Source organism: Scleropages formosus, chromosome 3 (assembly GCF_900964775.1).
Source record: "Scleropages formosus chromosome 3, fSclFor1.1, whole genome shotgun sequence".
Taxonomy (NCBI): Eukaryota; Metazoa; Chordata; class Actinopteri; order Osteoglossiformes; family Osteoglossidae; genus Scleropages; species Scleropages formosus.
In genome coordinates, this window is record NC_041808.1 from 17,910,429 (window position 1) to 18,054,607 (window position 144,179).

Sequence of the window (144,179 nt, forward strand, 5' to 3'; positions counted from 1 at the left end):
ATACTGGGTCTAATACACATATCTTAATTAAATCAATAATAGTGGTTTGTATTCATTACAAAGTGCTGATTGTGTTTAAATACTTTGGAATTACTCCGATATTTTTAGATTTTGTTTTTCTCAGATGACCTTCAGTCTTCAATCTCCCTCCAGTGGTAATTAACAGCTGTATGTTCCTCCCCCAGGACGTAACAATGTGCCTGGGAAATGTTAAATTCCTCTCTTTTTTCCTGCCCATTTCCAGTAGTCTGTCAGAGCAAGCAGCAGGCGGCAGGTGAATTAAAATTCTGTGTAACGGAGGATAATTAGTGAGAGCCCGTTAAAACTTCAAAAAGCCCTTGCGTGAGATCAGCGTGGCATTTTTGCTTCCAGAGTTTTTTTTTTTTTTTTTTTTTTTTTCCCCCGACAAGTTTAGCTTTCCCCCAGAGTCTGCATCAAGTTGTCTGTGGAGAGTCAGCAGATGTAATTCAAATGCGAGATCAAACAGAGTCTCCAAGGCTGCTTCTATGCAGAGGCATGCCCGATATATCTCTGGATGCGTTTTTAATGATATTTTGTTTACATCCTGATGCAAAGGGTCAGGCCATGAGAGAAGATGATGAAAATATTATAATGTGATTTGGGACTATTCAGAGGTTTGCTTTCTTCCAAAAGTGATATGTATGTATTACGTTTATTACCATGAAGGAGGTACTATATAAGAACGTGTTCAGTTTCCAAACCAAAAACTGACAGTTTTTCCTCTATTTATATATTTTTAATTCAGCTTAATGATTGTATTTCCAAGTGAGATTCTTTGTGTGTGACTTGGCATCTTCTCTTTGAAATGTGTGACTTTATCCAGAAACCTAGATGATAAGTTTGTGTTCTGCCTTCTTGGAACTTCTTCCTTTTTTCATTTCTGTACATCATGCACTGGTTTGGGTTGACAACATTTCTGAATGTATAACCACTAATAGTGAAACAGTAAACACATTAACGGGGGCATGCGGTGCAACGGGTTTGGCCAGGGCCTGCCCTCCAGTGGGTCTGGGGTTTGAGTCCTGCTTGGGGTGCCTTGTGATGGACTGGCATCCCATCCTGGGTGTGTCTCTTCCCCTTCCAGCCTTGTGCCCTGTGTTGCTGGGTTAGGCTCCGGCTTACCGTGACCCTACTTGGGACAAGCAGCTTCAGACAATGTGTGTGTGTAAACACAGTAAACCCCCCCCAAGATACACACCCTTCCAATGATGAGAATTTGAATTTCTGAGGAGTTTACCTCAGAGGAGAATTCCTTTTCTGAGGAGATCACCCATACTGTGATGTAGGAGGCATTTCTTCACCTTGACTAGGACCTTATATGGGTTTCACACACCTCCTGACAGCTGCTAAATGTATTTGTTTAGCAGATTCTTCTCTCCAAAGCACCTTACAAAGATTATAAAGTGGTATTTAGCTGACACGTGTTACCTTCATAAGGCAGGGGAGGACTGCTCTTACATAAATATTAGTCTACAGCAGTCCACTTCATTAGGGTATACTGGGCTTTGTATTTTCGACCATCAAGAATAACACAAGCAAATGTGCTATTCCTGTCAAAATTAATTGGGGTAATTTCTGAATCAGAATTTCAGAAAGGCATAAACAACACCTGCTCTGTACATACTGTAATGGTTATTAATTATGAAATGTACCATGCATAGATGTTCCCATTACATGTAATAGTTTTAACCCTATGTTTAATTTTCAATAGACACATTACTGTATTTGTGCAACTCCATTTAAATATAGTTAAATTATCTTTGAAGACATTACAGGGTTAATCTTATTTGATTATAATCTCAAATAAGTAACAGTTTGCATTTAATGTTCAGAAGAAATCAGTTCATTAAATGTGTAGCACAAGCTACTCTCCAGCATAATTGATGCATTTGATCTCAGAAAAATCTGACACACAGGTCAAAGGTGAAAGCTAGTCCATCTCATTCTATTGCTTCATATATGTGATACATGGTTATGAAAATTATAACTATGTATAATGGCAATGCGTTATTTCACATTTAGGAAAACTTTACTTCCCATGTGTCCAGCCGTTGTTTTAATCCTCCCCTACAATCAGACAGATTGTAGGGAGTCTAAAATGCTTCATTAATTGGTTAGATTCCTACTGTGGGGTGGAGCAGTATGCACTGATTTTTGTTTTAAATGGCCGGCGTGTGTTAGTTAGTTCTGAGTTTCTCTTGTTGTCGATTTTCATAGGCTGCGGACAAAGTCATTTAAGTCTCATGTGAAGATAATGATACAGATCGATCATGACAAAAAAATGTTCAAAAGCGCCACAGCCTTGTAATTATATTCTGCAATGACTCTTTTAAATAAATGGATTCTCATACCCTCTAGGTGCACAAAATACACAATAGCTGGGTTTACTAACAAAGATAAATAATGTCATTCGGTGAATACATTTTTCTAATGTCCTCCTCATATTGTGCTCATTAAGGCTTTCATCCATGCTTTTATTTTGAAGCCAATCATTTGGGATGCCACGCAAGAAACGTTACCTGAAAAAAAGAGTGATGGAGACCAGAATGAACACCATTGCTGAATTCAGCCTCCTTAGTTCACCTTATCAATCAGAAGCTGGACTGCAATAAATTACTCACCATATGAATAGATAGAGGGTGGATCAATGCAGGGTTGAACCTTTTGATATCCACGGGTGATATATTGTAGTGCAAGCTACATACAATATACTGCAGTCCATCGTGTTCGGATGAGCATGGATCTCCACAGGGACATTCATTTCAAAAGAGAGGTTTTAATACCACTTCTGGATTTCACTGCTGAGAGGAAATATTTGACTCTTGGGATGAAGGCAGCAAAGAGCACACTGTATTTTAAATTCAAACGGTTACACCTAAAATGCCATCTATATTCTGGAAAATTCAAGTTATTTCTTTTAAACGGTGGGACTTATCCACGTCAGCTGCCGATTGTGCTTTAATTGTCTTATTGAAACACCTTCTTTTTAAATAAATGTGAGCAAAAAAATTTAACATATAATGACACTGGTGCATTTCTGTTTGACACCCTTTGAATCAAAGTCTCCATGTTACAGCAAAGGAAGGGAACGGTTGAAGACTACATTTTATATATTTTACATTATACATTTTATACAGCTTATACGTGTTGTTTGCTTTCCCTGTTTCCGCTGATCATTAGCTGCTGATGAATACCAAAGTGTAAAGGTTTATTAGCCCCTTTTGCCATGACTCATGAATACATTCCCCATTTCTCTGGCTGGCTGGGATTTTCTCCTAATGTAGGTCATCTGTCAGACACCCCCTCCTTATTATCCACCATCTTTTCTGCTGGATGTTTACAGGGGCACCTGGAATCTTTAGAATGTGGGACAGATCTGAGAGACCCTGGTGGTGCACTGCCGCCCCATTAATTCACACCTATTAGTCTTAAACATGGTATTGCCATGCATTAAGCATTTCTTGTTACTCCCTCTCATTAGGTTTGCTTGCATAGCAGCATCCATCTCTGTCTTTTTTTGCCAGAATATTCTTTAGAAATGGTTTTCTGGGCTTTGATGTTCCCCAGGAGGATTCTAGTCTGCCCCAACTGTCTTAAGAGCTGCACTTGTAATAGGCTTGCAGAAAAAGAAATATGAGCAAAGTTATCACAGGGCTTGCTTCTGAATGTCATGTTCATATATGTGTACAATATTAGTGGGGGAAAATTGTGCGATACATCAGACAAAAAATGAAAGCGAGTTTTATCTGAAGTATGATGAACTCTCACTGGGCCCTTTTGTTATTTATATTTACATTTATTCATTTAGCAGATGCTTTTCGCCAAAGTGACATACATCTCAGAGAAAAATACAATGATGAATTATGAATGTTACACTTATACTTTTTCAAGAGAAAAAATCTGTCTATCTATCTATCTATCTACCTATTCTACAGTTACAGTATTTTTTATTTAAAGTGAGCTGTATTTGGGTGGCCAGCCAGCAGTCACAGTAAATCGCACAGAAAAAGAATAGCAGTGTCATACCGATTTGATTCAAATGGCTTTCAAAGTGTGTAAAGGTTCTATTTAGTGAGTCTGAGTGTTGCAATATGAAGATGACAAACACTGCACATTTCTGGGATGAATCAGTACTTTTTTAATAGCTATGTTCAGGGCTTTAATAAAACCTAAGCCAGAAAATAAAGTGACATTACTCTTATTATAACACATTGGTAGTGTAGATAACATAGAAAGCTGAAAGTGGCCTGAAAATGAACATTTTATGTGTTTATGGGATAAATTGCATTGCAATCAGGATTGAAGAGGAGATTGTCGAGCTAGTGTGTTTTTATTTTCAATCATTTTAAATTAGTTACATTTTTGATAATGTTAAAGTTACTAAAAATAATGAATGATTACAGAGCATTTTTATTAATTATAGCTTTGTCTGGGTTCTCTACAGAACCTAACCAATAAAAAAATGGATATCTGTACTATTAAGCCTTCACTGATTTTCACTTTCAATTTATGAACAAAACAAGGTAGAAACAGACATTCGGCCCCAATTATATTTGTAAGGTGAGGACCCTGTGTATATTCAGTGATACAGTCGATGTGATTGGGAATCACAGTATATAGAAAAAGACAGGACTATGCTGCAAAAAACATGGGATGGTCAGATTCATTGGATTCAATGTGTATGAAACCTTCACAATTTAATTTAACAGTAAGAATAATATTTAATAACAGTAAGAATTTTCAGTTTTTGATGAATGCACGTGAAATGAGCCAAGGACCAACACGTAAGTTGAACACCTGTCAGTCTTAAAAATATTACTTAAAAACGATTTCATGTTTGCAAAAAAAAAAAAAAAGAAAAAGCTCAACTGTACCCACCTGTTTCAAAAATACCACCATTATCCCCATTCCTAAGAAAAACAAAGTGAGCTGCCTTTCTGACTATCGTCCAGTGACACTGACCCCCATTGCAATGAAATGTTTTGAGAGGCTGGTGCTGGGACACATTAAGGACACCATCCCAGACACTTTGGACCCACTGCAGTTTGCCTACCGCCACAACAGATCCACTGAAGATACAATATCACACACACTTCACACCATTCTGTCTCACCTGGATAATAAAAACTGCTATGCAAGGCTATTGTTTGTGGACTATAGCTCAGCATTTAACACTGTCATCCCAACCAAGCTGATCCACAAACTACTAGGGCTGGGACTGAGTGCCACGTTGTGCAATTGGATCCTGGATTTCCTCACCAACAGACCCAAGCATGTGCGGATTGGCAGTAATACCTCCTCCCCACTGACCCTCAACACTGGCACTCCACAGAGAAGCGTCATGAGCCCGTTGCTGCATTCCTTGTTCACACATGACCGTGTGGCCAGTCACAGCTCCGACACCATCATAAAGTTTGCTGACGATACCACCGTTGTGGGTCTGATCACCAACAACGCTGAGACGGCCTACGGAGAGGACGCGAGGCTCCTGGGAGAGCGGTGCCGGGACAATAGCCTGTCTCTCGGTGTCAGTAAAACTAAGGAGCCGGTGATTGACTTTAGGAAACAGGATACGGCTCATGCACCCATCTACATAGGAGGGGACATCGTAGAAAGGGTCAACAGCTTCAGATTCCTAGGGGTCACCCTCACTGCCAAACTCACATGGACCGAGCACACAACAGCAACCATCAAAAAAGCCCATCGACGTCTCCACTCCCTCAGGCGTCTGAAGAAAGCCAGGACGTCCACTGCAGTCCTCACCACTTTCTATAGGTGTGCCGCGGAGTCCGTCCTCGCGGGGTGTATTACATCCTGGGGTGGCAGCTGCTCCATACGGGACAAGAAAGCCCTACGGAGGGTGGTCAAAACGGCTCAGGAAATCGTCGGCACGCAGCTACCAGCGGTACAGGACACCTACACCACATGCTGCCTCAGAAAGATGATGCGCATCATGAAAGATCGTAGTCACCCCGCACGGACACTTTTCTCTTCCCTGCCATCTGAAAAGCGGCTCAGGTCTATTCGAACCCGCACAGCTAGGTACAGGAACAGCTTTTACCCCACTGCTGTAAGAGTATACAACACTAACCAATGTGCCACCTTTGGTAACTAGAGTTGGACTGCTCCTCCCAAGCACATTGGTAAATTAGACTGCCACTTTAAGCATTCTCATTCTCATTCTCTCGTTCTGAGTTCTCTGGCTGTCAGCTGGTATTATTGTTATTACTGTTACCATTATTTATTGCTATTGCTGTTGCACAACTCACTGTCATTGTCATTGTTATGTTTGTGCAGTATTTCTATTGTCTCTGTCTTTGTCCAGAGTCTGTGAAGAAGCATTCAGGAAGAATTTCATGATACTTGTGCGTGGTACTTGCACCTATGACAATAAACTAAACTTGAACTTGAACCAGGGGGTGCGGTGGCGCAGTGGGTTGGACCGCAGTCCTACTCTCCGGTGGGTCTGGGGTTCGAGTCCCGCTTGGGGTGCCTTGTGACGGACTGGTGTCCCGTCCTGGGTGTGTCCCCTTCCCCCTCTGGCCTTACGCCCTGTGTTGCCGGGTAGGCTCCGGTTCCCCGTGACCCCGTAAGGGACAAGCGGTTCTGAAAATGTGTGTGTGTGAACTTGAACCTGACTCTAAAAGTAATTATACACCAAGGAATAAGTTTAATAATGGAAGGTTTTAAGTAATGACCTGGGTTCCATCAGTTCTTTTATTAAGAAAACTGTGTTTCATATTTCAAATGTCATTTACCAGTTTTATTTTTGGATCTGCTGTTCAGTTTAATACTTGTTAACCATTATCATGATGGAGATTGTTACAATGTTGACATTTCCTCACTGAACTGCATCAGTGGCTTGTATGTCAGATGTCAATTCAGCAGTGACTTGGAAAAACATCTGAAGATGAAACTATATGGACATATACAGGCAAGCATGTTTCTTTATAAAACTAAGATTATTTTCTTTGTTGTTTTGTATGTTTTAACCATTAAAATCAATCACTGGTAGTTTACTTCTATTTCATATTTGGACTTTTTTAACCAGTCAAAAAGAAAACAGAAGTTAAAGGTTGCTTACCATTTTCAAAAGTGAACTGAATTTTTGACTATGTTTGGGGGACCAAACTAGTATGTCAGCGATGGCTGAGGACGAGAGACATAGACCAAGAGCCTTTGTCTCAGCTAATAAAGTCATGTTTTAAGTTGTCAGCTGGTGATTACAGGGGGTGTGGTGGCACAGTGGGTTTAGCCAGGTCCTGCTCTCTGGCAGGTCTAGGGTTCAAGTCCTGATTGGGGTGCCTTGCAATGGACTGGTGTCCTGTCCTGGGTGTGTCTCCTTGTGTGCTGTGTTGCTGGCTTAGGCTCCCGTTTGCTGTGACCCCCACCTGCGATAAGCAGTTTCAGCCAGTGTGTGAGCTACTGATCTCAGTGCTTTTGCATCCATAAACACACATTTCCATATATTTATTTAACTGATGCCTTTCTCCAAAGCAACTTGTGGTACAATGTAAAGCTACTTACATCAATTTACCCATTTATACATTTAGACAGTTTGCTCAGGGGTACTACAGCAGGTGGGATTTGAACCTCAGTCCTTCGAGTTGAAGGTGTCAGCTCCAACCAATGTACTACCTTATGCTCCCCCATACATAAATGATTTACTTTTTAAAATGTATTTATTTGCTCATTACAACAGTGATCTGCAGAAAAACTTGGGCACAGAAACAGCCAAGCTCTCTTCATAAGGGGCACCAGCGCTTGTCCAGTGATGTTTGGCAAATCTGAGCTCATACATGAGTGCTACCTGGTTAGAATTCCTCTCCAGTGTATGAAAGCCTTTCTAATGCATGTCTCATTGTCACTCACACAAGCCTCAGCTGCGTGTGAGAGGTAAATTTCATGCTGCTTAGGTAACATCCCTCCACTGTGAAGGAGCCGTGTAGCTGGAGAAAGTGGCACACACTCGCATGGTGACAGGCCTCAGCGACAACCCTGAGAGCACCCTGAACAGGAGAAGCACTTCCATCTCTGGGGAAGACAAGAACTAGATTTCAGTAAATATTTCATTTGAACAGAAACAAATTCTGGTCATGCCAACAGCCTCGAGGAACACATTCCTAATCTAATGGCAAATGTTTGCTGCCATAACTCTGGTCCCTTGGCTCAGGTTTTGACACTGTTTCAATATTTGTATCTAGCCTGAGTATGTCCTTGGCATTTTGTACTCGTGGAATCAGTGGTGAATGAATGGGTTCATTTACAGAAGACAGAGTTTAATGGCATGCAAGGATGTCCAGATTTTACAGCAGTTGTGATGATATTGTCCCCATGAATCAAAATGAAGATGATGGTTTTAGAACCTTTTCGTGCTTCCCGAATTTCCTGGATTCTGGTTTGTGTTTTTAGGTTGAGCACCAGAATCGGTGTGTAACTGGGTGTTACACCAAGAACATAGCTGTTGCAAAGAGCAGACTGGAAACCCAGGTGTGGACTCAATTGCGGGACTGTTTATTGCAAAGATACAAGGAGCAAAGCGAAATTCATAGTCGTGGACACGTGTGGTTCAATCCGAGGTGCAAACGTGGTGTGAGAGGAGAGTCCGAAGACGTTGTCAGTGACGCAAAGAGAGGGTTGATGCTGTAGGAGGCAGGAACAGGGACAAGGAGACGGGCAGGGGAACAAGGAGGAAGATATGCGGAGAAGGACAGGTAAGGTACCGTGGAAGTGTTGGGAACGCAGGAGGGACGGTTGTCTCAAAGAGATTCCGCAACCGGGCAGCAGTGGACTGGTGCTCTTTATACCTGGCTGCGCTGATTGTGACCTGGTGCTTGTGGTTGTGCTGCGGATGTGGGAGTGACAATGACCTGTAAACTTGAATGTATCTCAGGTGCATTTCCTGCAAACAGTGATGCAGTTCAAAATGTGTGGAAGCAAACCACTGGAAATTGAAAACTCCCTGATAATGTGATCCAAAATCCATGGTACAATCACCAGAGTAACAGCAAACACTTAAACAGTATTAGGGCATCAAACTGTCAGGACCAGTGATATATTGCTCAGTACAAAAAAATTACTATATTTCTAGTCATTGCCATGCAATTGGGGGCGTGGTGGCGCAGTGGGTTGGACCGCAGTCCTGCTCTCCGGTGGGTCTGGGGTTCGAGTCCCGCTTGGGGTGCCTTACGACGGACTGGCGTCCCGTCCTGGGTGTGTCCCCTTCCCCCTCCGTCCTTACGCCCTGTGTTGCCGGGTAGGCTCCGGTTCCCCGTGACCCCGTAAGGGACAAGCGGTTCTGAAAATGTGTGTGTGTGTGTGCCATGCAATTTTGTGGTTTTTTAAGAACATTTGTAAAAACAGTCATTTATAAAACTTAATCAACCAGAATTTTTTTTTAGAAAAAAAAATGATTTATTGAGTTGGGGGTGCGATGGTGCAGCGGGTTGGACCGGGTCCTGCTCTCCAGTGGGTCTGGGGTTCGAGTCCCGCTTGGGGTGCCTTGTGATGGACTGGCGTCCCGTCCTGGGTGTGTCCTCTCCTCCTCTGGCCTTACGCCCTGTGTTGCCGGGTAGGCTCCGGTTCCCCGTGACCCTGTATGGGACTAGCGGTTCTGAAAATGTGTGTGTGTGTGTGTGTGTGTGTGTGTGTGTGTGTGTGTGTGTGTGTGTGTGTGTGTGTGATTTATTGATTCAAACCTCAGCCAATGAACCAGGTGTGGAAACAGCCCTTAAGTGTCATATATAGGGTCGTCACCATAACCCAGCATTGCTGCGTTGTATGTACTGCAGTGTGGGCTCTACTTGTTTGGTGTGTGTCTATGACCAAATACTGTGAGCAACCAGTGCTGTTGATCAAGCAAACACAAGATCTACACCAGGAAAGGGGCAGCAAATAGAGTAGGGCTCAGCTGCTAGATTTAAGGTTTCCAGGACACCAGAAACTTCTCATATCGTTACATCTGTAGCTTGCTTTCCAACAGGTCCAGAGCTATCAGGTGGAACCACACAGGAGGAGTGCGGGAGGGTGCACTGGGTTTTGATCCGACTTTGCGATTGCATTGATCTTTAATTAAAACCCAGTCTCCCAAAGGAAGCAACCACTATAATTTGTGTCTAACTCTACTCTTGATTACATACATATTAATCAGGCTTTCTGGGTAAGAAAGCATGACAGCCAATTGTTTTTGATGGTGTAGTGCCCTAAAACCTGTACAACTGGGAATTGTGATTCACCCAGTGCTACATATATATATAATATAAACTTGACAGTATGCAGCATCAAAGCCAATTACAGATGCATGATGCTTATTCCAATTATATACACCACAGACAAACCTTTCCACATATCAGTTCAATATGCTGATTAATTATATTGTTTTTAGAGATAAACTATGAAAATAGCCTGCTTGATTTATTTTTATTGCTATTTCTAAACATGTTTCTTTTCTAATAATGATGAGGGATAGCTTTTTGGTTTTCAAAAAAGTTTGAAAAGTACTTTCAGTTTGAAGGTAAGTAAACCAGAGATTCACATTTCTGATGTTCTTATGAATCACAGTTATCATCACAAGACAGAAATTTAAATAAATTCAGTCTGTTTTACATAGCAAGACAAGTTTTCACAGCAACTGCTAATAGCTGTTTCGAATAGACTTCAGTTGCAACCAGATCATGAAATTCAATGTTATGCATATGCCATATTTTTTAATGATTTATTTTTTCTGAATGGGATCCCTGGGTTCTTTTTATGAAATTCAAGAAATGAATACAACATTTTCTGAAATATTTATAAATAAGCAATTATTTGGACCAGTGAACTGGCATCTACTGTATGTGCAAAATATAAACCTTTCAGAGATCTTGGTGCAGCTGGTCTCAATCCTCTTTCCATACTTTTTTATAAGCACCTTCATATTCGTTAGGGCTGAAAGTCTGTTTACAAGACATTCCAGAAGAAACATTCCCCTGGCCATAATTAATTGTTGTATTTACATTTTCGAGTGCCAGACCTCTGTTATGGTCTGAGTATCCACAATAATGAGGTTGGTATAGTCACAAAAGCAGAAAGGAATAAACAATACAATACACAGAAGGCGCAGGACTGGACAGCTAAAGGCAGTTTTGATACGCTACGAGAAACTAACAACAGCTGAATACATTACGGACTTTGAAATGCTTTTTTGAAAAATGTAGGCTGCTATTCCCAACTGGATTTTCTAATGCAATAATTTCAGTACTGCCAAATGTCTTCTCTGTCAAATCACCTTCTTTATTCCTTTTCCCCAATGCATACTGAAGGTACAAGTTTGTGTCATGCTGTAAGATGAACGTCTTCACTTGGAAGAAGACTGAAATAGGCACAGCATAAATTTTTTGTTTTCTTATTATTTGTACTTGATAGTGTTAGGTAATTTGTTGCTGGGTCACAGATGTTGCTTTATTCATTTTTTTGTCTACTGTATTTTTATATATGCATTTGTATCCATGGAAATGCACATTTAACAAGCTGTCATAGTTTTTTTTGTTTTTTTTTTTTTCCATGTTCTTGAGAAGTAAGTCAATTTATGACACTTTGGCTGGCTCATATTTTTCTATTATGTTTTGTTCTCCTTCGCCTTGCTCCAGCACCCATCAGAAACAAAATGTAAGCAGAATAAGTGTTTAACTGCCATTGGTTCACTGTCCTCAGACAAGCAAGTCTTTTACTGGATGAAAGAGATGATCTCCTTAGGCAAACCGGCAAACAATGTGGGACATAATCCATCCTCAAAGAACAGTATCTTCTCGCTTTTCACCCGGAATTGCAACTGGATTCTTATGTAGCTCACCAAAATGCTTTTGTCAGAGTAAAATGGCAGTTCTCTTGTTCGCTTATTTGGATACATGTTTGGAAACACTACCATTTAAATAGGGAGGGACAGGTATTGTTGGCCTCCTGCTGTCAGCTATATAAAGTGCTTTGCTCCATGTTGTCACGGGTTTGCAGCAGGAACACTATCAGTCAAGTACTGTCAATGGCATGTGTGCAAAGCCACCATAAACGGCACGTCGAGCTTCTGATAAACAACTGGTCACATGTTGCAGGGAACAATAAAATAAATTATTAAAACACTCTGTCCTCACCAAGCTCTCTCCCTCTCTCACAGTCCCTCCATCCACGAGCAGCACCTTCCTGACTGCAGTGTGCAAGTGTGTGGAGCGGAGTTAAGAGCTGCGGCCGCCAAAGTGGCGGAACAGCCGGAGCCCAGCAGTGGAATGACAGAGGTTTTTAAGGTAAATCTCCTGGGAAGAAGGGCTGTGCCACCAACTGACTTTCTTCTGGAAAAAAAAGAGAAAGATAAACTGTTTTGAATGAGAAAGAATGGCGCCGATTCCTAGGAAACAGACATAGAGGTATTTTTCAACCAGTTTTTTGTGTGCTTGGGAAGAATAACTCTTGTAGCTCACACGGATTAACTAAAAAGGGCAATAAATATTACCCACAGGTAATACCAGAAGTGCAACGCATCACCATAACAGTTTTTATGCGCTTGTTTTATAATTAAAAAAAAAAAACCTTTCCCCTCTCCTCTTTTTATAATTCAAATTGTATGAATTTGTACTGCTCCTCATTATATCATGTAATGTATAACAATTGCTAGAGGTGACAAATTATATTTCACTCTGTTGATAAGAATTTTTGCTCGTATTGAAAATGGAAAAGACTAAATATTTTATTCAGTCTAAGCTGCCCCCCACTACAGATAAGCTGCCAATCATTAAATTCATTTTAGCTGCCAACTCTTTTAGACACAAATTGTCTAATAATTGGATGTTTAATAGTTATGTAATCCAAAAAAATCTTTCTTTCACTGCATTTAATTATGGGTTCAACTCAGCAACCCAGGATAGAAAGTATTATAATAGGTCCCAATGTGTCACAGTAAATATTGGGAAGTGTTCATTCATGAAAATAGATCTACATTATGTGAAAGATGCACCTATCCAAAGCAAAAAAAAACTTTAACATTTTCCTCACTTGCTGGCAGAAGTGTTGGTTAAACAATGTGCTCAGGAGTTCAGCATCGAGTCCAGCAGGTGTTGAAACAACATTCTGCTTGTAGGACAACTCTTTGTACACACAGCTACCTCCTAACCCAGGCCAACGATGTGATCTCCAAACTCAAATGGGAGATTATGTACAATTTTAGACAAATCTAAAGACAGAATGTTTGGAAACAAACAAAAAAATATATTTCAGTTTCACACTAATTCATTCAGTATTACAACAGGAACACTGAGCTTGGGCAAGGGTAGAATTAAGCACCAACAGATGAAAGAAGAAGGCCTTCTCACGGGTTTTCGCTTATCTGGTTCAAAGTACCCAGGAGACCCTTGTTAGTGAAAGGCATAACAACATGAAGGCGTTTGGTTTGTTATATATATCCCCGAGGCATGATAAATAATACATTTGTATTACAGGACAACTTCTAAAACTGAGAGGCATGTTGGTTAATTATTTAGCGTTCATGTTTATCAGCATTTAAAGACAGAATGTACTTGATCTGGCATCTTTCCAATGAGGACAGCTAAGGGTTTAGAGTTCTGTTTTCTCCATGATAATGTCACCGTGGTGCTGGAGAATTTGTGCCTTGATAAACTCGTAGTACAATTTTATTTCTGTTTGCCTTCAAGGTCTTGGATTCCTCGTTATGTTTTTTTTGAGTACAAATCTGATCATTAATAGAGAATTTCATAGATTTGCAGAACTGGGAGCAGGGTTGATTGTTTAAAAAAAATCTGCAACTAATAGGCGCTTATTATACACATATACTACATGGAGGGATCATATTAACACGGCATCCTGTTTTCATAGCCATTCCATTTCAGTAATTTTTGAGATGTTCAGTAAGCATGTGATTGTTAGGCTGTGAGTTTTCCTAAATGTGCCTAAGCATTCATTCGTTTTTGATTTCTAGTAAAACCCACCTTTTATCAGAACAAATACACAAAGCAATCTGGATATATATGTTCCAAATGGGTAACCATGGTAAAAATGCTATTGAAATAGATCAAGGAGAAATTTCCCAGGATGTATGAACCATAAAATCAATACAATATTCAACTGCATATTGTAAGTGTTCTCATTAGGCCTAGTAAGAATTCATCTTCTTCATATTCCATATGCAATTATTTTTCAGTGAAATTCATTTCAAGATATGTGTTTCCCCTATACTGCTACTCAGATTAAATAATTAATTCATATTAAATTATTGATGGGCCTCTTGGAATACAAAGGGAAAAGGTTAGATACCCCCAGATAACATAAAAAGAAATATCTTTCAGAAAAATGTATTACTAGGTGTTGCATAATTCGAATATCTGTATGTGCTCTAGCAGTGTTTTTAATTAACCCCTTCCTATTTAAGAAAACCATCATTTTCCACTGCCACTGTTCATACATTATTCTACATGCATACACAACAGGCCCACATAAATGCTTCACATAAACTCCACACAGAGAAGGTGAATTCAGCTATTAAAAAGGTATGTAGAACAAAAAAGCTTAATGCATGTATTTTGAATCACAGGAATTAGAGATTATGTCATGAATATAAATTATTTAAGTAAATTATGCATCATAGTAGGGGGGCACGGTGGCACTGCATGTTTGGTTGGGTCCTGCTGTGTGGTGGGTCTGGGGTTCAAGTCCTGCTTGGGGTGCCTTGAGGCAGACTGGTATCCTGTCCAGGGTGTTTCCTCTCCAGCCTTGTGCCCTGTGGTGCCGGGTTAGGCTCCAGTTTATGTTTACATTTACATTTACATTTACACACATTGACTGAAGCCGCTTGTCCCGAGCGGGGTTGCAGCGATCAGGAGCCCAACCTGGCAACACAGGCGGAAGGCTGGAGGGGCAGGGGACACACACAGGACGGGACGAGAGTCCATTGAAAGGCACCCCTAGTGGGACTCAAGCCCCAGACTCACCCGAGAGTAGACACAGGGCAAACCTGCTGCGCCACTACACCCCCCCATTTACATTTATTCATTTAGCAAATGCTTTTCTCCAAAGCGATGTAAATCTCAGTGAAAATACAATTTATGCGTTACATTATGAGAAAGAGACATAGTTGCATACATGTGATTCTTAAGTAAACTTAGTTTGTTTCTTTCCACCTGATGCACCAATTTTCATTACACGAGTAGGTGCATAAAACACAAAGTATATGAATCCTGATAACCTTTCTACAATTTTTTTTAAGGTACGCAAACATTTACATACAATACAGAAGTACCAGTTGTGTAAATGCTTATCTGGGGATGATCATAAAGTTACGGGGCATGAACATTTACACCATACATGAGCTGGAGAGATCTTGGGTGAAGTGAGTCTGGAAAAGGCAAGTTTTCAGACCCTTCTTGAATGTAGACAAAGTTTCAGCAGTTCTGAGTGAGAGGGGGAGGTCGTTCCACCACAACGGAGCCAGAACCGAGAGCCTCCGTGCTTTACTTTTTGTGCACAGGACCACCAAGTGAGCAGAAGTAAATGAGTGAAAGGGTCTGGTTGGGGTGTAGCGGATCATCAAGTCTTGTAAATAGCTCGGAGCGAATTCTATTGATGCATTTGTAGGCAATAACCAGGGTCTTAAATTTGATCCAGGCAGCTATACAAAGCCAGTGCAGAGAAACGAGTACAGGAGATACATGGGAACACTTCGGCAAGTCAAACACAACTCCTGTAGCAGCTTTCTGTATCAGTTGTAGAGGTTTGATGGCAGCAGCGGGAAGGCCACACAGCAGAGAGTTGCAGTAGTGTAGATGGGAAGTCACCATGGCCTGGACAAGTAGTTGTGCAGAGTCGGTTGTGAGGTAGAGATGGATTCTGCAGATATTATGCAGGATGTATCTGCAGGACCGGGTTGTAGCTTCGATGTGCTGAGAGGAAGATAGACTTGAGTCAATCGTCACTCCCAGACTCTTAGCCGAGGAGGTAGGCAAAATGATTGAGCAGTCCAGTTTGATCAATAGATTGTGACAGAAGGACAGGCCAGCTGGGAGGTGAAGAATCTCTGTTTTGGAGAGGTTGAGTTGGAGGTGATGATCAGACATCCAAGAAGAGATGTCCGACAGGCAGGCAGCAATGCATGCGGAGATGTCTGACACACCAGGTGGAAAGGAGAGGAAGAGCTGGGTATCATCAGCATAGCAGTGGTATTTGAATCCATGGGAGGCTATGACCAGGCCGAGGGAGGAGGTATAGATCGAGAAGAGAAGAGGACCTAGTACTGAGCCCTGCAGGGCACCAGTTGAGAGAAGCAGAGGAGAAGAACAGGAGCCCTGCCAGACCACTTGATAGGATCTGTCAGATAGGTAGGACTCAAACCATCTTAGTGCCTCTCCTTTGATCCCAAGCTGAACAGTGTGTGAATCGTAGTAGCTTTTTATGTTCGCACTGGAAAAGGTGTTTTACTCACACCTAGCTGTAGATATCAGCATAAAGTTCTAGCATGTCGGGTCCTGTTGTAGCCAAATACAGAAGCATAAAATGGTAAAGGGATGTTTGTTACCTGATTCCAGGAAAAAAATCAACTCCAGCTGCATTGCCTTTGAGCAAGGTACTTACCCTAAATTGCTCCAGAAAAAAATATCCAGCTGTATAAATAGGTAAATGATTGTAAGTAACTTAACATTGTAAGTTGCTTTGGAGAAAAGAATCAGCTAAATGGAAAAAAAATGTAAATTTAAATGTAAATCACCATTTAAATGATTCAAAATGCAAACTAGTTAAATGATGTTGTTTTTTTAAAAATCTGAGTCTGTCAGTATTCCAGCAGTGATATATAAATCCAGAGATGTAGAGAATTATGCTTTGTCTGGGCACACCAGTGCTGCAATTTGTATGGCCTTACTTATTCAGGCAATTGGTCATTATCAATTTTGTCAACACTGTCACTCAGAAACTACTGTAAAAATAGAGCATGTATTAAAACTAAATTGCCCCAAAATGTGAAAATGTGCCATTTAATGACCTCAAAACAAGGCACTTAATAAAGCCAGTAGGTTAAGCTTAACACACATAGTAAATAGGAAACTATGTAGTCAAACCCATCAACTGGCAATGAGTTAACAGCTCACTGGTCACATTCTGGTTGAGCCAGAACACTTGCTTCACTCAAATTGGACACGTAAATGTCCTGTACTGTGAACACATTGTTTTAAATAACAGTGTACTTATTACTCAGTGAACATACTGTATGTAGGACAAAAAAGGACACTTACCTGCAGGTACAACGGCTAGTGATTTCTATTATGACAGAGAATCACGGGAACTAGAATAAATACCACCAGGATATTCCATTTAGAAAGTTTGTGGTGGTAGAAAACAACTTGTTCATTGTTTTTACAAGCATTAAATTGATAAAATAGCAAACACAGCACCACTGTAAAATATTAATGGAATTAATTTAATTATTCCACTGCATTTAATAAAAGATTAATAACTTAATTTTCCTTTTGATCTTGAATATACTAGTGGAGAGCACAGTGTCCTAAAGCCTAAGATCTTTATTAAGACAGTTGCTCAGTTGTTTAGTTAAAGTCTTATAAGTCTGTGTATAGATTATTGTTTGGGTTATTCACAATAGTGCATTATTGGTACAGTGTACCTTAATATTGTAATGAGCCACGTTACTGTTTTAGGAGGAAAACTTGTTAAATATAAATAGTTGCATTGTGGGGAATAACGTGAAATAATGTGGGTGTGCAACCACTGGGGGCACTTCTGGAGAAAATGATGGGGTGACTGTGTCTATGAGGGGGTTGGAAAGAGCCTGAGGGTGCTAGGCAAGCTGGGAAAGTTGACTAGATGTGCAGGTCCTGGAGAAAATGGGGGTACTCGGCCCAAGAGCGTTATTTCTCTGGTGCTAGTGTTCAAATAAAATGTTTGAGATGAAGGCTCCCTTTGCGTCCTTCTTTGACCTCTCCAAACCCCTAGCACTGTGTGCCAGCATATTAATCGTGAGCACAAATGAAAATTACTGACACATCATGACAATGCTCACTCTGGATGATACAAGTACCTTGTATATTAGAATACTTATACATTATATTTCAGAATGGAGGCAAAAATAAGAAAGATTTACATTCAAACCCAGAAAAAAACACTAAAACTTGCACAGATTACAGGTGGATTCAGGTTTAACAATCTTAGGAAGAGAAGGTAATGTGTTATGAGGACAAATTTCAGAAGATCTTTTGATCTTCCAGAAGATACTTCAAGATGTATGGTTGAGTCCAGTGTAGGTAATGTATCTAGCACTGTAAGTCACCTTAGTGAATAAGGTGTGGGCAATGGGCTCCACTACATGGAGTTCATTGGAAGTCACTTTGGAGAAAAGTGTCTGCAAAATAAAGAAATGTAGATGTAAATGTAAATGAAAAATTGGTTCCTTCAATGATAGCAAGGTACCCAGACTGTCCAGCAGCAAAACACCCCCAGACCATCACACATCCACCACCATGCTACACTGTTGGACGAAGGTCCTTAATTTGACGTGGCATATTTGGATTTATCCCAGCAGCACAGGGCCCGCATTGTCTCAAAAGTTTTACTTTTGACTTATCAGTGCATAGAACATTTGTCCAAAAACCTTGACTAACATCCTGGTGCTTTTTCATGAACTGTAAAAAACTCTTTCATGTCGTTTTCATTAACAAGCAAAGGTTTCTGCCTTGCCACTGTCCTGTGTACCACATATTTTTTCACATGGCCTTTCTTACTGAAAAGTCATAAACACTGACTTCAACTGATGTCACAGAAGTCTGTAGTCCTCTGGATGTTGTTCTGTGGTTGTTCTGAAGTTTATTAATGATTTTATACCTTGTTTATGGACAGATTTTGCCAAGACAGTCAGACCTACGTAGATTCCCAGCCGCTCCAGATTTTCTGCATTTTATGAAGATGACTCAAAACTTGGTTAAAGTGAGGTTCAGAGCCTTAAAAATGCCTCTGTAACCTTGTCCAGACTGACTGGCTTCAGCAACCTTTCTCCAGGGGCCTTTAGATATTTCCTTTGAGAGTGATATAATGTACTTTCTTGAATCTACAACTTGAAAGGAACTCAAAAGGGATGGAAAAAGCTGAAAGTTCTACTGAACAGGGTTGGCCCAAATCTGGCCTCATTGTATTGAAAGAGGCTGACTCTAATTACCCTCTTAGTTACATCAATTAAATTTAGTGGGGAACCAACTTTTTCCTACCTATTACTGCAGATTTCATTATTGTCCACAGCAAGAAAATGATATAAAACAAAATTGGTATCATTATTTTTTCTGTCTTAGGCTCGATTTATACACTCCTACAACTGACAAAAATATGTGATCAAATGTGGTACCTCGGCTGTAAATTTAGGGGAAAAAAAAATGGAAAGGGAACAAATACTTTTTCACAGCACTGCTTGTGTTTCATCAAGGGCAGAAGCAATCCATATCCTGGCATCAAGGCTGTCCATCACATTATCCACCCATTTTCTGGATTGACTGCAGTGAGAAATCAGGGCAGGTAATCTACAGGGATATTTGCTTTTCTACAGAACTGTGATGAATTACAAATCAAAAAAGTTGAAAAGCCAAATACCATCCTATTATCCAAGCAGTTTGACCAGTCTTGGTTTATAATCAAGTTAAAGCACAAATACATGTTTAATAACAGGTCAGTCAAACTCCAACCCTTATTTGCTGGCCAGGTGCACCTTCCTTTGGTCTAATAAACTCTCTTGAAAGTAGCTTCATAAAAATATGGTATGAAGGATATTTGCAGGCTTCAGAGGAGCAGAGACTAGGGGTTTGTGGGACTACAGGTGTCATAAGTTAAGAGCAAATCCATTTCAACATTATGTTCTTTGTTTTGCTTTGTTTTGCTTGATGCACCAGACACTTCATTGCTAAGTGGACCTGGATGATGTTAAAGAAGAAAATGCAGCATATGTAGAAGAAAGGGTTATATACGTATCTCCATGGTGACATTGATTAGTAGCCTTTTCACTTTTATTTTACTTACTGTTGAGTATAATCTATTTCTCTGTTTGTCCAGAAAAATTGTAACTTGACCCTGCTAACTTCTTTTCAGACGTCTCTTTTTTTCATTCTCAAGGGCGGCATGTAACAATTGTAGGACTAGCGGTCTACAAGGAAATTAAATAACTGGATGCTTTAAGATGAAAAGCATCACCCTTAAGCAGATGTTTATCCTCCCCAAGTTTCTCAATCTTGTCTTTTTCACTTCAATTTTTGAAGAAAGGAGCTAATGAGACATCTGAGTTGTGAAGCTGTAATATGTTAAATTGGCACTTTCTACTTGTCTACCTACAACTCAGACACATCACATTTGGGAGCAAAAGGCTGCCACTTCTTCTATGATGCTGGCAGTAGGAAATCCATGATTCTTTATGTCATTGTAGAACAAATTTTCTGGTGGTACACAAACTTTAGTCTGTGACTACATGACCACTAAAAACACTATTTGATCCTCAAAGGTCATTCAACATGAGATGTCCCTCATATGAATGTGATCAATGGGTAGCTGTTCCACCAGTGTGAATTGTGAAGGACAGACCTGCAAGTGCACATGAATTTCAGCTATCAGTTAGGCATGTCTTGTTATCTACATTTAATTAATGATGACTGTGTTTCCTTCATTCTGGGATCTACTAGATGACATTTCTTAATGAATTAAAGAGATGTCTTGAAATCCAGTGAATCCTGTTAAGCCAGTAGTTGAAAATTAAGAGATTTCATTCATCTAAGGAGTTTTATTCTCAGCCTGTTAAAAATAAATGTTGAAAAGGAATTACCAATATAATCTCCATCAGAACAGAGAGGTATTTCACCGAATTTCACAAAATACAAAACAGGCTTAAAATGAATAGGCAATAAAATTAATTGCTGTAAAAGAAACATGTAAAGCTTGGACAACCATTGTGTTTTCACTGTATTTATCACCTTTTAGAAGCACTTAAAGTATAATGCTAAGTGACATGGCCAGAGCGGAAAGCTGATAGTTACCCTCAAAACCTTTATTACTTAACATTCTCAAAAGAATTGAAATTTTTCAAAAAAGTCAATGATTTTAAGTCAGTTCTTTTGAATGGGCAGAATTGCATTGCCTTTGTTTTAGTAAAATCCTTTGTTGTTGTAAAATCCAACACTTTTCAACACCAAAGCAAAGAAAAACAAGTATTCTTGCTGATTTCAGTGGATAAATATTTTATTCCTCAGTATCCCGGCTGGGGTCCAGTCAAATGCTTTTGGGCTTGAGAAATCAATACACATTTGATAAATTTACTCAAGGCTTTAGTCACTGACTTGATATATAATAGCTGTGAGGTAAACATATTCCATAACCACAACACATCTCAGCAATACAACACATATTGTTGCAAGAATGCAGTTTTATACACACTGACTGAACCATGCATTCAATATTTTTGCAATTTTCTAACCACTGCACCAACCAACACTTTAGAAGCTGCTCAGATACTGCTGTTACTGAGAGTTTTTATAATCATCTTAGAACCACACATTTAAAAACAAATGTATTTTGTCATCCTGGGATGATTAAGTGACATTATGATGACACCAATTATACTTACGGATTGCTCAAAGACCAATTACACCTACGGGTGGTTCAAACGCAGACACTGCATCATAGTGAATCTTCGTGCTCAGTAGAAAAACCTGAAACCATAACTCGTTTTTGTTACTCGTGAAAACACAAATTGAAACTCTGCTTAACTATACAAAAAGCATGAACAACATAAGCATTCTACTGAGGGAATGTTTAATGTGACAGACACATTGGCTGAAAAGAATTAATGGGAAGGCACCACACAAAGAAGCTAAATCCACATTTTATAGGCGAATTTAATGTCCCCTTTCTAAACAAAAAAAAAAAAGATAAACCTTGAGCGATCCAAGCTGCTTATCACCCGGGCAACATGGCACATACATTTTCCAGAGCCAACAAAATGACCTCAACACTGAAACCGAGTGTTCGTTTCAGGACCTCTGCACAGCACATGATTTAAACGGACACGATTTAACTCTGCCCCAGGTACTTCAGGTATTGTTTTGTCTTCCAAGGGCAACTGTCTTGTCATGTAAGGGTGCCTAAATAACTTGTAAGCTATCAATGTACCGCTGGAGGGAAAAGAAAAACAGCTGAATACTATGAAGTAGTGGGTTGAGGGGAACGGAAAACCAGTCAGGGCCTTAAGATGCTCAGGGTTTCCATTTTTAGGTAATGCAAGTAAATTGGCGTCGCAGCTTGGCAAAGTCAAGGCTTCACTGGATTTTGGAAATCACGAATGCAGACCTTCAAATAGGTCATAATAAAATATAGTATATTTAACAATAAAAAGTAGCATATTTGTGTTTGTAAATGACAAATTATGGAAAAAGTTTATAAATGAGTTTAAAAAACTAATCTCTGTCACAACACATAAATATCTGATAATAGATTAATTGTACACAGTTTAAATACCTTTTCATCTATGGGATTTTAATTTATTGTTATTATTATTATTATTATTATTATTATTTTATAAACAAGAATAATATTTTTGATTTTTTTATTTTTTTGTTCTTGTTTAGTACATTAAACTATGTTCCGTTCTGTCTGACGATGTGATTTGCGTTTTTGTGAGAGGTGGTGGTTCCATCATGTATAACAAATATAATTCTGGGCATTGTTTGTTTGGTGGATCAGTTACCATCTGTGGCACATCTCTCCAGCATGTGAAGCAAATAAAGTCTAATCCAATACCACTTGCTCAGGGACACAATCTTATTGATTTTCTATCAGAATGGCTCTGCATGATTTTACTGCTAGGCATCAGTGACTTCACAGGGTGTAAGTGAAACAGTCACTAATGGAGTTTGCATGATGAATTAACAAATTCATGCCACGTTGTGTTAATTTAACCTGATTAGCGTGTCATAATTAAAATTACCAGCTTTCACAGTGGTGTGTAATGTTCGTCTATTTTAAACGCTCTAACTAGAATTGATTTTGCAGTCAAGACCTAGAGAAAAACGATGTTTCACTGGGGTTATCAGGGTTACAGTTTGAAACACAGCTGCAAAATAAACTTGATGCGTGATGCTCGTGCACAGAACAAGAAACACGACTGAGAAACATCTCGGCAGTCTTGGCAGGTTAAGGAGACTTTGGCTGGAAAGATGACATGAAATTTCAGTAAGATAAATGATAGATGCGTACATAAGACGGGTATGATTTTACTCACATGGTTTTGGTATTTGTAAAGAGATGAATCCTCAAGAAAAAAAATACTAGAATAAATAAACACTGACCAACAGGGCAACAGTCTACAACAGAACACTGTAGTCTGTATTTTCAGGTAGGCATTTTTTCAGGCATCTTATATGTTGTTGGTTATGCTGACTTCAACGAGGGTTTGTGTGTGTATTTTTAGAAAGAATACCTTTTATAACAAATAAAATGATTTCCATGCAATAAAAATTTAATTTAACCAGCTCATTAAAGATACATGTAATAACTTTCTCAAATAATCATTGTATTATATCAGAATTACATACAGTATACTTAATTATTGCACCTCTGCTTGTTACACAGCTTCTCTTACCATAGTCTACAGTAACAGGAAAGACAAATAGAATAAATAATTATGTACTTTATTTATACCAACCACAGAAAGAAAATAACACTGTTAAAACAGACTGACAGCTTGGTTAGAAATATCATTCATTAATATAGGGTTTTCCATAAGATTTTTCTGTCTCCCTAGTCTACAGAATATACTGGTAAATATTTTCCAAAAATATACTTTCTGTAAACTACTAACTAAACAAATGCTTTTTTTGTGTGTTGTTTCCAAGCACCAGCTGAAAAAAAGAAGAGATTGTGTTTGAGATACTTTCTCCAGTGTGACTTTTGACCGTGAAGCTGTTGTGATCATTGTGTGAGACACCTGACTTTTTTCACAGTTTTTTTTTCCCCCAGAGAAGTGTGCACCTGTCACACTTCCGAGTTTTCAACTCCCTTTTTCCCTTTCCCGTTCTCCGAGGGGAAATCCCTCCGCTTGTCCTTTTCCCTTGACCATTTGAAAGTACATCGAGGGTGACCGTGTCGTCGCAGCACAGCACTCTGCCCTGACAGGCCGCTGTGCTCAGCTACTGCGTGGCTTTACTATGAAACGACACTGTGTGACACAACCACAGCAGTGGAAGGAGCACGTAGCAAGCAGTGACAAACCTTGGCGGCAACATAGCACAAACACACACCCCAGGGGCTCCAATGTCACAAGAACACCCGCACCTCAACCAGAATCACCCGCCTCTAATTCGAGCAACCGGGTATAAAGAGCACCACTCCACCGCTGCCCAATTACAGAATCTCACTTGAGACAACGGTCCCCTCTGCGCTTATGAACACACCTTGTCCCATGTCCTGCTCCTCTTCGCTCCCTAGCCCAGCTTCATGTCTCCCTGGTCACGACTATTGGCTTCGTCCCTCGACCCCGATCTTGGATCCTCACTCCAGCCCTGTCTGCCGATCGACTGAAAATTTGCCCGTCCCTGACCGCGAGAACCAGCGTAGTCCTTTGGTTTTGAATAAACGATCCTGCACTTGGGTCCAGCCTCCTCCGTGTCCTCTGTTCGCCTTGACAGCCAAGAACAGTCACACCTAGTGGTCTCACCCTTCAGGAAAATGTATGCCTCAAAATGCAAAATAATTCAGGCTTCTCATTAATTCCGCTTGAACCTCTTTCCAGCTGAAATCATGCAACAGTCACAACGGCTACTTGAGAAAATAGTACCATACTACAGTATACAGTATAACCTATATACCTGTGTATAACGGGGCAGTAAGTGGAATAGCAGTTAGAACTGCCCTCTTGCACTTGAAGGACTCAGATTCAAACCCAAGTCTTGCTGCCATACGCTTGAGCAAGGTACTGAACCCTGAATTGATACAGAAAAAGTTACTCAGCTGTATGCAAGGGTATAACATAGTAAGTAGCTTAATATTGCAAGTCACTCTTTGTCAGCTAAATAAATAGACACAAAAGCATAGTAAGTTTTGAATGCAGTTGCATGAATTAATGTAAAAGATCAAAAATCATATGTTTGTCATGAGCCTCAGGGACAATACCCCTAGTGACCAGAGGAGGCGCCACTTGGTTCCATTAGTCCAGACCGGTACACCTGTTCATCCATCCATCCACAATTTGTTAATCAGTCACATATAAAAGGAACAAAGAAGTGAGGCAAGGCGGTGGATTCTTGATCAGTGGCCTCCTTTCGATCCTTAGTGGCTCACCTGGTTCTCAAGTCTTGTCCCATAGGTGTCTATGCTCCACTCCCGAGTGTCTGTCCCATCTACTCTCACCTTTGTGCTCCTGTTCAGGCCCAGTGTTCTATCCGGTATTTTGTCACACCTCTGTATCCAAGTCCCAGCGACCGATGGTTCACTTTTCACCTTTGTGTGTCTCTTTATCCCGTCTTCATCGTTTCTGCTCCACACTGTACTTTCCAGTTCGCACTGTGCACTTTTAAATACACTCTGCACGTGGGGTCATTATGCTTTATGTCCGTGTTCGGACGTTACAGCAACACATGATTTCATTCTGTCAAGTTACAAAAACAGGTAAAGTTTGTCAAACTGCATGTCAGTAAGTGTCAGCTAAAGGAATAAACATTACAACTTTAGCAGTACAAAACCCAATTTTACTTCTCAGATAATGTAAGCGGACTGTGGGAAATAATGACCATTCTTTCAAAACATTTTTCTTTCTTTTTTCTTGTTGTTCTTTCAAAATGCACTTTTGCATCAGCACACTTAGTGCGAATTAAAAACTCTGAACAAACTGGTAAATGGCCAGAATTCTAGCATGTACCAATGAAAGCATGCATTTAAACAGTGAAATGAACTAGGTTGTCAATACCTGTTAGGGGCTGTTTGGAGGAAGAATATAAGAAAGATCGGCATATTTCACTGGCTCAGTTTCCCCGGTGTTAAAACTGAATGAGGCCTGATGGCGACAATGCAGAGCCGACCTCCCGTGGCACGTTATTCAGACATGGGACAAAGAGGCTGTGATTTTCATTGAGATGGCATGGATTTCGTCCAGCTCACACCATTATGTCCCTCCACCGTTACTGCAAGCGCTGGAGCCTGGACAAAAAGCCCTTTGGGGCTGTGCAGCCCCTTCAATGCAGTTCAGCATTGCGGTTGGGCCCTGATAGCCTTTTTCAATATCCGCACCATACAAGGAGCTGTCCTGTGCTTATTCACCCCACTAATCTTATAGGTTGTCTGGGATCCATTTTAGGCATTATGTCGTTACATTAAACATTTTTCTGGTCAGCAGGCTCATTTAACTTCACACACATAAAAATGCATTGAATTGATAGTGGGTCCTAGTCAATACTTACAATTTGTAAATGTCAGTGAAATCTATAGATTGTAATATTATACAGAGTTACTTCATTATTTCTATTTAACCATAGAAATGTAATAAAAACGTTTCTAAATGCTTACATTTCTACCTCTATGCTAAACTGACAAAAGTGAAACCTCTCCTTCTAATGCAAGAACTAGAAATAATGTGACAGAGTATGTTGTCCATGTAGATACAAGCAAAAATGCAAGAAGGAACTGAAATCAAACAGTCTTAATATATAAATCTGGATATTTAAGATTTGGCATAACATGTTGATAAGGTGGGGCTTGCTTATTTAATTTACTCATCCCCTCCCCATCCACGGTGACTGGTCCCCCACAGACATAGCTGCCCATTGTGTGTGTTTCCTGTGTGAACCTGTCAATAAATACTTTCAGCTGTTTACCTCTGGAGTCATTTTATTGTATTTATCTGATAAAGGGATACATTGAAAGGTAGATTTACATTGAAGAATGTACTTGATCGATTTCATATTAATACTTCAGGTATTTATATAGTTAAAAACAGAGAGAGAGAGAAGGAAAATTGTACAGAATTTTCAAGCCTGGAAATCAAATGATTAAAAAAAGACGTTGATATTTATGAAATGATTTAACAAAATTAAAATATAAACTTCCTTGTTTTTTTAAGCTGAAGTTTAGCAACTTTTCACTACGCACTGTAGAGCTGCATTACTTACACAGGCTTGAGAATTCTGTGGTGAACCCCCAAATAATGTATTTTATGTTTTCTGAATGGAAAGTGCAAGTAAACAGCAAAGAGAAAGCACTCAACAGTCTTTTTTTAAGAGGAAGGCATTTTCAGAAGTGAAAGAGTATTCAAAGGTCAGCTACTGCATGGATTTACTATACATCGATGACTCTGTTTCACCCTATGAATATGCAGGAAGACCTATAATGCAAAAGGAAAGGCGCTGCCCTTGCAGACTAGACTTAACTCTGGTGAGACCTGATGTGTAAAGTGAACGGAAGTCTGGAGTCGAGCCCAGAAGTCCGCTGTGCCCACCATCAAATGGAAGCGAATGCCTTATCATACACCGAAGTAACAATACACATTTTGACAAAACTCCAAGGGCCTGTAAGATTTTGGGCTGATATTACAAAAAGAGAAACTTTAGCTTGACATTTCTGTGGACTTGGAAGACAAACAACCGTCACTCTCTCTCTCTCTCTCTTTTGCTCGCTCTCAGACACACATATATTTTTTTCTTCTTTTTTTAAAAAAAGGACTGAACAGGACTAAAATAGGAATTGCACTGTTGTCAGAAAATAAAAATAGCTACATTTAACCTCATTCTGTATTTTAAGCGAAATAAATACATAAATACATAGACTGTTTTATTTTTGTTGCAACTTTGCATACTGTATATTTCACTACATGATACAGAGTATTTCATCAAATTTGCTTTCAGACTGAACCAAGCCAAGAGCATGTGGTGTTTTGTATAACATTATGCAAAATGATGAAATTTTAAGCGCTATGAATTTGTGTGATTATATTTGTGATTTTATTCCTTCTTTAGTCCATATTTGTGACTCAGTCAGAGCTGAGTTTCGATTTTTGACTCTGATCCTGTAAGAGTGCTGCTTTCCACACTGCTTTTCCTGCTATCGGTTACCTTGGTTTCAAACGATATTGGATCAGCTCGTATTATGTACCTGAAAGAGAGAAACAGAATTGTGTCCATTTGATAAATAGTTACAGTTAACTGCTAAAATTGTTTTCACTCACAACGCATTAAATGCGGCAAAAGCGTGAACAGGTTTCCAAATCAGCTGCATGAACCGAATGTCAAAGATGGAAATAATATATATGTTTGTGTGCTGTTAAGTTACTACAGGTAACGTTTGTCAAACTGTAGGTCAGCTGTTGAAGTACTTACACAATGTCATTAATTTCCAGTCTTGTATCAGGAGGGGGGTTGATTAAAACATAGGAGTGGGTGCCTTGATTATCTTCCATTTCATCTATTAAAAAAGAATAGTGTAATTAATTGAGAATTCAGTGAAACCCAATGTTTTTGTATAGAGATGCTGCAAAACTCAAAAATAAATTATAAGTATTAGATTCTTAAAAATCTGTCTTATGCTGTAAGTAAAGAATAGATCATTTCAGTCTTCAGTTGTGATATATTAATAGATGCACTCAAGTTGTTCAAAGAATGCTTCCTTGCCTGTGTAGCACACCAGCTGCAAGGTACAGGATATCTCCATGTCCATGTAGCGTACGAGTCACAAGGTGGACATCATGTTCACGTAGCACATGAATCATGAGATACAATATACATCCAAATTCATGCAGTGTCTGAATTGTGAGGTACAGTGCATCTCCTTGGATGTGTAATGCATGAGTTGCTAGGCTACACTGTGCCTCCATGGCTTGCCTCATCTTCTCCACCTTTACCCATACCGTACGCTCCTGCACAAAGGCCCAGGGTCTTCATACGGTTCTTCACCAGCTCTACCAGCTCCTGCCTCTCTGATCGACGGCTCAAGTTGAGTCGCTGCTGGCTACCTCTTTCCCCGGCTCGGCCGGCATGGCGGGTGCCCTTCCGGCTCAGTCTACGAGCCCATTGAACGCTCTTCCTCCGAAGAGGAGGACGTTCCGTCTGGTCGCTGGACGTGGAACCACGGTGACCATGGTGACCACTCGACAGCTCCTTTGCATCCTCACACTCATCCACATTCACAGAAATCTGGGACTGTGTTTTTTTCCCCAAAACAAAATGTGGTCAGAGAAGATAGCAAAAACAAATTTTGAGGCAAGTTTTTTAAAAAAAGTTTTTTTTTTTTTTTCCCCGTTTTCATGGCTATTCAGTTCATATAAATAATTCAATCATTTTCATGCATTTGAATTATCTTTTGCAACCATTTGTCAAAAAAACACTGTAATGTGATATACAGCTAAACTTCTAAACAGCAACAAAAAAAGAGTTTTAAATTGATTGCTCACAGCTATTATCAGTAGTGGCAGCTGTTTGTATGGTCTATCAAGCAGAATACCAACTAAGATATTGAGCTAAATATTTTAGACTTGGAAATCCAACTTAATTTACTTACACTGTAAAGATAATTTATGGAAACACAGCGTTGGCGCATTGCAAAACTACACTGTGAAAAGGTTTGGGATGAGAAAATAAATGTGTTTTGACGGGCTTAATTAATACTGAAAATGCAATAGACAGACTCAATCAATAATGAAAAATATGTTGCCTCCATCTCTGATTCATCAACCTCTGAATTAAAAATCCACGTCTTTTTCCATGAAAATAAGTCAGCAGTTATATTTTCTCATATTTTAAATGCATGCCAGTTAAAATGAAAAATATTTTCATTAAAAAAAAAATCCTTTCCATCCTCTCTCTGTCCATGAAATTATGTATCCTGCCTACTGCAATGATAAAGGTGTTATAAAAGTGTGAATGCATTCACTCTACAAAAGAGAAAAAACACAAATGATTAACACATGTTCAAAAATGTAAACAAAAAAACAGCATTAGTGCAGGGAGCCAGCCACAGAAAACAAAGCAACTCATAAAATTCATTTTTAGTTTTTCTGAAGCATTCTGGAAGATAAGGAAGGGCCACAGGGTCTGCTGGGTTTTTTTTTTTTTCTTTTTCCGGAACTTCAGCTCTTTGTTACATGATTGAGGTAAAAAACTACTATATGATAAAGTACTTGGGTTACAGCTCACCTGATGTTTCAGGTGTATAAGTTTACTCCTGCAGGAGCCCCAGACAATCAACCAATCAATTTATTAATAAAATAAAATAAAATGAATGCTGTCCACAAAATGAAAGTGTTTTGCAACTATGCCCCTGATCACAAAGAACTATGTGAAAATATGAATATGAATGGTCAGTGAGGTTGAGAACTACCGTACCGCTGAAGGCGCTGCTTTCTGGGAGTCTGTTCTGTAGATCCCAATGGGAATATCGCCACTGGAGGAGCAAAGCTTCTGGTACAGTCTGCCATATGTCCTGATCCAAAGATCCTCCTCTGCAATTTTCATCTGATAGTGTGTAGAAAGTGCTCAAATAAACACAAATACAGCACCGTATCATGAGTTTAAAATGCATACACCCAACATCAGAAAGAGTGCACCCTCAGTAGCTGCGGAGAGAGCTGACAACACAAGTGATGAAAAATAACGAAACCGAGAACTGCTTTATTTCTACCACATTTGCGGTACAAGATAAAATGTCTTGTTTTACAGTAACTTCCCAGAAAAGGAAAACGTGTGAAAAATCCCAAACTTACAGCACAGAGAAATCCAGATCCAGGGGTGGTTTCCAGACCAAGCAGAAGTCTTGTTATCGGAATCATATAGTCCTTGACAAATGACTGCAATAAAACAAAAATCAAATCGTGCAACCACTGTATTAAATCTGGCTGTGAGCTCCTCTGAGCCTATTATTAGAATACATAATTTGTGTAGTTGATGCCTCTTATCAATGGCTGCTTACATAGTTTAGATTCTCCTCATTTATTCATCTTGTGATGAATGGAAATAATCCTTGTTAGGGACTTTTCTCAGATGAGTTGAAAGGATATAAGACCTTCCAATGGACTGCCAATTTTGAAAACATTATTGATTATGTCGTACCAATAAATCCACTTTAGCCAGACTCATTTATATTTCCAGAAGCGTGCAAAGCACCGGCACATTCTCATTAGCATTTTGAGCAGAAAAAAAGGGGGGAAAACTAATTAGGGACAAGCATACATAGCACACACCCTACAGCAGGCCTATACATTAACGTTTTTCTGCAGTCTGTGGTCTATTACACTGCGCAACAGTATCCTTCTGTATATCCGTTAACAAAGTGGACACTGAACATTTGTATTGATCGGATACTTTGTTTTCAGAGACACGTCACGTGTTTATGTTTACGAAAGCTCGCTGCTTTCCTGCACGGCAAAGTGAGGTTATGTGGAATCGGGAAAGTCAGGGTTAGGTTATGTGTAGCTGTCACTGTGTCTGCGCACGCAGCACACACACATTAGTGAGAGCAGCGGGGAACAGGCGCGCACACGCCTTGCAACCATCATGTCACCTCCAAAAGTGGACTACAGTACACCAGTCATGCACACACAATCCATTTACAAATAGGATTAGGGTGCCTTGCTCACGAAAGCTTTTAGCCCCTGTGGACACCGGGGCTACGCACGCACGCGCACGCGCACGCGCACAGGGTATAGACTATCAGCCGGAACATCTCGCTGCACCGCCTGCACAGAATTGCGTCTGCGTGCGTACGTGCGTGCGTGCGTGCGTACCTGCGTGCGCGCGCGAGAGCGAGCGAGCGACACGCGCGAAGGGGGTCGGGGGGGAGCCTGCCGATTCAAATATTTTACGTCACACATTCTACAGGATTCTAGAGGAATCTCCTCGATTCGCCAGGGACGCGCGTTTGCGTCGCGTGGACCGCGTCGGAAAGTTAACGATCGGGGAAGAATCCGATTGCGCAGCTGCGCCCCTGCGGTGGAACTTGGCCTGACACACATAGCGAGGATGGGAAAGGCGACAGATCAATTATGCATTATTTCCGGGTCTCGAGGTGCTGCGACAACGAAACACTTTGAGGCCAGCTGCTTTCGCTTGGTGTCCCGCACCAGTGCCGCAGAAGCATGCACACACTCTCCTCTCACGCACACAGATGTTTAATGGTGTCTTTTTTAAGATGACTGTTTATTTTTTTATCGATTTTTGAGAGACGCCCACACTTTTACCTGACCTGAGCTGTTTTCTGCTTTATTAACTCCCATCACTGGCGCACCAGAACGACACCCAGGTGCATACTTGCAGGGCCATATAAGATGAATTAAGAACAGCACGACATAACACTATATAAGTGCTCATGCTCAGGACTGGTCTGTGCGGATAAAATACAGCAGTCCCCCATTATCCGCTGGCGACATGTTTCGAGACCCCCAGCGCATGCCTGAAACCTTGGATAGTACCGAAGCCTATATACTATGTTTTTTTCCGATACAACATACATGCCTATGAAAAAGTCTAATTTATAAATAAGGCACAATAAGAGATTAACAACAAAAACTAATAATTAACTAATAAAAAGGTCCTCATAAGTATTGTTTTTTTTAATAAAGTTTTTTATTATTATTTTATAGCATGACAGTCGATCTGATAACAGAGGCTACTAAGTTGCTAACTGGCGGGTGTACGAGACAGCTGATACGCTGGACAAAGGGATGATTTACATCCTGAGGGGGGACGAGATTTGATCGCCTACCTAGGACAGCGCGCAATTTAAAACTTAAGAATTGTTTATTTTTGGAATGTTCCATTTAATAATTTTCGAACCGCGGGTAACTAAAACCGCGGATATGGGGGCACTGTACACGACCTGTGCACCTGCTGTTGCTGAGTTAATCTAATGACTAGATTTTATATATATACATATATATATATATATCTTTTTAAGCAGAGAACTTGTTAGATCCTTGCGGAGCAAAAGTTAAAGGGGAAGGGAAGTGTAGATCAAGGAAAGGTCATAAAGTGACAATGTAGTCGTTTGTGGGTGTTAATACACATTGGGCTACAAGAGGGCATAGGATGAGAACACATTTACCTGGTAAAGAAGAGTGTCCAACATGCTGATGCTGAACACTCGTCCAGCAGCAAACGGCAGCCGAAACATAAAGGCCAAATTGGAACCTTTCTCGCGTTCTTTCTGTTAGAAAATACAGAAATACATACACAAAATGAAGAAATAAGAATTCGAGTTAACTGTTTTGCGTAAGCGACCACAGAGCCCTCTAGTGGTCCTTGAAAAAAACACCACTAACAAGATGGTAAAATATCATCGAAAAATGGAGCAAATGTACCATGGTCATATGTTTTTGAGCAAAAATTTATCAACCGCTTGCATAACACCAAACGCAAAATCTACACAAAGATGGTATTTATAATTCATGGGATTCTAAAGCTTATATTTTTTGTTTATTTCTCTGAAGAGCCACCAGATGGTAAATTCTGAGAATGGAACAAATCTGCATTTTGCATTTTAAGATTCATCTTGATCGTTAATTTAGCAGTGCTGGAATATGCAATAGCATCTGTTTAACAGTATCCTCATCTTTTCCTCAAAGATGACAAATGTCAAAAAAAAAAAAAAACATTGCGAGGCATTGAAAAAAGAGAGCTAAGTAATCTCTTTTGTCCTGTTCAGAGGAATAAATGGCGATGCAAGGGAGAGAAAAGAAAAAACGCATAACAGCGCGCCCAAGATGCAGCGTTTTGTACTTTTCTTACAATAGGATGACAAGCGAACGCCAGCCGGCCAACATCCAGGAGACTCCCGAAATTGCTCTGTGTCTCCATTGAGTCAACCCCACAGGCCGTGTGTGTGTGTGTGTGTGTGTGTGTGTGTGTGTGTGTTTGTGTGTATGCGAGAAGGGGGGCAGACGGAAGGGATCTCCTGGTGCCTTAATTGCCTATCTAAGACGCTTGCTTGCGGGCAGCCTGTCGGCAGGGGGGAAAAGAGCTGATATTTCTCTTCATAGCTGTCGCTCTTATTGGAATTAATGGTTTCAATAGAGCCTCACACAAAGCTTTGAGGTGTACAGCACTGCGTTTACAGTAACAGCGTTTAAGAGGAGTTGACTCTGGCAGAATGGAGACGGAGTGCTTGGGGAATAAGGTTCCGCGCCTCTCATGCCCCAACTCCAGGCTCACGGCACTGGCTATAAACCTCCCCTATATAAAAAGACACAGCTTTGCTGCTTATCATTAGTTTGTTACGTAGCTGACATTTTCACCCAATGCATCCTGTAGTCCTCCTGCAACATCTGGTAGTGAAGTGTGTTAGGCTGCTGCCTTTAGACCCAGAAGTTACAGGTTCAAATTCTCCTACACTTATAATATCCTTGAGCAAGGTACTTATCGAAAAATTACTCCAGTCAAAGTTTCTTTTTTTTAAAATAAATAAAAAAAGCCCAACTGTACAAATTGCAAGTCACTTCGGAGAAAAGTGTCAGCTAAACGAATAAATATAAACTTCACCTATTTATACACCATTTAATAAGAAATGAAATACTAAATAATTTTAAGTAAGAGATGCAGAGTCCTAACAGATCCACCAAGCAGCTTTGTAAGGCTGTAGGTGATGTAGTGGCTCGGGCCATCGCCTTACAACTGGGGTTTGAACCCCCCTCCTGCTGCTGTGCCCTTCCTTGAGGTACTTTGAATTGATACACTAAACTTGTCGGAGTCTATGGATGATAAATTATCGTGAGTACTGCATCTTACTATAGTATGCATACATTATAAGGCACCCTGGACAAACATATCAGATAAATAACCGTTAACAGTAACTTTCCGAAGGGTCTTTAACAACACAGTGCCACTTTCTGTCTAAATAACAGGGTGGAGCGACTACACCTCAAGTGACGGCCTCCTTGGGTTGCCCTCTCGCTTATTGCTCAGCTATGCAGTATACTGTATTCTGTATACACCTGCGGGGGGTGCAATGGCACGGCAGATTTGGCCAGGTCCCGCTCTCTGGTGGGTCTGGGGTTCGAGTCCTGCTTGGGGTGCCTTGTGATGGACTGGCATCCTGTCCTGGGCTTGTCCCCAACCCCTCCAGCCCTACGTCCTGTGTTGCCGGGTTAGGCTCCGGCTCCCTGCGACCCCGTATGGGACAAGTGGTTCAGACAGTGTGTGTGTGTGTGTGTGTGTGTGTGTGTGTGTGTGTGTGTGTGTGTGTGTGTGTATACCTGTCTTAGCAAAGTAATTCATGTGTTCTGACACTAAACAGGAAACTTTTCAGAACTCTTTCATTATCAGATGTTCAAAGACTTTATTTTCTTTGAAGTGTGAAAAAAGTCGAGCCTTTGGAAACTATGAGAACGCACCTGTTAAACGCTTTCTCTGTATAATTAATGCATTATGCATTTGATGTCGACCGAAGATAGTTTGAGCCGAGTGATCCGAGCTAGGTAATATTCATAAGGCTTGCTCGTTCGAAGCGCCAGAAAAAAATGTCTCTGCTTAAACTCGGAGGGTTGCTTACATGGAGCCTTTGCCGCAGAAATAATATGCATTATGTATTGTGTGGGAATTTCCTATCGCTGAATGGGACGTGCTAGAAGTGCTTACCTGTGTTTGTGCTCTCTCTTGTTCATATGAGTCTGATAAATAAGCACAACATCTCCTAATAATGGGAATAGTAATTGTTATTCTCACATATACCATATTTGTTCGGTAATTAAGATGTTTTAAATGTGATTGATTTTTGTGGACTTTTTTTTTTTTTATTTCCCCAGTGATACTGAAAACAGAAATTGTTTTCTTACTTTTTCCAGTTTAGAAAGGGCCAAAGAGAAGCAGTCTTTAGCTTTGAACTGCATAAATCTCATGTTGGCTGGATGTGTGAGTTCAGTAATGATATTGAGGTTTGAAAATAACCTGAAAGAGAAAACCAAAAGGCCAAAATCATTTACAGATGTCTAAAACAGGTAAATACTAGTACACGTGACAAATATGCAGGTAAATTAGCAAATATGTACTGTAAGAGCTTGTTCATCAGTGCAATAATCCTCAATTATTTTTCATAAGTGCAAGATACACAAAATAGGTTGGAAAAACATTTTCAGGGTTCTGTCAAATTTCGTGACGAATAGCACCGTGTAAGATATGATATATAAATAAATAGCTTAAACAAGAGTGATTATATGAGTCTTGTTTCTCTAGTCAGCTGTAGTGGGTTCAGCAAATATCTGTAGCCTGAGTGCTGACATCAAGATGATTTATGACTCTGGATGCAGCACATCTCCTGGAGTGGAAAAAACCAACATTGCCATCTACTGCTCACTTTAAACTGCAGCCTCATCAGAGCGTTCACAAGATTTCCAGTGTGTACCACTGCAGATGTGCTGTTGACACTGACGATGGGTTCACTGAGCATCATCTAGGCAAGTTCCCCTTTTTTTCCTAACATTCGAACCAATCAGTGCAACACCACATACCTGATTCAATCTGATGTTTATCAAAGTGATGCAAACCCAATATACTAAGTGTTTTCCTTGCAAAGGAAGTGTTTCCAATGGAGTGTGACATCTTACAAGCTATTATGCCGTGCAATTCACTGGTCTCTCGAGAATTAAATTCACTGTTCCGATGTGACAAGGTTGCCAGGGCAACAGGCACACCAAAGACTGCCTTTTCTCCCTTAGTTTTCTGCGGTTGTACGCCCTTCCTTTTCCATACGCTGCGTGTTTTCCAAATGCCATTCATCTGGCTAACTTGCCTTTTTCATTTTCATCTCCAACACAATTTTTCTACTCTTTCTAAGAAGTATTTCTTTTTTTTCATATTATAAAAATTATCTCATGCAAACTAGCTATGCCATTTACATTTTTCAGGTGCGCTGACAAAATATGCCATTTAAACTTTAACAAATTCATCCTCTATGTTAAATCAGTTAAAAGGCTTATTTAAAACTCAATCACTAGACACAATAGACCTTTCACACAGGTTTCAAAGCACTGTTTTCCTCTGAACTGATATAAAATAAATAATATTTTTTCGTGGCATCTTACCTGAAAAGGGTCTGAACATTGACGATGGTTTTGGCGTCAGCCATGTAGTCTTCTTCTGCGCTCATTGTGCTCTCCTTGTCTACAACCACCATGTTAGCAGCAAAGGATACACCGCAACGCAGCACATCGTCTAGGCTGGGACCAAACAAGCAGCACAGATTATATCAAAGACATCGGGGAAGGCCAAACTCTGAATGTCAGCATTCACAAAGGACCAAATGGAGTCCTACTGAGAAGGAACAGTATCCTGCAATTGGTTTAGCATACATTTACTACTGAATACATTGCAAGATATACTGGGGCGATCAAAATATTGGCAATGTATGGCAAGGTAGAACAAATATCTTGTAGGGCCAATGTTTCACTTCTGAGCCACTTCAGTCCTTGTACAATACTATGTAGGCAGAAATCCGGCGCTACATTAAGTAGGATGTTGGCGCATTCTTCAAGAAGGAAAGAACATTGTTCTTTAAGGGACAAAGGAAGTGGAAATGTGCTCCATAATTTACTTTTAGATGTATTTATTCAACTGCCACTTTTCTCAAGTGACTTACCGTGTGAATCCACTTAGAATGTTTTACCCAAATGTACATCTAAGCAATTTTTGCTTTTTCAATGAAGGAAAAGTACCTCGCTCAAGGGTACCAGAGCTAGAGGTTGTATTTGCACCTCGGTCCTTTGAATGGAGGACAGCAGCTCTGACTGCTATGTCACCTCCTGACCCATGAGCTTCCCATGAAACTTCAGAGACGTGTGTCATGAGCAAAGAGGCCATGGAAGTCATCTGAGTTCACCGTGGTGTTCCTGTAACCACTTGCTGAACCTGTTCAGCAGAGCGTATAAGATTGCCAGCAACTTGGAATATGGGAAATGGTTGCACCTGGTTGCTTAAAAAGGCTCCATATTTTTTGGACGTTATCAGACCCGGCAGAGCAATCACTGGACCCAATGACTCCCATGTGATGGCTACCAATATTATTACAGATCCATCACTATGTTTAGCAGTTGGCAACAGACAGCTGGCAGTTGGCAACAGACAATGAGGGTCATCCAACATAAATCCACCCAGACGTAGGAAAGTGAAGTGAAATATGACTCATCAGACCATATTATTTTTTTTTTATCACTCTGGGGTACAGATTTTGTGTTCATTATTGTAGGTTATGCACATAATTCTAGGTCTTTGCACATTGACCCAGGATACAAACGATTTCCAAAACACACTCTTACTATAAATATCAGCTTTGTGAAGCTTAGGCATAATTTATATTCATACTGGGTCACCAAGGTGTCGATTTACTTTTGCAGCCATTTTTTGAGGACTCTGTTATTTGTTTTCCTTTCTGATTTGCCTTGTTTTGCAGATGCTACCACCATTGTTTTCAACGCTTTTACTACATCACATTATGAAAACAGATTTTAAAGTGTATCAAAAGACTTATCTTCAGACTTTTTTAAGGCTGTCATATAGGGATAGAATTTTTATTCAGGTAAATATGACAATCATTCCAATGTTTTTTTTTTTTCTTTTTTTTCCCCAATATGCAATATATTCAGTTTAAAACACATGGAAAACCAACTGCAATAGTTAATCAAGCGCTAATCTCTGAATATTTGTTAACAAAGCACTGATTTAAGCAGAGTTGCAGCTATCTGAAGCCATTCCCAGGGAGGTGCAAGGCAGGGCACAGCATGGTTAGGATGCCGTTCGGCCGCAGGAGATTTGCACACATTCTCTCACAGACTCAGATGCTATGAGCAGCTCAGATTAATCACTTCACTTCAGTAGGATATGTTTAAAACATGGTAAGAAAACTGAGCATCCACAGAGAACCATGCAAACACAGGGAGAACATGCAATCCACACACAGGCAAGAGTCCATGTATGCGAATGTATGTACGAGGAAAGATCTGCATGCTTTTACATACACGAGGAAGAAAATATATTTCATACATTTCAACGAAAAAGAATATCGAAATAAAATAAGATATATTTCTCTTGTGTGGGGATTCATTCTACTTATTAAAGGTTTAATCGAGAGTATCCACAGTGTGCATGGTTAGAAATTGCAATAAGGAATAAGGGTAAAGATTGTGATGATTGGCATACTGGTGTCCCATATCTTTAATAGTTTTTGCAGTGCATTAGATACCAAATAGTTCAACTCATATTTCAGAGTGATTTCCATGCTTCAGAAATCTCAAAGCAGAGAGGCACCATGAAAAATGAAGAAATGTAGGTCCCCTAAAGTTGTGTAAGTGAAGCCAGGTGACTGGGTGACTGGTTCAATGGCAAAAGGGTGGTTTTTGTGGTGGGTTGGGTGGGTCAAAGGGTATACTGGGACAATGTTGCACTTGCAGAGCAAATCTCATAGCAGCAATGTGTGGAAAAGTCAGCATTAAGACTAGGTTTCTGTTGGCTAAAGCTTTAAATCATTTCTTAGACTCTGCGATCAACAGTCTCTCTCTCTCTCTCTCTCTCTCTCTCTCTCTCTCTCTCTCTCTGTGTGAGAGTGAGGTATCAAAGCACAACTGCCAAATTTTAAGGTTTCTAATGAACTGTGTGGCTTCACGTGGCCTGCAATTTTAGCTATTACATGCATGTGACAATGTGATTAAGACAAGATTAAACGGTGCTCAGTTCTGCTTTTAATTATCTTCCCCCATGAAAAGAAAAAAGTACATAGGAGGCTTCATTATGGTATATGTAGAAACAGTACAAAGGACATGTGGGACCACCATAGAACAATCCATGGTTGTGAAGTCTCTGAAGCCATTTTGACATATTCATTGTTGGGTGATAAAGTAGAACTGAAACCATCATAGTTTTGCTCTATACTGGCCTCATTTTTTACATAACAGTTAGGTATCAGGAGTCAATATTAGTCCTCATTGCTTAACTAACAGGGAGTCCTGTCATGTGATTCCTGCTCATTCCCATGGATCATCACACACACACACACACACACAGTCTGAAGCCACTTATCCCAAGCGGGGTTGCAGCAAACTGGGGCCTAACCCAGCAGCGCAGGGCTGGTGAGAGGAGGGGACACACCCAGGACAGGACACCAGTCCATCGCAAGGCACCCCAAGCAGGATTTGAACCCCAGACCCACCAGAGAGCAGGACTCAGCCAAACCCACTGCGCTTTCCGCATCACCGCACCCCCTATGCATCATATGAGTGTCTTTTTAAATTGTTTTCACATGATAGTAATTTTGTTATATGTAAATATTTTCATTTGGAAACGCTGTTTCCTTTTGTCCAATGTCCTATCACTAACGAGGAAAAACACAGGTGAATTTAATGAGGATGCTGTTGGAAAGAATATGGCAATTCCTTCCTATACGGCAAGACACCGGACTGTCCGCTCATTCCAGTATCCTGCGACCCGAAGCCTGGTGGCAGACAAGTTTTACCTTCTGTGTTGTGCAGCTGACCTTTTTTTTGAAAGTTATTTACAGTTTTTATAGCTATGTCTTTTGAGCACTGCAGCTGAAATATCCTTGCACAGGAATACTATAACCAGTGGCTCCTAAGGGACTTGAAACAGCAACCTTTAGGTTAAATGTGTATAAACGTTCTACTCCATGCCACCACAAAATTATGAGTATTAATACAATTAGTCCCACACGGGTCAAAATAAGGAATGAATTAAAAATCTATGATTTGCAAGGCACTCGAGGAACTTGACAACAGACCCTACCCTGTTCTGAAATATTTGTTGAACCTGATTTATTATGGACGCAATAAAAATTTTACAGTCAATGAACCAGTTAAACACATTGGAGGAACAGGCGAAATCTACACTTGCGTCTCCATGTTAAGCAAACAGCATTAGGCAGATTCAGTGAAAAGCAAACATTTATGCGATTGCTAGCGAGTTTTGGGGGCACGTTCTAACAAACGGACTGATGACTGACTTAATCCAATTGCGGCAACCCTGTTAGATTAAGGTCAGCCCAGGGCCAACACAATTATTTTCTCTGTTTCTTTTCCGTGCGCTCTGTACTTTAAAGCGTTCCATTTAAAACGGAAGCATTAAATGTACCACGCTGCAGACCAGCAAGGTGGCTAAAGGGAGCAGCCTGGAGCGTGAGCTTCTGCTGGCAACATTACATTAGTCTGGGCATTTTACTGTGACATTAGAAGCTCAGTCGGTTGTTTCAGACCCCATTTTCATGTATTCCAAAAGTTCTGTAAATACGGTGGTGAGGGAATGGGGGGTGGGGGATCAGTTTTGAATACAGACAAATTAAGATTGTGTTTAATTAGAAATTCAGATGTTGCTCGGCTGGAAAATTGCCCCGCTGCCTTACAGCATCTCTGGGATGCTCACAATCTGTCGCCTTTCTGGGCACACACTGGCGGTAAAGACTTTCTGAAGTGTGATAAACATCAATTCCACCCAAGTCACAACTTTCTGACAAAGTCATGTGAACTTTTGTAATACACTGAAGGCTACATAACATTCCATCATTTTAACCTTGGTTATTATGGTACTCTTTATGTGTGGGCATTCAGGGTAAATCTTTTTTCTTTTTTTCCTCAGAAGGCCATCAATGGTCTCGCTTTCTGTTCAGTTTACAAGTATTTATTTAGGTGATCATTTTCTCCAGAGGGACTTACAGTGTTATCTTACCCATGGTGATGTACCCATAGCATGGTACTATAACTGTATCAGTTCATGGTAAGTACCTTGTTCAACAGTACAGCCCACAGATCCATGTTTATACCATCATCCACAATGGCAGAAGCACAGCGCACTGTGGACTTGTGTCTCTCGCAGACATACCATTTCCTTCGGACCACAATCTTGCGTCACAAAAATGCAGCGAGCTTGTGGGTGGCCTTGACACATGTCTCCCACTTATTGTGCATCTCATATGGCTAACTGACTATGGCCGAAAAGCCGGAGCGGACACCTCGGTGCCGTAACGCACCGTCACCAAACACACGACAACACTAATGGGCGCCGTGTGCCGACACAACACGCAAAAGGGCTGAATGACCTCAAGTGAGAGGCCTTAAGAGAGCTGATACTCTCCACACACACAAATAGGCACAGACGCATACACACATTGCACTGTGCTTTGGTGGAAATCTTTATGTTATTAATCTATAAGACTATGGACCTTACATTTGTAACAGGTAATACCTTGTGTCATCAGGCATCATCAGCCACAGTGTTAATCTTCTACATGCAGCCTCTAACAGATCATAGAAATTAAATTAAAAAGGCTACTGTCTGGATGAATCTGTCACACTGCTATGTGGCTAAAAATCTGATAACTATTTAGTAGAATTTTATCCTAACATAAACTAAGTACTGTGTCTTGCAGAATGAAATAGATACCTGGTGAAGGCTGGGATTTTCTAAAAAAAGAACATTATTATTTTTATTGTTGTTGTTGTTGTTACACATTTGTATTACAGTAAAAAACAATAAAACAAGGGCACAGCCAACAAATGTATGAAGCAGATGTGATAAACAATGGATCCTTTGACTGTGGTTGCCATAACTGAGGAACAGCTGTTTAAATACCTGGATTTATGAGTAAAAGAAGGTACTTAACCCGATTAACTAAAAACAAAGTATAAATGTATTGAAAGCTACTGCCTCCAAATGGATTTGGTTTAAAAAAAAATGATAGTTATTAAAATTATACTTTACATAATCTAGTCAAAGTCCATTGTCTATCAAAAGTTAAAAGAAATTTTATATAAATACTTTTTTCTTTTAATTAAAGAAAAAAGCACTACAAAAAGTGTAAGCCCATACACTATGCTGAGTGACATACTTGTCAATCGAGCCGATCGTGTAGTAAACCATGGGAAACCAACAGATTGCTTCAAGAAAGTGTGTGTCTGGCCTAGAAATTGAGCAAGAACACATCATATCTCCATCTAAATTCCAAAGCGTCAAAAGCCAACATCAGTTTCACAAGAAAGAGCACAAAAACTATACTTTTTATTGCCATTAAAATGGTAGGACAGCACACTTGATAGCTGGATATCTATCCTTCCCTGTGCTTTTCTCACTTTTTCCATTTCCATTGCTTTTTGGCATCCAAAATTGAACACCCGCTCTAAGAGCCGAGCATTACTTCTGTTTTTTTACCGCTGTTATGAAATGAAATATACTTACGGGTTATCGAGTAGTAGCACGATCGGGTTCAGCTCTCTTTTAGGTCTGAAGTGCGCTCTTAGAGGTACGATGAAGTTGTATAGGCCGTTCCCCGCAGTTTCGGCAGAGACTATGACAACCTTGTTTTTGAACCTGTATCCTCTGGCATCTTCACAGCAGTTATGCTTGCAGCACTAAAACAGGAGGCATGCATACATAAAAATATAACATGCCATAACTTATTGAGTGCACATGGGCACGCTGTATGCTTTTTTGCACCTGATCAAGATTTTTATTTAATTTCCAGAAACTGTAGGACAAAACGGATTAATTTCTGTTATTAATTCTGAGGTTTTCAGTAAAGAATTTCTGTCATTTCATTTTACCTTTTCCAGTCTGAGACAGCAGAATGGCGTTCTTTCCTTAAGTAAATGGCAAAAAGAGGGAGAACTTCCAATATAAGGCAGATTTGGGGGATATCCTTTGACATACCTGGCAATAAAAAGAGCGGTTTATTTGATTTTTATATTGTCCATCTAATATTTACTACACAAAGAGCATGTTCCAATTCAGTATTCTTTATATCTGAGTTTTACAAAAATACATGCCAAAATACAAAAATAGATGCCAAATTCCTTCCGAATACTCTAAAGTGTTTGGAAGGAATTTGGCGTGTATGAATATTTTCATAGATTAGCCAAATGAAAATTATTTCAGAATATTAATCTATGTATTTACGGGGTCTTTTCATGCTTTATATGTTTTAAAAGAAATGATCATTAAAGCACTTCTGTGCTTGTTTAAGAAATCAGTGAACTCTCCTGTTTATTTCAGTACATATTATACTATCATGTGTAGATCATTATGCGTGATGGTAAACCCTTGAGTTGTGCTCTTGTACTCACTCATCAGCTGATGGCTCATTGCTGTGAGGTAAAGCTTCGTCTTCTGAGTGGTCATGCAGCAGCTCCAGCGTTTGCGCGCAGGACGTGTCTCCCACCTCCAGCACTGGAGCTATGCTGGGCCTCCTGCTGCCCCCATTACTGCCCCCTCCTGGCAGAGTAAGAGTGGTGCCACAGGAAGGTCTGATGCCGGTGTCTTGCAAATCAATGGCCACAGTCCCTTGGAAAGGAGATGTTAGTATTGTACATGTAGTTCTGACACATTTCATGATCTTCCATCTGAAACAGTCCTCCTGCTTTTAAAGGGATACAGTTCTCATCAAAGTTTGGAGGTAAAAACCAAAGTGTACTTTTGGGAAATATTTCAGGGAGCAAATGATTATGTTTTGAATTTAGGAACCAAGCAGCAAACCTCTGTGTTGCACATCCGTAGCTCTTGGTGATGCTTACTGGGGATGCTGTAAGCCCGATATAGTACTATTATATTCCGGGTGCGGCGGGGTCCAAACTTTCATGTCGCCACATAAGTCAGTTCGCATTGTAACAAATCCATCCATCCATCCATCCATCCATCCATCCATCCATCCATTTTCTATCCCACTTGTCCTAGTAGGGTTGTGGTGGCAGTAGGGAGAGCAGAGAGGCCCAGCCGCCCCTGTCCCCCACAACTTTCTCCAGCTCAGCCTGGGGGATCCTCAGCCGTTCCCAGGCCAACTGTGCGATATAATCTCTTCAGCGGGTCCTGGGCTGACCTCAGGGCCTCGTCCCAGTTGGCCGTACCCGGTATACCTCCAAAGGGAGGCACCCAGGGGGAATCCTTATCACTGAACCACCTCAACTGGCTCCTCTCAATGTGGAGGAGTAGTGGCTCTACTCTGAGCTCCTCCCAGATGTCCAAACTCGTCACCCTATCACGGAGAGTGAGTCCCAACACCCTACGGAGAAAACTAATTTCAGCCGCTTGTATCCGCGATCTTATTCTTTCGGTCATTACCCAAAGTCATGACCATAGGTGAGGGTAGGGACATAGATTGACCTGTAAATGGAGAGCTTTGCCTTATGGCTTAGCTCCCCCTTCACCACTACAGTCCAGTACAGTGACCGCATTACTGCTGCTGCTGCTCCCAGTTTGCGGCCGATCTCATGCTCCCTTCTCCCCTTACTCGTGAACATGACCCCATAATAATTAAACTCCTCCACCTGGAGCAAATTCTCTCCCCTTACCAGGAGGGGGGCATGCCACCCTTTTCCGTAAGAGAACCATGGACTCAAACTTTGAGGTGCTGATCCTCATCCCAACCGCTTCACACTCGGCTGCAAACCGTTCCAGTGCATGTTGGAGGCAACCATGTGATGATCCCAAAAGGACAACATCATCTGCAAAAAGCAGAGACGTCACCTTCCGACTCCTACACAGAATGCCCTCCTGGCCTCGACTGTGCCTTGATATCCTGTCCATGAAGACCACAAACAGGAGTGGAGACAAGGCACAACCTTGGCGGAGTCCAACACCCACATTGAACAGGCCTGACTTAATGCCAAGTATGTGGACACAGCTTTCGCTCCGTATGTACAGAGACCAAATGGCCCGCAGTAGTGGCCCCGGTACTCCATACTCCCTAAGCACCTCCCAGAAAATTTCCAGAGGAACACGGTCATAGGCCTTCACCAAGTCCACAAAACACATATAGACTGGATTAGCGAACTCCCATGCCCCTTCAATGATATGTGAGAGGGTAAAAAACTGGTCCACTGTTGCACGGCCAGGGCAGATTCCGCATTGTTCCTCTTCAATACGAGGTTCAACTATCGGCCAGAGCCTCTTTTTCAGCACCCCAGCATAGACTTTCCCAGGGAGGTTGAGAAGTGTGATACCCCGATAGTTGGCACACACTCTCCAGTCCCCGTTCTTAAAGATAGGGACCACCACCCCAGTTTGCCAATCCAAAAGCACTGTCCCCAAGGTCCATGCGACATTGCAGAGGCATGTCACCCATAACAGCCCTGCAACATCCAGGGCCTTAAGCAGCTCCAGAGAATCTAATCCACCCCCAGTGCTTTGCCACTGTGGAGCTTACCAACTACCTCAGTGACTTCCATCAGGGAAATGGACTCTGACAGCCCGGAAGCATCTGGTCCTGACTCCTGTAAGGGAGGCATATCACTCGGGTTTAAGAGTTCCTCAAAGTGCTCCTTCCACCTTGTTGTCATCAGAGGTCAGAGTTTCCCCACTCTTGCTGAGCACAAACTGAGCAAAGCTCCTCCGACCCCTTCTAAGCCACCAGATGGTTCTCCAGAACCTCTTTGAAGCTGACCGATAGTCGTTTTCCATGGCCTCTTCAAACTCCTCCCATGCCCTAGATTTTGGTTCTGCAACCGCAGCAGCTGCTGCCTTTTTCGCCTGCCGGTACCTGTCTGCTGAGTCAGGAGTTCCCAGAGCCAACCAGGCCCTAAAGGCCTCCTTCTTCAGCTTGACGGCTTCCCTCACCACCGGTGTCCACCAGCAGGTTCCCGGGTTGCCGCCCTGTCTGGCACCAACAAGCTTTTGGCCACAGCTGTGCCTGGTTGCTTCCACAATGGAGATTTTGAACAGGGTCCATTCAGACTCCATGTCCCCTACCTCCTTTGGGACATGGGAGAAGCTCTCCCAGAGGTGTGAGTGTGAGTCCAAAAAAGCCTTACGGAAAATGATAGTAAAAGAACGTTTACCCTGCCTGGAATAGGGTCACCAGGACCTACCCCTGGAGCCAGGCCTTCGGGTAGTGTTCCTAGGCAAGCGCCTGGTGGCCAGGCAGCCTACGTAACCCAGCCGGGCTCAGCCCAAAAAGACATCCTGGGGGGCCATGTGGGCCCACCACCTGCAAGGTCCAACATGGGGGTTGGGTGTAATGTGTGCCAGGCATTGGGAGAGGGCGGGGTCGCATATGGCGTCACGGCCCCTCAGCCCCTTGCGACAGAAACTGTTACAATAAAAAGGTTTTACAACAAAAATAGACTGGTATTGTTGATGTCGTGGAAATAACTAAATAGGATTTTACAAACTTGTTTTATACGAGTAAATGATGAGCTAAACTTGTTTAAGATTTAAACTTCTTTAACTGATCAACAAGTCAATTCAGCATTTTTGTTTTGTAGTGAGATTGCGATGCGGCTACATCAAAAGATTGGGGAGAACAAAGGGGTCTTTGCAAATTAGTCTCCCAACATGTGAGCTGTTTAAAGCCGTACTGCTTTGGAGCAAAAGAGCAAGGTTACACCAAAAGATGGCGGGAAAAATAGGCTTTACAACATGAATGAAAAAAACCACATACTGTAGATATACTAGGCATCATTCAAAAGGTTTGTTTTTTCCACTAAATATCAATAATATTTTTTTTTTTCACCATCGGCCTGTGTTGTACAAATCACTATATTACATAACTTTACCTTTTGACTTTTGGAAATACGTTCAGGAAGCACACAGATCTGAAACATGTGAAAAGGAACTGATCGAAAAAAAATGTGCGGTCCAAGGCCTGACCGCATTTTATCGGGTCTACAGTGTACCTCGTGTACTACAGTGTACCATCTGTACTACAGTGTACCATGTGTACTACAATGTACCACGTGTACTACGGTGTACCATGAACAGTAACTAGGACAATATTGATGGTACAGTTGTGGCTGATTTTGGACTTTGCTGCAGGTGCTCTGGTTTTCTCACACATTCCAAAGACATGCATTTCAGGTGAACTGAAAAATTGACACTAAGTTACCCACTGTGTGTGACTCTGAGAGAGAGTGTGTGCGAACACCCTGTTATCAGCTCGCAACACAGTCCCGGAGCTGCACTTTGGAGTGTGAATGGAGTTTGTGGCAACTACTGAACTACACTGAAACAACATGATATCCGTTCACTACTAAGTTAAAAACCTATTAAAGGTCTGTTTCCACTCTGTAATCTCTTAAAGCAAAACAACCTTTCATATAAAATAGGTAAATTGATGTTACAGTGAAATATTTTGCATGCAATGCTTTCCTGCATACTAAGAATCAATTCCAAGTCCTGTTTGTTAAACTGTATATGGTTTTTATTTCGCTAAAACACACACTGTCTGAAGCTGCTTGTGGCGAACTGGACCCTAACCCGGCAATGTAGGGCGCAGGGCCTGGGGGGACACACCCAGGACAGGATGCCAGTCCGTCACAAGGCACCCTAAACCCCAGACCCACCAGAGAGCAGGACCTGGCCAAACCTGCTGCACCACCGCGTCCCCCATTTCAGTAATACATGATAAATATTCCAACAAGCAATAAGGTTTTTTAATAACCCCATGAATTCATAACTGAAAGGGTCATTAGAGATGAGAAAGTAAAATACCCACTACAGGTTTCCCTCATGTAATGAGGGATCTTTTTTGACAAAAGTTCAGAGTTATGAGCATGTGATTTATACTTAAAATTCTAATTATGAGGAGTCAGCTCTCACATATGAGAAATACCTCATGAGAACAAACATTTAAACTTAAAGTATGCTCCTTGGTGATCATTCAATGTGAAAAGATCGCCATGGGTTGTGTCTTCTCCTGCTTGCATCTGCTGTCAGCTGTGTGCCAGATCACAAACTGTCTCATAAATCTAGTGACTCTTTATCACCTATTATAGAATTGGACCTCAAAGCAAAAAATGCCTCCCAACTACAACAGTAACATAAATGATGAGAGAACAGGAAATATTAAAAAGAGCAAATGTGTTCTAGGTCTTAAGCTTGGGTTTAAAGGTGTCCTTGGAAGTTCTGATATTCTGGAATTGGTTTGGAAATTTTTTCGTCTTTAAAAAAATAAATAAGGAGTTTTGCTCTTCGGTTTTACAATCTGGACATAAAGGGGGTAGTTTGCTGTGAGTGCCTATATGACTTTTCTTGGCAGTAGGCATTAAATTTCATTGCTTCACTATGAACTAAATCACCCCTTATTCCTCTCTCTGAGCATGTGTCATAGCTGTCACAGTGTTAGAATTAACTTTCAGTTCCAGTTCCAGTCTCACAAGCAAACCTTTGTGGCTCAGGAATATATATTATCTATTTTTTCCCATATAAATTAAAAATAATGAAGATTTATGTGAAAAATATTAATAAGCAAGGTTATCTTCCCATACCCATGCTGGCTATGATGCTGTGAACAGGCAGTCGCTTAGGATCGTTCCCTGCCTTCTTTAGCCAGTTGCTCTTGACCTCATGTTGTGTTTTGAACATGGAGTTCTCCTCTTTCGTGATGTTGATGTAGAAGCAGGTGTCCGAGGAGCTCATGACAGCATGAGGGCCCGGGTTCAGCAAGATGTTTTTGTTGCCCTCCCTGCACACACCTATCAAACACACACCATACCTGTAGCAACACACACAGAGCAAAACCGTATGTCGTCAGCTGACGGCTTTCTGTAAACGAGATGAAAAACATAACAATCAGCAGGTAGTGACGTGTTATTAAATAGAATAAAAATCAGACACCTTCTGTTAAGTAAATCACATACTGAGAACATACCATATACTGACACAGAGATGCAAAGTATTCACAAACAAAATATTATGCATAATTTGAGTATATGGAATACATTCCAAAATGGTTTATACATTTCTAAGAATATAAAAATACAGATGGATAGATAAAGTTTCTTAAGGACCTTCTGCAATGACTTACTTCTTATGTGCATTAAAGGAAGCATATGTGAAGCTCTTCCCTTCAAACTCAGCGAAGAAGATGCTCTCCCTCAGGACAATGTTATACACCTCATTACCTGAGCATTTGCCATACATCCTCTGCCACTTTTCTGGAGACTGTTGTCCCTCCCTGTAACATAGCTCATGTCACCAGTCACTTCATTTAGGCTGTTAGCAAAACAAAGCTTTATTAAGAAGCCATATGAAAATGTGAAGGAGCACAGGAGAGGTTAAAGGTGTAGGTCTGGGATCTCTGGCTCAGGCCTGTCTTCAGTACTCACAGTCCTTGCGAGGTATGAACAAGCAAAGTAATGAGTGTCGATGTGGCTGGACAAATACAGTTCAAGGCCAACAAGGCATATTTAAACTCTTCCTCACAGACGACATGATCTGGAACAAGTGAAAATACAGTTTCTTTTTTTATTGAAATAGTCACCCAGAACTCAGTTTAGACACAATTCTTTCTGAGGGCTGTTTATATGGTACCACAGTCTGAAGATTGTTTCTCACCTGCAAATTTGACGTGAAATTTGTTCTCCGGTTTGAGAATCTGAACATAGAGGGGGCAGTTAGGAGCAAAATCCTTCACTGCCCAGGCTCGTAAAATCGTCTGGTGATCCTGAAACGCGAACATTAACGTCGAATCTAAAGAGTCATCTTAGAAGCAAGTGATCACAGAAAAACACAATTTGTAAGAAAAGTCACCAGCATGGTCATGTGAAAAGATATGTACAGCATACAATGGGATTGTGGGATTTCTCTTCATATGATTACATACAGTATAAATACAACACAAGATCAAAATTGCCATTTCATTCCACTCACCACAGAGTTCATCTTTTCCTGAACTATATTAATATCAGCTATCATAAATTTATGATTATGTCATACTAATATGGAACGAGAGGAGCCTTATAGGGACAGGCATAGCAGTGTTCAAGCCACCTTAATGTGTTCCCCAAAATTTGTGTACAACTAATTTCTGTACTATTGTTTTGCTTCCCCATGTATCTGACACTTTGTTATATTCCTGATTTTAGGTACAGTTTGTTGTCATATGACCGGACTAACTAGGAAGGAGGGGCGTCCAGCCATGCAATTGTTACATGTAAATAAAATGTTTTATTTTAAGAAAACAAAGCATAATATAACAAAATATGACAATCAAATGGACATCTGTATAGTAATCAAATAATAAAATTAACAAATACTGTACTCTAGTGGGGGAGCGTGGTGGCGCAGCGGGTTTGGCCAGGGCCTGCTCTGTGGTGGGCCTGGGGTTCGAGTCCTGCTTGAGGTGCCTTGTGGCGGACTGGCATCCCGTCCGGGGTGTGTCCCCTCCCCCTACAGCCTGTGTCCTGGCCCCCTCCAGCTTTGCACCCTGTGTTGTCGAGTTAGGCCCCGCTTGGGACAAGCTGTTTCAGTCAATGTGTGTGTGTGTGTGTGTGTGTGTGTTTACTCGAATGGTACCCTGTCATGCTGGAAGACTGCCCAGCATTTGCAACACTTTGTTACCAAATTTGCCTGCATAATAAAATATACATATTTTAATTTATTATTAAAAGGTTTATGCAAATAAATCAAATAAGAAAATTTCTGTAAATTCTAGGAAATAAACACTAAAAATTATATTATAATGTACTGCAATGTGCAGTCATTCCAGTATCCAGTTACAAGATCACTCAAAGTTCAGCCATGTACAGATGAACTATAAAAGAATTTCACAGCTAAACTAAAGATTAACTAAAGATTACCCTGTTGGTATCTTCCATCTTTTTCTCTTTTAGGATAGTCTAAAATTAGTGACTAAGTTATCTGGCTATCTGAGAAATCTCACCTCATGGATATCTGCTAAACTACAAAGCTGTAAACCCACTGATTTGCAGTGACTTTCAAAAATTACCTTTTTTCCTCCTTTGGAAAAAAAAATGCTTGTCACTGAAAATTGTGTGGTCAAGTGAAAATAAAAGCTAAATTTTAAAAGGTAATGTTTGAAAAATATATTGTGCAGTATCTAATGCTAAGTCTGTGGACAGTGTTGGAGTACATCTGATCACTTTGGAGAACTGTTTACTTGCAACGGCATCTGCATAATAGCAGAAAAATGTAACCACCATGTGGCGGACTGCGAGCACTGTGGGGAATTCACTGCTCTCAGAAGAGCTCTTCTGGACGAGTGGCCTGACAGGCTGTGCAATAAATCTCTGCCCTGGTCGCCCACTCGCTCGTGTTTCCTCTTCTTGAAAAAAGTCACCCTACCTTTAAAATGAAAGTAGCTCAGTGTGCAAGAGAAATGGTAATTTACTGTCATTAGCCACAGTGAGTCACATCCTGATATCGACCCTAACTTAGAAAACATTTCTCAATGAAGGAATACATGGCTGGGCCTGGTATCACTGAGGAGAAACAGCCAAAGCAGCTGGTATTCTGTTCCATCCCATCCCATCCCATCTCACAAGACAGTCCTCAGAGAGTATTTTTCAAATAAACCCATTAAAGTTCCAGAGCACATTTTGTCAAAATTTTACCATTGCCTTAGTAGGGGAAAAATGAAATGCCAGCCCATAATTTTGCTGACATCTTTTCATAAGGCAACCTACACTGGTAGGTACATTATAGGTGCACTACATATCCCTTAATATAGGTTGGCAATTTTTAACTGGAGCAACTTGAGGGAAGTACCTCACTCAATAGTACAACTGCAGGAGATGGGATTGGATTCCAGAGCCTTTCATTTCAATACAACCATGATATTCAGCAGTCTTAATGGTTGTTTACACACATTTTCTGAACCGCTTGTCCCATTCAGGGTAGCGGGGAGCCAGAGCCTAACCTGGCAACACAGGGCATAAGGCTGGAGGGGGAGGGGACACACCCAAGACAGGACGCCAGTCTGTCGCAAGGCACCCCAAACGGGACTCGAACCCCAGACCCACCGGAGAGCACCACCGCACCCCCTTACCAATGGTTGTTTAGTTAACTGATATACATAAATATTATTTAATCAAGCTCATACACATTTAGCAAGAACTTTAAAACCCTCAAATATATTTCTAGTAATAATACAGTTGCCACAGATGCTGAGCAGACTGTAACAGAGGTTTTTGGATTACATACTGCTGCTGTGCGATCCACCTCACACCGACTGGTTAAGATAAAGCAGCCCTCAGCATTGTCCATTCTGGAAATAAAGGAAATACCAGTACGCTGTGGTGGTTGTAATAAAAAACAAACATCTATTAGCAATTACAGAGAACAAAAAACAAGTAGTATATTCGCTTTATTACAACGCATGAAATGGTAACATTTAAATTCTTGCTATGTACTTGGCAACTCAGTACAGAAATGAGAAAATGGGTAAAGTTTGTGAGTTGTGCAACTCAAAAGCCATGAGTTGTGCAAGCCAGTTTTGATAAGAATTTGTTGGTAATTCTTTCAACGAGTCATTAAAACCAGCATGAGCACCAGCAGATGGCAGTAAACATCATTTGCTGTAAAAATTCTGCTATTACTTAATAAAAAAAAAAAAAAATTAACTACAGGTGCAGTAAAAAAAAAAAAAAAAAAAAAAATTCAAAATTCATTTATTGTCATTGAGGGATGACGTATATAACTTGGCCAAATAGAAAGAAAAGGCATTTTAAAAACATGGTTATGATCCCCCAGAGTAATTGAGTTCTGGACCTTACTTACTTTGCTCTGAGCAAATCCTGGTCTTTCAGAGCTGAACCTTGCAGATAAATCACTCTTTGGGACCACATGGGGATCTGAAGCACTCTGCGTACCTGCACGTCCATTTCTGTGGGACAAAGTATAATGACGTAGTAGTCCTGCAACAGAGGGGCAACAAATACGACTGATGAAATGGTCCGGAGAAATAATTCCATCATTGGATATGTCAGGGGGAATAAGCTTCTGTTTCTGTTCAAGGGTTTCACTGCATGATTTATGAGCCCCAATGTTTAAACATCCAGGTAAAGCATATGTGAATATTACACCTACATCTATGTTTTTCCAGCACTTTCCCGGTATCTTCCCCAAAAGGTGGAATTGAACCATTCTGCTGCTAAGCAGGTACAGGTTTGGAGGCTCCATGAGGCTCATCCAGGTGCAAATACCACACATTCATATTTCACTCATAAGATCCAGAAAACCCGGGGTATGAGTCCCGCTTGGGTTGCCTTGCGACGGACTGGCGTCCCGGTCTGGGTGTGTCCCCTCCCCTCCAGCCTTACCCCCTGTGTTGCCGGGTTAGGCTCCGCCTCTTCCGCGACCCCGCTCAGGACAAGTGGTTTCAGTCAATGTGTGTGTGTGTGTGTGTGTGTGTGATCCAGAGAACATGAGCTCTTTCGACTTTCTGTGATGCCAGGTAAAAAGCAATCACAGCTAATATATCTGAATTATTCACTATTTTATTATTACCACCATATTATTATTCATTATTCAAATATTCACTCATTTTTTGTCAGTATCATTTTGTCACTTCAAGACAAGTTATACATTTTTACAGCAAGCAAAGGTACATGTCACATCACATAAAAGTGCTCAGTGTCCTTAGGGTGCACGAACACCCCCAGCACTGCATGGCATCTGCACTTCGGAGAAGGTGTGAACACATTTGTGTGTCTCTCACCGGTCACTGCATACAGGTGCAGTGTCGATGGAGGAACGTGTGGGCAATTACCTGCAGTCTGGGGTGTGCGTAGAACTCGTTGAGGAAGTCCATGAGCAAGTCGATCTTCAGGGAGCTGACACACAGCACCACGTGCTTCTCCGTCTCGGCCCGATGGCGGCTGTAGTTCCCCCCCGACTTCTGCCTCTCCATCCACAGATACGCCAGCTGCTCCAGCTGCCAACAGGACAGGCACACATCAAAAAACAGTGACAGAAAATGGTACGAAATCTACTGAACATGGATTAAGTAGCAAATTGGAACTTGTGTAAGAATTTTGTTTTAATTTGTAAGTGGGAGCCGGGATCTCCAATCCCTACAGAGGAACCTCCATGCCGAACTGCTTTTGGAATGATATGCCTCAACCCCTCAATCGAACTCAGGTCAGGACTTTGTCTAGGCCATTCCATTGCTTTATATGAACTTTCTACAGCTATTCTGATGGTGACTCGATGGTATATCTAGGATTGCTGCCTTTGTCAACTCACAAAGTGGTGGTCTGACATTCCCCTTTAGAATTTTGTGATACGAAAAGGAGTTCATAGCTACTTCAGTGGCAGCAAGGTGCCCAGGCTCTGTGGCAGCAAAATATCCCCAGACCAATGCTGGAGTGGCCATCAGGGGTCCAGGACTTCTCGTAGTGTGCCCGTGAGGTTTTGACACAGCAGACTGCAAGTTGTCGGTTACTATGACCAGTCTTGAGAAATGGCATTCCTGGTTTTCTCATGGTATTGCCAATTTTCATACATCAGTCCAGATGTTCTTTCAAGGTCTGGAGAGACATCCTGGTGTTTTTTGGTGAATCGTAGGTGAGCTCTCATATTCTACTTAGTGAGCGGTGGTTTTTGCTTTGCCGGTCCCTTGTGTATCCCATCTTAGCACTTTAGCTGGGGCAAACGGATGTTTCTCTGGGGTCCTTTTTAAACTTATTAGCGATTTTATACCTTGCCTGTGGACAGTCTTTGCAAGACAGACCAACCTAGGCTGATTCAGCACAGTTCCAAACTTTCTGCATTTGATGAGCATGGCTCTTTCTGACTGTGGTTTGACTGAGGTTCGGAGCCTTAGTATGGATGAGTGACCCAGTGTAAGTAGTGCATCTAGCAGTGTAAGTCACCTTGGCGAATAAGGTGTGCGGGCTGATAACACTACACAGAGTTCATTGGAAGTCACTTTGAAAAAAAGTGTTTACTAAATTAATAAATGTAGTCTTGCCCAGACAGAAAGGCCCCACTAGCTTTTCCTAGAGCCTGCTGTGATGTGCCACTATGAAACTCTGTTTTGTCTTATCGATTACTGTTGGTAAGGGTTTGTGTAGCTGAAAATGCAACTGGACAGGGCTGCAGCAGCTCAGGGATGACTCTATTCAAACAGCTGGCCCTAAATTCCCCTTGGATTAGGCTCATTAAAACGAGAAGGCAGTTACTTATTCACACCTATGATCGCATACTTTCATTATCTTTCATACCAAGAAAGAGACATAAAAACAACACTGGTACAATTTTTTCTTTCTCTCTTAGGCTCATTTCATATAAAGCTACAAAAGACTAAATACATCATCAAATTTAATGTTAAAAAAACTGCAAACATAAAAAATAGAGAAAATTATTGAGTAAATACTTTTACACGGCCTTTCAGCACAGAGTTTGAAATTAACATTTGGACACAACACTTTGGCTTCTTGTGCAAAGAACACAAATCTCTCACAGACAGAGGCTTTTAATTTGGATTTCTCATGACGAATAATAAGTTCTCACCTGAATTGGCAGCACCACAAGTGCAACAGATATCATTATGACAACAAGTAGTTTTGATGGCCAGATTTCCGGGGTGACATCTCCAAATCCCACAGTAGAAAAAGTTACAATGCAGAAGTACAAGGAGTCAAATAAGTTCCGCTTGTTTCCGGCACGTTCCAAATGTTGAATTCCACACATGCTGCAAAAACACACATTTAGCAGAATCTTAGAATAAAAGTGTACAGAACACACACGCACTGTCTGAAACCGCTTGTCCCAAGCGGGTTCGCAGCAAACTGGAGCCTAACTTGGCAACACAGGGCACAGGGCTGGAAGAGGAGGGGACACACCCAGGACAGGACACCAGTCTGCCACAAGGCACCCCAAGCAGGACTCAAACCCCAGGCCCACCACACAATGGGCCCTGGTTAAACCTGTTACACTACAGCACCCCCCAGTGTAGAGAACATTGTCACTTGAAGTGAAACCTACAAGTGTACTGAGTAGAGCTGATGCTTTTAGCTCTAAAAGTTGCAGGATCAAATCTCACTGTTAGCTGTAGGACACTTGACAAGCTACTTATCCTAAATTGCTCCAGTAAAAATTCCCAGCTGTATAAATGGGTGAACAGCTGTGAACAGCTGTGAGCAGCTTAATCTGAGTTGCTTTGGAGAAAAGCATCAGCTAAATGCAAAGTTTATCCATTTGATCTGATTTTAGTTGCTGAAACTTGGTAAGCAGAAAAATGTTTGGTCTTTGGGCAATGTCCCTTTGACAGATTAGCATTCCAGCCAGCATGTACACTACTTAGCCTAGTGCCCTGGCCCAGGGGCAATCTCTGTCTCTGAATTGAACAATCTCGGACATGGACAAGCTGTTAAGTAAGTGAGTGAGACAGTGTTGAGTGTTCAAAATGTGAGAACTTATACAGGTGGTTCATAAATTTTATGGAGAAATAGTGTCAGTTCTGTTGGGTAGCATGGTGGCACAGCGAATAGCGGTGCTGTCTCACAGTGCCTCGGTGGTATGAGAGAGCATGGGTTCGATCCCTGTTCAGTCCGTGTGTGTTTGCTTCAGTTTCCCCCCACAGTCCAAAGACATGCTGTTTAGGTTCCCCCATAGTGTGTGAATGACACAGAGAGAATGTCATCCACTGATGTACAGATGAGTGATCCATTGTAGGTAGTGTATGTAACAGTGTAAGTCACCTTGGTGAATAAGGTGTGTGGCCTGATAACACTACATAGAGTTTGTTGGAAGTTGTTTTGGAGAAAAGCATCTGATGAATGAATAAATGTAAATGTAAGCACTGTGAATAACTTAAAACCTTGTTTCTTGAATATCCTGATTTGCAGGAGGCAAACCCGCTGTCACAGATGGGCAATCGCACCATTCCATCATGACCGGGGGGGGGGGGGCTATGCATGTTCTGCTATGAATTTACTTTCATCCTTTAAAGAACAGCTACATTTATGATTTCAGCTGATGCTTTTCTCCAAAGCAACTTACAAGCTTCTTGCAATGATAGACCTGTTTCAACATATGTAGCTTTTACTAAAGAGATCATACCTTGATCTGGGGTAGTATTGGGGAAGTGGGACACACAACCCACTTCACACACAATCCCACCACAGTGTGATTAACTGCATGTGACTTCTCTGTCTGGAAGGTGGGTCAAGTACTAAACTAGCTGACACCTGCAAAAGCCATGTTATCTTCTGCGCAAACAAAAATGCAATCGCTGCCGGAAAACGGCAAAAACCCACAAAGCGAATGGACTTTTCAGGGCAATGCTGCCCAACTGTGGAAATGGGTAACAAATTGTTAGTATCTTAACATCGTAAGCCGAGAAAAGCGTCAGCAAAATGAGTAAACGTAAATGTAAAATGTGTCATCCCCGCTCTCAAAAGGTATACATTTTCTGGTGATTTTAATAGACTCTTTGTTCACAGAAGAAAATAGTTTGCCGGGTGACCTGATGGTTTGTGGAAACAGAGTGATGAAACAGTCCTCATCCAGTGCACAATGACCTTTATATTGACTACTAGATCTTAACTTAGACCTGTGTAATCTTAACGTTTTAAATCTAAAACTTAAGAATTTCAATATTAAATATATCCTAAAAAATGATTTAACCTCTCTTGCATTAATCAGAGTGTGTGAAAGCAAGAGGAAAACTGGATACATTTGTGTGGGCACATAAGAACTTGGTCAATATTGACGATGCGAGTCACTGTCTGTGCTAAGTAAATCTGACCATGCCCGCCCACTGAAGATATTTGAGGAGAGGAATCTCTGGTTATACTTGAAATACCGTCTGGACAACATAAATTGCTCTCAGCGTTAAATCTGTGACGCTGAAAACGTAACTCTGAATGTCCCTCCGTAATGTTTCTTGCAAGGTTCATTCTACAGTTGTATTCATTCTACAGACTAGAAACTACTCAAATAAAATACCTGAGAAGAAGGGGTGTAATGGGTAACAATGCATTAACAATACAGCAAGAGCAATAAAACATAAACGTGTCAATAAATCGTATATTTGAAGACAGCAACTCAACAGCAGAGTAAATACATACAAATAAATATTCGCATAAAAACTGAGTGCCGTTCCTGGTTTAGCTCCTAAAGTCGTTCGCAATCTGTGATAACTTTGTGCAAACATTGGGCAAATGCTTGTTTGTTTGTTCAGGACAGCTTTGATCCGGGGACAGTACATTTTGAAATGCTGTAGAAACATTCAGCAGCTTGCTGGAATTAGGGTTTAGCTGTTTACTTTCATGTCAACATTCATTACAGAGGAGACATTACTGGGTGATTATTTTTCCAGTAAACAGGATGTTCATAATATTGGAGACACAGTTAAGAAATAATGGAGTTTTTAACAGCATCACCACAAAATGCATTAGAGGAAACAGGAACCAAACCCTACATTATTATTATGACTGTCCAAACCTACAAGAATAGTGAAGTACATTCATAACACTAAGTGCTGCACATTTAGAGGAGGAAACCAAGGCAAATTAGCCGTAATTTAATTTGTATTAACCCTGAAATTGCCTGTGTAGGGACTGGCGGATGAGTAGAGAACAGCTTTATGCTCATTTGCGCACAAAATGAACCTAAAGAGACACGACAAAGTGGTGCAATGTACCCTAGAGAGATTTCTAGTTACTGGCCAACCCTGCTTTGCTCCTGTTAATAAAGACTTTTTGTGACTCCTGCGGATATTCTTGGTGTGTGCATGAATAAACAGGTATAAAGTTGAAAAGGAAAAACTCACCAGGTGAATATCAGGCACAATAGTGTAGAGATGAGGATGACGACCTGATTAAACATAGCAGACTGTGTCCGCTGAATAGCTCTGTGGAGGTCATTCTGAAGAGGGTTAGGTAATACATTGTTATTTATAGTAAATATTCTCAATAAAACATTCAAAGCAATTCTACCAGAATCACACACACACACACACACACACATTTTCAGAACCGCTTGTCCCATACGGGGTCGCGGGGAACCGGAGCCTACCCGGCAACACAGGGCGTAGGGCCGGAGGGGGAAGGGACACACCCAGGACGGGACGCCAGTCCGTCGCAAGGCACCCCAAGCGGGACTCGAACCCCAGACCCACCGGACAGGAGGACTGTGGTCCAACCCACTGCGCCACTGCACCCCCCCTTCTACCAGAATCACACAAGATCTATCTCTAAAATGATGAGAAAAATGTGATGCATGAAAACCAGCATGCAATTATGAACAGCACGTTCAATAAGCTAACAATCCAAAACCTTTCATTTCATTTTCTTTGATTTTTTTTTTCAAGAAAACCATGGTAACTCATCAGTCCATTTTCAATGCTCTTGTGTCGCTCATTGCAACACCACAGGTTATTCAGTACTTGCTACAGTTGCTGCTTTACACTTACTATCATGTTCTCCAAAGCATGCTTGGCCAACCAGCAGTTTAGGAACACGGGGATGAAGAGGTTTCTCAGTGGCCACCACAACATCTGAGAGACGGCGGGAGTACATCAGCTTCAACATATCTACATATTTGTGGCATTTGCGATTTCAACAAATTTGGACCTTTCAGAAAAACACCTAAAGTGTTACCTGTAATGCAATATGGGGCAATATTAATGTGGTTTAAACTGATTACAAAGTTGTGTTTTATAAGACATTGCAGAAATCTACAGTATTTGTGAATTTTAATTATGTCTGGTTGTATATTCCAAATGGATCATTTCTAATTTCTAAGTAGACGAAAAGTGTACAGTCCCAGGGCTTCTTCCATACCGTTATCAAAAAGGGAATGGTGTTGATCATCTCCAGGATGAATGATATTCTAAGGATTTGCTCCCAAATGTTTCCCTGATTTATAAAAAGGATTAAGAGCAAAAAAACAAATCAATACCACCAAAAACTCTGAATTTTGCTGTTTATTGGTTTTTGTTGTTTAAGTGACCTTTTTTAATGCAATGGCAAACTGAAGGAATCAAAGCAAAATCGAATCAATGTCAATGCACAACCTAGCAGACAGACAAAGCAAAGCTGCATTGTTCTTTTTATGTTACATCATCTGACCTTTCTGCTCTCATTGATTTCAAAACAAAATTAACAATTTATCCCAAGATTGACAAAGTTCATACGTAGTGCACATTTTCCAGGAAAACTTGTGATATTCAATAAAACTTGCCTTGTAACTGAGGTAAGTCAACAGGATTGTTTCAGAAAGACAAATGACTGCCACTGAAACCTGAGGAAAATGCAGAGCAACCTGGGGACTCAGGTACAGAGAACGGGAAACACTATAACAAGAGCACAGCAGAGCAACTGTCTAGAAGTTTTAAGTCTAACTGTTTTAAAAGAATAAACAAGCACATACAGGTGGTCCCCGACTTACGATGTTTCGACTTACAATTTTTCGACTTTACGATGGTGAGCTGGCGATAGACATTCAGTAGAAACCGCATTTCGAATTTTGATTTTTTTTCCCAGGTAAGCGATGTGCGGAGCGATACTCTCCGGCGATGCTGGGCAGCAGCACCAATCCGCATCTCCCAGTCTGTCACGCAGAGGTGTGTATTAGGCGTATTAAATGTATTTTCAACTTATGATGGGTTTCATGAAACGTAACCCTGTCGTAAATCGAGGACCACCTATATATTGCTTCTGTAATTTATTAAGATCTTTATTCATGACATTCTTCACAATGCATCTGTTTTCTAGAGACATAAAATATCCACAAAAGCAACAATGACAACAACAATAATAATAATAATAACTACCGCAGGAATGACCTTCTCATTCTTATTGATATTCTGAAAAAATGTCAGACTGATGCCAAACCAGTTCCTTGATTCACAAAATCATTAACTTTTTATAAGATGCTATATTTCTTGATATTACCTGTAATGCCCATAGTGGAAGACTTCTCTCCACCCAGATTATAGGAGACCTGGTAGCGTAATCGTGAAAATAATTAAGAAAGCTGCTCACAATATCAGTTAAAAATATGGGACTTTGCAATACGCAATTTAAAATTTGAGGTGGCGTGTGTTCCAAAGGAGTATATAGCAGCAACGTTCTAGAGAAATGAGACCGTTACAGGTAACACCTCAAAAACAACTATTTAATGTGCCAAATGAGTGTCAAGAATTGTGATTTTCGATGTGGCTTGAAAAGGCAAATAAACCACAGTGAACACATCAACAGAACCAACATACTCACCAATCAATCTTTAAGAAAACATAGGTCTGGTCTGAGCACCCCCAGCTTGAGAAAATAAAAAACACAACAATACAAGGCTTTACATGTGTTAATAGTACATACGAACATCATGTATAAATGGTTCCAGTCCACCAACTAACCAATTAAGGAAGACATTTTCCTTAGACAGGAAAAACAGAATATGACTTTGAGAATGTCACATTAATAATAATTTCCATATATTTTCACTCTTTCTATTCCTTCTCATAATTTTAGCATACAGTTGAAACATCAAGAGAGCAGAGAAATTGAAAAAAAAAATTATTTTTTCATTTCACACACACACTGTCTGAAACTGCTGGTGCCAAGTGGGGTCACAGAGCCTAACCTGGCAACACAGGGCATAAGGCTGGAGGGGGATGGAACACCAGTCTATCACAAGGTACCCCAAGAGGGACTTGAAGCCCATACCCACCCAAGAGCAAGCACAGGCCAAACCCACTGCACCACCACACCACCGGTTTCATTTCATCTATTACTTAATTTATAAAATTAGAATTGTGTTTTTTTTCCCGGTGTAGTAAATAATGTTATGAGTGACAACTGTTCTAATATAGATGTCCGCATAACCATAAAGCGCCATGTATCCTCAAACATATTGAGTGTTTTTTAGGTTTTTCTACAATATTCATCCTCTATCATAGCAGTTTGGGTTCTTCTGTATGTACTTAAACAGCAGCAGTTGTCCTACTTTCTCTATGTGGTATAATGACGAATATGTGAACACTAGCAGCCGTTATGTGGTGTTGTCACATATAATCACAGCGCCTGCAAAATGATGGCCATGCTTCAGTGCAAGGTGTCTTTTCCCACTTCTCAAAGCTGGATCATGCACCGCATCAGTGCCTCCCATGTTTCCAATCTCAACTCTCAACTGAGAGATCCAGAAACGGTCATAAAAATAGAATAAGAATAAGAATGCCTTCACCATGCTTTTTTCGTTGCGGGGTCTTCTGTCAGCACTCGGCATATATACAAAAGGCAGCTGAGGACCTTGAGCGAGAAGTGGAACACACGTATTCGAAGACCTGAAAAATTGAAACTGAGCAGCATTTCTTATTGGTTTTAAATTTTACTGAAATACAAAGTGTATCTCTCTCTCTGAAAATATATTAAAATGTATGGGAACATTTTAATAAATAGAAATACAAAATAAATATAAGCTTTAAATGATAAAGACTTCATATTGATATGTTTTAATAAATATTGTACATACATTTAAACTGGTGAAGTTCAGAACTGTTATTTTTGCAGGATAATACACTGAAAATTTTAAAAGGTGTAGCACAATAGATTTCATGATCAAACTTACTTGATCTTTGATTTTTTATGAAGAACAGTTTCAGTCTCTCTTTCAATGTATTTTCATTCACATAAAATTCAACTTGCACACTGAAAAGAACAGAACAAGATGGTAGAATAGTGTTTATTTGCTGCTTAAAAATAGCGAAGGTCTGAAGAACAGTAAAGAACAGTGAAGAGCAGTTACTAGTTCAGCTGGTCAACAGATACACTCAAACACGAAGTTATTTTTTATCATAAGTTTTATCGCTCCAACTCCGTGCTCCTAAGGAATGGTAAATCACATTTAAAAATCCTGAAAGTGGTTACCAAACTAAGTGAAAAGGAATAACACTCATTTCTTTATAATATATAGCAAACTTTTCATAAACATGAATTACATTACGAATTTACTCATTAATTTAATTTATGCTTTTTTCCAAAGTGACTTACAGTGTTATACAACTTACAATGTTTTACCCATTTATGCAGCTGAGTAATTTTGACTGTAGCAATTTGGGCTAAGTACCTTACTCAAGGCTACTACAGATGGAAACAGGATTCGGATTCAAACCTGCAACCTAGAAGTTTGAATGCTGCAGCTCTAACAACTAATGTACCTGCTGCCCAACTGCACGCACATATAGAGTTGTTTCTTGGAGTTATACGCTTGGACCGATGTGCAGTACAGCTGATGCTGTGCTATAACATCTGTCATAGTGTTGTAACAGGTGGTGCACACTGTGAGTGAAACCGTGCACTGTTCTCTAATACCTCTCACTGCAGACATGTCACCTTGTATTTTCCATCCAAAAAGCAGTGCTTGTTCTCATTTTGCAGTAACCCAGGCTTGATCAGTTACAGCTCGGCTTTCTCTGCTTCCTTCCCTCAGCTTTGGGGGCTCATTAAGGACCTTATTTCTCTCTCTTACAGAGTAATTTCCTAATATGCAGGAAACACATGCAGCCAGGTCTCTGAAGTCACTTTAGAGAGACAGTCCCTCCCCCGCACTCTCCCGCTCTGCCCTAATCGTCCATTGGGTTTCTGCACAGCTCCTTTAATTAAAGTGAGTTGCTGTGCACTGATACATTTATTAATTTAGCATGCAATTTTATCCAGTGTAACTCAGAGAAAACAAAAGAGCATTTCGCCAACAGACAGAAAGACATAGATATAGACAAGCAATTCTCAAAGTAGTCAGGATGTGTGATGCCACTGTTTAAATGAGCAAACATTATATGAGTTGCTGCATATAGAATTGATAGAGTGCAAAATGTTACAACAGATAACATTAACAATAACATCACATGAGTAGCAGCATATAGAATTGATAGGACACACAAAGGTATTTGTGACAAATCATATTTTTTAAGTGTATAGAGAAAAAAAGGAGGTTTGGAGAAATATGTGCCTGGAAGAGATGAGTTTTGAGAACCTTCTTGAATATTGAGAGGGAGTCAGCAGTTCTGAGTGAGAGAAGAAAACCATTCCACAAGACTGGAGCCAGAACCGAGAGCCTTCGGGCCCTTGATGGTGGACCTCTTTTTTGCGGAAGCACAAAGCAGGCCGAGGTGGAGGCACAATGCTCATGCCCAAAATAGAGGGGAAGGGGGTAAAAGTATTATGTCAAAAAAAACATTAGTGACGGCAAAATCATGACTTCTGAATTTCAGAAGAACAGCAGTCACTTTTCTCCAAAGTACTTACAGTGATTATTAGGTAGTATTTAGTGGACACCCTTATCCAAGGTAACTGAGAGTGTTAGATACACTACACTAAACTCCCTACAGTCATTCGCACATTTATACACTATAGCCATGAAACACGCCTCAAGGAGGCATTTCACCAGTTCACCTGAAACATAACTTTGGACTATACGAGGAAACCTCCACAAACACAGAGAGAACATGCAAACTTCACACTAAGTGAGCCCAATTCAAACTGTAAGACACCAACACTACCCTGGGACCCACCGTGCCACCCCAGTGCTCTGCTCCTGTTCTTCTGGGTCACACCTCCAGGACCCTTACCAAAGTCTTGTGCGTTTTCACATTGAATGTGGTTGAGACATCAAGTCCAGCTAACTGTTCAGCCTGGGACTTGTCGGTCCGTACTACCACTGACCGCAACGCACACAGTTAGTGCCTTTGTGATGACGCTACAATAAAATAAAGCATTCCCTTGATTCGGCTGTGGATTCGATGCTTTGCATAAATACTTTGTATCTATGTATATGAAAATCTGTGTACGTACAACGAGTACAGATGTGTGTTTAGAATGGGTGCGGAATCACAAAGAAAGAGTGTTAAGCGTCTTTCAGATCTCATCTTATTTCATCGGGGAAGCAGTGAGCGATTGCATGGCGAGATTCTCAACAAATTTAGTAAGGGTGCAGTTTTGTTCATAAAGGGAAATTTGTGGGGACGTGATTAAGGACACCTCTGCGTTGTGATTTCAAGTTGTATGGTTTTTTTTTTTTTTTTTTTACCAGCCTTAAGGAGGGCCATAGCTGGAATTGCTAAAGGGAAATACTAGAGGGCCCCTCCGGCATACGTGAATAGGTGAAAGTCCAAGTTGTCTTGGCTTGGATAAAAACATCAGTTAAGAAAATAAAATAACTAGAACTATCAGCATCGTCACACCCCAGTAAGAAATATTTGTGAAATTAAAATACACCCAAACTTTTAACTTTTTTTCTTTTATTCCCTGTCACCAATCCACACATACAACACGGTGGACTACCAACGTATTAAAATAAATAAAACAAATGCATAAAAAAAACATCCGTGAAACTTGTGCTGGCATCACTGTTTTTTTTAAGCAATGACTTAAGAAGGGGCTTTCAAAACCCCCTGTGGGTCCCTGGGAGTGAACCCAAGCCTGGGAACACGGAGACTTGTTGAGCGAAGTGGACTAAAGGCAGGGACTCGAACCCAGAGAAGAGCAAGGGAACGAAGTTATAAGACCGACCTGTCGTCGTTTTGCCAGCTCTGGTCGCCGAGCAGCAGATCCCTGAATCGGTACCTGGGGGGCAGCGGGGGCACCTCGCTCTCCGCACCGATCATCTTCCGCGGAGGAAAGAACAAAGAAAGAAAGAAAGAAAGAAAGAAAAAAAGAAAGAAGGAAAAACCCCCTCCAAAACAAGCGGTGCACAGGGGAGGAAAAGGCACCGGCTTCCCAAAGCGACTTTCTGATCAGTGTTGGAGAGCAAACCAACACCCGCCTGTTGATCCCACACACGCTGCTCCCATTCCCAGCAGTCGGTGAAATTATGTTTTCAAAAATAAGAATAACTGCGGAAAAGACAAGCGTTTTGCTGGTCTTTATTCTGTCATGCTGAAGAGGGAAGCCGATGTCCGAAGCGATCCGAGGTTTCGTTTCTTATTGATGATGAGAATGTGGAACGAAGTCTCGCTGTTTTCACACGCCCAGCGCCCAGCCAGCGCAGTGACGTCATCAGCAGCATCAGTAGCATCCACATGCACGTCCACACCATCATCCTCTCAGCATCAGCATCCAGTTGGTCTAGTGGCGACAGCTGCTACCTTTGGACCCGAAGGTCACAGGTTTGCATCACACCTCTGGCTGTAACAACCCTTATGTACCCCAGAACTACCCAGTTATCAAAATGAGTAAATAACTGTGGGTATCTTGACATATAAGCACCTTTGGCAAAAAGTGTCAGCTAAGTGAATGACTCTAAGCATCAGCATCCACATGTTCCTCATAGAAACTGTTGTTGTTCAAATACACTTTCACTTCCAAACATTCATGAGCTTAGAGCTACTTGAAGAAAATGTTGACTCAAAGATTTTAACACCAAGAAATCGCATCTCTTCTTGACTGTTCATATAGTTACCAAACACCTAGGAAACAGGGCTCATACTTAAGGATGTACTGCTTGGTTTTTGGCAATAAGGAGAGAGAAAATAAATATTATCATTTATATTCTTGTTTTATTAGAAAAGTTTCATATTCAGAACAGGAAATACATATAATAATAATAATAATAATAATAATAATAAGAAGAAGAAGAAGAAGAATTTATTATTTTTATTATTATTATTATTAGTAGTAGTAGTAGTAGTAGTAACAACAGCAACAACAATAATAAGGTATCTTTTGTTTATTTGTCAAATATTTATTGATTTATGCAAATAAGGAAAATATCAGTACAACTGAAAATAATATATGTGTTTCCACAGTTGACTCTCCAGCACTACTGTCTTTTTAAACATGAAAGGAAAGTCAGGCACTGCTTGGCTATGTTTTGTAGTCGTATTTTCATCAAACTGTGGTGGGAAGTGGGACAGATTCTCTTTTACTGGCATCTAGTGGAAGCCAAGGACTGAACAGCTCATGGAGATCATAACTGCTGCTGTACTGGAAACTTACTGTTCGGTTTTAAATGTAACATTCACAACCTCGAGAAATAACTCAGTCATAAATTACTTTGTCATAAAACATGCTGCTCTTGCAGTAAAAATAATCAGTTAATTTCAGCTTTCTGTCACTTCTTTGAGTTTCACACAAATACACGGGACAGTGTTTATATTTTTCAGTATTTATTTTATTTTCCATACAAAAATACGTAAACCAGAAATACAGTATCATTAAATGTTGTTTCAGCCCAGCACGCTGTGCTTTGTAAACACACACACACACACACACACACATTTTAAGAACCGCTCGTCCCATACGGGGTCACGGGGAACCGGAGCCTACCCGGTAACACAGGGCGTAAGGCCAGAGGGGAAGGGGACACACCCAGGACGGGACGCCAGTCCGTCGCAAGGTACCCCAAGCGGGACTCGAACCCCAGACCCACCGGAGAGCAGGACTGTGGCCCAACCCACTGCGCCACCGCACCCCCTATACGCTTTGTAAACAGTGGAAAATTATTAACTTGCCTGGGTTTAAACGCTATTGATTTTTTCTTGTTGCCCACAACTCTGAGGGATATCTCAAAAGTGCTGGAAAGTGTGATCTGAGAAGAAATGGACATTATGAAACTGTATATGATTCTTGCTGTTTCCATCACTTGGTCTGTGGCAATTAGCATACGTAAGTCTTACTTTAAAAGAAATTATTCAAAGGTGTGTTTGATAGAAAGTGAAACCTGCACTTTGGCTCAAAAATGTGGGATTTTATGAGATTAGACTACCACTAAAGTATATATATATATACATACTTTAGTAGTAGTCTAACATATTTGTTGTGGAAAACAATCTCAGATTTATTAGTGAGGCTAACTGATGTTCTCTGTTGTGACAGCACCAGACTGCCCTCCTCCACCCCGTGTGGAATATGGACTGATCGTAGGGGAATATCAAAGGGTGTACAGACAGCACTCACAGGTGACCTATGCATGTCATGAAATGTACAAGATTAAAGGTAATGGTGTTAGTATTTGCATCAACGGGGAATGGAAAAATGTCCCTATGTGTGAAAAGAAACGTAAGTACCGTTCTCATTAATACTGTAGGGGGGGCTACTGTATCCCGGATCTACACTGACATTCATATATAGAATATTGTTAACAGTCATACACTGAAGGTCTCCAACAAAGTAAGATCAATTAATGGGAAATGATCTGAACTCCCCACTTGCCTGGAGGTGACAATTCCTGAGCTTTATGAATTTTGTTGTAAAGTTAAGCTGACAAATGAACTGCTCGTTAGCCTCCAGACTGTTACAAAATAAAAGTGACAGTAGTTAGAAGCAATACTGGAAGAAAAACAACGGTACCGCTTTTTTGAAAGATGCTGTTCCTCAGAACACAACTCATTATATGCTATGCTGTGAAAACATTTTTCATCATCTGTTTCAGACAGTTGTAATGCTGTATTTATGCTACATTAACTTTAGGTGAAACATGTGGAAACCCTGAAAGACTTGAAAACGGATATATACTCGATCAGTATCAAAATGAGGTTATGTATCGGTGTAACGCACATTTCACACTTAGTGGACCCGACACAGTAAGATGTATTGATGGACACTGGTCTGAACTTCCCACTTGCTTAAGTGAGTAAAAAAAAAACTTTCATGCAAAAAGGTACAAAATTTATAGCTTTTGTTATTTAATATACTGGTAGAGAAAATAATGTATTTGATAACTTAATGTGTTTCTTGTTCTATTTCTATTAGAACCATGCCAAATACCAACAAGAATAGATGCATGGCATAATATTGAACATATAGAAGGCTCATTACTTAAACATGGAGATACTACATATGTTTATTGCAAGCATGGTTTTCGATCGTATACGGATCAAAGTTACCAGCATTATGGTGTTGGAAAGTGTAATGATGGAGAGATAACGTACCCATTATGTAAGTAATTTTACTGCATATACATACAAATCCAATCCTTCAGTGATGTAGGTTAATTGTACCAGTTACACTACACAAATACAATATGTGGCTCATAAATTATTATTACTTTGTAAAACATTTAATTAAGACATTTTCAGAAAATGCTACGGACAGTCAAGATGGCATTGTGCTGTTTTACCTAACTATTGCCACAGTACCTTCTAGGTTACTGATAACTTTGTGTTCATACAGGTGAAAAGGTCAACAGTGAACGAAAGCCTCACATTGGTGGGTGACGTCAATATCGTGATCAGCTGAACAAAAACTACAAGAAACACTTTCTTATATACTCATCATAATAACCATGATATGCATATACATAAACATAGTACATCTCTTGCTAAATTATTATTCGCTGCTTGTTTCTTACCTGCTTCCTCAGTAAAACTAGACATAGTTTGGATACCAAAGTATTTCACTTAAAGGTCATTTCGTTGACTTACAGAGAAACTATGTGCTACAAAGTCAACGAAATGACCCCAAATATTTTCAATACAGTATGTAGCATGACTGTAATGTGCTAAATATAAGTCACACACACTGTCTGAGACCCCTCGTCCCGAGCGGGGTCACGGCAAGCCGGAACCTAACCCGGGCCGCAGGGGACACACCCAGGACAGGACGCCAGTCCATCGCAAGGCACCCCAGGCCTACCAGAGAGCAGGCAGAGGCCAAACCCGCTGTGCCACCGCACCCCCCGCTAAAGAATATTAAGATGAAAAAATTGAATGAACTAGTTCATCCAAAGCAAATGAGATTCAGTTTTCCACTATGTTTAAATCCTTCAGTTCCCACAAAGCCCTGTAGCTCATTCGTAATGTCCATTTCTTTCAGGTCCAGGGGAAAGAAAAGAAGAACAGCCCAGGAACACTGGTGGGTAACATTTAGATATTTCTTTTTAGATGTTGGATATGGAGAACACCAGAACATGAATACCAATTTTTCTTAACTATATTACCATTAATATTAGCAAAATAACAGTTTCCATGGCTCAGCGCATAATTCTTTATTACACTACGCAGTGCTCTAAGCACGATTTGTACAAATTGGTCATTCCTGGGATTTATAAATCTTATTTTAAAGCGAACCTGAGAAATTACTGGTTTATTATCTTCACTTCTTAGGGTTAAGGTTAGGGTCACCACTTTTTGGAAGATTTTATGTTACAACATATTCCGATTCTATTCCTCACTAAGCTTTTATAATTCATTACATGCTATGCTGTGGAAACATTTTTCCTTATATATTTCGAACAATTTTAAAAGAGTGTAACATGTGTACTTTATTTTTAGGTCAAACGTGTGGGCCACTTCTTAAACTTGAAAACGGAGATATAGTGGAATCCAATCAAATGGAAGTTACATATAAGTGTAACAGGCATTTCAAACTTAGAGGCTCCTCAAAAGCGAGATGCATTAATGGAAGATGGTCTGAACTTCCCACTTGTTTACGTGAGTAACAAAATATTTTTGTTTTCCTTCAGAGTATTTCACTTGTACATGTTTCTGTACATTTAGGTGTTAACATTATACCACAATATATTTTGTTCATTTCTGTTCCTTTTAGACCCATGTGTGGTACCAGCAGTAATTGATGCCAGATTTAATCTTCAAAATATTCCTGAAACTCAGTATGTTGAAGAAGGAGGTCATATTTTATTATACTGCAAAAGTGGAGCATACATAGATCGATATCATTACGGCTGGGGAGTGTGTCAAAATGGAGTTATGCTCTACCCTATGTGTAAGTTCAACATAGTTTTTAACGCACTTTAACCACGTTCTTGATTTGTTTAGTCGATTAATACAAAGGTGTTAATTTAGGTGAGGGCTTATTCTGGCACAGAAAGAGATCCCCAGCTTAATGGAGAGATCTTTGTTGTTAGTAGCATTTGAACGGGACAGAAAGAGACCCCACAGTGTCCAACTGTAGAAGACTGCAGGGCTCCCTGAGGTCTACTTAGTAAGGTGTGAGCTCTCGACAGGTAACTCTCTCATATTTGCTGGATGGTGAGGTACTGTGCCATTTGTACAATCTAAGTACAGGGGGATTGTGTTTTCTCTCATACGCAGAAAAAGAATGACATGAGCAGTTATTTACGAAATTACAGCACTAAGTGTTTTTATCATTTATGCAATGAAATTGATACATTTAATGAATTTTTATCACATTTATTGAAACTTCTTACGATGCAAGATGTTCGTAATGTATTTAAAATGCCTGCAAAGATGTCTTAAGTGTTCTATTTTCTGTAAAAATCTTCTTTTTCAGGCTATTATTATTATTAATAAGAGAAGTGGTGAGTATAAGTTTGTTCATTCTGATTTAAGCAAAGATGTGACCGTTTTCTGAAAACAAAGTCACAAATGTAATTACACAATTATCACAGAACCACCGGAATGGTATTTGGTTCTGAGAATTTGGAGTGTAGTGCTAATGCTAACTTGTACATATTTAAAGATTTTTCATCCATATTTTCATTCTCTTTCATATACACTGTCATGTATTTATGGACAGGCTGGGCATCAGGAATAAAGAACACTTTGTAGAAGCTGGCACAAGTGCTTTTGTATACTCTGAATTACAGGTAATTCAATGGTGGACGAATGATGTATTTCAAATTTTTCTTTTATATTGTCTCAATAGGCACAAGCACATGGTGGACTCTGCTGTTACGTGACCAATCGACAACAATCGGTCTTACTGGATTTCCGGCCGAGCTCTCAGAAGAACTTCCACTCTGGACTCTTGTCCCTTCGGCCCCTGTCTTGTCACATGTTGCTCGTCCACCAACATCATGTTCACGACCGTTACAAGTCATCAAGTAACGCATGACATCCATTGAACTAGGCGACACACAGTGTATCGCACACCTTTCACTATTAAATCACAAGAGCTGATTTAACTCTTTCACAGACTTTACCCCTTTCACTGTGTCTGGAATTTTATTCTGTGCGAAAAAATACATGTTCAGTGTCAGAACACACGTTTTTGGTGCTAAGTGCTACTCAGAAAATGAAAGCTAAAGAAATGTATTTTTGGCATCCTTGTAATTTTACAGCTAAGATGTACACAGTGAAATGCACAATTTCATATCAACAGTGTAAACACAGTTACAGTAGTCCGTACAGTCCCTTCCAGCTGCTATCAGAGCTGATTTAACTCTTTTACAGACTTTAGCAATTTCACTATGTACAAACTTATTCTGTGGGAAAAAATAAGTCGGCGTAGGAAATCACATTATTAGTACCAAGGGTCCTGTTATTTCAAAAAAAGGGAAGATAATTTTCTTTTTCATTGCAACAATGTATAAATTTCCGAGAAAGAGAGTTTGAAAACAGTTTAGAATCTGCTTCTAACAAACATCAAACATCTGCAGTCACACAACACTATCAGTACTGGTCACCTGATCTAATTATGACTGAAAAATCAATAATTATTCAGATCAGGTAATCTCAAAAAAAAAGAACATGGGCCTGTAATCAGCTTTACTGAATTCCATATAGTACATAAAACATCTGATCAGATCAGACTTAGATGAAAACATTGTTGTAAAAAAAACGAAGTAATGTGTCACACAACAGGATTCTATTTGTGTATTTTTCTGTTTAAATGTGTAAATGTCCTCTTTCAGTATTGGAAAAAAAATTAATTTATTATATTTTTCCAACTGATTCTGTATTACTATTACAAAATGAAACAATAAAAAAGAACACAGCAAGATAGACGTGCTAAAGAAACCATGGCTTCTCAATCTCCCTGAAACAGCAGAACATTATCTCCTCCACCAAGCTCTCCACCATTGGGGCATCCTACATTTAGATACAGGAGGCAGAACCTCCAAAATTTCCACTTTGAACATTCTGAATTTCAGATGGAAAACTTAACAAATAATGTCTCTAGATTTTTATTAAAAACTTTTAGATGGTGATGTGAAACTAAACTTACATGTAGAAAATGAACATTATTAATCAAGAAGAATTAGTGATTAGAATTAGAATTAACCAGCTGAAATGATTTCATGGAAGAACAGCAGACAGAGTTTCTGAATCTGGATATTTATTGATAACAGTACAAGAGATACAGATGCCTGAATTATACCTACACATACTGTTAATGGAATTAATATTGATTCTGCAACATAATACTTCATTAGGACATGTAAGCAGCTCTTTCTTTCTGAGGTAATTAACCCTCTCTCCGCTCTCCCAAATGGGCCTCCTCTCCTCCACCACAGTACCAATGTACTGTAGAGAATATTTTTAAACTTTCTTGGAGATGTGTACATGAATGTAAAATACAGAACCAGCGCTGGCCAGAAAAGGTTACTTATGTTAACAAACCCCTGTATACAGATTTTGACAAAGTTAGAGGTATCAGTGAGCATGATCAGAATTTGAAATGTTTTGTACTGGGGCAGCAGAATCCAACCCAAGCAAAGTACCCAGGTAAGACTGGTCTCTGGGGTCAAGCATCTGGTCAGGCCGCACCGGATGGACAATATTGGCTGGCTGGGGAGTCAACGTGTATTTCTCCAAGAAAACCAGGTCAGCGGGTGGCTGGTACTCTGCTGTAGGTTGCCCCTCTGACTGAGACTGGAGAATTAGTGGGGGGCCAGGCCCTACAAGGCCAGTCTGACTGGTGACCTCTGGCATCGGAACAGGAACAAGTGCTACAGGTACACACACATCAGCTGGGGCATCGTGGATGTTGGCCTTCTGCTCAGAGGGGTACACCTCATTACGGTATGAGGCCCGATGGCCAGCAGCCTTCTCCTCGCCTGTCCCTGCAGGAGACTCCTCGGGTGCCTTAGTTCCATGGACGTGATCCATGTGGTACTTCAACTTGTCTTTCCTCTTAAAGGTGGCGCTGCAGTGTGGACAGTTGAATGGCCGGGCGTCGGAGTGTATCACCATATGCTTTGTTAAGGTCTTCTTAATACGAAAAGTCTGGTTGCAAGTGGGGCATCTGTAAGGTTTCTCCCCTTTGAAAGCAAGAGATTGATGCCATTACACAATAAACAGTACTGACACAGGAAGAATTCTGCATGTACACATATGATTAGTTGTTTTGACAATATAACTGTTTAACATACCTGAATGTGTCCTGAAATGCATCTCCAAGCTTGACTTTCCTTTGAATTCTTTCTTACAGACTTCACACTGATGCAGGGCTGCTTTGTACCTATGTGAATACAAGTTTTGTTCAGAATGAGATGTTACGGGACCTCAGCAGTGCTTAACATCGACTCCACTGCATTTAATAAGAAAAAATACAAATTCTAGAGTGAGCTTTTTGACTGGAAGAGGGAAACTGAGTAAAACTTGCAGGTTTTCTTACTTCTGCCAGACTTTTTCTCCCAGGTGAACGCTCCTGTAATGTACTGTAAGGTGGTCGTGGCGCCGAAAACACTTTCCGCACTCTTCACACTGATGAGCTTTCTCTCCTGTGGGGAACGGGCAACTCTTTTATATGCAGCTAAATACTCAATATGGTCCACACTGCGAAGCACATAAAGGAACAAGGGCCAGTTTACCAGAGTGTATTTTTTTATGTTTGGTCAGATGGTCATGCCGGATGAACGTTTTCCCACATTCATCACACTCGTAGCGTTTGTCATCGTGGTGGACTCTAAGATGTAGTCTGTCAAGACCGAGAGATAATTGAACAATTTGGGCAATAAGACAAGGAAATACTTACATACCTTGCAAAATATTTATTACTTTAGCGCACACCTGAAGTTCCCTGCATTAATAAGTGTTTACCTTTCTTCCAGAATAAAAATTAACGTTTGATCTGCATGATAATTCAACTTTTATGTATGTGTATGTATATGCAATCTGTCAGTGTATTTATATTCATGCTGCTGTGACCCAGTACTGTTTTAAAAATAAAAAAATCTCACCTGTAGGAACTTCCATGTCGGAAACTCTGACCACATATACTGCAAAGGTGAGGCTTCTCCCCACTGTGAATCCTCAGATGTTCCTTCAAAGTTGTTCTACAAAACAAAGGTATATGAAAGATAATTCAGATGATTTTGACATCAGTATTATGACTCTAGTACAAACAGTACCCACTCCTTATAACATGGGCAGGCTAAATTGCCTATGTAAATAAGAATCAGGGTCATATGACACAGTAAAATTCCATTTCACTTGTAACTGAACATCTGGAATTCTTTATTAAAGCTATGACTCATTAAAGTTATGACTAAGTCTTTAAATTAAAAATTTTCCCTTATGTTACTACCTCTCTCGTACAGATTTCCCACAAATGAAGCAGGTCCACTTCCTCTTTCCTCCATGGGTGCATTCAATGTGGCGCTTCCGGTTTCCTGTGTCATTGAACTGTCTCCCACAGATGTCACATGGAAATGGTCCTAAAAACAAATTGGCCCACTAACTTACTACGCCTCCTACTTTTCCTCTGCTAATGTTCCATTAATGGCCCAAATACAGTGGATAAGATAGATAGCACCCGCCCACAAAAAAGAAGCTTCCGTTACCTAAATGGTACTTCTCTTGGTGCTTCAGCCGTGCAAACCTTGACTTGAAGTAGTCATCGCAGTACGTGCACTTAAAGGGCCTGTCCTGGGAGTGCAAGATCATGTGCTCCTCAAGATGGGGCCGCCGAGTAAAGGACTTATGGCAGATCTGACAAAAAAAAACACAGCCCATATTATCACTGCATGGACTGTACCACCCCAAAAATATAAAGCTGTGAAAAACTACAATTCTACACACATAGGAGTACAAAATATGTCATCATTTTCTTATCTTCACTTTTGTTCATCCAAATATGGCCACATTACATTAACATTTTATTTGTTCACCTGACAGTTTTCTCCAAAGTGACTTACAATGGTAAGCTCCTCATAATAATTCCCACATTTATACTGCTGGGTAATTTTTACTGTCTCAATTAACGGTAAGTACCTTAATCACAGGTACTACAGCAATACGTGAGATTAAGACCTGAGTCCTTTAAGAACAAGGCAGCAGCTCTAACCACTGTGCCACCTGCTGCCCCATAATGAATGAGATATATTGGCAGCTACAAAGTAGATACAGTAAAAAAAAATATAAAAAACTTGCAGAAGTCGAACACTTTATTCTCAAAGTCATTTGCTTCAACATTTATGACAGTAAAGAAACTTACATCACATTTCCAGCCTTCGCTTTTTCTCTTCTTCATTGAAAGAAACTCTTGAATTTGGTCAGAGTGGAACCTGAAAGAAGTATATATAAATGCAACGCATATTTCATTGGCGTTACAACATGTTTGTGGGGCAGACGACAGTTAACTTAGTGGCTAAATGACTAGGTGCGTGACATCTGAAGGATCTGATTCCCCACTCAAGATGACTGATGCCCACCTTCTAACATGCTTAGCTAATGTTTTCTTGCTTGCATGCAGCTTATTGCAGAAGGGGCACTTGTGTTCTTTCTTTTGGAATGGTATTTCACTGTTGTGTTTTTTCTTGTGCACTGTGAGGTTTGACTTGGTCGAATAGCACTGTTGGCAGATGTCGCATTGAAATGGCTTCTCCCCAGTGTGAACTCGCGTGTGGCTCTCATACTTCCCTGTGGAAAGAATAAGAAATTGATCTTCATTTTGTATGCATGTATACATGGTCTGTCTTTAAAATAATTTATAAGAGTATACATAGCAGAGCCTATGCGATAACAACAAAATAAAAACGTTTAAGGAAGACATGAGTAAAGTGATAGCAAGTACATACACTGGCTCCTCACATTACCAACAGTCTGTTGGTAATCCATTCTATTTGCACATCCAAACATTACTGCTGGTTACATTAAAATTAAAACTTAAGTGACTGACAAAAATGTTGCCTATTTAGAGTCCTATTCCATGATGATTACTGGTTGCTTCTTCCCATAATCTTGCTCTAAATTCATCTTGTCTTCACCAACTCTCGTGAACAATGCAAGCTATAAATACTGTAGACATCAGTTGAATTAAGAATATCCCACACTCCTGCTCTGCAGAAACTAAATTCACATTCACTCTGCTGCAAACAGAAAACTCTGAAAACAGAAAATTCTGTTAAATAAATCATAATGTTTGTATCATCAGAAATTACTAATTTGACCATTTGTAACAGGAGGAGGCAGTGTATATGAGCAAATACTGGGGCAGCTAGTCGAGCATTTGTTAAGAACACTGTGTTGCAGGTTTGGGTCCTCTCTCATCTTCGGAGCAAAGTACTTTATCTGAATTGCTCTAGTAAAATACAGTTGTATAAATGTGTAAAACTGTATGCTCCTTTGGGTAAAAGCATACATTACGAAACAAAATAATAAATGAGTTAAACAACAGGAAGCTTTGCAGCCACTCTGCACCAGTATTGTACAAGGTTTGTAGCGCTCCCCACAATGAAAAGGGACAGTCATGTTTAACACATTAAGAGGTTCAAACTGTAGGGATCCGTATGTCGCATGCCACTCACCTGCTCGGTCAAATGTCTTTTCACATTTGGGACATTTCAGAATTTTTTTGTTGGCAATTTGAACAACAACCGGCGTCAGCCCCTCCGGATAAACGTGATCCAGGGCATCAGTTCCAGCACTGTGCTCCTCCGCTTCACTACCATTCTGCTCATCTTTCTCTGTATCGTCTGAATCCTCCTCGTACAGTTCATCACCTCTGTCCAACGCACTCTGACTGTCGACATCCCTGCCCTCTCCATCTCCTTCCTCATCCTCCCCATTCTCTTCTGCTGCTGAAATGGGTGTCTCCTCGCTGTTGGCACTGCTAGGACTGCTCTTGTCTGACATGACCACCCCTTCAGCACCGCCCTCCTCAAATTTGACCGGACACCTCCTCCTGCGTGCTGACCTCCTGGCCATGAGGGACACTTCTGTATTGGAATCTCCCTGCCTTCCCTCGGAGCTCTCACAAGCACTGTGCCTCCTGGCCACATGGTTCTCCAGGGATTTTCTGTAGCAGAAGGTGCGGCTGCAGTGAGCACACCGGCTGCTGCTCGGGGTCCTGGAGATGCCCTCAGTAGGCTTTGGATTGGTCTCAATCTCCTTTACTGGTGCCTGCTGCTCCTGGCCTGAGATGGAAGGCACCTCTTTGCTGGTGAGCAATCTCACAGCATCCCTAATGTCTAGGAGTGTGGCAGCTTCTACCAGCATTGGAATCTCCTTCTCAGAAATGACAAATTCAGAAGTATACAAAAACTTGAGCAGGTGCTGGAAGGCAGAGTGGTCCATGTGGTCGAGAGTCAGGAGGGCCGTGTCGGGGCTTTCAACTAGACGCGTGTGAAAGTAGCTGCTCCCAAAGGCCAACACCACTTTGTGCGCGCTGTATCTCTTTCCGTCCACGACAACGACAAGGTCACAAAACGACGGCGTCTTCTGCCGGTCGTCGTTTAAAAACTGAAGGAAGTTGTTATCGTTCTGCCGAGAACTTAAAAGCTTTTTTTGCTGTGAGGTTGCGTTTGAGGAATGGGGGCTTCCACAGCCACCCAACCCATCTGTGGAGGGAGCAGAAGCAGGGCAGCTGGTGGCTGCAACCTCTGTTTGTCTTTCCTTTTCTTTGCAGCCATCGCTGTCCCGTCGCTTAAAAAGATTTTTCCTTTTCATTATTCACGCGTTTGGCTCGCTACTCTGAGGAAAACAACAAAAGAGTGAAAAATATTCAGTTGCTGTGCCACGATTCCAAGAGCAGGGCTCCAAGGATAAAATGGCAACCGCAAATACATAGAAAAACATCCCTTAATTATTTGAGGGATATGGATTTTACTCAGATTTTATGAATTTTGACTTGGTGAAAGTCCTAAAAGTGAGTGGAGTTATACACAAAACACGTTATGAACTGACTTCCAACCTGAGGACCCAGTGTATGTTTAGAAAAAAAAAAAAAAAAAAAAAACACACATCTCACTAGGAGTCACAGGCATTTAAGTCCGACATCATGTACTGCACGGATTATCTGATGGCACTTTCTGCCATTATTATAATTGGGCAGTTTGTATTGTAGCTAACTGGCTGCTACTACATAACACAACTTTCCTCCAACTGACACTCAGCATGCGTCAGGGAATGGGAATGTTTTAGCTTTCTACTGACATATTACGTACGTGGTTGTGGCTAGATTAGCTAGCTAATTTGCCCTGACTGCACTACGTGTTTTGCGAACCGCGAACAGCGCAATCGCTACACGCGACTCTCCTCATTGGCGGGATTTTACTATAACTACTTGGTCGTCGTACGTACTGAGGCAATTTAGCCCTCAGTACCCTCCCTGCGGACCCCCATTTCAACCCCATGGCCCCCCGTGTGGGGAGAGCACTGACAGCCGACTCTTCTAGCCCCATTGGAAATATTCAGTTTCAAAGTTTAAAAAAAGACAACCTACACGCATTTTTCCTACCTTGGCAAACGGAATCAATTAATTATCTAAATCAGGTGTAACATCAATGCTTCGTAAAATAAAACAATAAAATTTACTCAATATCGCAATACGCCCCACCTTCCTATTTCCAGATCGCACTGGACCTCGGAATAAGGTGCGATGTGATTGGCTGTCGCGATAGCTTTCAGTTTGCTGTGCCAGGTTGTGTACAGTTTTTAGGAGCTTCGAAAAAAGCGAACGCATTCATTTTTATACATTTAATCGTGTGAATGTCATAATAATATTTCCGTTACTGTCGTAAGGAGTGTATCTTAAAGGGTACCAAAAAGCTTAAAATGTGCGTTTTGGGAAAAGCGAATTCAGAGAGTGTATTTATAGAACGTATTCATAGACCGTGTAGCATCATGGGATTTGTAGTAATTATTAATTGCAAAACACGTTTATGGAATAAATAAAGAATTATGCAACAAAATAAACAGTTACACCACCATTATCGCTACCTTGTTATTCAAATGAAAAATAACACGTACGGTTTATATTTGTTAGAAGGATTTTCTATTTCAGGTAAATGAAAGATTTGAAAATCTCAGTCTTTCCTGCTTTCTTGTTTACTAAACAGATGAATCCTGAAGTTACACAAAAAAATCAATGATCAAAATTGATATTTTTTTGTGCACTAATAAATAAATGATTAAGGTATGTGGATGGATGCATATCTTACAAAAGTAGCCAAACCATGAGTCCTTTATCTTATGGTGTGCAGAATGTTAAAAGGTAACTGTTGTGGTGTATGGCCACTCTCCGGGCAGATCCTTTCAGGTGAAACATTTCAGGTTGCTCAGAACTGCCTTCTAAAGTCAAGCTCTGTGCAACATCTAAAGTGCATTAAGCTAATCCAACAAATCGGCCTTTTGGTGATCCCAGTCATTAGGTCTGTCAGTTCTGCAGGAGTGAGTGTGCTGGGAATAGTGAGAGCTGTCAGCTGGGTGGTCTTCTAGAAAACTTTATTACCAGCTGTACAATAAATCTTCAGATATACATGCTTATTCATAAGAGAGTCTTAGTACAATGGAGAGAAACGCTTGCTGTCTCTGGATCGTCTTTTTCTTTAGTACAGGTAGTATATCTCTCCACTATTTCAAATCTCATTCACGCATAAAGTAAAATAATTTTTTAAACATTATTTATGTTACAGAATGAGTAATCGTAGTTATATAGTTAAGTGTAGTTGTAGAGAGAGTGTGTCTTCACTGATGTATGGATGAATAACCCAGTGTAAGTAGTGTATCTAGCAGTCTAAGTTACCTTGGTGAATAAGGTGTGTGAGCTGATAACACTACATAGATTTTATTGGAAGTTGCTTTGGACAAAAGTTTCTGCTAAATAAATATAAATGTAAATTGTATATTATCCAATTGTGATTTGTATATTTTTCAGTATTGTGCTGCATTTTATAACATTGTTGTTTCAACACCCAGCTGAGTAAGACTACAAGTTTTATTCGGTGGTGTGGAAAAGAAATAAGTAAGCTTTATGATACAAAAACCGTAACACATTTTTCAGTCTATATTTATGTTCTACTTAAATGTTGTGTTTTACTCTGATTTTGTGTAATTTTTCTATTATTTTGTGATTCTCTGCTCCTTGCAATATCATTGGTAGAGGTAATCCTTGACAAGTACTGCCTAAACAAGTTAATTGTGTATCCCTTAAATAGGGTGATATCTAAGTATAGCGAATCTTCCATTGAAGGTGCCTTGTGTGAAGGGAACATTGATGAATGCAATCCAAACCCGTGCCAGAATGGAGGCACGTGTGAGAACAGCTTCGACGGGTACACGTGTCACTGTCCACAGCAGAGCCAAGAGGGCATCTTTTATGGAGGAGATAACTGCACAGAGGTTCTGCTGGGCTGCGACGACCATAAGTGTGAAAATGGTGGTGTGTGCTCCCCCTTCCTAAGTGACACACAGCATGGCTATATATGCAGTTGTCCCAGTGGCTTCACAGGCACTGAGTGCCAGAAGTCTACAACCTTCTCCTTGGAGACCACTGGTTACGTCCATTTGGAAACCCCACTTCCAGATACAGAAGTGAATGTAAACGTGAGCCTTGGTTTTAGGACCCTGCGGGACGAAGGGCTGCTGTTCCAGCGGAAGATCGGGAGCTCGATCATCACACTGAAGCTGGTCAATGGCTGCCTTCATCTCCACAGTGTGAGAGGAGGTGAGGAGGGCTCAGCTGTGGAGCTCCTTCACAAGGTGACCGATGGACAGTGGCATTCCGTGGAGGTCTCTCTCGGACGTGGGCTGCTGCGCCTGAGGCTTCTGGAGGCCTCCTGTGGGGCTAACTGTGAAATACATATGTCTGCAGAGAGCAGTGCTTCTTTGTCAGATCCCATCAATTCCAGCATGTGGCTCGGTGGAGTCCAAGATCAACGGCACTACGGCCAATCCAAATTCACTGGTTGCCTGCGAGACGTACGAGTCGAGTCATGGGTGGCAGTGCCCAGCAGCTGGCCAGAGGGGTCAGCTGTGAATGTCACACTTGGGTGCATTGAGAGAGACAGGTGTCAGGACAGCCCATGCAGGGAAAGGGGAAAGTGTGTGAACTTGTGGCTGGACTACCAGTGTGAATGCCAGAGGCCCTTTGAAGGCCTGGATTGCTCTGAAGGTAAGCGATCTTTTCCACAGTAACTTAAAATATTAAGTTTCTATTAATTTTTACTGTATCAGTTTAGGATCAGTACCATGATCAAGGGTGCTACAGATGGAAGTAGGATTCAAACCTGGCTGTGTTGGTTGCAAGGCTGCAGCTCTAACCACCGCACAACCTGATTCCACCATTTACCATTAATTCTTTTAATAAGCATAGAACTGGCAATGTTTTCCTGGGTATCAAAATAGGACATTTTAGTTTTTTTTTTTTTTTTTTTTAAATGAATTACACAGTGCAGACATGATGGGTTCAAAATGCCATCTCAAAAAGCCACACTTGTAAATCGTATTTAGTCGCACTCCTACTCAAGTAAAAACAGAAAATGAAAAATTCAGGTTCTAGTCAGTCAGATGTTTCATTCCTGTTTTGAAGTAAACGGGTTAGTACAACAGCTTTGTGTAGCGTGTAAAAGTTGCTTTTTTGGTTTAATCAAGGATGTGAGTTTAAAAATTTAAATGGTCTCTAAAGAGACTTAACACTGGATTATTTTGATTCAAAGGGAAATTGTTGAAGTCTGCAGCGCTTTCAGTTCATTCCTGCAATGTTGTGCAGTCAGCTGTCTAGAGTGTGATGTGTACATCTGCCTGATGTGACCTTTAACGCCACCTCTCTCTTTAGCATTCGTAATTACACAAACTCATTCGGTGCTCCCTGATCGGATTGCCACCAGTAATCCTGTTAACAAATGAAAAGAAGGGGCTCAGGGTGACATACCGTGTTTACTATTTATAATACTTCATGTGTATGCTTTAATTACTTTTAAACATTTACATTAACTCATTTCCTGACAAACTAATGAAAAAATGGTAGACATAATATTGTAGGATCGCGGCAAGCGGTTCAGAAAATGTGTGTGTGAGATAAAATTTGATATCTCGCCGAAAGACAAAATTAGCCTATTAAGAAGATTACATAACTATGGAGATCTGAGAACACACACAGCAGGGGAAAAGACCAAGACTGGATGCATGGACTAAAAATGTGAGATTAAGAAATCAGTGCAATAGATTTTCAAAACTTGTTGTCCATACATTTCGGTCATACGTTAAATGATGAAGATGGTGGCTTAATCTACTTCTACATGTAAAAATAAAACAAAATTTTAATGGCTTTGAAGATTTTAAATTACATATAGACGCTTATAAAACATAAAATTCTGTTTCCTTCAGATTAAATGTCAGTTATTCTGTAAGAGAGTGTGTATTTCCACATTATGTAATGGACACCACAATAATTTTGTTTATGTGTAAAATCTCCAGCTGAACATACATTTCTGTCAAGTGCAGACCTGAAGTTGCATTATGCGAATGTTAATTTTAATTTTAATATGAAGATTAATGTTGTAAATTATGGTCTTTTGTGAGACGTATCCATGTGGCAGTAGACTATATTTAGCTATTTATTAATTTTGTTGTTTTCCCAAAGTGACTTAAAGTATTAACCTAATCACAGTAATTTAGCCATTTTTTGCTGGCAGGGTGCATGGTAACTACTTTGCTCAAAGTAGAAGGTTTCAGTTGTAACTCCATGCTTTCTTCATTGTCATAACTGTAATTTATTTTTTATTTAAATGATGTCGTTTCTCTGTAAATCATCCTGAAAAAGGAAAGGAAAGTCTAAGATGTTCTCAAAGGATCCTCAGGGGCCATTTGTACTCATTTAATCTGTACTGATCTCTTTAAATATTGAACTCCTTAATGCTTTCACTACTGACTGAAAGAGTCATTAAAACTGGAACAATATAAGAAAGTGTTCACTTGGGTTCTATCATGTGTACATGTTAGGCTGATTAACAAATCTTACACATTTAAATTAATACATTTTTAATTTTTGACCTGCTTTCTGTGTCTCCGCAGAGTATGTTAGTGGCAGGTTCGGCCACACAGAGCTGGACAGCTATGCTGTGTTTATGGTTTCCGACAACCTCACGGAGGACTTTGAGGTCAGCATGTTTGTCCGCACACGTCAGCAGCGCGGCCCGCTCCTCATTCTAGCAAACAGAACAAGCCAGCACCTCGGACTCTGGCTGGAGGACGGCAAGGTGAAGGTGCAGGCCGGCCACTTGGAGAAGCTCACAGCACAGCTCACCATCAGCGATGGCACCTTCCACCTCGTGAGCGTGAGGATAAAGCAAGGCCGCATGGCCCTCTTCCAGTCCACTCGCAAACAAGGGGAGGTCGCTTGCGGGCCTCTGCAGGTTCAGCCAGGAGATAGGGCCTACCTCGGGGGGCTGGCTGAGCGCCATGCCACGGTATCACTGGGTGGCTATTTTAAAGGTTGTCTCCAGGATGTGCGAGTGAACGGCAGACGTCTCCAGTTTTACCCACTCAGTAGCACAGTGAGCTCCTATAGCCTCGAGCACCTGGTCAACGTGGCACGTGGCTGTACTGGTGACAACGCCTGCAGAGTAAGTGACACAAAAAGCCTCTCAAGCAAAGTCTATTAATTCTTATGCTTCTACCATTAACTGATGAGATCTTTATTCTTGCAGTGTAGTTTTTCTTACCCCTCAGCTTCTGTAAGAATAAATTACGTCTATCTATCTATCTATCTATCTATCTATCTATCTATCTATCTATCTATCTATCTATCTATCTCAACACATTCTCCACTCTCTGCTGACAGGAGTTTGTTAGTCCTTACATTTAGGTAGTCCTGCTTTATTTTCCAAGATGTTTATAATAAGTGAGAAATATTTTTGATATATCATGTATTTGAAAATATTGCACTGCATGTGATAACTGCACCAATGGTGTCTCATGAATCTTTCTTTGGTGGATCCAGAATAACCCATGTCAGAATGGGGGTGTGTGCCATCCCATGTGGGATGACTTTACATGTTCCTGCCCTCCAAGTACCACCGGGCGCCACTGTGAAGAGGTGAGGTGGTGTGAGCTGTCACCCTGTCCATCCTCAGCGACCTGCCAGCCCATCGCTCACGGCTTTGACTGTGAGTATTTATCCTCAACTGCTTCAGTCAAAAGCAGGGGCAGCAAGTGGTGTAGTCGTAAGAGCTGCTGCCTTGCACTGCCTTTGAATCCTGCTTCTTTCTATTGTACCCTTGATCAAGGTACTTACCCTAAACTGATATAGTAAAAACTGTCCTGTTGTATAAATATGTGAACACTGTAAGTAGCTTAACACTGTAAACTGCTTTGCCAGAGTGTCAGATAAATGAGTAAATAATGACTGACTTAATGTGTCCAGGTAGAAATGGAGAAGAATAACAAACATATCCAAACCCATAAGCTGTGTAAATTGCCGTATAATAATACAAATTATGTCTGCAGATTGAGTCTTGCTGTTACTGTCAATTTTATCATAACCCTTTATCATAAGAATTTTACATTTTTATTAGGCTACTGGCTATGCTTCTTTTATCCATGCCTTTGTGCTGAAGTACATAAGCTGAAATTGTATTTGTTTATTTTTTCATTTGTATTTTCAGGTTTTTCCAATGCAACATTTGATGATGACAGTAACATTATGTTTTACAAAAGCAACGGCAAGATCACCCGAAACCTCAGCAGCATCTCCTTCAGCATTCGGACAAGGAAACGGGACTCAGCCATCCTCCATGCAGAAAAAGGGCAGCAGTTTGTTACGATCTCCATCCAAGACTCTCACCTTCTCATGGAGCTTCTCACAGGCCATGACTCCACTAAGCTCAGCCTGAATAGCCAAGTGCCCATCAGTGATGGGAAGTGGCACTCAGCCGAGTTCTCCATGGTGTCCCCGTCTTCCCTCAGCTCTGCTTGGGTTGCTGTGCTGGACGACGTGCGGTCACCTAGTTCCAGCATCACAACTGGCAACTTGGACTTCCTGAAAGAGAATGTTGACATTCTTCTGGGAGGCTTTGGCCCAGATGTAGGCGGGAACCTCGTCGGGTGTCTCAGCACAGTGAAAATTGGTGGGATCCCTCTGTCATATTACAGCAGCTCTGAGCTGAGCGCCTCCAGAACCCAGGAGGAGCAGTTCATCAAGATGTCCCCTGATGAGGCCCTGATAGGGTGCTCAGGGACCTCTGTGTGCTCACCCAGCCCCTGCCTCTATGGCGGTACCTGTCTAGACCTCTTCAATCTTTTCAACTGCTCGTGCCCAGCTGGCTGGACAGGGCCTCGCTGCGAGCTCAACACAGACACATGTGCCTCTGGCCCCTGCATCCATGGCAACTGTAGCATCCTCCTCCCAGAATATGAGTACCGGTGTGATTGTCAGGCAGGCTACACTGGGACAAACTGTGAGGCACCGTTGGACACCTGTCTCACTCACCAGTGTGGCCCTGGAGCAACCTGTCTGAAGGGCATCAACAGCTACTCCTGCCTGTGCCCCGAAAACAGTACCGGCGCATATTGCTAGTAAGCCTGGCCGCATGTAGCCCTCAGCTGGAGCTAATAAATCTATTATCCTTCACTGTCTGCACTGGGAACAGCAAAAGCTCCTGCACCGTGGTTCTTCACTACTTTCCCTCTGCCTCATCGTTGACAATTTTTGCAAATTTAAACTTAATCAGTTAGTCTGCTGTATCTGAAGTATGTTTGTGGTACTTATATAGTGAACGTAACTATTTATTTATTTATTTATTGCCGTGGGGTTACACAAGCTTTCAAAAACAGCATACTATTAAATCGTCTAGCTGGTAAATGTTCCCAATGCAGACATGGATATCACAAAACATCCGTTACACTGAAGTTCTTAATAAATTATAATGAAATCCACCACACTCTAAAAAGTGGGAAGTTCGTATTTTTTCCATGCTTAAAAAGTTAAAGCGGGCAAACTGGACTATAATTAGGTCACGTGGTTTTTTTTATTGCATGTTAGTCATATTGATCACTGTGTAGTAATATAAAATGCAGTTGAAGGGATCCTTAAAAAGGCATTTCAGCTGAGAAATCATTTTACTGTCTCCTCAGTTTATGAAACTTGGTTTGTGTGAAGAAATTTGTGTTAACTTTGTAATTTTTAGCAAGTAAATGTGTTTTCTTTTTTTTGTACAGCTGAAATACATGTTAGATGTCTGCTGAACATTTAGATCCTTGGTGATGTGTTCTTTTTTCAGTGAGAAAGTTGAAGAAGTTCCATGGTATATAGAGCCTGGCCGGTAAGGCACATTGTTCATTAATTAACATATGTACACATTTGCAAAAAGTTGACACTTTGACTTTGCAGACAAGAAGGCTTCATTCTGTTGTGTCTGTCGTGTCCAGGCGGCCCAAGCTTCCCGTATCCGTCTGTGGCAATGAGCTGAGCAACTATACTTGTTTCAATGGAGGGAACTGCAGCGACAGCAGCACCACCATGTGTGAATGTCAGTCCGGCTTCACAGGACACCGGTGGGAATCTTACATTATTTATTACTGATGTATTGTTCTTCTTATTGTTGTACAGCAAATGAACAATAAGACTTCTGTTTATGGTTGCAATTACTCAGAATACCGTCCTCAATGGCACAACAACAGGACATCTCTTAGACTCAAATCAGCAATTTCTGATGTTCGTTCTGTACAACTATACACACATTTTAAGTTATGTCAGTTAATGATAAAATTTTAAGGCAAACTGTTGTTCCCTGTTGCTATGTTGTATGTGTGTTATTGTTGTTGTTCAGTGCATGCAAGGCCTTAGCAATTGTGGAGAAATTTTTTGACCATTTTGGCAGGGTCTCCAGGATTTTTGAATTATTTCAGATTAGGTGTCAGGAATATATGCAAGAACATTGTATTATAAGGATAAGTCAAATCTTAAATAATGTGGTCAAAGGCAAATTATCATGGACGTTTTGACTGATCTTAAAAACAAAACCATCTATTTTTATTAGCTTATATTTTCACATAAAACCTGTTAAAGGTATACTTATAAAGAAGGCTTTTTTGCTTTTTGTTCTGCAAACACTTTTAAAATTTTGTTCAAGTTTCTTGCTTCATCGCATTATATGGATGACATTGTAAGCCTGCTCAGTCTGCCTTGGAGCAAGTTTGACCTCACATAAGATTTGATTCATTTTATTTTAAAAAGCTCCTTTCCCATGATGGTCTACCCCCTCCCCCAACTTCTACTGTAGGACGTCCTTTATTTTTCAAAGCTGGAAGTGGAAACCCTAGTGCACGGGTCCCTGTGGGTTTAGTTAGCCTAAGGACAACCCTGGTCCAGGGTGCGAGTCTTACACAATTTTAGACATTTGTTAGGACTGAATGTTTTCTTGTTCTTGGGTTAAAAAAGTTTGATTAAACACCTGATTTCACTGGGTATGTTTCTTTATTATTATTATTTTTTTAATTCACAGTATTTAGAATTGTGAATCCTGACAAGGGAACCACCATAGGCTGCAGCTGTGGAAAACACCCTCTGTCTGGGGGTTGTGTAAGCCCATGGGTTGAGTTAAGGGTTCATGTTCCTCCTTGGCCTCTCTACCACAGGTGCGAGTTGGAGGTGGATGAGTGCAAGTCAAATCCCTGCCTCAACAGTGGGTACTGCCGTAACCTGGTGAACCGGTTCCAGTGTGTCTGCCAGATGAGCTTCGCTGGGGAACGCTGCCAGGTTGATGTGAGCGACATCTACTTCTATGTATCCCTGCTGCTATGGCAGAACCTCTTCCAGCTGCTCTCCTACCTGATCTTGCGGATGGAGGATGAAGCAGAGGTGGAGTGGGGGGCTAATGATGGCTGATTGGTCTTGGAGAGCCCTCCATTAAACAGACATGAGTCAGAAATCCATAAAGCATTTCCACCACTGTAATCACAATAAAAATATTTTAAATATATTCGTATCGAGGGGGGTGCGATGGCGCAGCGGGTTTGGCCGGGTCCCGCTCTCTTGCAGGTCTGGGGTTCGAGTCCTGCTTGGGGTGCCTTGCGACGGACTGGCGTCCCATCCTGGATGCGTCCCTTCCCCCTCCAGCCCTGCGCCCTGTGTTTCCGGGTTAGGCCCTGGTTTGCTGCAACCCCACTTGGGACAAGCGGTTTCCGTCAATGTGTGTGTTCGTATTGATTTTGTTACAATTTATGATTGATTTGGCATGGTGTGCCACAGTGGCACAGAATCTGGCTCAGTCTGTGTAGTTTGCACATTCTCCCCTGTTTATGTGGTTTTCTCCTGGTGCTGTGATTGCCTCCCACTTCCTAAACATGTGTTTCAGGTAGACGAATGACTCTAAGTTGACCATAGTATGCATGTGTGTTACATTGCTCTGCAAGAGGCTGTATGCTTATATAGGTGGCTGAAAGACTGTAGGGAGTTTTGTAGAGTCTTTCCAGGATCGTGAGTCACCTTGGATAAAGGTGTCAGCTAAACTCATCGAAAAGTGTCCGCTAAATTAATTAATGTAAATGTAAATGCCACTCAAGCAACCCTCACAGCTAATGTAAGCATATTTTACAATTAAGGGGAATTGTCAGTATTACAGCAGGAAACATTTTAGTCACACTGAAATAGTGGCTCAGGTGCCACCGGTGAGAATGCCGATCCTTGTTGGCTATCACTTAGGACTACAAGTTGAGTGGTTTGGTCTGTGCCTTACATAAACCTTTTTAGTTCCAAATTATTGTGTACTGTTTATTATGACATTTTTAAGGGGAAACACATTCCTGCAGTTTTTTTTGTTTTTTTTTTTCCAAGCCAAAAGTGCTTTGTGACAGGTTCATTATATGGTAAGGCAAGGAAAATCTTTCTATGAAATGCAGTCAAGTTAGCAGCAAGAAGCAGCAATAATGCAAATTAGCATTGTGCTCATACTGGCATCACATTTTCTATAAAGATTCCTAAGAAACCTACACTAAATTAAAGTGTGAATTATTAGCATATGTGCAAATGGAATGGGCTTTGTTCTTAAACACTACTGAAAATGTACATTTTCCAGATAAATAATAAAACTTTGTATGAAAACGAAGTATTTTATTTATTGTTAGGTAATTAAGATTTGTTACCGTGGGTTGTTATCTGTTGTAGTTCGTATATTACACTGCATGTGTAGAAAGTACATTTGAGCTACAGTGTATTTGCAGTTAACACAGCGTAAACAAAGTTTGCAAAATCTATAAAGTTTGTGATTTAAAAAAAAAAGAAAACGCAAAAAATAAAGTTTCTGAAAAATGTTTTGCCTTATGTCCTTGTTTTTGCAAGGCAGGGTCTGCGCACTGTGTGTGTGTGGGTGTGTTTGTAGCCTTGTATTAGTATGAATTGCACACGGCTTAAATAGCAGTGGATAAGCCTTTATCAGGTTCCTACTTTTTCAAAAGGATGTTACTTCTCATGAACAAAACAAAATGTGTGAAAATGAACTACCGCATATGTGTATATATAGGCCTGAAAAACAAGTGAACAAAACAAAAACCGCATCCAACACACTGACTCTGCTGTATCACAGAAGTCCTGGTGAGAGGCAGCAAAGAAAGTCTGAAGTGCTTAAAAGAGCCATTTGGCAGGATGTAAACCTACTGTGGAAATCCTAGAGTCCTGGCATTTTAACTTGTGTTTGATTCACCTCCGCGGTAACTTTAAGTAGGAAATATCATTGCTGCTGGTCTCCTCTCTATATGCAAGCTCAATCATATTGAGAGATGGCGCTTATGCCGCAGTGGGAAGCCTTCGTAAGGCCGTTACATTTATTCATGCTACATAAAAGCAGCAACTCTTCTAGCGTTTGCTTTAAGACCACAGCGATCCGGAGGACCCATGGCCGTTTTTCATCACAGGAACACCGCGGCGTCTGTGAGGGATACCAGCAGGAGTCTTGGAATGAACTAACTCCTCTGTTCTTGGTTAGCTGCACTGAGAAAATATGCAGATTTTTCCCCTCTTCTTTATAACGCTATAGCCAAGAATCGTACCGTAAATCAATCTTAAAAAAAAAAAAGAATGGCAGAATCCAGTAAAAGTTTTTTTCTCTCTCTTTTTTTTTAACGCAAATACCTTTGATTTATGAAAAACACAAATCTGCGTGGGCCCTAAAATCTACGCATCTTTTTCCCAATTTGCTTATCCAGTTAAAGGTTGCAGTGATGAAAAAGGTTCTTTGGTGAAATAGTTTCTTTGAAGAACTGTTGAACACCTTTGCTTCCAGCTCTGACACATTTACACTTTAACTGGAAAAGTTCCACACTTTAGGTTGAGAGAGCCCAACAGATGGCAGCACTAATAAAGCTAAAGGCTAAACCTGAGCAATTCCAAAGCACAGAAAGAGCTTCTCAAAAAAACAAGGCTATAAACACTGGTTCCTGTAAAACATGTTGAAACAAAGTTGTTTTAAGTAAGTAAGCGAAAACAGAAATTTATTGCATATAAATTTATGTACACATGAATTTCCACATTTGGCTGTTTTCAATTCATATTGTTATTTATTGCAGTTCGAAGATAGGATTCTATGAAATTACTCAGAAGTGCCCACTTCTTTGGTGTACATGTTGCCATGGCAACTGTTCTATTGAACCAGTCGCTCTGTTGAAGGATCATGCAGTACAGCTAATTGAAACCGAAGGAATGGTACATTACAGGAGGGCAGTTGGTAGTTTAGTGGTTACAGCTGCTACCTTTTGAAGGTTACAGGTTCGAATCCCACTTACGGATGTAGTACCCTTGAGTAAGGTACTTACCCTAAAAATTGCTCCGATAGAATTACCCAGCTGTATAAATGGGCAAATCTTTGTAAGCCACTTTGGAGAAAAATGCCAGCTGAATGGACAAATGTAAATGTAAACTGAACACTTCACTGTGGGTAGAAGGGAAAATCAGTGCGAAGGACCTGTCTGTGAAGGGTGCACATGCAGTGGCTTGACCAAACACCCCAACCACCTTAAAGAAAACAGCCAGAAACTGAAGGCCTGCACTCTGATGTCAGCTACCTTCTTGCTGATATGTGCCCAGGCCATAAGCCATCATCTGCAACAAAGTTGTGACAACTGCTGTCACTCATGGGGGATAACAGGTGAAAGCAGGAAAAAAGCTAACTAAATATTGGTACCCGTAGAAATCAAAGGCGCAGGCAACTCTGTTCTTTGCGACGCATGACAGTGTCTCAACAACAGTCCCTTCATCAAAATTTCATGGTTTATTTAAGCATAACGACTGATCCAAATGTTACTTTCTAAAATATGTAAATTAAATTGGATTCATAAAGTTCATTTTGATTTTATGACACCGCTATAAATATCAAGGCTCTCATTCAACATTCAAGATTCTTTCTGAAAAAGGAAGCAGCATATATTGCATGTCCCTCTCTGAAGTTAAATGCACAAATTTCACTGAATTATGATCCGGAATCTTTATGAAATATAAATTGACTGGGTTTTTACTTCAATGCAGCACCATGGTGGTTAGCACCAGACATTTTCTCCATGCTTGATCATGGTCACTTTACTATTCGTATATAGTGTATTGTTTCAAGGATTTTTAGCCACCTCAGTTTTTCCCGAAAGCTGAGTGACATCGAGTGATGCTCATTGACATCGTATCTGTGCCAATATCTGTCTTTTTATTTGTGTTTCACCAGGTAAAAGAGCTCTACACTTCCAAGTTGCATGAAATGAAACATCTGCTGAGTATTAAGTCTCACTACTTTGGTCAGTTGGTTGGTTGGTGAGTTCCTTTGATTATTGTTTTATTTGTTTGTTGCTTCGCATCAGCTAAGAGAATAGAGGTTACAGTTCTCTGGATGTTTGCTGAAATATTTGTAAAAACTGTATACAGTAGTTAAATAGCACACCTACCACACAGAAGTGACCTGACACTACTAGAATAATGAAAAAGTTCATAAAGTTTTGGTTCATACAGGAAACACACACACACACACACACACACACACACACACATCTTCAAAGAAACAAGGAGAACCACATGTTCTGGCCAGTATAGGTGCGTCCCGTGAACAAACTAGAACAGATGTTTGGAATAAGCACCCCTATTGTGCCTGGAGGCTATAATGAACAGAGCTGCATGGGGCTTAAACTATGAGTCACAAAATAATAATAATAGTACTAATGCTAATACTGGATTCTTAAGTCAGGATCATAAATTTTCACTCAAGATGCCAACATAGAGGCAGAAAATATAAACGCACCAAAGAGGAGCTGTCATGTCCAGTTAAGGCAGCCTTAGACAGAACCAAAACTACAATGAGTGTATTACTTGCAGTGTGTTTGGATGAACACTGGCAATGCAGACCATGAAGTAAGGACTTCCATTAATTTTTCTCCTCATCACCATCATCAATGCCATCAAGAGCTTCTCTCCTGACACCTCTCATATGCAATGTTAATGTTAATGCACCGGTGCAGTAATTCGATTTTTTAGAAAATGTATGCAGTTACAATAACTGAATAAGATGCATAGAGAAGAGATAAGATACGTAGATAATGTATAATATAACTTTGTTCTGCATGTGTGCATGGTGAATATGGGATGTGCCTGAATCAAGAATGATAAATTAACTTACTAAAAATCAAAATGTCCTCAAAATTACGACTATGGTTGAAGACAACTGCTCTAAAATTTTGTTTGTTTGTTTGTTTGTTGATGTGCAATAACAACCTGTCAGGAATGGTAACTGCAAGCATCTGACTTTAATTGACGTGACTTTAATCAACCAATGAAAATGACAAGTGAGTCGCAACACCCAAAAGGAGGAGGAAAGCTGACAGTGACAGGCAGAGCAAGTGTTTATGCATGACCAAATCAAATATTTCTGCATCGAGCTTTTGATCAGTCTCACTGGCTAGGGAAATTTTACCCTTCCGAAAGAGAATCCGTTAATTAGATCGTAATAGTCAGTTCAGTTTGAATTCTTTCAATGTCTTGGCACCCTTTATAAAATTTTAAAATGACTAAAGCTCAAAAGCGATATTGGAATTTAGTGGCACTAACACAGAATGCAGCTACCGATAGCCATGTAACGGAGATTTCGTTTGTTTCTTCAGTCAGCCATTGTGTGAGGGTAGCACGGCTTTCTAATGGCCATAATAAAAGAAAAATTAAGAGGTAATTTATGTGGCCTTTCCCATTCTCACTCAGTGTTTTAAGTGCACCTGAACATTCATCAGAGAAGGGAAATAAAGGCCTTGAATAAATTTCCGCCCCTGACATGAAAGCTCCGTTGTTATGACTTTGATGTTCACTCCCCGTTTTAGCACTGGAATTGTTTGATTTATTATTAGTGGTTTATCAGATTTCATAATATTTTTGTAATGTTAGCATGGTAATGAAGTCCATTCCAAGCACGTGGAAGAAATAAACCTTTTGTTGGTTGAGGAAAAACCCCCATTGCTGCAAGACCCAACCTAATGAGCTGTTATAAGAATAGAAGTGTTTTCCAACTCAGGGCTTTTTCTTCAGTAAATTGGGTTTGCTTTTTTCCACCCACAGTGAGATGAATTTTTTTGCCTGAGTACAGTAGTAGATAATACAGGGGTACTGCATTTTTGTTTTCCCTTTTGAGATTTGAATTAAAAGACATCACAGCTATAAAAACCATGGAATAATTATTCTAATAGTTACTTATATGTAAGACATCTAACTCTAAAGAGGAAAAATTAATACAATTTCCAGCATGCATTAAAGCTGTGTTGTAAAAAGTAATCTTTGCACTTTTTCACGTTGAGCATTTTTTTTTATCAATTAGAAATGCTTCTGTGACAGTTGGCATGACAGATGAATAATGCAGCATTTCTGGTGTTGTATTCTAGTATAGTCTAGTATATATTAACATGCTTATTGTATTTGGAGCCTGTAAACCAGTTGTCAAATACTGTGCTTGGAACATGTGCCACTGGAGCTTAGAGTAAAACCTGCTGTGGCCCCGACATCCGGGACTCATGGAAAAGGAGTCATTTGTACTGGTGATTCCGCTGGTGTTGGACACCACGCGCGATGAGCATTCTGGGTCTATGTTCTCTCATAGTCTCCAGAAGATGGCACTTTAGCTACAGCTGAGATGTTCTAACATGTTTTTAGTGATCAGCGCTGCGTTACAAAATGCTAAACATGATCAAAAATTCATATTGTAGCCCCATATCATCATCTACAACAGTTTTCAGTCTTACAATTACACCTTTTGAAGCTCCGACCTCACAATTTTGCTTTATTAATTCAGAACCAAAGGTTGCTCTTAGACCGAGCCATGTTCTACACCAACGGTGCACCAATGTGCAAAAAATTGGTATTAATACTGGCAATAATTGGTGTTACTACAGCCTGCTTGTATTAGTTCTTGACTGACAGTTCATTTCTATTCCTACCCCTTCAACAGTTCATTTCAGGTAGAGTAGTGGAAACTTTTCCCATCAGTTGTCTGTGAGTTCTTTCTAAATAACCACGCATGTGCACACCTTCACACACTGTCACACCTATGTTCACACACTGATACCAGCTTTTTTTTTGCTCTGTAGAAGAGAACTGGCAATGCATGTCTTTACTGACATACATGTTGGATCACAGCAAACAACACATATCACGCTGAAGTCTTTGCAGTAAAACTTATAAAGAAACAAATTATTGATTATGGTTAACATCTTTTCCCAACAAGTATTAGAAAATCAAAATAAATTTACATTTTTGGAAGTTAAATTTAAATTTCATCTTCAAGAAGATGAAGAGTGCGAACAAAAAAAAGCAATATTTCAAGATTTAGACAAAAACATGACATTCTGAAGATTTAATTGTGTGTGTGTGTGTGTGTGTGTGTGTGTGTGTGTGTGTGTGTGTGTGTGTGTAAATGAGAATTATCTTTAATAAGCAGAAACTCTGCTGGTCTTGGCCCAAGGCGTTCCATCTGTTGGGCTCAATCACTGGGGTCGAACCCTAAAAGGGGTGTGGCTGTACATGCCCCCTCCCCCCACTCCACCCCCTTTCATGATCACTCTCCCCAGAGACCTGAGACAGGCTCCAAGAAGCAGCATCTCTTTATTTCTGCACAGTGACAAACAAGGCGGAGGTGTTTTGTTGTCTTGCTTACTCTTTGATTGCCAATAAAAATGTTGTACATACTAGCAGGGGTCATCAGGAAAATTCACATACCGAAATTAAAAAGCCAGACACATTTGATAATTACAACACATTTTTCACAAAAACATGATTAATTAATTTAAAAACTTAATAAATCCGATAGCTTAACTGCTTTATTCGGATCCTTTACTGCACCTGTACAACTTGTCTATAACCAGGTTTTTTTCCCATACATTTTTTTGTGTGTGAAGATGGCTTATATTTACACAGTAATATTCTATAATGCATCATTGGACCTAACTGGCTGTGCGTCTGTCAGAGCGAGAAGGATACTCCCCCAGCGCTGTCTGGACACTGCGGCACAGCCCCCCTCTCTGATTTCGTCCCCGGGGTCCTGTTACCACTCTCTCGAGCAGGATTCTGCATGGGCTGGGTGCGGGAGGGGCGGAGCTTGGCCACAGTCTGCGGAGTCTAATTGGAAGACCTTTGCCATGGCACCTTTTTGGTATTTATTTTCCAGCTTCATCAACAACTGAGGGAATAATGGAACTAATTAAGAGAAAAAAGATTTGAGTGATTCTTAAGAAGAACAGTGCCGTGAACGAGGAGTGTAGCGCTTGGCAAGTACAGCTGAGTCTTACACGTATTGGTGTCTAAAAGATGCTGAAGAAAGCTGTAAGATAAATACAGAACTGCATGAGGAAGTATGTATGAAGAATACACAGCTGAATCAATGTCATTTAAATCATTGTAACCTATGCAAAATAAACATTGCTTTGTGACTGTTAGTATTGGGGGGGGGGGGGTGTCATGGTGGTGCAGTGGGTTTGGGCAGGTCCTGCTGTGTGGTGGGTCTGGGGTTCGAGTCCTGCTTGGGGTGCCTTGTGATGGACTGGTGTCCCCTCCTGGGTGTGTTCCTTCCCCCTCTAGCCTTGCGCTCTGTGTTGCTGGGTTAGGCTCCGGTTTGCTGCAACCCTGCTTGGGACAAGTGTGTGTGTGTGTGTGTGTGTGTGTGTGTGTGTGTGTGTGTGTTAGTTAGTACAGTTACCTTTGAATTGCCAGCCTGTTGGTTCAAATCTCCCCTTCTGCTGAAAAGAAAAGAAAAACTTACCCAGCTGTATAAATGAGCAGTTGATCTTAGGTGGCTTGACACTGTAAGTTGCTTTTGAGAGAAGGGTTAGCCAAATGAATAAAATTAATGGTAGAAAAATAATGCTACTGAAACTTGTGACACTAGCTCATAATCACATTAACTGCCATTATACTGTGTGCCTGACATTGATCCCATTAATTGGGTCTTCAGGAAGAAGCACTGAAGAAATTATGTAGGGATTTAACGTCAACGGTCCACAGAAAAAAGTTTTCTCACGTCTGTTATCTTTTTTACAGCCTAGTGAAAGAGAAAGTCGGGGGCGGCTGGTGGTGTTGTGCGTTGGGGAATAAACAGGGGATCCAACAATACTAAAACTTATTTGTCTGGAAAAACATTATACTGTTCATCTATGAATATTAGTTTTGAAAGATGTGTATTTGGATGAAATACTCAGACTTTAGTGATGATGTGTAATCAGCGATTATTTTGTACTCCTTTTTTGTTTATTGTTATCAAATGTGAAACGCACTTTTGTTTTTTCCGAGCTCTGCATTACTTTGGAGAAAAGTCTCAGCTACATTAGTAAATATAAATGGAAATGGTATAAATAACATGTGCCAATAGTTTTGGAGACCAATGTAATTATGTAGTACTGCAGTCTTCTTGTATAATGATATGCTACTATTCAGGTAAGAATGGACTCCTGGACACGCCTGCTTTTTTAAAGAAAGAAGAAGCAGAACTTGTTGCATTTTTCCTTAAAATAGAGTATTAAAATATGGTGGTTTCCTAAGTGAAACAATCACTTTACTGTGGAATTTGCTCGTGTGTATGTATATTTGTGTATTTACTTATTTTATTTATATGAGTGTAACTCAAAAAGTATTGACAATAATGTTCATTAAGAAGTTAAAACATTATTGCGGATACTTTTGATTCACACTTGTCGATGGATGTAATTGTTCTTACAATTTGCTCAGCAAGAAGAGTTTTGTGGATATGCTGACTGTGAGCACTATCTCCCCATTGCTGGATATGAAAAGACCACCATGTCTATGCGCCTGTACACCCTGTCGCTAAACCATGTCACCACGATGGACATTTTCTAGAAATCCAGAAGCTTTTCGGGGCTCACTCCGCAGCTCCATTCTCATCCACCATCTGTCTTCCTTCCTTTTTAACCCAACCTGCCTCCTCTCCAGAGACTCGTGGGGGTGGGTGGGTGGGTGGAGGTCTGCTGTGGGTGGGAGACAGTCTCGATGTGTTCCACATCCTCCTGCTAAGACAGACAGTTAGGACCTTAATATTTCACACTGCTCTGTTGCAGTGGGCTCTGATTCTCCAGCCTTTATTGCAGCAATTCCGAGGATTTTCCGTCTGGCATCAGAAGTATTTGGATTTGAAATGAACAACTGAATATGGATTGGTCAGTTTGACCACTGGATTAAATACCTCTGTTCTCTGGTTATCAATGTCTGTTAAATATTCCCTGTCTTCCACAACACAGGGCTTGGGTACAGTTTCATCTTTTGTCTACAAGGAATCGACAGATGTCAATTTTTCACATCCTGGGTTTCATTAACAGAAGTTTAAGAACAAAAAAGGCTTCTCACAATGTCACCAAGTTTATTGACAGCAAGCTGCAGGTTTGCTGATCTAATTCAGAGTTGTTGGCGTCTTTGGTTTGTCAAGGTTTGTCATATAGAAAGGTGCTTCCAAAATGGTTATTCCAAATCACTGCTCCTGCATCATCATAACAGGATTTTTACTTTTATATAATTTTTTCTAATGCAATTTGTATTTCTATTGATTCAATCTGTCCGGCTACATCAGGTTCAGTACATGTATATAATAGTCTTAGTATTATTATTTATTCCTGTGGCGTGCACAGCAGATGACTTCAGAAGCTAGTAACTGCACTTAATAGACACTGCTATACTGTTTTATCTCTTTTTTTTACCTTGTACACTCTTTATTACCTTGTATGAATACAAACAACATTGTGCTGTGAACACAACACAGCGCAGTTTCGTTTGCAAATGCTGTGATCTATAAAAACAAACGTAGCACTATGTGACATAGCTAGTCAAATATCTGACAAATATATCATTTATATGAATGGACAAAATGTAAATGGCTGGTAGTTGGCAGAAGATGCAAGCACATTGACTGACACGGTCTGCCACTTCCAAAATAAAAGTTCAGAATCATTTACAGACGAGCCCGTTGAACAAAATTACAACCGCCATGACTTGTCAAAATTTCACTTATATGATGCATATATCTGTGTTGCAAATAAAATACTTTTGGCATAGGAATCAAATTTCCTTGGCTAGAGTACGAAGAAAATGCTGAAATTTAAATGCCGAATCTGGTACATTTCTAATCAGCATTCATATAGCTGTAAATAAACAAACTGAGAAAATCTTTTCATGTATTCAACATGTGACTGTGCGAAATATAGGGCACAGACAGGGTATGCACCCTTGTTACACTTTGTAAAGGCACACGTTTGTTCATTTCTGGCTTTCATGTAAAGTAAATGAGGGCGGACACCTACAGCTAATATATTACCATCGGATGTGAAAGGCAACTCTTGTGTGCAGCATATCAAAGCAGTCAGTATAATGAAAACATACGTATTGTTACCGCGGCTTTGAAGGAGACAGTGGCTCATTGAGAAGATATGCAAACAAGAAAAAGGGATTGTGGTGTCTACGACATGAGTGTCTGTAGCCAGAGGCTTTCCTGCAAGAAAGTGAAGAGCATTAAAGAACCAAACATGTTTCAAAAATAACATAAATCCTGTCTTAATTGGTCATGAGCCACAGCCTGCATACAACATCAACATGTAAGTGCTCTGAGGACTGGCTGTTATTGTTGGAAAATCCTTAAATTACATTTAGGGTTGTTATTAAGGTTATACATTAAGGACAATCACAGCTTAACTTGTTTCCTTGAAAAAAACAATGTACATAATATCATTAGGAAAATGTGAATATAGTGTCTGAGAAACATTTTGTTCTATACAAATCTCTGGAAGGAAATCAGGACATCTTGTTCATTTACATATTTAAAAAGAGGAGGTATCTTAGTGGTCACAGCTCTCAGCTTATAACCAAAGGCTACGGGTTTGAATCCCCTTCCTCCTTGATGTACTTATACTGAGAATAAGATTAATTGACACAGTAAAACATCCTGCATTAAAAAAAGGACTTTGGACAATGTTATCAGTTAAACAGTGAACAATTATAACAGCATTCAGATGTTGGTCAAATTACAGCCTTCACAACAGTACCAGGAAAAGCAATTAAAGCTTAAAAAATCAGTGTATAAGTTACTGTGCTGCTCTGCAATCAATAAACAACAGCACCAAATCACATTTATTCATGGTAAATTGATTTACTTCGCTAGCACTCTTTGCCATAGAAACATAAAGCGGTTCATTCGTTTATACAGCTATGTATTTTTTACTGCAGCAATTCACTGTAAGTGTACAACAGGGAGGTGGGACTCTGTCTTTTCCTGTGGTGTTCACGTACAAAGGAGGTGCCATTAACCACTATGCCACCTGCTGTTCATTTATTGATTGTTATTTATTTTAGGAGATTTTTTTCCTCCTAAGGACTCAGTGCTTTAGATGCTCTGTTGTAGAAGCACAGTCATTTAGCTCAATATCATCATTTTAGCCAGTTCACATTACACAAGTAGCTGCCTGTAGAAGTGATGGGAAGTACAAAGGTGATCCTGATGTGATGCAAATTAATGAAGCTGTTATGAGATCAGGAGTGAAGTGGATTTGAAAGAGATTGTTTTTGAAAGCAGCAACCACAAGGTTATTAAAGGAGAGAAAAGTAAGTGTACCATAACCCTGAGTGCTCCAGATAGCGTCTCAGTTAAAGGAAGAGTGTAATTTACATTCCATGCTTAAACCGTAGGCCACAATTCTGTGAGACCTTCGTGGAAATGTAATTCCTCTCTTTGTGGCACAAAGGACATAAGTCCAGGGTACTACACCCCATTACCGGCACATTTGTTCAAACTAAAACATAGTTACATTCTCACCCCCATCCATAAAGTATAGATGTATTCCAAAAGGGTTATTTTCTGCATACTGCATAACTTCAAACTTTTTATAGTTACTCATTGTAACTTTTGTTAAATGGCTATGTTCTTTCAAAATTATGCTAAGTGTAACTTTTTGCAATTTGCAACTAGAATCCAAAACCACAAAAAAATAATTTGTACTTTTGGCAACATTTCTGTGTAATGTAAATTAACATTACATCTTTAGGTTAATCTGTCACCTCAGGATTTTTTCTTTTCCTTTTTCTTTTTTAAATTTGTGCTTGACACCGTTGTCTGAATTGCCGCTAATAAGGCTCTGCACAGAAAAAAAAAAAGTGTCAGCCTAGTCCAATTAAAAGCATTATTGCCGTGTTAACACCACACCAAAGCTCACAAAGCCTCTTTCAGATTACATAAACACAGCTCTGCAGAATAATAAAGACAAACATTAATACAAGAAGACACTAATGCAGAACAGGACAATGTGAGCTCTAGAATTTTAAATATTTTATAAACTATTCAGTGCAATTTCACTCTGATAAGCAACTCATTTCTACAAAAATTAATTAATTATACATGTTTATAATTAGACAAACTCCCAAAATACTCTTTCTTTGTTAGGCAGGTAAGGCAGTTCTTGAATATAATGATGCCAGAAATCTTCCTTAAGAATTTTTAACTTTTTAAGTCAGCTGTAGATAAAGTTATCATCATAAATTACAATTTTGCTCATATATGTAGCCCAACCAAAGCATCACAGGAACAAATAAAATCAAAACAAAACATCTGACTTCTGAAGAAATTAACAATAAACCCTGAAATTTTATTAAACGGCAAAATGCAAAAATAAATAATACCGTGTAGACTCTAAATAAATTAAACAGATAGAAATGTGTTTATTCTACAGTGGTTTATACAAATTAGTTTACAAAATAATGGGATACAGGTTGGTCTGCAGTCAGTGATAAAAATATTGCCAGGTATTGAGGGACTGAAAAATATTAGCAGCAATACTCAGTGGAGTCATGCGCAAACTGCTTAGATGTTATTATATGACAATATGATATTAGATGTTATAACCCTGCATGCACTGCAGATTGTAATGTCTGTCTGTTTCTATCGGGTGAGTCAATGACTGAAAATGTCTGAAAATAAAACTGCAGATGTTGTAGTTATGAATTGCCAGTATGTTGTAACAAACTGTGTGTGTGGTTCCTCTCTGTTGGGCCAGGGGCTCGGTGTGTGAGGCTTGGCAGAAGCGCGGTGCTTCGCTGTACCCCGGCAAGCGAAGGGGCGAGCAGACATGACGGAAAGCAGGCTGCTCCTGACACGGTTCCTCCGCGCTCCCTTGGCCGCCCGCCCGCCCGCACCCTGTGCGCTCGCTGGGTTCACGGTCAGAGCAGCACAGTATATCGCGGGCTTTCTGTGCTGTGCTCAGAGAGATAAATGCACTCAATAACAACCTGAAATATGGCTTTTGAATCATTGCTTTAATCCAGAATAGCCACTCAGATAAGGCAAAGGCCAATTAAATCTCATGTTCATGTTCGCTTTGGAGAAGAGAGAGAAAGATACACCAGGTATGAACTAACATTGAGCCATTAGGAAAAGTTGGTTAAATGATGGTTAGGTCCTGCTCTCTGGTGGGTCTGGGATTCGAGTCCTGCCTGGGGTGCCCTGCCGTGGACTGGCATCCCATCCTGGGTGTGTCCCCTCCACCTCCAGCCTTACCCCCTGTGTTGCCAGGTTAGGCTCCAGCTCCCTGCAACCCCACATGGGACAAGCAATTTCAGATGGTGCGTGATGTGTGTTTAAACCTGTCAAGAACCAGCAGAATCCATGTTTCTTAATCAAGAACACTTACTATACTTTATTACAGGTACTGTTCCCTGAAAGTATAACTATTATGAGGGTTTTTATTTAGATGTGGTTTAGGGTGTTCCTGTCTTTTGCAGTGCTGTCAGGGGGTATTACCATGAGTGCTCTTGTACTTTCAGTTCCTGGGCTTTTTTGCTTCCTTTCCTCTTAGATTTACATTTATTTGCTTAGCAGATGCTTTTCTCCAAAGCAACTTACAACAGATACTATATAGTGTTACCAGCCACACACCTTCTTCACCAAGGTGACTTACACTGCTAGATACACTATTTACAATGGGTCACTCATCCATACATCAGTGAAACACACTCTCTCTGCATCACTCACACACTATAGGGGAACCTGAACAGCATGTCTTTGGACTGGGGAGGAAACCAGAGCACCCCAAGGAAACCCACACAGACACTGGGAGAACATACAAACTCCACACAGACTGAACAGGGATCGAACCCACATTCTCTCACATCACCCAGGCACTGTTAGACAGCAGCGCTACTCGCTGTGCCACTGTGCTGCTGTACCATCGTGCCACCGTGCCGCCCGCCATTCTCTTCCCAGACAGTGGAATGTGAGAGGAAAACCTGTAATAAAAAGGAAAAAAAAAATCTTAATAAAAACACATTTAACAACCCTGGGTAGTGAGATACAATTATAAAAGTACAAATGAACTTGTAACCTCATGTCAGAACCAAATTAAGCTGTTTTGCTGCTTCGCTGCTGGTATTACATTTTGGAATCCATTCTTTCAGCAAGATGTTCCTTGTGATTATCTATCTATCTATCTATCTATCTATCACTGGGATTTGTGCTGAACAATACAGGCACACAGGAATTTGTATCTTGTTTTAACACTCTTTTCAGATCCCTTGGCCATCAGCATACCTCCTATAGGCCTGTGGGGAACCTCATTAGGCACTCGTTTCCCTGGCAGAATGCTGTTGGACCTATAGTGTGTAAAAAATGCCACCAGCTTTGGAGGGTGTGTATCAGAAGAGTGTAAGTGCTGCTTTGAAAATGGGCATTGCCAAATGTGATACTAAATAAAAACACAAAAAAGTCTCACATCTTCTTTTAGTGGGATAACAGCGATGACAGTTTGGACAAGTACATTTCAGAACCTTGAGTGAATGTACACTGATACTAAAGCTGCCGCTTTATGGCATGACAATAAACATGTTTATCCAAGAATGTTTTTCACGGGACTTCTGTTTTTGCACCTGTTTGCAAGACATATGGCTGCCACTGTTGTGATATGAATGTAAAACAAAACAGTGCGCACTCTACAATACAGAATATTTTATCGAGGATACAAAGGAATCTCACCCTGATAAATGAAATAATGACAGTGATAATAACATGGAGTGTGACATGTATTAATATTACATCTAAATATACACTGCATTGTTTTGTCACGTCAAAGAAGATTGTATTGATCCATTTCCAACCACGATGCATGGTTAAATATAATAAGTGCGTTGGATGAAGCACATTAGGAACAATAAGAAAATCAAAGAAGAAATAATGAAGGTGGAAAGGGGGGAGGAGAGAGGGCGGGAAATGTTAAATTAACGCCTCCGAAATGGGTGGAGAGACACAACTGTGTGCAAGGTGTGAAGTGTCACATTTACAGGTCAGGGAGAATGCCCCCCTCCCTTGCGGTGGTTTATCTGTTGTGCGGGTGGAATCACCTGCCGGGTTTGTTAATTGAGATCAAGGCAGAGAGGATAAGGCAGGGGGTGGCTTGTGGGGGGGTGCCGCTTGTGGATGGGTGATGATGGTAACGTGCCAGTACTTAGTCCCTGCCACTCTAGGACTCTCCACTTCTCTCCATTTCAGTTATTTTCTGCAACCATTTTTTCTGATAATTAATTAATGTGTTTTCATTTTTATTGTTGAAGTTTTGATATATTAGTGGGGTGCGGTGGTGCAGTGGGTTTGACTGGGTCCTGCCCCCTGGTGGGTCTGGGGTTCAAGTCCTGCTTGGGGTGCCTTGTGATGGACTGGCATCCCATCCTGGGTGTGTCCCCTCCCCTTCCAGCCTTGCGCCCTGTGTTGCTGGGCTAGGCTCCAGCTCCCTGCATAGGACAAGCGGTTCCAGACAGTGTGTGTGTGTGTGAGTGTGTGTGTGTTTTGATATATTAATGTCTAAATGACAACAATTATTTGTTGTTGTTGTTGTTGTTGTTGTTGTTTGGTGCACAAATGCTTAATAAGTGTTATTAAAAGACACGGTGATGTTACACAGTGGTAATCACTCGACTGTCGCAACTTTTTTGGAAAGTGTTGCAGGCATCAATTTCAGAATAAAAGAATATGTTCAGAAAACAATGCATTGATTAGGTAAAACATGAAATACCTTGTCTTATTGTGTGAATACAAAAAGTAAATTTACAAATCACTCCTTTTTTGTTTTTAATAGCATTTTCCATGCTGTCCCAACTTTTTTAGAATTGGGGATGTATGTCAGTTTGCAAGAATCCAAGCGTACAGTGTAGATAAAGTGACTTTCTAGTGCTTGCTAATACAAATATCACCCTAACAATATAACTGCATCTCATCTTTTTGGACTAGCAACAGTCAAAAAGCTAAGATTCATCTGCTTTCCTGTTTGCTGTGCCTTCTGCACGAGGTAAACTTACTGTACTTGCCATAAGAAGTAGCTACCAGCTGGTTTAGGCTGGTTATAGGGTGTATTTGCAGGATTCGGTATACGATCAGCCAGAACATTAAAACCACCTGCCTAATATTGTGTCGGTCGCCCTCATGCCGCCAAAACAACTCTGACCCGTCGAGACATGGACTCCACAAGACCTCTGAAGGTGTCCTGTGGTATCTGGCACCAAGACATTATCAGCAGATCCTTTATGTCCTGTTAGTTGCGAGGTGGGGCCTCCGTGGATAGGACTTGTGTCCCCAGCACATCCCACAGATGCTCAATCGGATTGCGATCTGGAGAATTTGGAGGCCAAGTCAACACCTTAAACTCTTTGTCATGTTCCTCAAACCATTCCTGAACAATTTTTGCAGTGTGGCAGGGCGCATTACCCTGCTGAAAGAGGCCACTGCCATCAGGGAATACCGTTGCCATGAAGGGATGTACGTGGGCTGCAACAATCTTTAGGTAGGTGGTACGTGTCAAAGTATCATCCATATGAATACCAAGACTCAAAATTTCCCAGCAAAACATTGGCCAGAGCCTTCACCTGTTTCACCTTGCTTATCACTCTTCGCTTGGTTTTAATGTTGTAGCTGATCAGTGTATATGCAGTAAAAGCAAATGAAATTTGTCCTAGAGTATCGTTTTTCTCCCAAAGAGTACATGTATGAGGTAAACCACAGAAACATGGGATATCAGTTTAGAATGTTAAATTAAAAAGCATGTCCTTCAATGTTACCTTCTCTAAAGTCTTCCCACTTGCGTGTGTAAAGCTGATTTGAAAATCATCATTCCACACACATAGAAAGGCTTCCGTACATTTTGTGAATGGCACCACCCAAAGTACCTGAAACAACAGCAAAATTAAATCCAGTTTAAACTAATGCTAATAAGCATTAAGAGGATAATTATGCTGCTATGCAGCATGCAGGAACAGCCCGCGAACTGTCAGACTAATTATTGTACTTTGAATAAGGCTAACGAGACAAAAGGACGGCATCAGAGGGAAGCTAAGCTCTACAGGTGACAAATCTATTTGGCAGTGACATTTTTAGTGTAAAGTCACAGTGGCTGTGATCTAATCAAAGAGGAAGTCCCACAGTGGGTCCAATTAGGACCGCAGTGCGCTAGAAGGAAACGCACGCACACGCACGTGCGTGTGCGCACACACGTAGTTTCGATGTTCGTCGGCTAGGCCGAGCGGTTGCAGTATAGGTATTTTCCATCATAGCTGTGATCAGGAGGATGGCAGCGGATTAAAGATTTCCGTCCGGTTGCTTTAAGCCATCGAGGGCAATGCATTGCACCTCATTAAAGTCTACTCCATTAACTCCCAAACATGGTTTGAAGTGTGTCCCGGTCAGAGGTCGCACAGAAAACAGATCTCCATTTAACTCACCAGCTGGAGATGATAATTAGCAGGTGCGCCGCTCTCTGCTTTTACAGGATGACATAAGGTGCTTTCTCCATGGCATTATTATAGGCCTACAGTGCACTGCCATGCTGAAAGCGACTAGGAGAATGGGAACGGCAAGGTATCGCTCGGCTTTACACAGCAACGTGCGACATAATGACAAATGCTCTCGCGTTTGCATCGTACCGGTAGCACACTCGCTTTGGCTGTATCTAGTGAGGGGGCGCGGTGGTGCCACTTCGCTTTTGTTACTCTTCTTATTTAGCGCTCCGTCCTGGGGACAAACTCGTCACCTCCGCAAGTTTACAGGTAAAGCAAATGACAAACCATCACACATGACACATATTTGCCAGAGATATTATATATAAAAGTAATAAGAAATAGGAAGCCCACAAAGATAACAAGGACATAAGCAAACGGTTTAAAATAGCCTCAAATAAAAATAAGAAATAGAGTAATAGGCAGTGTGCTTTATGATGCTCGTAATGTAGTTGTTACACAGCAGCTGCCTTCGAACCCTAAGGTCACAGGTTTGAATCCTACCTTCAGCTGTAGAACCCTTGAGCAAGGTACTCACCCTAAATTGCTCCAGTAAAATTACCCCTCTGTTTAAGTGAGTAAATCGCTTGACCGGGTGAGGGGGGTGCGGTGGCCCGGTGGGTTTGACTGGGTCCTGCTCACCGGTGGGTCTGGGGTTTGAATCCTGTTTGGGGTTCCTTGTGATGGACTGGCATCCCGTCCTGGGTGTGTCCCCTCCCCCTCCAGCCTTGCACCCTGTGTTGCCGGGTTAGGCTCCAGTCAGTGTGCGTGTGTGTTTGTGCGTCTACTGAATACGAGACAACGAGGAAATAGCCTGAAGAAAACAGCAAACACGGTTATGGAACTCAATCAAAAATTTCTTGAGACTTTTTTGTAGTTCTAACAATTTAAAACCAAGTTCTCTTCAAATTTATCATCGTTGTGTCATGCAATTCAATAATTTTATCATTTTAATTGTCTGAATTGGTATAGCGTTTTTTTAAAACATGGTCCAGGGCAGGTATCCCATTGGGATGTCATTAATCAACTGCAAAGAAAAGCAGCTTCTTCCTCTGAGAATTTTAAGCATCTTTTGATGTGTTGTAGACTGGTTATCACATATATAATGTTACTCAAGGACTTTCATGGCTACAAGCCTAATTTAAGCTATTAGAGCTTTGTATCTTTTAAAAATGTGCATTTCAATTGCGCTGTTTAGGTCCATTGCTTCTCTGTATTCCAAGAAGCAGACTTTAAAAAAACAAAGATATTGATTTGAATTGAAAATGTACTGATTATAAAACAACTTTGACATGTTGCTAGTTTTCAATTTACTGTGTTTTTTGAATAATGTCTATGCTGAGAAGACAGTAAACCTGTGATTAAATTGCCGCATGTCTGGGAGTCCTAGTATGACTTTGCCTGGTGGAAAAAAAGGGGTTGACAGCCATCAGTGAGAAGCGAAAGCAGAAGAAGAGCCAGCATCACGCTGCGACTGATTTCTCAGGATGACGACTTCTCGCTGGGCAAGAGGAGATTAGCTCTGCGGCGCTACCCTGACGATCGGGCCCAGCACTCGCAGGTCTGCGCTGTGACGGAACGCAGATCTCGGTTAGCTCAGCTGCGACACGTGCCAAAGGCTCGTTTTCCGCTCGCATTCGGTTCACCGTAAAACTATGGCCAAATTCAAATTTCAGAGTAAAGCAGCAGCACCTTCAAACTTCTCAAATGAGACCTCAAATTATACCTTAAATTTTGTTTACTTTTTGGTATTTTATTTTCCTGTACGAAATAGGTTCCTTCGTACATCTTACAGCGCAGTTACTATGTAAGATTTATTAAAGCCATTAAAAATATTTAAATGTGACATTTAAAGCGCATGATAATATTGGCATAATACATTTAAGCACCCACATGTGAAGAATAAATGGTTCTGTTCAGAGCCATTCACTTTCCAGTGTAGAGATATTTTAGAGTAAGCTCTTTCGGCTTTTCGGCTTTCTAACTAATGTGTTTGATAAAACATACCGGCAACTTTTTCACAGAACTTAGAGATATACATTATCATTGGCTTTACTCGGGATTTCATAACTTTGCTGATAACTGCATTTGTGGCGGCAAATGCTGCTTATTTAGGAAATTGCCCTTGCTTTTTATGTCAAAAGAAGACTAATCATTGCTGTCTATTTACAAACTTGGTGAGAGTTGCACATTCTTATGTGCAATTAGACAAATTCCTTTGAGAAACCAAACATTTCCCAGAAGATATATTTCATAAATATTTCCACATGATTGCCACATCCTTCTTAAGCTTTTACCAATTATTCTTCCTACTTGTAAGTATCTAGGACCTGGCAAAGAAGAATTGCTACTGGCATGGTAGCATTCATAACAGTCAATAAATCTAAAATATTATGTGTGAATTTTCAAAAAAAAAAATTTAGAAGAAGGCTATTAAACAAAGGACAACGTCGGACAAAACATACAATCTTTCCTTAAAAAATGAGGCAAGTAATTCAGGACAACTGTGACCTTTAACCCCTATAAAAGTAAGATCAGTGGTCAGACAATTCCAATAATAGCTTCCATATGGAACTAGAGGCGCTACACATGTCATTAGGCAAATATAAAACCTCTTTGGCATAAAACAGTGTAGGCATTTTGTTCAGTTTCCAGTTTGACACAATATAACATCTTAGAAGAAGGAATAAGCCTTTTTTTTTTTTGACATTTAAATGTAATTTTTATTCCTCATATTTGGATGGTATAATTTTCTGCGCAGTGGCCTGAATAACACCACGGGAAAACTATTTTACAGCAATTAAATCTGATCCATATAACTAACATATCAGTCCACATAAACCTGGAATCGAACACAAAACATGAACATTGTTGCAAACAATTAGTGTTTTTTACTTAAAATGACGGTAAAACGAAGCATATTAAATTTGCGAAAATTAGCCTTACTGTTTTTATACTAAGGAATGAAATCTTGCGAGGCCAGCAATCTGGGGAGAAATGATGCATGTTTAATCTGTGTAATTTAACATGAGAAGCAAAGTTTCATTAAAAGTCTGCGGAGCTGCTGAGGAAATATCAAAGGAATCAGCAAGACACCATTTCATTTATCAAACTGCAGACCTGAGATTTTTTTCCCTCTGCAGTTTTCCACAAGGCCGACTTTTCACTTACGACGTAGTTTGTGTTTCGGTTTTGAGCTAGAAGCCCGACGGGCAGACGAAACTTAACGGGTCACGCTCAGCTGTACGGAAGAGATGCAAGGAAAGAAAATAAACCCAGATTTTGCGAGAGGACCGAAAAGAGAAGAGACGTGTGACACCCGTGGCGGCGGCGGTCCCCACTGCGCGGGCTCTGTCGCTGGATCATTAATTAAAGGGAGCCGCGCAAGCAGGTGGCTCCTTTTCTCCCGCTAATAACTGGCCCCCTTCGTGGTGGATGCTTCAGACCTCCAGTGCTCTGCAGAGAAACGTGCCACGAGGCACGCGCAAACACCTACTTTGTAAAATAATGACTTAAACAAAGATGAAGAGATGTGGGGCTTTCAAGCAGCTCCCGTGGCTAATGAAGGCCGCCGGGCTTTCGGCGTTACGCTGTGTGTTTTCACAACAGTGATTCAGGGAAGCGGCTCAGCGGGGTCAGGTGCTGATACAGATACACTGAGGATGCAGGACATACAACACCGGGCCCGCTGTCCGTGAGGGACGTGGGCCAGAAGATGCACGCAGGAAGGAGCATCAGACTGAACCGCTCAATGAATGCAAGACTAATGAATCGCCAAGGTTTTAAAAATCCCCTTATTTAAGTAGTTAATGTGATTTCCAAGCATAAAACTCTGAACACATAACATAATTTTTTTTTGAAAATGCAGAATCGGAAAGAATCGTATTTTTTGCACTAGCCTCCTTCCAAACAGATCGCTGGTAGTTTTCCTCTGTAGTTGTAGGATACAGGCAAAAAATAAATATTATCAAGTGATCTGCAAGCATACAATTCTAAACAGACAACAATGAAATGTTAAAATCTGAGTTTAAATATTTTGTATTTATTTAATTTTATTTAACAAATATACTATCATATCAAAATGATTTGAAAAAAACTACATATATGCTACATTGACCAGTCAGCCACACAACCAGACCCCAAACCCCAGTGGTGAACTGCAAAATGGATTTAATCAAACTCCCTTCCATCCATCTATTGATCAAACGTCAGGCAGTACAAATGTTTAAACAGAATTTCATGACACGGAGGACTTGAATAGTAAAAAGAAAATATAATTGAAACAATAGTTGTGTATCTTCTGCTAAAATTCTCTTAGAAAAAAGTAGTTGAAGACAAGCAAATGTATTCAGAGGTGAAACTCTATTGTACTGGCTGCCATACAGCATCAAGCAACAACAAAAATAAATATTTATTTGAATACATAGAAATTCATCATTATCGTGGTGCAGGCTAGAAGATGTAAGGTAGAGGATCATTTCTGACAGTTCCTTCTACTGAAACTTGTACATTGATTTTATTCAATTATTGTGAACTCTGATGAGAGGACTGTCATAGATCCTATGGGAATCAAATGCATTGACTGCCAGCACTGTCAGGTACATCAAGTTGATATATGCAGTTATAGGTTTCACTTTTAAACCACCACAGGGATGGAAATATAAAAAGCAATTTCAGATTTCTTTTTTTGACCCACATAAAGAACACTTCCGTCAAATCCCGTGACTGTCTTCAGTCGTAATATAAACCCTGAAACGCTGTCTTCTATAATGAGCCACAATATGGGAACAGGGTTTCATAATTAACTTCCACATTTTTCTGCAGACTAAGTTTTTGAGGAATTATTATACTTTATTGTATGTTATACTTTACTCTTTAAATGGAACACATTGCTTTGATGAACACAACATGACATCACAAAGTATTGCAACATGATGGGCTGGTATTATATAAAAGGATGGACTGGAGTTTTATTTTTTATATAACACCAGCCCGTCATATTGTAAAACTTTTTTGTGTTTTGTATGCATAACTGGCCAAAGCAATAAAAGGCAGGATATTTCATTAATAAATCAGAATCTGTACACAGTTGCACATCACAATGTAAATATTGTGTGTATGTCTTTTTTTTTGTCTGTGTTTAGGCAAAGCATGGGCATGAGGTGGACACAATAACATCAGAAAGCTGGAAAGTAAAAACTAATAATCGCAAGGCAAAGAAAAAGACTGGTTCAGAGGAGTGCAGCATTTCTGATATCACCATTTCACATGCCAAATGTGATTATCTTAATTGGTCACAGCCGTATTTCTCTGGATCGTGTGATTAGATGGGTAGGTTGTGCATTTTGGCTTGTTAGAGGCCTCTCGTTGGGGCATCTCAATCAGGTTACAATGTTAGCAAGCCACGCTGTTGCCTTTTTTTCACAGCATCTGCCCTGTCTCACCATAACATCCGTAGCTCTGTGTTCTGCTGCCCCTTTCCATGCTCAATTCAGATCTCTATGGGATTATGTTCAATGTGCTGAAATAATTGTTAATTGCACGTAATTGTCAACTGCAGTAATGCCATTGTGTGGTTCTAAATTTAATTTCTTTCTCTTTTGTGTCCCAAGGATAAGGACACAATTGACTTTGCTGATGAAACATCTGGTTTTTATCTAGCACGGTCAATATGAGCCTCTGAAAGAACATATGAGTGTTCTTTCTGCGTGCTTGCAATAGCAAAACAAAAATGCAAATTCATTTGTACACTTACATTTATTTAGCTAGCAGACGTTTTTCTCCGAAACAACTTCCAGTGAGCTCTATGTAGTGTTATCAGCCCACACACCTTATTCACCAAGGTGACTTACCCTGCTAGATACACTAGTTACACTGGGTCACTCATCCATACATCAGTGGAACATACTCTCTCTGTGTCACTCACATACTAGGGGTGAACCTGAACAGCATGTCTTTGGAATGTGGGAGGAAACCAGAGCACCCAAGAGGAAACCCAAGCAGACACAGGGAGAAACTCCACACAGACTGAGCATGGATTGAACCCATGTACTCTTGTACCACCCAGGTGCTGTGAGACAGCAACGCTACTCACTGTGCCACCCAGATGTATTTATATGCTTATCCTGTCCGATTTATTCAGTTGTTTTTTTTTTTTTCAAAACAACTTAGAATGTTAACCTGCTTTCAATGATTTACTCATTTATTCAGCAGGGTGAATTTTACTGGTAAGTCCCTTGCTCAAGGGTACTACAGCAGGAGGTATGGTTTAAATCTAGGTCCTTGAAGTGTGAGGCAGTGATTCTTACCATTACACCACTTTAATAAAGACAGCAAAACACATTTAGGTGATGTCTATTTCTTTTCCTCTCAACATTTGAGCTAATTTTCCGTATTAACCTTTATCAAAGCTGTGCCTCTTCCGCGGTGTGAGGTGACATTTTAACAATTTAAAGTGTGTTACAAAAGAGGCAGCTGGTCACCATACAGCTGAGGGTGTGGACTTAAGGCCAAAAAAAGTCACCAAATCAAGTTCAAGAAAGTGCCTGGATCAAATTAAATGTAGCTTAAGTGTTCAGGAACATGGTAAATATGGCTCACGATCAGACGTTCTGAGCTTTAAGAGATGTGAGGTCACAACTTCCATGTGATCAGACAGAATTCTTGATCCTGTTTTTACGTTCCTCGGTGAGGCAGTAGGAATAGCTGCTCAGTCATTACTGCAGGCTGTGTGAAGGCCAGCTGTGAATATGCACAACGCAAGAGTCTTGCTCTAAACCCTTGCACCCAACATGGAAATAAATCTATACAAACAACAAGCAGTGTTTCCATTCAGTACATTTTGTGAAGCATTTGACCCCATCAAAAGCAGCATGTGAAGTATAAATTTGAAAAATGAACAAAATATGCCGACTTCTGTTTTTCTATATTGTGTTCCATAACACGGACCATCCAAAAGGAATACGAGTTTATGTATAAAATTCATATTCAATTTAGTCAATACAATCACCCATTCACTTTCGTTAACCGCTTGTAATTGTTAGAGTTGAGATGGTTCAGAGCCTATCCTGGAACCACTGGGTGCTACCTAGAAGGGGTACACCTCGGACAGAATTCCAGTCCATCACAGCGTTGTCCAGACACACATTTACATATTTTAAAAAATTCACAATCATCTACAAACACTTGTAAGAGGACAGGGGCACTGAACTGCAACTATTACATTAACATTTACATAGTCATACATATAATACAGTAATTCTGTAATTAGTGTATTAACAAGTATATTTCAAATACATATGACACATAATCAAATAATAATAATTATTATTATATTGTAATTACACATAATAATGTATAATATATGACATATTCTTTTATATTTTTATTTTATTATATCTATTTTTTTCCATCTATGACCAGCCATGTAGAAAAAGGAAAAACTGCAACGGGAGAATAATTTTAGTACCATATGAGATGTCAACTCATTGTCTGGACACTCTAGAGGTGTTCCTTTTCCCCGTGCCGTCCGCTTCCAATGCCCCCCGCACTGGCATTTGTCCATCCCCTGTATTAAAACAACACGATTAAATATGGAAAGAAGAGTCTGGATCTGGAGGGTCCTCAGGGGATATCATTAGGGCAGATTGCCAGGGAATGAAACATGAGCCATCCAAGAGAAAGCGTGAGGACACTGGAGGACTCGTGCACTCGACAGTTGGAGCCCAGGCAACACGCAAACCGTGGGCCCCAACTACCAGGAGACCCCCGCTCGCTGACACACGCAATGTCACAATTGGCCAGCCAGCCGGTCGAGCTGAACGCTTGCGCTGCATGGCGAGCTAAATAAACCTCTCCCTAAACACTCGGCCGTACATCTGTCTACCTTATCGCTCTGCTTCGCTCCTCGCTGTTTTTATTTCTTGTCTGGGGGGAGAGTTGGGGGAGGGGGGCAGCTTTTTTTCTTACTGTTTTTTTTTTTTTTTTTTCACATTAGCAGTGGCTCCAATACTGCAACTGTTAGGATTCATTAACATTAATTAGCGTATTGTTTCTCAGCCTCTTTTCCTTTGCACAACTGCAGTGGGCTAATGATATGAATATTATTAGGTAATGCAAGACATTTTCTGACACCTTCAGCCCATGTCCTGCAAGTTAAAAATATCATATATGGGTTTGAGCAAAATACATAGCTATCTTACCCGGACCTAAAAAATCACTGCGGAGATGTGTGTCCCATGTGAAATTTTTCCAAAAATGACATTTTTAACCAAATAAAGCAGTGATGCAAATAAAAATGGTGTATGTAGCTTGTGCTGACCTGATACTGTTTCAACTCCACAGAAAACTTTGCTATTACCATGAAGTAGTCGCTCAAAGACCTCTAATATTTCAGTTACTTGGATGATTTATGCAGTAATTTAAAGGGATTTTTGGTGTAAGATAAAGATGGGAGACCGAAAGATAAACGTTTAAAGGCTAATTAAAATGACTATTTTGTAAACTCATTCCAAGTAATAAGGTTAGATCGTATATAGTTTCATTTCCGAGGATTGCTGTACTAGTATTTTCTGCCAGGCAGAGTTTGGAAGTGTATCCCAAAATTTATTTTTTTTTAATTTATATTTTTGCAATTTTAACAGCAAGTAGACTCAAGGGTTCTACCAAACTTGGTTCTGTAGCCAAACTCTGTATCTGTTACAATGATACTTGATCAGATATTGAAGCTAAGTGGTTTTCATGACCCACATAGTTTAATCAAAATCTTTCTTCAAACCAGACTTGAGTTTATAGGCAAGTAGTACTGTTGCCAGGATATCTTTTTACATGTTTGTTATGGATGAAGGCCTGCTGGTGGATTTGGTTTAAAAATGCATTTTTAAATCTTCCTGCGTTGTACAGTTCATTGACAATTACAACTTATTATACATTAGGAATCAAATTAATTCAAGAGCAATACACCAGATGACTGTTGAGATTTTTTACCCCACCACTTTTGATGTAGTTCTACATGTTTTGAATTTATTTGAAAAAGCATCACCAGTGGTAAATACTGGTAGTGTAGTGGTTAGTACTGCTGTCCTTGGACTTGAAAGACACGCATGAATACCACCTCCAGCTGTTTTTGCTCTTTCTTGAACAATGTACAAAAAGTTACCCACTAGTATAAATGGGTGATGGGACTTGGTGGCACAGTGGATGTACTGCAGCTGGTGCCTTACAGCTCCTCACCTGCTTGGCGGCTATGGGTTTGAGTCCAGGCCAGGGTGTGTGGAATTTGTACGCACGCAAGAAGGGCAATGGCTGAACACTTCCATTCCTCCCTTGCCTAGAAAACCACAGGACCGGTTGACAGAATTGGATTTGACTGGCTAGCACTTCCCATAAATGGGTAAGTCATCATAAGCTGCTTTGGAGAAAAGTGTCAACTAACTGAATAAATGTAATTTCCTTGAAGGTGCAAGAAGTTTTGCCTGTTAAAGTTATCTTGTCCTTCCTTAATTCCAAGACTTTATGGTGCAATATAACAAAGACCAGTATCATATATTCCTGCAAATGAAACTGAAGGGAATCCTCCCAGCAGTCAGAAAGGGTCATTGGTACTTCCGGTAAACTGTCACTGCCGTTCTATCCCTGGTCTCCCAGTTACTGCAGCTATTTGCTTATCTGTTGTCAAACTCCTCAGACTGCCTTGGAACCTCATGTGCAAAAGCGCCATCCAATAAACAGAAGTCAGTAATGGGGGCAGCTGGTGGCGTAATGGTAATGCCACCTTTGAACTCACGACCCGAGTTCAGGACTCAGAGTCCCTCCTCCTCTTCTTCGTCCTTCCTAGTACCCTTGAAAAATGTGCTTACCCTGAACTGATCCAGTAACAATTTGCAAATGATGGCCACCTGTATTAATAAGTACATCACTAAACAAAGCTTATCACTGGAAAGTGCTTTGGAGAAAAACATCTGGTAACTGAATAAATGGTAAAACACGAACTAAGAAGTCAAGAAGACGAGTGCCTGGAGGTCAGTGGCTATGGAGATAAAGCAGGCAGCGTGGTAGGGGTTGGAGAATGTCTGTGAAATCAGTGGTGGAACTGCGATGCATGTGAGGTTAGTCCTGCAAACGAAGGAGATAAGGAAAGACAAACAATGAAAGTGTTTGGAGCAAGGCAACCATCACAGGCCATGTGGGACCTGGGAAGGTTCTTGTTAGCGCAGCGCTGACATCGTGTTGGGAAGACTCCAGTCGGAATCTTCCAAATGGGCTCTTGCTGAAAAAAAGAAAAGCAAAAAAAGGCTGTGGCTGCAGATGACTAGTCATAGCGCACAATTATGCAGGTATATGACAAGTCCACACGCTTGGCTGGTTCTGGAAGCAATGACACGGATTTCCACTGAGGTGTTCCCTACCTCCGGTCACGAAACGGTAATAAGCCATCTGATGTGTCGTTGTCCGCTCATGATTTATTCCTTGGCTTTGAATACATGCGAGTGCACCGTGATGTTCTGGTAGACCGGAACAACAGGTTCGTGGTAGACAGGGGGAGGGGTCCTGAACATCGGGGGGCTCGCCTGCAGGATGCATAAAACATGCACGGTTCCTGTTTTTGATCCTGGCAGCTCTCAGGAGTGACAGGATACCGGCCAGCTGGACAGCAGCCCAGCTACGACCGCGTTTCCTTTCACGGTGCATACTTCAGAACGGTGCCAGAGCCCGAGAATAAAACAGACGTTCACACATTTGTAATTTATTTGCCCCCCATGCCGTTGACATGTAAACCATGCGTAAGGAGGCCTGCAGTAAGACAGGAGATAAGCAGTGCTTTAGGGCTCTTACAGATGAAAGGCTCTTTGAAACAGAACAAGAATGGCAGGTTTATTTCACAGCCTATATATTATGTCACAAATTGGGTACTATTTGTGTTTTCAACTCTGGAAAAAGTCGTTCTGTGAAATTTGTAGCAGTTTTGCCAAAAAAAAAAAAAAAAACCTACAATTAATATCCCACTGTGGAAAATTCTATGCAAGTCATTAATTAAGTGACGTTTATTTGCCAATTTAAGTTAATTGTCTAGTATAAATGCCCTGTTGTAAATCACTTTGGATAAAGGCGTCAGTTAAATGGAAAGTGAAAGATAATGCTTATTTGTGGCTACAGTTAACGGTTCAAGGTCCCACCTTACAGCCAAGGGACACAAGTTTGAATCATCCCTCCTGCTGTATTACAAACGATCAAGGTACTTACCCTGAACTAATATATTAAATTTGACCCCGTTGTACATGGGTAAATAACTGTAAATAGCTTAGTGTACAAACCTAACCTTGTAAGCTGCGTTAGACCAAAGAGTCAGCTAAATAATTGTTAACAGTAAGACCTAGCAGACGGTGGTCTTTTATTTGTTTTGTATTTATTTGATTAGTCTAATTCAAAATATATAATCTATTTGCGCAGCAAATTTAATTATTGAAAGGATTAATTAAACTGCATATTATAGCTGTTAACATTGCTAGTGGATAACAACACTCGTAAGTATCACTTCAATGAATGTAAGTTTACTACTTGAGTAGTTTCATGATCCGATAGTTCTTTGCTTTTTCTTGAGTGAATTTAATTTTTTTACATGTCTTTGGATTGTGGGATGAAACCAGAGCACCCATGTCTAAAACCACAGCCCAAGAGCTGTGAGAGACCAATGCTACCTGCTGTGCCACCATCCCATCACGTTAACATTGTTCGTCTGAGCGGATGTTTGGTGTACTTTCCTTACAGGCTTAGAGTCCACTGAAGGGCTCGCACCTGCTATCAGCTAAGGTTGTTGAGCCCCAAAATTCTGTGGTCTTTAATATCTTTGCAGCACAAACTGGGATTCTTCAGTTTAACAGAGCACTCTTCTCAGCAGAGTGACACAGAGTGCTGAATGACAGATATTAGTATGACAGCTACAGAAACAGAGATGAAGTACTGCTGAGTTGGACAGGTGGGCAGTGGAGGAGAGGAAACAAAAACTCCCAGTCACAGCAAAGAGGAGAAAAATAAGCTTCTGGGGGTCCAATTGCCAGTGGCAGGCAACCCATCATGGATATTCTACAGATCTTAGCAGCAGTAAGTTTGATTTAAAAAGGGATGTTTAGGAAGGAAGCATTGGTTCTTCTTTGGCTTAAGACTAGGAGTTTCACGAGTACCAAGCAATACCTTGAATGGGCTATGTCAAGAAAGGAAGGTAATACATTTACATGTATTCATTTATCAGATGCTTTTCTCCATCTCAGAGAAAATAGTTTGTGCATTACATTAGGAGAAAGAGTTGCAGATGAGTGATTAGGTACTGTCAATTTGTTTCTTTCCACCATATGCACCAGTGTTCATTACATGAGTAGCTGCATAAAACTTCGAATATTGATGATTCCTGATCACCTTCCTACTATTTTTTTTTTTGAGATACACAAACATTTATGTACATTACAGGAGTAGCTGTGTAAAAGTTTATCCAGGCATGATCTTAAAGGTATGGTGCATGAACATTTACACCTTACATGAACTTAGATCATGGGCGAAGTGAGTCTGGAAGAGGTGAGTTTTCAAATCCTTTTTAAATGTGGACAGGGTTTCAGCGGTTCTGAGTGAGACGGGGTGGTCATTCCACGACAACGGAACCAGAACCGAGAACCTCTGTGCTTTACTTTTCGTGCGCGGGACCACCAAGCAAGCAGATGTGGAAGAGCGTAGCGGTCTGGTTGGGGTGTAGCAGATCATCAAGTCTTGCAAATAGCTGGGAGCAGTTCTATTGATGGGTTTGTAGGCTATAACCAGGGTCTTAAATTTGATCCGGGCAGCTATAGGAAGCCAGTGCTAATACAAAGCCATTTCCCTGCTTGAGGTAGATGTAGAGGAAGCAGCAACGCTGGTATGTGATGTCAACATGAGGCCATGTGGAGGCATTTTAGTGCTGCTGGTTTGTATAGCAGTCAGAAGCGAGCTGCAAGGGCAGTCTGTACAAGGGTAGTGAATGGCAGTGGGTTATTTCTATAGGCTTTTTCAGAACGAGTAGGCTCTGTGGAATGACGGAACTGGTTTATGTTGGGTTCATCCACATGATAAAGCTCCCGAATGAGACACCACGGACACGGTGGAAACTTGGCGTGACCCGGAATGAGAGGGGGGCAGCGTAGTCACTGGATGCATGGGCATAAGCAAGTAGAGACACCCCAAGGGGAGATGAATCTGGATGCATCTCAAAATAAGACTGGGGCAAAAAACAGGCATCGAGGAGAGGAGGGGCCCCAAAGGCAAAAAGGGGAAAGGGACCAGGAAGACGCTGTTTACAGACCAGAACGAGAGGGAAGGGGCAGCTCATCAATAAAGATACATGTAGTAGCATCTGCAAGTAGTGCCGGCTCAAAAGAGGAACAGGAAAGTGGAGAGGCAATGAAAGCAATGCCAGGTAGAACTGGGCAAGGAACTGTTTTGCAAGCCTGGTGCGCAAGGAAGCAGTAAGTAAAAGCACCAAGTTCCATGAGACGATGTGGAACGCGAATCGAGATGGCATGCATAGTATGCATACGAGCAATAAAGGTAGAGGGAAAATAAAGAGATGACAGCCGGAGCAAAATGTAAAACAATGCTGTCCAGTAAGTCAATTTTTTGATTCAAATCAATTTATTTCTATAGAGCGCTCTTCTCTCACAGTGACACAGAGCGCTGAAGAAAGGATCAGAGACATAATACAAATAAAAGGCTGGCTGTACATTACATTATTACAATAACTATATTAATTATTAATGTTGTGAGTAAGCCAACCTGCCACGGAGGAAAGGAACAAAAAAGTCCCAACCAAAAGCAAGGGAGAAAAAAACCTCTTGGGGTCCAAGTTCCAGTTGCTGCCCCTCCTGGCCATTCGAGATTTAAAAAAAGACTTTTAAGTCATCTTAAACAGCTATGTATAACATTATCACTAGATGCTAGTAAGTTAATATCCCAGGTCGCGTAGGAATTTTCATCCCCCATGGCATGCAGTCATCAGCTTCCATCAGCATGGGGTGATGGTGTCATAGCCAGCCTCCTTGGGTCTTTTCATGGGGATGGGTCCAGTAATGGAGGCAAAAAAAACAAAAGCAACAGCGTAGGGAACTGGAAGACATAACACCGGACGAGTCGAGGTGTCAGTGGCTCCCCATCCCACGGACATTTACTAAGCCGAAGAATATCGCCAAAGCTCATGGCAGAGAGGGCACACCGGCAAACTGAAGCGGGCGATGAACATTAAGTGAGGGAAAATGCAGAAACAGACCTGGATGTGGTGGTGGGAAACAAGAACAGAGGTGCGGGCAAGCCATCGGCAGCCGTGGCAACAGCGGGATGTACAAAGGCGGCAGAGATAGCAGAGAAGGAAAAGACGCTCAGGAGGCTGGCAGCCGCAGGATCGCCCAGTAATGAGCAGAGAGAGGACAGCGCCGAGCCGGGGCGAGCGGGGTGGTGGAAGAAAAGTTGGACAACCACAACAAAGCGAGAACTCTGGAGAGGAAGTGGAAACAGCAACATGTGTAAGATGCGTTGGTTTGTGGAAAGCAGCACACCTGGGGCACTGAGGTTACTGACCATTTATATATGCTGAGGATGACTGGCAGCTGGGCATCATCAGGGGATTCGTATAATACCACACACACTCACGTTGTCTGAAGCTGCTTGTCCCAAGCAGGGTCGCAGCAAGCCAGAGCCTAACCCGGCAACACAGGGCATAGGGCTGGGGAGGGGGACGCACCCAGGATGGGGCGCCAGTATGCCGCGGGACTTGAACCGCAGGCCCACCCGAGAGCAGTTCTCAGAAAAACCCGCTGCGCCACCGCACCCCCTTTGTATAAGACCCCTCTAACAAAATTTAGTTTTTAAAAACTTCATTTAAAAAAATCTTGTGTTTTACGAGTCCTGCATTGCAGTTCACCCTGAGATGATGCAGTTAGTGCTTTTGTGAACTAAAGCCCATTTTTTGTTCACATGTACTGTCACCTGATGGTTTCTAATAAACTGTCAAGAACTTTCAGATTGCCACCGGGCCAGGAAAGAGCTCACCTTCACCGGGTATGGAAAAGACAGTGTATAGTAATAATGTTTCCTCAGACTGGCAATAAAACTGTATGACGAGGCAAATGCGTAACACCCGCCACCTCATGAGGGTTACTAAGGGCAGGCTATTAACATTCACTATACCACAGTCAGAATTTCATCTTCAGAAATACAAATATATTCTCTTATCTCAGATACGCAACAAAAAGAAGCTAGTGGAAAATTAATATTTGTCATTGTCATTATTGTAGTTTTCATATTGTCTCAGTTAGCGCAGCAGTTAAAATTAGCGCTGAGGGCAGATCTGTTCAGTTTGTGTCCGGCAAGATGCAGAAGCGGCTTCATGTTTAACTACACGCTTAACACGCTTGGAAAAGACGACTTCTCCCGGCGCTCCATTCACAGCCAAATTCGCTTCCGGCGTTCGCTTTTCATAACTTGATTTACAGCACATGGCACACCCTTCCGAGTTAAAGCTAAGATTGCGCTGACGTCACGGCGGCTGAAATCTCACACTCAAGCAGAGACACGACCGTGGAGAGAAATATATCAGCGAATATGTGACTTTTGTACGGGGTTAGCGAGCACCATGCTAACGGACAGGCGGCAAGAGCTGCCTCCTTTCAGAAAGTCCTCGGCATGCGGACGAAAGCGGCGGAAGGCAGGACAGCGAAGGTCACGAACGCAGCCTGTCTGGTACCGCTGCGTTTGTCCCCGGGGCTTGCACCGGCTTTTTTGTGTTTCGCCGCAGCCCATCTGCAGCCGAGCGCTGCAGCCCTGCTTTGCCTTGCTTCGCTTCGTTCGCGAGGCCTTCGCAGTGCCGGGCTTGCTATGAGTGAGGATCGAGGACCAGCTTCCGTTCTTTTCTTTTTTCAAATAGTTTGCGGTGAAAGAAAATACTGTAAAAGCACTGCCCAGCCAGCACACAAAATACAAAAATTTAATTTACATCCATTTTACTTCATTACAGCTAATTATGCTTGTATTATTATAGGTTACTGAGTAGCAGTGATTTAGCACATGAATGAAATTGACCCTCATCAATGGATATAACCCTCATTAGACTGCTGAAAATTTTCCATTGTCGGAGTGGTGTCGTATTGTTCTGCAGGCTGGTTTGGTTTAAGGACCCAGAGCGCCAGCATTTGCATTGTAGGCGATTCACATAGTCAGTACTTCCTTACAAGTGTCAAAGTGCCAAATGTGTGATCATATGTGAGGGTGATGCTGTGTCACTACTTGCACAATTCAATATTTAGAGACATTTAACATGAGCTCTTAATATAATTGCCATCAATCCATGAAAGTATTTCTAAATGTAAATCCGCCACATGAAAACAAGTAATTAGACACTTGAACAGGGCCAGCTCGGGCTGCCCTGTGGCATATTTGCTTTTCATCATCATAACAATACTGACATATTTCTTCTATTGTTTTTTTCTACAGAGTTGGGTACACATTAAGCTTTGCCTGAGAGTATTGCGAACGCATCGAAATAGTAGCGTACACCGGCTCCTTGTGTGAAAACACAAACCTCTTCCAGTTTATTTATTTGAGACTGCACTTTTTAACAAATCATGTTTAACTACTAATGTTGCTCAAAGTTAGTAAAAATGTTGAACAAATAAAAAATATTTTTTTACCAGGGCCATGACGAAGATTTTTAGATAAGCTTAAAAAATAAATAAATAAATAAATAAGATAGGGGCAGCTCTGCTTTCCCTGTTGGCACCGCGACCCTAGCAGGACAAGGAGGAAAAAAAATGGATGGATGGATAAATTAATTAATTGATTAATTAATTAATATTAATTAAATAGTTCAAGGAGGAAAATCTGTGTGTTGTTCAGCTTTTCTTCATTGTACACAAGATAAAGTTTGAAGTGGCCTGAAGCTGATGACCACCGCTTATGTGAGGACTTGGTCAACCATAGTGAATGGAAGGTTGTGGAGCTAATGTATTTTTATTGTAACGACCTGCGTTACTGAAGAGCATTCTTTCCACGTTCCAGCAGGAAAAGATGTTTAGCGCAAATAGTTGGGATAATGGGAATTGTGGGAAAATTGTGAAGTAGTTGTTCAACCACATTGGGGGCTGACAGGGATTAAAAGGGGGTGAGTGCCTGTTGGGGGGTGAGAAAAAGCTGAAAAAGGATATAAAGGTTGGCTTGAGGTGTGGGTCCATCCGGAAAAAGAGCATTATTTGCACTAGTCTGGGTCGATACCTCTCACTGTGTGCTAGAGTTCTAATAAATGTTTCTAAGGAATGGTGTCCATGCATCCTTCTTCGTCCCATCCAACCCCAGAGCACTGTGCGCTACATTATTTTCAGTCATTTTAACAAGTTTAATTTTTTTACATTTTGAAGTTACTGAAAAATAATAAAGGTGCTACAATGTGGTGTAGCGGTGTCACGTCCAGGGGGTTCTCTGCCTCAGACCTATGCTTCTAGCATAGGGTCCAAACACCTCAATCCTGTACTGTATCTGTGATTATTAATAGTGGATGGGTTGAAGTCTAGCTGAGTATTTTCTATCTGCTTTGTCTTTATCTAAGATTTTTACAGAAAATAGTTGGTTAATAAGGGGAGGGATGGAAGCGGAGGTCAGACTTCCAGCGTCAAGTGTGTTCGTAAGTTGAGGACCCCCTTACTCAAGATAAATCTTTTTCCACTGCACTAACTGTCCTGTTTAGCTTTTCAGATGCGCTGCAGGCATCAAATATGCAGATGATTCATTTTATTGGAATGTTATGCTTTTTCTGTCCCTTGATCCACTCTATTTGTTGGTGCTGCACACAGAAGCAGTAACAGTTGATGGAGCTCCATGAACCCAGAGACTGTTCACTTCACCCCACGTCGTTTCTGTAGAACCAAAGGAGCTCTCTCACTGCGCCCGTTTACTGTTTAACACAATTACGATTTCGGGAATAAATGCCTTTGCCTTTGAAAAACAAAAGGCTGCGGTGTCTCAAAAAACGATAGTGGGGTGTGAAACTTCAGGAATCATTTATAACGTCTTCAAAACAACAACAAAAAAGGAGCTGAGGTCTGGGATCTTTGTTGTATTTAAAGGCCGGGGAAGCTTAATTGGTGAGCGTGGAGCACGTCGGCTCTCGAGCGACTGATCCAGTGGTTCGTTTTTCGATCTCTGAGATGGTTCGCACTCTCGTGCCCTCGTCTGCTCCAGGCAATGTACAACTGCACGCACTTCTACACGCGAACGAAAGAAATTCGAGGGGCGAGAAGTTCATGCTTGAAGACTGCCTCACCGTTGTCAAAATGAAAGTGCAATCTTCTTCTGTATAAATGGTATATATTATTACGTGCAATAAATAGGGAGCATTGTATTGTTTATAATGATCTTGACATATAAAAAACAAAAGATTGGTTTTTTAGTAATGTATTTACTTTAATGACAATATTTTTTCACGCGCAAAAATTTTGACAATGCACCCAAATGCAAAATGATCCTGAAATTATACATATATTTATGCCAGATAAACTGCAATGCACCTGATTTGTAATGCTTATAGGGGATTTCTGTAGAGCTCAGCGTCTTCGGTGAATGAACTGGCATAAGTGTAACCTTGGCCACGGAGAATATTCAGTGATCCACCATGAGCAAAATTAATTAAATTAAAAAATATGTGCAAATTATAGATGGAAAATACATGCCCAACCAATAAAGAGGGGCAAATTTGAATAAAGGACTTTATGAAATCATTAACGTTTTTCCAAGCCTCATTTTCCCATTGAAGTGTTTGTGTCAACTTGCTATAATCATTTAACATTTTGTTGGACTTCCATGAAGTGTGGTGGCTGAGCGCATGAGTGCTGTGTATACACTGCGCATACGTTCTTGAGTGCGGTATCATTGTGTCCTCTGCAAACGATTGCCTCTCACGCTCACGCCGATTAGTGATGCCATTGAGCCCAGGGCTTCTTTCCTTCACAATACAGCTTGTTTTGTGACACTTGCTAGGTGGATTTGCTCTCCATCGCTTATCTTTGTTTCTCCAAGACAATAAGCCAAGGATGCAATCTTAATTGATATATCTTTGCTGGAGCAGAAAATGACCATTTTTAATCTAAAAACAGCTCATTTTTTTTCCAAAGGCCAGTCGCACTGTTAAGCTAAAGGTCACCTTGGAAAAAAAACATGAGCGCAAACACTGACAGACAGACAGCTCCGAAAACATTTCGATGATTACAATGAAACATGACGAGACGCTAAAGTGCCCATTAGGTTAACAGTGTCCAGCTGCTACTTATCTGATATCAGAGCTGTTGAACCCACTTCTTTTTCCAAACAGAATGTCAGGTTCTGCCCAGCGTTGTTAAAAACGAAATCTGTGTGCGGCTCAGACCGACCGACCGGGCTGCGTGGATTTGGCGCCCGGCACCCGGGCCGTGTGTTGCGCGCGTCGTTCCGGTTACTTTCCCCCGGGAAGGACAGAAAACAACGCGTCCGGTGCACGTCTGCCTCCGTCTCCCTGCGCTGCACTCGTGGAGAGTTCAAGAACAAGCACCATGGAAACAAACACCACTGACACAGATCTGAAAATCATTTGAGGGTAAAAGCGCATGCTAGCTTGTCACAGGCTGTTACCGCTTTCCAGGGTTGATTCATAGCATGCATTTGCGGTCTGTAGCGGAATAAGGTCGAGAAACCCTTCAGTTTCGTAGCCCCGCCAAAGAAACCGCAGTTATGATTTCTGCTCGAGCGACTTGCCAACGAACGCACCGTTCTCAAATGCTATTTCCTTTCAAAGTTTTTGCGCGCCATTAAGGGGTGGCGTGTCATTGCCGGGGCACGTTAACATGCTAACGGGGAGCGCCGAATTTCAAATTTAGCTCCGCCTTCCCGTGCGTTCGGGGTAGGCCCCTTCGGACCGTGCTCCCTGAACGCGCACCGCCGCGCAGGAGCGGAGGCCACATGTTTGCACGCTTGGTCAATAAATGCCCGCAGAAACACTTCCTTAACCCTCGTCTTACAGCAACCTCCCTCCTGTCATCCCGATCCCCCCTCTGTCAGCATCAATCTAGCTTGTAACACACAAGTAAATATAACTATCTTTCAGGTTAGAGCACGGGTCTCCGGTGAAAACCAAGAAACGTTTTTGCGAAGCTCAAAAATCCCAGCTACATCGGAAAGAAAAACCGTTCTTCTTTTTCAGTTTCTTAATTTTAAAGGTAAAAGTCCTAAGGCAGTTTATTCGTGCGTACGCTTAGGTGACGCTTTTCTCCAAAGCAACTTACAATGTTAAGGTCACAATTATCACAAACTTACAATTACTTACCCATGTGGGTAATTTTACCAGCGCAATTTAGGGTAAATTCCTTGCTCAAGGGTACTGCAGCTGGAGGGGAGATCAAACCTACAGCCTTTAGATGCAAAGGCAGCAGTTCTAACCACTACACTAAGAGCTGTCTCCATAGACATGTTATGTATAATATAATATATAAAGTGTATGTACTTCCAAGGGTCCGCGATGCAAATATATGTACGTGCATGTTTCCATTTCGTAACAAATAATAAAAACACCAAATAACAATACGTGAGTAAATTTGTACAAATACCTACGACAGACACTGAGACACAGAAAAAAAGATGAAAGGGAGGAAGAAGAAGAAGAGGGCCAATACAGGAAATATTGACTGAAGGAAAACAATACTGCCCATAGTGCAATGAGCGATCCAAAAAACACAAAAAAAAATGAGTGATATTTAGGAATTGTAGCTAACGTGAAGAAAGGGGGGGGGGGGGGGGACTAAAAAGGGAAGACAGCAAATAAATACATGACAAGTCCACAAGAAATTTGAGGACACAGTCAGAAGTACCTGACAGCCACCTTTCTGAGCGCTGAAGACGCGGAGCAGCCGAGCAGACGCTGTCACCGCTTGAAGGTGTTCGGTGAATAGTTCACCTTCAGTTCTGCACAGCCACTGGCTCATTATTCATTTATTCATATATTCACTTATTTATTTAGCAGATGCTTTTTACCAAAACTTATGATGTTAAGCTTCTTACTGTGATTTGCCCATTATACGGCAGGGTCATTTCTACTGACTCGGTGGAAGGTAACCTTGATATACAGTAATACAGTAGGAGGTGAGATTCAAACCCGGGTCTTACTAACACCAGACACAACAGTGTTAACCGCTGCACCACCCGCTGCCCCACGTTAGTTTTCATTTGCTTGATGATTTGCTCTCCAACCTCTAAATGATTTTTTTTTTTTTACCCTCCAGCATGGCAGTGTACTGACAGTACTTGCTTTTTCCTTCCACCAAACTTTTTTTTTGTCTTTTTTTTATGAAAACTCTTTTCTGGCTCTCTAATTCCCCATTTCCTTCCTCATTCTTTAATATCGCTAATGATCGAGCGCACAACAATAAGCAAGTACAAGTGTATACTGGAAAGGTTTAACATGCCTTGCTGCCACTTTTGAGGTACGTAAGCAGCCTGCAGTAATTGGAAGACTTCCTCAAAACATTTCTCTTTAAATTGCATACCTGGGATATAAAGTCAGGAGTACTGTGTTTTTCAGTAACATTTTATCTCAGGGCACTGCCGACAATTCATTTGTCGCTGCAGGAGTAAAAGGCCTGTAACGCTGCGAACACTGTGTTGCATTAAAAATAATTGGTACTATAAAAACAGAGAAATAGGGATGTTGGTATTTGAGACACTTGTAAAAAAAAAAAATTCCAGCAGGCACAAACAGACAAATGACAACTGATGATAAAACTAAATAACAGAACTAGTTGTACGAAGATATTTTGAATTTTTTTAATGGGGTTACAATACAGGGTTTTGCCCATCTATCATACTGTTCTCATGTAGATGCGGAGAAATCACATTTTAAATAGAAATTGTAAGAAAAATATACACTCACATTGACATTTCTTTCTCTGTGTGCTTATATTATTATTATTATTATTATTATTAAGGTCACACCTTTAAGGACTGCCCACTGAATGCCTATAAAACTACAATGTATGTCTCTCTTAGTTAGACTTGATGACTACAGTGCGAAACGGCACGTTCTGATGTTGTGGACTGATGCTCTCGTCTCCAATAAAGAATCTTGTTGAAGATACTTCCAAGTCTCCTGGTCTTCCCTGCAAATTCCCAACAACAACAACAACAATAATAATAATAATAATAATAATAATAATAATAATAATAACATACAACAAGTAATGTGCGAGAAAAACCATTCCCAACAAATGCTGGGAGTGACAAAAAAAAACTTTTTAAATATCTTGATAAACTATTCGTGGTAAGTCCTGAAGGACTTCAAAATTAAGACCTTTATTCGCTCTCCTTTTTATGCCACTATGCACAGGAATGCCGAAACACCTTTCCATTCGTAAGTTAATGATGTTTTAAAGGTCATAATTATTTTAACAGAGGGGTGTAACTGATTAAATCACTAAAGCAAGAATGACTATAGCAAACATTCCACAAAAGATGTCTTGTAAAGCCTTGAGAAGTGAAATGTGTATTTTTTCATACCACAAGAAGGGTTACTTTCTTGGATAAAATATTTCCAATTTATTAGAGGAACTTCACAGGATGCTGGCAGATTCTGTTATGCTATGGGTCAGTGGGCACCCTGCAGACTGGAATTAACATAGAACAAAAAAACAATAACGTAGATGTAATGAAAATCTTCATAACGCTAAATTTGCAGTGGCCGGCGATGTGGAGTTGCGAAGCAGGAATGCAGCCATGCGTGATAACCAAAAGTCTGAGAGACCATTAACCCCAAACAATCAGTTCTCAATGCTGCAATATTTTGACATTAGTATGGGCATTTTCACAACCAGGTCAGGTCTTCAAAATGAACATGTTACACTTTCATATACTCCATACATGAAGACCAATACATTTATCAATAAGGCGTCTATTATTCCACGATGTGAAAAATGCAGTTCTCAGCAAAGTTCAGTCAATGACAATGTCATTATCTTACTTCTGTATTTGCAATGCACTGCTCTTAATCCCTCATATTTCATTTTTGAAGGCTTCGGTAAACACAAACGTGCCATGTTTAAGAAGCCGGACATTGCAGACAAGCCAAAGATTCATTAAACTCGGGAACGAAGGGACAGCAGAGCTTTTGTTCTACAGCCAAAGACATTACTACAAAGTGAGCAGTAAACCTCAAATTATCATCATGTCCAGTGAGGAGGCCTAAAATATGCAACATTTCTTGTCTGGGCAATAAATCATCATTCTGAGCTTTTATGTAAACTTCACACTCCTACTCCTTACTGTGGCACGGGTGTGTTTACGCTTAAGAAATCCACAGATACTGAACATATATCATCCTAAAAGATTTAAGAGCTGCTAGGATAGGATATCTTGACTGCCGTATGCTCAAAGTATTCACTCTCGCTTAACTCCTTGAGTGCTGAGACAGATAGAAGCAGGCAGAAGATGGCAGTTATTAAGAAGTATATGATGTCCTCAGTGTTTTTCCAAAATCTTTAAACGTGTAAAACGTCATAGTTATACGTGTAAACTGTATATGTGCACAAATATTTATATGTGCACATGTGTCTCTGAAACACTGTGTTATTCAGAAACAATCGCGAGCATCAGGAGTTCGGAGGAGTTTTGCGTTCTTTTACACCACTGATACGATGACTGATTGCTCTTTAAATACGGTTTTCATTAAAAATGGCATTCAAAAAATGTGAGGACAGTTCAATAGTAAAAAGACTTTTTGTTTAATTGCAGTATGAATTCATATACAGTCAAATGTCATGGGACACACCCCTCCCCCGCACTGTGTTCTCTATGAAGGCGCAACTTCAGCCTTAGTTCAACACCACAAAAATTATACAAGAAACTGTCACTCCCACTGCCAAAAGTCCCCTTTTAAAGCTTTGGATGGAATTTTCTAGCCTGGGCAATCAAATTGTTTCAGTGTTTTACAGAACTCCTGTTCTGCAACTGGAAAAAAATATGTGGTTTCAAGAAACAGGCTGCCCAGGAAATGTGTTTCCAGTATAATTGCAGGTTAAATTGTTTTAATATTATTTTCACTATTAGTTAGGACATTCTTCAGAAGAGGAGATTATTTACTTGAGCATTTGATTTGAATATATTAATAATGGCAGAAATGTGCTTAACGGGCAACACTTGGGGTGACACCGTTCCACGGTGCGGCCTATCGCGAAGGGAGCAAGCCATGCAAACTACTCAGAATGCATAATGCAGTTTATACATCATGTGTCAAAGGAATTACCATGTAATGTTCAATGAGAGGGACGAGGGAGCCGTCTGCTAATTGGCAGCAGAGCCTGCGCATAATTAGGGAAAGCGGAAAAGAGAGACAAAAGGCGGCTGGGAGACGCGTCCTGATGGCACTTCATGAAGGAGACTGTGAGCGCAGTCATCCTCCAGGAAAATCATCTCCGCACTGACAGTCTCTTTATTGTCCTTTTCTAACAAGCGCATGTAAATTCAAGGCCTTTCTTTAACTAATCATTTGTCACGGATTTATATAATTGTATGTGCTGTAAAATAGGCAAAAACTTCAAATGAGTATATGGTGAGGAGGTCTGTGTGCGTAATAGGGAAACATAATATAATAACGTCACGCTATATTATAATGTAGTACAATAGAATGAATGAATGAATGAATGAATGAATGAATGAAAGGCAAGTGCAATTAATTTGACATAAATAACAAGTGCTGATTATTTCATTTCAAGCAAAACTTTCAGGTTCATCAGAAACAGAGTAATACCGCTACCCTCTCCACTGACACCCACTATGATTTACCTAAAGATGTTATTGCACACAGTCTCTTTCACTGTAATGACACACAGACGTGCATTTTGCTCCATTCTGTTACTTTGCTGTCAGATTTTAATTATATGATGACTGAATAGGTCTATTTCCAATTCACAAAAATACCTCTGCCTGAAAAATGAATTGACTTTCAAATGTTAGTGAGTTTTAAGCCGTATTTTGAGGTGTTGGCTATGGGCTACCATCTAGTTTATGGAAAAACAACACGAGCCATAATTAGTACTGTTAAAGTACTCTCTCACCACTCTGTCCCAATCATACATGAGGGCGCAGTCAGAATGACTAATACTCAAAAGATTACATGTCACTTATCAGTTTGTTCCATTTCTTAGTCAGTGATTGTTTGGTGAGACACTTTTAAACGACCACACAAGTATAATAAGAATAAAAAAAAAAAAAAATGATCAAGAATAAAAAACATTAAGGAAAAAAATCTGCATGTGACACTGTTTGTGTTTTACAAGTCCCACCCCTCCCCCTTCGCCTTCCCTTTATTAATTAATAATTAGCGCGAATAACACTTGGCCACTAGATGGCAGTAAAGCGGTGCAGCTTCCGTGTCCCTGTAGCGCCCAAAACTGTACAATATTGGCTTCCAATAACGAGCACGCGGAAGACACACAGCCATAAAATACCCTTTTAATTTATTTAAGACAATGGCTCAGATGTAATTATTTCATTTATCTCATTCATTATTTAATTTTTGCAAGTTAACAGCACAATTTCTCGGTGCCCGTTAATAATTAAATACATCTCAGTTCCAATAATGTGAAATATTAAACGATGTAAAACCTACAAACATGAAAGCATGTAAAAAAAAAAAAAAAAAGAAAAATTCAAATTTTCATACAAGGATAAGCAATTTCTGCAATGTTACTTTCCATCATCAAAAATAAAAAGTAAATCAATTGCTCTGTTCTGTGGCACCTCAAGCAAAATATGTGACAGAACTAACATGTATGAACTTCATACAAGCAACTGCTCGTTAATTATCAAAGAATTAGTAATAAGTGTGGAGTTTGTATAAGTATTTCTAGCAGAAATATATTTGGGGGGGGGGGGGACTGAGATTTTTGTGTTTTGCTCTGTGCTCTGTCTCACCGACAGATGTAACGAGGGAAAGTTTGAACAGCGATCAGTGATGAAACCAGCGAAGGACAGGCCTGAAACACACAACCCGCTGGCGCATTTCTCCGAAGGTGGCTGAGCGGGCCGAGCAGCGAGAGGTCGGCCCGAAGGCTCGTACCGTCGCTCACCTCCTGCACCTCCAGCAGCGGCACGTGGGCCTTTTACAAGAGCCCCACACCATATGGGGAAGACGCACACGACCGCCAGCGATTTCACCACAGCACGTCCACAAAGGACAGCGCCACTCTTCTGATAAATATCATACACTCTGTAGGGTGCAGCATGCCTTACGCTACATAATATATACATCGGAGCATATGCTTTATATACCACGCCCTGTATGCCAAAAAATGTACCCTGGGCAGCTTGCACTGCGTACTGCATGCTGCAGACCCTGCTTGAATTCTGTATACCACTTCCACTTTATTGTGTACCATATAGTACATCTGCATACATTGATATTTATCTGTTTAGCTGATGCTTTTCTCCAAAGCAAATTAACGTGGTGACGTAAGTACCGTAATTTACACCTTTATAGCCGGGTACTATGAACTACATACTACGTACTCTATGCTATATGCTGCATACTGTACATGATATGCTACATGCTTTACACTGTATACTGCATACTGCACATTATATACTACACACTCTATACTATATCCTGGATACCGCACACTATATTCTACATACTCTATACTAAATACTGCAGACATTATACTACATGCTCTATATTATATACTACATACTGCACACTATATATTACATGAGCTATACTATTTACTGCATACTGCACACTATATACTACACACTCTATACTAAATACTACAGACTTTATACTACATGCTCTGCACTATATACTGCAGACTTTATATTGTATTATATACTACATACTGCACACTATATACTACATGATCTATACTATATAATGGATACTGCACATTACAGTATATACTGCATACCAAACACTATACACTACACACTCTATACTGTATCCTGGATACTACACACTGTATACTATACCCTGGATACTGCACATTATATACTACATACTCTATACTATATACTGCATACTGCACGATACTACATGCTCTACACTATATACTGGATGCTGCATTATATACTATGTACTGCATACTATATATACTGCATGCTCTATACTACAGCTGGTATAGTATACTACACTATACAAATACTATACAATACTTTACATACATTGCAACAGTGTACACTGTATGATACCTGCTGTATGTTCTATAACTATGTACGGCATGCCATACATTAAATTCTTATTTTATAGTATTCCAACTGCCGGGGGCGGCTGAAAAACGGTACCGTGTCTCTATCCAGCCTTAAAATAAAGATGGCACTGTGTGTGTTTCGAATGTGGTGTGGCAGACGTCATACCCTGCAAGCAGGTGCAACCTACCAGTAAAAGCATCACAGACATCATCAGACCTGAACGCCTTGTACGCGCGCAGCACTATTATTAACTATTAACCATGTAGCAGCACCAATATGCTCCGGGGCGCTTTTGCGTTTGTCACCCATATGGTGCGCGCGCGCTTCCCCTCCAAATAAAGCGTGTTCCTGGCAGCGCGCGGCAGTGACGGAGCCTCCTACGGACGCGGCGCGCGCCGCCGATCCGTGTGCGCGTCCGTGACAGACTGAATCAGTGCAGCCCACACAGCGCAGCGCCCTGTGCGAATGAAGAAGTGGCATTAATTAGAGCCTTTCTTTTAAAAGTGCTTGCGCTGCCACAAACGCGCGGGTTCACGTATCGACTGGGAAAACGACTGACGCGCGTAGAGGAGGAGCGCGCGTTTCAAACGGTCGCAGCTGAGCGTAATAATAACGGGCCATCTTCATGCGTCTGGGCTCCTAGTAGTCACAGAAAACTTTATTTTTGTTACTGCTTCACTTCTGCTACTCTTCTTATTTAGCGCTCCGTCCTGGGGACAAACGCCTCACTTTAACAAGTTTACAGGTAAAGCAAATGACAAACGATCACACATGACATCACACATTTGCCAGAGATATTATACATAAAAGTCATAAGTAGTCCACAAAGATAACAAGAACATAAGCAAACGGTTTAAAATAGCCTCAAATACATATGAAATAGGGTAAGAGGTAATAATAAAAGAATAAAGTACCTGAGTAATAGGTGCTTCAGGATGCTCTTACTGTAGTTGTTATAGCAGCTGCCTTGAACCCCAAGGTCATAGGTTCGCATTCCACCTCTTTAGCTGTGGAACTTACCTTAAATTGCTCCAGTAAAATTACCCCGCTGTTTAGGTGAGTAAATAAGTGAGGGCGGGCTTGACCGGGTCTTGCGCTCCGTGGGTCTGGGGTTCGAGTACCGCTTGGCGTGCATTGCGATGGACTCGCGTCCCGTCCTGGGTGTGTCCCCTCCCCCTCCGGCCCTGCGCTCTGTCTTGCCGGGTTAGGAGGCAAGCGATTTCAGGCAATGTGTGTGTGTTGACCTGGTGAGTCGCCTTGGAGAAAATGGTCCGCTAAATGAACAAATGTCCATGACAGTGAAGTGGGGGGGAAAAAAAAAAAATTGTAGGAAGGTAATGAGCCGTTAGTCTTCCTGAATTTTGTACACCTACTCGTGCGATGAACATCGGCGCATTAGTGGAAAGAAACAAACTAGTTCAAGAATCACATGTCTGCAACTATGTGTCTCTTTCATAATGTTACATCAATACATGTACAAATTGTATTTTCTCTGAGATGTATGTCGCTTTGGAGAAAAGTGTCCGCTAAATGAATACATGATGTAAATGTAATTAACTGGGAATTTCTAGCGGGTCTCTTGCAGTCATCTTTACGCGTGCAGCTAGAACGAAACTATGCCAATGTTTGACTGGGGTACTTCGGGCTTCAGTTCACTTCTACGGTGTTTTGGTGATCAAACGCGGAAAAATAACATCTGATTCACAGGCAAAGGGGAGCCGGGGACGATCAGTGGCATTTTAACGATATATTGGAAAATGGACATATCATATGCATTGCATGGGTGATGTTAAAGTTTATGTTTATTGGGTGGCACTTAATAAACACACGACAATAGACGGATTGCACACTGTCCGAGCGCTTGGACAGAGTGACACCAGACCAGAGCAGGTGAGCAGCTGCAGGTGTGGAGCTCATATTATTCTCATACCGTAGTCATATGATCCGGCCGCCGCTCCTGCTCCTGAGTGACTCCTCTTTCTACCGACCGGGCTTCGAGACAAAGGAATCGCAGCGCAGGCAGCTCGCTGGGGGCCCGTGGCGTGGTGGTGGTGGTGGGAGGGGGAGCGGGGTGACCTGTGAGATTGCATTATTTATTTACTGTAGAGACAGGGATATCACTCAGTGAGACAGCAGTCTCGTTCCGCCCGGGTCCCGCCGCACACGGACACTTTCAGCTCGTCCGCTTTATTTATTTATTTACAGCGCGCGCGGGAGTCCCTCCGGCGCGAGTTCCCCCCCCAAACAGACGCGCGCGCGCGCACACACACACACACACACACACAGACACTCCGCTGCAGTTCGTCCGGCTCGGCCATTTATTATGTGCAAAACATGATTGCGACTGTACGGGGGGTGTCGATGGCCGATTCGGGATTTGCAACAGTACTATGATGCCACACACACACACACACACACACACACACAGAAAGAGAGAGAACTCATTTGATTTCCGTACAGTAATGCATAATCCGAATGTCCTTTTCAGGAGGACGTCCACGTCCACGTGCGCACACACCCCCGCTGCCGCCCCCCCCCCACACCGAGTCACTGCCGACGCACAACGGTCACTTTCGAGGTGGGCCGTGTGCGAGCGCCACTCAGCTGTTAGTTGTGTTTGAAAAAGAAAGGGGGGAGGAAACGCGCTCGGCCCTGTCCCTTGGTGTCCTCGGGAATGGACACTAGTATGGGGGGCGCTGGTTTCCGAGAAGCCCGAGGAGCCATAGGGGTCCCTGAAAGGACCACCATTGCCAGGCCAGGACTCCCAGGTGCCTACATGTCTCATAACAGACATAACAGAGATCATTTCAACACTGCACATATATATATGTAGTATATAATACACACACACACACACACACACACACATTTTCTGAACCGCTTGTCCCATACGGGGTCACGGGGAGCCAGAGCCTACCCGGCAACACAGGGCGTAAGGCCGGAGGGGGAGGGGACACATCCAGGACGGGACGCCAGTCCGCCGCAAGGCACCCCAAGCGGGACTCAAACCCCAGACCCACCGAGAGCAGGACTGTGGTCCAACCCACTGCGCCACTGCGCCACCCGTATATAATATATATATACAGTTTATATACTGTATATATTATATATCCCATTCAGATGTCCACTTTAGTATTTTGATAACTATCCACTGACCGTTTTATAGCGGTTTAACTTCTTCCTGTCACAGCATTCACATACTGCCACACTAGAAGACCAATTAAAATGCTCTAATTTATATGGGCAAATTATTCAGTAAATGAGGTATATTAGGCATAAAGTCCCAGTTATCTAAAACTGACACTGAGGTCTGGACGTCACTTTGATTCGTGAGATATCGTTAAATGTTATTTAAAACAGCAGTATAATTGCGTTTCCTAGTGAGCTCAAGGTTGTGTGCCAGTCATGGTGCTGGGTTCCCTAATAAGTACAGAACTCTTTTCCCTTTTTTTTTTTTTTTTTGCTTTTCTTTTTGGAAGAAGGAAAAAAATGGTATTCCTCAGGGCCAAAGGGAGATTTAGCTGAATATGCCTGAAATGTTAAGCCAAAAACATCATTAACAGGGGGCCAAGAGGCCCTCAGGGGTTTTACCCATTTAAGGCTGATCCCACTGGAACAACTGTGCAGCACTGCCCCGCTGTGTCAGTGTGCGAGCCACCCGGCACAGAACAACACACCCCTTCCTTCTCCTGCTCTCTTGTAGAGTGTGTGTCAGTGTGTGTGCGTGCGTGCACGCGTGCTTGGCTTTTAGTCGTCTCATTTTCAATGTGCCCTTTCCCTCATTGGTAGCTCGGTGTTGGGGTTTTACTGACACCGCTCCTTCTCTGTTGAATTTATTGTTTCTTAGTTCCATTTCTGCGGTTCAACCACCTCCTGCCAAAGTGGTCCATAATGACAAGTACGTACGACTGCCATACCGCATTCGGTACGGAGATGTGTGTGCGTGGAACAGACGGTCTGTCTGGGTTCGGGCGCGTGTGACGCGGGTGTCTGAGGTCTGGGGTGGGGAGGGATCTGCAGTTGGTCACTGAAAAATCCCAGGTGTGCAGCACATCGAAAACCTGAGTTAGGCATGGTGTGCTAACTAGAAAAAAATCAGATGAATTTTAAAAAGTTAGTCCTTTTATATTGCCTTCTGCAGGTTAAGCACAACATGACTAACTACTTTAAAAACTATTCAGCAGTCTAAACTAAAGACAAGTTATTTTTTTATGGTATATTTCTGTTTTCTGTCAATAAGAGAGGTGAGTGACTATTTGTAAACTTTATTTTAAAGCCTTGTATTTTTTTCCTGGTAATATTTTGAGACGTACGGATGTTTAAAATACGACGTATCGTCAGTATGGTTGTGAATTTATGGGTGTATACATGTATCTTAAGAAAAATATATTTCTTTATGCACAGACCTGTTTGTTCCTGGAATCTCTTACAACGGTAAGTTACTCCTCTCCGAAGATTCCAAAGCCCAAGGTCGCGTCAGTAAAGGCCCATGAGCAACAGTAGGACTCATGGAGACCGGAGCATTCCAGCCTGCTTGGGTGGGACTGCCCATTGGCCAGCGGTGTCACAATCTATACGAGCCTGGGGAGTGCGGGGATGAAGAAAGATCCTCAGCTTGGTGCACACCCAGGCTCTTGACTGCTGTCAGTGTGCACTGAAGGGGAAAAATGACCCCGTTCTCAGTTCTCTCCGCACTTTTCCGGGGGCGTAAGCGGTGGCACTCCACGTTAAACCTTTAAAGATAGCCATCGTGGCCCCGATGTTCCATATTGTCCAGATCATTTTTTCCTGTGGCCCCCAGGGTGAAAAACTGAATCCTGTATACAGGGTGGAGCCAGCAATGTAGGGTCAGCCATGGATTTGGCTTGGATGTGGTCTGCAGCCAGAAAAACCAGCATTATCCAGAGCTCTGTAAATTGGTAGTATTTAACTCTTCCTTCAAATGAATCATGTCTGAATCACAAATATACAATGAAGCTAAGAGAGTTTGCAATATAGTCAGTATATCAGTGGAAGGTCTGTATGTAAATGCATTGGTGTAAATTTAAAAGTGACAGGACTGCAAATCCAAAGGTGCTGCATTTTACCAATATTTTTAGTGGTTGTTAAGTAAAGCTGTTACTGCGACATGTTTATCCCAGAGGCGTATGACTAATGGTTGTATTCTCCGAAATCATACTCCTAGGTTTTAAAGAAGCACCGAGACACAGGATTTTGGTTCTTTCACGCAACAGCAAGAATACCACCCAGCTCGCCTGTCGGGGGCAAAACCGAACCTTGTCCCCAGCGTCCTCAGAAGTTTGGGAAGATTCCGTAGGGACGTGGATGGACGTCCATCTGTCGGCGTCTCTTTGCCATTCAAATGTATGCCTTCGACTCCCCGGGCGGCAGCTGGGCTAGGCCGCGACTTCAGAGTCTCAGACTCAACATTTTTTTTTGTTCATATTTCACAGTCGCGGCGTGCCAGCCTCCAGTCTGTTCTCCTTTGAGTCCTATTCCACCAGAGCAGGCAGCATAGCTCCTGAGAACGAAGGGAGGGAGGAAAAAAAAATCAATTCATATTTCCATAATCCACACTGCAGCCTCCCCCTCCTCTGCTGACCCCTCCTGTCCCCGTGTGCTCCCTTGGGTAGGCCAGCCCCTCCACCCTGATCTACGGCCTACAACTGTCATTACGCCCGACAACAATAACAAGATAAACAAAAGGGCCCTGTAGAGGCCGGGCCTGTAACTGCCATATGCTGGCTAACTTGGGGGAAAGAAAGTGTCCATCCGCCGCGGCGGCAGCGCAACAAAAAAAAGGAGAGGAAGCATAATCCGGATAATGAGGCGAGTGAAAAGAGGCCCTTTATGCGCTGAAGGAAAGAGCCAATCCATCTATATGCACCGTGAGAGGGTTATCGTCGCCACAAGCAGTGCCTTCGTGTGCTTCGTGACGTTTGACAAAGGCCAGCGCGGCAGCTTATGCCGCGCTAAAATGCGCTAGAACGTTTTTATTTCGCCTTGTAAAATTTGCGCAGCGTAGTCGAAATTAATGGCGGATCCTAAAATAATTTCGCTGTTTATCAAGGATTCAATATAGGTCTAAGCTGCGAAAAGCAGGCTTCCGTATGACTCATTTCCAGATAATTACCAAAAGTAGTCTCATTTAGAGTCATTGTGTGTGTGTGTGTGTGTTTGAAGCCTGGGCAACCACATAGTTACTCATGCACATAATAGGAAACAACCATATAAGATACTGTGCAAAAATAACATGAACGTTTACCAAGAGAACCTCCACTTTCCCCTGCACTTCTGCATCATAAATCCCGCGTTAATCATCTGTGTTAAGCAGTCGGTGTGACCTCCCTCCTCTGAGTCGTGTTTATACATTCTATAGTTATCAAAAGTACAAGGAGCATCTCGGTGCCCCTGACCTCCATACATCAATTCCCAGTCTTGGGATCCTCAGCTGCGGCTGCGAGGTGCACGCTTGGACTCGGGTTTTTCCTGCACCTCCGCTTTTAATTAACAGACATTTTCTCTGCTCTGTTATTGCACATTAAACAAGAATAATTAAGTTAAATCACAAAACGGGAAGAAGAAACGACTAGAGAAACAGCGTGCGTTTCAGCTGCTGCTTTTAAAAAGCTGTGATGGAGGGGTGGGAACCTGCTGAAGTGCTAATGAAAGATCGAACAACGTTTTCTAAACAAAATGACTGAACTGCGTTTGTTGCAGAACGCCGTTTCTCTAAGTGTTGAGGTGCAGCAGGTGGTTCCATAAGTGGACTTGAAACCCAAAGTAATATTCCAGAGCTCTTAGTGTCCTGCTGTGGTAGCCAAAATACTTTGCCTGAATTATTTCTACTCATGTAGAGCTCTACAAATGGCTGAAACAAAGTAAAACAGAACGGTAATTGAGTCCTCTGGAGGAGAGTAATTGGAAAGAAATTGCCTTCTGAGTAACAAGAATAATTTCTTCTTATTGAGAATGATAAATTTGAGCAAGTATGATCCTTTCTGGAGTCAAAAGCTTTTGTGCTTCCGGTGGGTCTCTCGGTACCTATTTCATTATTAATTCAGCTGAACGCTTTTCTCCAAAGTGATGACAGTGATTCATTCTTTTATACAGGTGTGTAATTTTTACTGCAGCATTGCAGGATAAGTTCTTTGCTCATGGGTACTGCAGAAGAAGGTGTTATTTGAACCTGAGTTTTTACACTGTGAGGGAGGAGCTCTAGCCACTGCGCCACCTACTGCTCCTCTTGGGATCATTGGAGGTTGATCTGTCTGGTTGATGCTTGTCGGAACCACTCAACCACCCAAGCCTCCAGTGGAATACCATGGTCGCCCTTTGTGTCTCTCAGAGCTTTAGCTGAACTGAGCTCCATGTGTTCTTGAACCACAGACCAGCCCCACCAAGCACAGAGAAGTCTGGTATAACAGGTGGCATGGAAGTAATGGCAGAGTGACCCATCGTCTAGCCCCGCCCCCTCACCCCCCATGCTGTTACTTGTCCAAACCCAGTACAGGTGCTATATGCTCTCTGCTTGACATAACTTGTGTATGTTTTCCAAAAGCAATCGTCATAAAGTTTACTGTTTAAATACATTTCATCTTTCCTTCAATTAATGGAATGACCTCCTAATCACCCATTTAAAAAGAATGATGGACATGAAAGTACAACCAATATTGTAAAGCTTGTGGGAAGAGAAAGAAAAGCAAGAGGACAGAGCAGACAGTATCAAAGGCAAGTCGCATAATCCGATTTGATCATTTCACGCCACCCATCTTAAAAGATTTATAAAGATTGAGTTTCTTTCCCCTAAGGACTTTCCCCCATATGCCCCATTTGATCTGTCAGAGTTTGGTCAGTTTTATGGGTGAAAAAAATAATTGCTAAACCTCGGTGGGGCCGCACACAGACCACCTGGAGTCAGCTGGTTCTCTTGTGGCTCTCTCTAAGAGCAGCACATTCAGGCCTAGAGCCATCAAACACTCCTCTGGATATTGCGCATTCCCGTAAAGGGGGAACCGCTGTGGGGAGAGATCTCCCCTTCAGACATTTATTCATTTAACAGACACTTTTTTCCAAAGCAAAATGCAGGCAGTCCACGGGTTACGAACGTTTGACTTATGTACAACCCGTACTTACGAACCACTCCCCCCATAAAGCCTGCTATTAAAAATCAAAGCACAGTTAATTTGTTCAATACAGCAGTTTTGCCAACACAAATTACACCAGTAACTGCATATCGAATGGTGTCTGATAGGAAATGTGAAGGTGGTCGTGATAAACGTTTATGTAGCTCTCGGGAGATCCAGGGAGAAGTGGAGATGAAAGAGATTCATTTTTTGAGACATTTCTTGAATGTTGAAGGGAGTTCAGCATTTCTGAGTGACAGAGGGAGCTCTTTCCACCATACTGGAGCCAAATCCAAGTACCAAGTACCTAGACTTTAGATTTTGGATGTCACGCAAATGGCAGAGGTGGAGAGGTGGCATTGGCTAGAATATAGGAAGCGGTCAGATCCTCTAGGTATCAGGGTATCGAGTCTTTGACTGTCTTTAAAACTGTAACCAGTGTTGAACTTTATTTGGGCAGCTGCGGGAAGCCAATGGAGACAGAGGAGTAGGGAGAACACATGGAGTAAGTTAAAGGGTAATTCGTTTATTTTTTCTTTTGCTCCGCTTAAATCGTGTTCAAGAGAATTTAGTGTTCATCAGTGAGCTGAACAGTCATGGTTTATAGCACATTTATTAAACCTCAGTGCAACAAAGGCAGCCGCTTGGTGTCGCGTGAAGCATAAAAGGCTTACAGGAGTACAGCTGTTCCGAAAAAATGTCGCCGCAGAGCTGCATGTAGACTCTGGCTGCCCAGCCAACATGGAAATAAAGTGTTAAAGATTTCACAGCACTGTCATCAATGTGTAAACATGAGCAGCAGGCCCATCACAACCTAATATGGGAAATAAACTGGCCAGTTGAGTCCATGCCGGCAACGTCAAATGCACAGCAAGTACAGCAGAGTTTTACACTGAAATTTACTGCCTGGAATTCCTGTGTAGTTGAAAAAAAGAGAACTGTAACATGTTTAAAGAGAAATTAAAAAAAAGACGTTG

General features: G+C 41.0%; 4 protein-coding genes across 7 annotated transcripts; 2 read left to right on the forward strand and 2 right to left on the reverse strand.

The window, feature by feature from the left end:
• Positions 1-26,737: 26,737 nt before the first annotated feature.
• kcnt2a (potassium channel, subfamily T, member 2a) lies at positions 26,738-66,674 on the reverse strand. Of its 2 annotated transcripts, none has more exons than XM_018753585.2 (28): positions 66,227-66,674; positions 63,288-63,367; positions 62,904-63,003; positions 61,937-61,981; positions 61,616-61,664; positions 60,903-60,962; positions 60,503-60,577; positions 60,133-60,216; positions 59,491-59,585; positions 56,226-56,406; positions 54,481-54,645; positions 53,490-53,626; positions 52,914-52,977; positions 50,307-50,415; positions 50,078-50,186; positions 49,777-49,926; positions 49,238-49,464; positions 44,105-44,321; positions 43,586-43,691; positions 43,221-43,393; positions 37,073-37,207; positions 35,828-35,939; positions 33,103-33,204; positions 30,767-30,850; positions 30,390-30,518; positions 28,916-29,207; positions 28,389-28,473; positions 26,738-28,164 (listed from the first exon to the last, which is right to left on the reverse strand). In XM_018753585.2, exons 1-28 carry the CDS (start codon positions 66,319-66,321, stop codon positions 28,047-28,049), a joined length of 3,378 nt encoding a protein of 1,125 aa, XP_018609101.1. In that variant the 5' UTR covers positions 66,322-66,674; the 3' UTR covers positions 26,738-28,046. The 2 variants fall into 2 exon arrangements, with proteins under 2 accessions (XP_018609101.1, XP_018609100.1); XM_018753584.2 differs by having other exon boundaries at positions 60,903-60,983.
• Positions 66,675-68,182: 1,508 nt separating this feature from the next.
• Positions 68,183-73,185, forward strand: LOC108935278 (coagulation factor XIII B chain-like). Of its 2 annotated transcripts, XM_018753774.2 has the most exons (9): positions 68,183-68,320; positions 68,531-68,713; positions 69,125-69,283; positions 69,407-69,592; positions 69,827-69,862; positions 70,469-70,507; positions 70,927-71,085; positions 71,201-71,933; positions 72,281-73,185. In XM_018753774.2, the coding sequence occupies exons 1-8, from the start codon at positions 68,254-68,256 to the stop codon at positions 71,407-71,409; spliced, it is 1,038 nt and encodes a 345-aa protein (XP_018609290.2). In that variant the 5' UTR covers positions 68,183-68,253; the 3' UTR covers positions 71,410-71,933; positions 72,281-73,185. The 2 variants fall into 2 exon arrangements, with proteins under 2 accessions (XP_018609290.2, XP_018609291.2); XM_018753775.2 differs by lacking the exon at positions 69,125-69,283.
• A 507-nt stretch (positions 73,186-73,692) lies between these two features.
• zbtb41 (zinc finger and BTB domain containing 41) lies at positions 73,693-80,212 on the reverse strand. 2 transcript variants are annotated; one of them, XM_018753773.2, is made up of 11 exons: positions 80,138-80,212; positions 78,108-79,272; positions 77,013-77,220; positions 76,796-76,865; positions 76,143-76,290; positions 75,887-76,016; positions 75,540-75,635; positions 75,171-75,277; positions 74,975-75,080; positions 74,730-74,818; positions 73,693-74,618 (listed from the first exon to the last, which is right to left on the reverse strand). In XM_018753773.2, the coding sequence occupies exons 2-11, from the start codon at positions 79,246-79,248 to the stop codon at positions 74,011-74,013; spliced, it is 2,703 nt and encodes a 900-aa protein (XP_018609289.2). In that variant the 5' UTR covers positions 79,249-79,272; positions 80,138-80,212; the 3' UTR covers positions 73,693-74,010. The 2 variants fall into 2 exon arrangements, with proteins under 2 accessions (XP_018609289.2, XP_018609288.2); XM_018753772.2 differs by having other exon boundaries at positions 80,039-80,168.
• A 544-nt stretch (positions 80,213-80,756) lies between these two features.
• LOC108934989 (protein crumbs homolog 1-like) lies at positions 80,757-89,407 on the forward strand. The gene is made up of 8 exons (XM_029250152.1): positions 80,757-80,794; positions 81,738-82,693; positions 84,595-85,145; positions 85,523-85,688; positions 86,187-87,096; positions 87,801-87,842; positions 87,949-88,074; positions 89,158-89,407. Exons 1-8 carry the CDS (start codon positions 80,757-80,759, stop codon positions 89,405-89,407), a joined length of 3,039 nt encoding a protein of 1,012 aa, XP_029105985.1.
• The last annotated feature ends 54,772 nt before the right edge of the window (positions 89,408-144,179 follow it).

Excerpts from the sequence above, each read along its gene's own strand:
- kcnt2a (XM_018753584.2), bottom strand. The coding sequence starts at position 66,321 with ATGATCGGTGCGGAGAGCGAGGTGCCCCCGCTGCCCCCCAGGTACCGA. Across the intron at positions 60,578-60,902 it reads TGACTTACCTCAGTTACAAG|GGAAACATTTGGGAGCAAAT; the intron begins GCAAGTTTTATT and ends TTTATAAATCAG. Across the intron at positions 56,407-59,490 it reads TTGTGCCTGATATTCACCTG|CATGTGTGGAATTCAACATT; the intron begins GTGAGTTTTTCC and ends GTGTTTTTGCAG.
- LOC108935278 (XM_018753774.2), top strand. The coding sequence starts at position 68,254 with ATGGACATTATGAAACTGTATATGATTCTTGCTGTTTCCATCACTTGG. Across the intron at positions 68,321-68,530 it reads GTCTGTGGCAATTAGCATAC|CACCAGACTGCCCTCCTCCA; the intron begins GTAAGTCTTACT and ends CTGTTGTGACAG. Across the intron at positions 69,863-70,468 it reads TGAACGAAAGCCTCACATTG|GTCCAGGGGAAAGAAAAGAA; the intron begins GTGGGTGACGTC and ends CATTTCTTTCAG.
- zbtb41 (XM_018753773.2), bottom strand. The coding sequence starts at position 79,248 with ATGAAAAGGAAAAATCTTTTTAAGCGACGGGACAGCGATGGCTGCAAA. Across the intron at positions 76,866-77,012 it reads TTAGCTAAGCATGTTAGAAG|GTTCCACTCTGACCAAATTC; the intron begins GTGGGCATCAGT and ends TACTTCTTTCAG. Across the intron at positions 75,081-75,170 it reads ACATAAAAAAATACACTCTG|GAGAGAAAGCTCATCAGTGT; the intron begins GTAAACTGGCCC and ends CGTTCCCCACAG.
- LOC108934989 (XM_029250152.1), top strand. The coding sequence starts at position 80,757 with ATGAGTCCTTTATCTTATGGTGTGCAGAATGTTAAAAG. Across the intron at positions 85,689-86,186 it reads CATCGCTCACGGCTTTGACT|GTTTTTCCAATGCAACATTT; the intron begins GTGAGTATTTAT and ends TTGTATTTTCAG. Across the intron at positions 87,097-87,800 it reads AGTACCGGCGCATATTGCTA|TGAGAAAGTTGAAGAAGTTC; the intron begins GTAAGCCTGGCC and ends TTCTTTTTTCAG.